Source organism: Trachurus trachurus (genome assembly GCF_905171665.1).
Source record: "Trachurus trachurus genome assembly, chromosome: 22".
Taxonomy (NCBI): domain Eukaryota; kingdom Metazoa; phylum Chordata; class Actinopteri; order Carangiformes; family Carangidae; genus Trachurus; species Trachurus trachurus.
The window spans coordinates 14,891,094-15,035,272 of NC_139907.1; the positions used below are offsets into that span (position 1 = coordinate 14,891,094).

General features: G+C 40.7%; 5 protein-coding genes across 6 annotated transcripts; 4 read left to right on the top strand and 1 right to left on the bottom strand.

The window, feature by feature from the left end:
• Nucleotides 1-3,722: 3,722 nt before the first annotated feature.
• On the top strand, nucleotides 3,723-4,856 carry htr1b (5-hydroxytryptamine (serotonin) receptor 1B; the record flags this gene model as incomplete). Its single annotated transcript, XM_083997836.1, has 1 exon — nucleotides 3,723-4,856. The coding sequence occupies one exon, from the start codon at nucleotides 3,723-3,725 to the stop codon at nucleotides 4,854-4,856; it is 1,134 nt and encodes a 377-aa protein (XP_083853962.1).
• Nucleotides 4,857-21,423: 16,567 nt separating this feature from the next.
• impg1b (interphotoreceptor matrix proteoglycan 1b) lies at nucleotides 21,424-40,166 on the top strand (the record flags this gene model as incomplete). The annotated part of the gene is made up of 18 exons (XM_083998589.1): nucleotides 21,424-21,490; nucleotides 25,522-25,737; nucleotides 26,711-26,877; nucleotides 26,994-27,022; nucleotides 27,237-27,271; nucleotides 27,382-27,422; nucleotides 27,518-27,667; nucleotides 29,033-29,091; nucleotides 29,199-29,392; nucleotides 29,478-29,893; nucleotides 31,489-32,139; nucleotides 32,581-32,670; nucleotides 37,179-37,398; nucleotides 37,829-38,039; nucleotides 38,401-38,586; nucleotides 38,682-38,865; nucleotides 39,387-39,470; nucleotides 40,083-40,166. 18 exons carry the CDS (start codon nucleotides 21,424-21,426, stop codon nucleotides 40,164-40,166), a joined length of 3,084 nt encoding a protein of 1,027 aa, XP_083854715.1.
• A 2,122-nt stretch (nucleotides 40,167-42,288) lies between these two features.
• Nucleotides 42,289-76,466, bottom strand: myo6b (myosin VIb). The gene is made up of 34 exons (XM_083997888.1): nucleotides 76,353-76,466; nucleotides 72,506-72,659; nucleotides 70,452-70,521; nucleotides 70,273-70,346; nucleotides 69,713-69,842; nucleotides 68,798-68,903; nucleotides 68,392-68,447; nucleotides 68,191-68,288; nucleotides 67,919-68,083; nucleotides 67,162-67,242; nucleotides 66,086-66,094; nucleotides 65,079-65,259; nucleotides 64,187-64,331; nucleotides 62,503-62,660; nucleotides 62,039-62,130; nucleotides 61,497-61,569; nucleotides 60,103-60,230; nucleotides 59,119-59,214; nucleotides 58,499-58,669; nucleotides 57,481-57,519; nucleotides 57,165-57,258; nucleotides 56,413-56,543; nucleotides 56,080-56,157; nucleotides 55,812-55,941; nucleotides 53,419-53,509; nucleotides 52,559-52,709; nucleotides 51,060-51,268; nucleotides 50,890-50,968; nucleotides 48,254-48,414; nucleotides 48,078-48,128; nucleotides 45,269-45,372; nucleotides 43,893-44,027; nucleotides 42,716-42,934; nucleotides 42,289-42,555 (listed from the first exon to the last, which is right to left on the bottom strand). Exons 2-34 carry the CDS (start codon nucleotides 72,620-72,622, stop codon nucleotides 42,356-42,358), a joined length of 3,822 nt encoding a protein of 1,273 aa, XP_083854014.1. The 5' UTR covers nucleotides 72,623-72,659; nucleotides 76,353-76,466; the 3' UTR covers nucleotides 42,289-42,355.
• Nucleotides 76,467-78,477: 2,011 nt separating this feature from the next.
• Nucleotides 78,478-81,329, top strand: colec11 (collectin sub-family member 11). 2 transcript variants are annotated; one of them, XM_083997858.1, is made up of 7 exons: nucleotides 78,478-78,580; nucleotides 79,000-79,165; nucleotides 79,262-79,333; nucleotides 79,830-79,901; nucleotides 79,992-80,045; nucleotides 80,173-80,268; nucleotides 80,450-81,329. In XM_083997858.1, the coding sequence occupies exons 2-7, from the start codon at nucleotides 79,030-79,032 to the stop codon at nucleotides 80,857-80,859; spliced, it is 840 nt and encodes a 279-aa protein (XP_083853984.1). In that variant the 5' UTR covers nucleotides 78,478-78,580; nucleotides 79,000-79,029; the 3' UTR covers nucleotides 80,860-81,329. The 2 variants fall into 2 exon arrangements, with proteins under 2 accessions (XP_083853984.1, XP_083853985.1); XM_083997859.1 differs by having other exon boundaries at nucleotides 80,468-81,329.
• A 3,706-nt stretch (nucleotides 81,330-85,035) lies between these two features.
• dcdc2c (doublecortin domain containing 2C) lies at nucleotides 85,036-94,741 on the top strand (the record flags this gene model as incomplete). Its single annotated transcript, XM_083998590.1, is given in 8 exon segments — nucleotides 85,036-85,103; nucleotides 85,105-85,149; nucleotides 85,291-85,339; nucleotides 88,981-89,113; nucleotides 90,888-90,982; nucleotides 90,984-90,989; nucleotides 91,539-91,697; nucleotides 94,655-94,741. Coding segments are annotated over 8 exon segments (642 nt in total).
• Between the last annotated feature and the right edge of the window lie 49,438 nt (nucleotides 94,742-144,179).

Here is a 144,179-nt window from a genome sequence, read left to right on the forward strand (position 1 = left end):
CCCACACACACACACACACACACACACACACACACACACACACACACACACACACACTTTAAAATAAAACAATTGTAAAGACTGCAGTGTTTGTTGTAGGTAACTTGCAGGCCAGGCAGAGGTTAAATCAGGAAAAAAAAAAGTTATGTGTTACAGCTTCAATAAGATCAGATGAACGCATCATTAAGTTGCACCTCTGTGAGCTGCCTTCATGCTGCATGAAACTCTAAATGGCATTCACCTGTCTGACTTTTTTATGGGCCTGTCTGAAGTTTTTCTTAGGTAAAATTAATTGTTGTGAACACTTTTATGATCATTACAAGATGTTGCCTAATGTTTATTATAGTGTTTGCATTAGGAAGGAGTAAATAAGCACTACATAGTATGTATCAAGCTACTTACAGAGCACTTTTGCACGGTGCTGGTCCATGAACATTTAAACAGGTATTAGATTGTTGAAGCTGGAATAGTTTTTTTTTGTAATATATTTTATTGATTTCACATAAACAAACAACAAATCTGCAGAGACTCAGCCAAACTGCAGAACAAAAATACACTAATTCACATACATGAATTGCACACTTGGAACCGACGAGCAGACGAGCTGAAGGCCGCTATCAAAGCAACCTGGGCTTCCACAACACCTCCATGCCACCCGAAACAATGCAGTAATTGAAGCAAAAGGAGTCCCAACCAAGTATTGAGTCCATATAAATGGACATACTTTCCAAAAGACCAACAATTCTGTATTAACAATCATTTTTTAAATTGGTCTGATGTAATATTAAATTTTTTTTAGATACAGAATTTGGGGTTTTCAAAGTCATAATCATTAGACATGGAATATTCCAGTGTGCGTGTGTAGCCTATGTAAAAGATCTATATCATGTATTGGTTTCACTTTTTGAATTGAACTATTGAAATCAACTTTTCCATGATATTCTAATTTATTAGTCCCTACCTCTTTTTAGGGGGGAATCTGGGGATTCATTTTGTTTAGAAAGTGAGGGGTGCATTGCAGTCTGTGTAGTATCCTGTACTGGTGGCTGAAAGGGTTTAAAACCTCCAGTTGACTCTCCTTACTATGAGCCCACTCATCAGAATCTACTGCAGGTGATATACAATATACACATACAGTAATGGCCTCATGCAAAACTGGTTGTGATCTTATTTATGCTACTTTGCCTTGGACTCTGGGTTTTTTGCTTTGTACTGATATTTACCCTTCCTGTTGCCTGAACATGCAGACTGGACGACCCTCAGGGCATGACCACCTGATCTGAAGACAGACTGACCAACCTTCTGTTTTCTTAACAATATGTTCAGTATGTTTAATTGGATCCATGTGACCCCTAGAGCTATGTTATACTGTATGACTGGTCATGCAAGTGACCTAAAGCTTGAGTGCAATCATGTGTGTTTCATCCAAAATAAGCTACAATAATGGACACGCTTTATGATGGTGTTTGTCATTCGGCACCATCATACACATCAAAAAGAATTAAATGACGTTTATAAAATTTGTCTCACAGTGTCTCACATCTCGAGACCTTTTCATTAATCTGCTTCGTTTTCTTTGCAAACTTGATCAACTGCTATTCTGTCTCCATTAATAGAGGACAAAGAGAAGAAAACAGCTGTGGACAGTCAAGTGTGACTCTGATGAATATTGGACGCAATGTAAGTGACAAGTCAATTCCAATTAAAACTTTCTGATGAGGAAATTATTGAAAGTAGAGGGGGTTGTATGATTGCTACAGCCGCTTGAGATGGAAAAAGAATATATGACAGCAGATTCATTTCTCTGAGTCATTTCAGTTCTTCAGTTTGGAATAACAACATTGCCCTGGTGTGTGTGTTTGCGTGTGTGTGTGCATGTGGAGGGGATTGAGAGACTGATTGCATAATTTATATATTTCCTGACCAGACTAAAAATTGATTCCACAAATATCATCAGGGTCTTGAATAGAAGACCCGTCCACCACAGCCTCAGTGAAGGCAACGGATGACCTTGAGAAGATGCGTCATGCATTGAATGAGAGTGAGAGGTTCACAGCCTCATGTGTAACTGGCAGTGACTCAAAGTCAATATCACTGACGGACGTTTTTCACACAGTAGAAGTGACAAGAGTGGCAGGATTCAGTGCCTGTGAACTCCACATCCGAAAACTCCCAGCATGAACTGTCAAAACATCAATGTGCTCTATCATCTCTATTTCTATTTAAAACGATGCTCAAAGGTTTGGGTGTCGGACAGGGTTTACAATATGCAACTAATGGCTTATTCAATAATAATAAAGTAATAATAGGAATACATTTTTGTAGTGTGAGGTTATTGCATGGCGTTGATGTTAGGCTTGACTTGTCTTTCTATCCCATAATGCAGAAGTGACCTTTGACGTCCTGTAAAAAATGTATTAACTGCTTATAAATGGTTTATGGTTCAGAAACGTCCTTGCCCTTTTAAATACAGGCCACTGACTGCCATTTGGTGCGGTTGTGTTCTTCTTTAATCAATGTATCATCAAATTTTATCAGTACAGATACAGTCCTAGATCAACACGGACTTAGAGACCGTAATCCACTATTTGCCTATACACCCAACCCCTCAGCCCACACTGCCCAGCTCCACGAAGATGCAACGCTATGTTTGTTTACATAGTTGCACATCACGTCATGATGGACAATCGTAGCTGTGTGTATCTTCATATACTGTTTGCATAATTCAAATGCAAATTGATACAATAAGCACATTTGTTTTGTCTTGTCCTAGCTAAGCAGGTTATGCTGGTTATAGTGCAGGTGCTTATCTCAAATACATCCGGATGGTCACTATAGGCATTTAATCACAAATGTAAATATAATTTGCTAATGTATTATTTTGGTGATAGACTTAACGTGTTAAAGGGATTGTTGTGTATTTGTATCTCCACTTGCTTGTTCCACAACTTATTTCAGCAATGTCTAGGGGGCTTTAATTATGACTTTATTAACCTTCAGTGAAGACTTCGACTAGTTCTTTAATTCCTAATAGGTTGTGCCTATGCCTAAGCCTGTGGATCACTGGTAAACCAGTAAAGCCACATCATTAACATCATATAATAGAGTGCCTCCTGTGTGGTAATAAAGGGCAGTTTTCACATTTCACACCATAGCCTAAAGGTTCCTGATGTGTGACAAATAGAAGCACTGGGCACTATGACCCAGCAGCTAGTCTACCCTTCATCCAGAGGAAAAAAAAAAAACAAGGTTGTGATTAGTGGTCCTCGTTTGATGTCAGTGTCTGTATAAAACCGAGACTTTGAGCTGGCTTACCATTCAGCCACAGGGGGCCTGAGGAGACACAGCTCTGGAGAACTTAGTGCCCTACATGAGGATTATCTATGACATCTTCCCAGATGCTGGAACAGGACGCGCTCCTCATCCCTCACACAGTCTTTTTCTGTCTCTTTTGAGGCAGGCAGGTACAGTTAGGAAGTTTTTCTTTTATGGCGAAAAAACGGAAAAGTTGTAATTCCTATTGGGGATGGATGTACGCGTCCACATTTTGGCATCTGCGCATTATGGGGAAGAAATGAGGGAGAAATGAATCCGTTCATATTTTTGTGTGCCATTAAATCTGACCAGGGGGTAAAGGCGGCGTCGACCAAGAGAAAGGGCATAGTAAATGCCAGACATCTCAGAGGATGACATAAAATACGACGAAGAAGAAAGTCAAAGTTATGGAGCGCTCCGGTCCAGTCGAGACAACTCAGCTGGTGAACACCACCAATGACAGTTTTGTTACAGCTTCATCCACTGTGGGCGAGAGCGCGCAGAGTCTCGCCTTTCAGATCAGCCTGGCGGTGGTCCTCTCTCTGATCACACTGGCCACCACTTTATCCAACTCGTTTGTCATCGCAACGATCTCCGAGTCGAAGAAACTGCAAACTCCTGCCAACTTCCTGATCGCCTCTCTGGCCGTCACCGACCTCCTGGTGTCCATTCTGGTGATGCCCATCTGCGTGCTGTACACGGTCATCCACGAATGGAGGCTGGGTCAGGTCGTGTGTGACATCTGGCTCTCCTCGGACATAACGTGTTGCACCGCGTCCATCCTCCACCTGTGCGTAATAGCTTTGGATAGGTACTGGGCCATCACGGACGCGGTGGAGTACTCCAAGAAGCGCACGCCGGGGCGCGCAGCCGGGATGGTGGCCACAGCCTGGGTCATCGCCATTTCCATCTCCCTGCCGCCTCTCTTCTGGAGGCAGGTGAAGGCGGAGAAGCTGACCAGCTGCGACGTCAACACGGATCATATCTTCTACACCATCTACTCCACCTTTGGGGCTTTTTACATCCCCACCTTGCTGCTCATTGTCCTCTATGGACGGATTTACGTCGAGGCTCGGAAACGCATCCTGAAGCAGTCCCCCAAGAAAGTGGGGAAGAGACTCACCTCTGCGCACCTGGTCAACAACTCCCCCGGTTCCGTGACATCCACAACTTCTCTACAGTGCGGGAGACACGACACCGCGTCCTGCGATACCGCGTCCTCAACGAGCGAGAACCAGGTGAAAGTGACGGTGTCGGACGCGCTTTTGGAGAAAAAGCGGATTTCAGCAGCCAGAGAGAGAAAGGCGACAAAGACTTTGGGGATAATTCTCGGCGCTTACATTGTTTGCTGGCTCCCGTTTTTCATCTATACACTGGTTGTGGCCACATGTGTCAGATGTTTTAACCAAGCTTTATTTGACATTTTCACCTGGCTGGGATACCTGAACTCCCTCATCAATCCCATCATATACACCATGTCCAACGAGGACTTTAAGAAAGCTTTCCATAAACTTGTGCGCTTCAGGTGCTGCGGGTCGTGAACAAAAGTTTCACTCAGTTTCCTTCTTCCAGATTTCTTTATTTTTGGATATAAAGCTCTATAAACATAGTACAAGATGATAAAAGACAATGCCATTAATAACATGCTGAGACTCATAATGAGCCATATTCAATATTCATTCATATTCAAATTCTGCATGCAGTGGAACATGGGTCATCTATTCTCAGTAATGTTTTTTTTTTCTGTAGTGGGGATTAAAAAAAAAAAATCACAGTACTATTAGCTAAAACCCATTTCTAAAGTTTATAATCAAAAATTTCAAGGCAATGAAATACAATATAGAAGCTGGCAGTCATTTTTGCAGACTGATGGGTGGGAATGAGAGCTTGAGGTGAAATCATAATCACTTGAACATGACATAGAGGCTCCCTGCTACCTGCTATGTTGTGCCAGAAAACATTCAGTCTATGGATTTGGATGGTGCATTATATTATACTATACCTGAGCCATTAATGTGAGTAAGCAGCAAACATCTGACATGATTCCTATAAGTAAAAAACAAAACAAAATATATATACTATATATAAATGAACTATGGCTAAATGACCCAGGATCCATTTTGCATTATGTGTAAAGATATGGTATTTTTAGTTTTCAAAATCATAGATCAACAATATGTATCTATGTGTTCTGAAAAATAATAAGACATATTTTGATTATGGTGATAGAGTGCTTGCTGCTGCCCTGTATGGTTATCTTATTTTTTTTAGAAAGGCACGGTCATGCAGCGAGGGGGAAAAAAAGAGAGAAAAACTGTCAGAAGTCTGCTTGTTGTACCAGGTGCTGAGAAAAGATTCATACAATATCAGCGTCAAACAAAGAAACTGCGGCTGATATTTACCCAGCAGAGCTGAACACTGATGATAAGTTCAATTTTACTGAACAAACACTTCCTCTGTTTTACCGTGTGTGTGGGTCTGTTTGCTGCTACATTAAATCTCTATCTACAGTATGTTATGTTCATGTGTGAAATGGTTTGCCACATTATGGCTATAGAGACTGATCTGCTGCTTTGAATAATTGAGTCCGGCCGTTAGAGGCACAGAATTAACGCTGATTAATTGTCAGCATTATGTGAAATAAAGGTATGTTGTTCTGGGAATCTATCTGTTCACATTCAGAGATGCTGTGCAATAAAAGCTTTCAAGCATTTGTTTGGCACTAACGTTCTATGAGTGAATGTTTTAATGCAAGTCTAAGTCCAGGTGATTGCTCTTTCTTTGCTCATTTTTGTTTGGGTGTTGAAAGCAGAACAGATAATCTGACAGATGATTTTTTTTTTTAAAGTCTCACCATGAAATCTAATGAGAGATTAGAGTAATGGCCCCCACAGATCATGATGATGTGAAAAATGAAATCCAACAATCTCTTGAGGATCTTGCAGACGTGGCAGAGCATTAAACAATACCAATCGTCTCGGAAGAATGTGCGTCATTTCACACCAGCTCCTCTTGACTTCTTTTTTTTTCTCCCTCTTCTCAAGAAAGGAGGAGATTCATTTGTGGCTGAGATTCTCACTTAGGTTTGATTCCTCCACCACCTTCCTGCCCTTTAACTCTCTCTTTCTCTGTCGCCTTCCTGCAGGCAGAGGAAGACACGTGCTGTGTGGTCAACAGCTGTCACAGTTCAATAAGTCATGCAAGCGACAGTGGGTGATGCTTTTCTAGTGCAGCTCCTTCACACACAATAGTGTTGATGCACATACGAACACACTTGCCCTTTGGCTTTCCATTCATGACTTTTTGTACGGCTGATCATGCATGAAAGATGAGTGCACCTGAGCAGACAGATGTTGAAAGCTCAGAATGAAGATTTTCTGCTGCAATTACAGATTGACAAAGTTGTGCTGTGTTGTGATATATAATATATACATAAAAAGACTATTTATGTAGTTCACACTTTAACGTTACTTTGGTGCTTCCATCATGTTTTCCTCATTACAACCTCTGTTTCCAGTACAAAGTATGGCAACAAAAATGCATCCGGAAGAAAGGTTTATCCCTTAGGAAACACGTTTTCTTTTTACCTCAATATGACATAAAATCAATACTTGCACATAAAAATAAATTAAAAAAAAGCTTCAATTTATGATCATCGGAGATTAAGTTCAAAAAATGAGGCCAGGCTGAATTAGGCTGGTGCCCAGTTTATAGCTGTTGACCTCATTTACGAGAAAGTTCACATTTTTTCATGCAAAGACGGTGGAGCAAGTGCATTTTCATGTCCAGGACCGAAACAAAAACAAAACATAAAAATAACATAAAAAGGGGAATGGTTGTTTGCATACTGAAATTTGCATGCCCCACAAATTTTAATGCAATGTTTTTCCATCATGCAAGGTCCAGGCATTCATGTGAGAAAAATAACAAGCCCATAGACTCAACACTTCATGTCTCACACAATGTGGTGATTATTACTAAATGCACATTAGACAAAAAAAAAAGTTAAACTGAGTATAGGCTAATGTTCTGCTCATGCTACAGTAATTTCCTTAGGGCATTATGTGCATTATTTCTTTCAGTGGATAGTGATTTGTGTGGGCATAAAAGTTAATACCTTGTATTTCCTAAATGTATAGGTGGAGATTGGGAGATACCATTCTTGTATAGGCTAAATATGAGCTTGTGTATAGACCTTGCCGATAGGAATTCTACATTAAAAGAGTGATATAGCTTTGCATTCCTGTAATGGGCAGTTTGAAAAAAATGAAGTATTAGAATAAATGCAGTAGAAAATCGTTACAATAGTTCTCTGCATAGTGTGATCAAAGTGTGTTAGGCTATAGTGTCGGCTATAGCCTCTACCTGCTAGCCCTTACTGTAGCAATTGGGTGTGTAGAGAATGATAGTGTAAAACCATCTTCTAATGAACTCCACATCCACTGATTTGTTTTCATAATTAAACTTGTCACCACAGTCACAACTGAGGCCTCCCAAGACTTAACCTTTTTCTCCAAGTCATGACACAGACAGAGCTCATAGCACAGGGTTGTTGATGGCACACAGTCTCTCTGAATAAATCTTTCATGCAGAGAAGATTGTCGACGTTTAACAAACACGGTTTATGATTTTGTGCTGCCAACGAAGTACTGCATGACTCACACAGGTAACTGCGCTACCTCCTACAGCTGCAGGGAGGCACACATTCTCTCATTGTTGACACGGGATGATTGCATCGTGCAAGCAAATACATTAATTATACAACCACTTTTTTTCCTATTAGCTGAAGGTGCTGTACTGCTCTGCCACCGGACCACTCTGGAGTCAAGGACGTCTCTGATGTAACAACTAGTGAGGCCGAACACACGGATAATGAACCTATAAAATATTCTTTCAATGAATATAGTTTTGGTCAGCAGCTTTATTGTTTCACCCTTTCTGGTTGAAGAAGGTTTGCGGCATTCATCACTTAAAAAACAGAGGCACAACAGCCCATCCGCTATTAATAAATTACCTCAACAAGGCAATAACAATTGACCTTGACAGGAGGGAAAACGAGTCAGCAAGTCATCTATTAGGCGACATGGAGAGGTAAAGAGATTGAGGGTGAATAACAATTAGAGGCAGGTTCTGATATTAGATCCCAGTGATTCTCAATCTGACGCCTGTAATGTCCAGTTTTTTTTTTGCTACATCCTGTAATTTAATGGTAATGTAATGTAATGGTATAAAGGATGGGCAAGTAAGCTGCATTTAGTTATAAGCTCAGGAGTAACCTTTCCCTTCTACAGCAGCCTGCCCTATACTGTGGTGAAATTCATCAAAATTTAATAATAAAAAAAATCAATACCTGGTTGCAGGACTATATATCTGTGTTATTTTCATCAGTGCTATATGGAAATGGAGTATAGATAGAGAGACAGCAGAGTCAAAGTTGGCGCACACACACTTCAGCTCCATGTACGGCTGAAGGTTTTCAACTCAAAGTGTGTGTGTGTGCGTGTGTTACTGTAAATCATAGCTGTCAGTCAGGCGTATTATCCTTTCCATGCTTCACAGCAGATCCTTCGCCACGAGCAGTTTCAAAGTGGGTTAGTTGACAGGCTCACATGCTTTGCGTTAGTCGCTCGCCCAGCACACATATACTTTTTTCTCGTCCAGATGAAAACACAAGCTATTTGGCTGCTTTGATATAAGAAAATCGCACTACCACTGCCACTATGCAGTAGGCTACTGGTGATGCAATTACCTGACTGTGTTTTCACTTGTGCCTGTCACTACACCTTTTAAGCAATGTTCACAAAATATGGGCACTGCAGTCAATTACAAATATGAGAGACAAGGCTGTCCTCTATTCTCCTGCATTAGTGCCTTCATATTCTTCATTATCATAAACCTCTGAGGGATGAAATGCAGTAAAATCTGGTCAACTGAGTTTCTTACAGCACGTCATAAAAAGCTGATATTTAGGAGATGCAGTATTTTCATCAACAGATAAAATGTAGTTGGTTGTGTTGTTCTTCAATTCTATATCCATTTTTAATGTAATATTATATTAATATTATATTTATAATGAATAGATGTTAAAAATATTTACAGTAACCAATATGACTGACGATCCATATCAGAGGTTTGAAACAAGTGACACATTTTTAAAACAGTATTTCCATGACAAATGACAAAATGACAAAGAGAAATATTTCAATGAAATTAGATTTTAAAAAATCCAACACTACTTTCAGTGGTATATATTTGGATTGTTTCTGTTTTATAGGTCTAGCTGTTGAGATAATGCCAACCAATACATAGTATAAACTATAACACTGAGTCGCCGTCTCCTTCTGCTTTATTTGTTCAACCTGACAACATGTTTAAGTTAGATGATTTCTCCTTCTTTAAAGTTATTTTTTGGCCCATTTTTCCTCTAATTACGTAGGACAGTGGAGGCTTGGCGTGATATGGGGAGAGAGAATGGGCGAAAAGTACTATATGCCTAACCCACAGTAAGAAGTGATTATTGCAAATTTAAATGACAAATGCAACCCAGACACAAAGATACAGTAGAGACAGGGGTGATTAAGAGTAGTCTGCAGAAATGTGTTGTTTCTGTTAGTTTTTGTGGTCACATCTTTCTATCCTCAGCAGCTTAAAACTGTAGCAACTGAGACCAAATAGGACAAATCCAAATCAGGACAGATCCCTCGTTGTTGTGATTCAACCCCCCCTCTCCCTCCCACCCAAAACCATCAAATGGCTCCCTCTTCTCCAAATGTTGATGGGATGAGAGACGCAAAGTTAGTCAAGTTTGGAGAGAGTACGGGAAACTGTTGTATAATAAGGAGCTGGATTGGGTGTCTTGAGATTCTTGAACTTGAGAACTTGAGATTCCCCTGCTCAGATGTCAATGCTGCACTTCATTGTATAATGTTTTTTTTTTTTTTTTTTTAAAGCAAGTCAGTCACTTTTCGCTTTTTAGTCTCTGTATTTCTCTAATATTTCCTTCGGGATTAATAAAGTAAATCTATCTATCTATCTATCTATCTATCTATCTATCTATCTATCTATCTATCTATCTATCTATCTATCTATCTATCTATCTATCTATCTATCTATCTATCTATCTATCTATCTATCTATCTATCTATCTATCTATCTATCTACAGTATCTAATATCCAAATGTATCTGGGACAAGGTTGGTTTTTGGCCAAGAGACCCCATAGTGGAAGGTAGAGAGCCTCCATTCTCCCTCTAACAAGTCATTTAACCATCACAATTTCTTCCAAGCTGTTTAAGTAAGGTAAAAATATCTAACAAATATATATCTCTCCTTGTCCTTCAGCACCATGTCTCAGATATTTTTGAATGTGGATACAGTAATGTAGTATGAAAGGTGCTTTTATGGTGATATAATACATTTAAAATTCTGGCCGTAGGATTTCACTTACACCTCACATATTATTGTCTTCTAACTTTTTGGATGCGTCATTGGGCACCTTTTACAAGACGTATAATTTGTGCAATAATAAAGCCATTTATGAATAAAACCACACACACAGCTGGATTTCTGTTTCACTGAGATTCTGGAAGAATATAAATGAGTGTTTTGCCTCTCCTAGGGGATAATTTACATATTGTTTATTAACCTTTTGATATTAAGCATGAGAAGGTGCATTGGGATGGAAACTTGACTAGCATGTTTGTAATTTCCCATTTTCACAAGCAATAACACCACAAAATGTCACTGAAGCTATTAACATGAAATTTGGATGACACAACCTAATTCAGCTGTTCTTCCTCGTCTACAAACCCCCAAGCTTCTTGTCACTCTAATAAGCAACTTTATTCTCACACACACCCCACCTACAGCCCCCTACCTCGCTTTGAAACAAGCTTCCTGTTAATGTCATACAGTTTCGTATTTGTGTTTTTTCTCTGTCATTTTCCTTTAACAGCTAATATTCTTAACTCAAACATTAACCTTTTAGTTTAATATATCTTTACTTTGCTTAAAGGAACTACTTGTCCATTTTGCTAAAAAGCAAACTTTAGCCCTAATAGCTGTTTTCTTACAAGTTTATGTAAAAGAAACTGAGCAATGTCCTTTACTTTAACAGCTGTTTCAAGCAGAGAACAACGCTGATGTTGAAATTAGCGTGCTGACCAGCTATAGCTCCAGCCTGGCATTGACATTTTGTTGTTGACATAGTTTCCAATTTCACTTGAAGAAGTAACATGTCTCAGATGTTATAGCTATAACCTTTTGTCTTGTAAATACAGTGGCTCCAGTTGGCAAGAGTATACAGTGTAGCCTACTGTTGAAAACCATACTACTGTTTGGCCACATCAAATCTTAGCCTTTTTAAGGACAGGACAGAAAAAAGACTTTGCTTATTTCAGACTATCATATAATCATATGCTTTTAGGGAGTATTTAGTATTATCAATGTATTGGAATTGACTATGTTTTGCATCTGTCAGATATTCCCATAAAATCACAGATAAATATGAGTGGTCATCATTTCATCAGCATCAACATCAAAATATACCACAAATAGTCTAATGAAAGATAATGAAAAAATATCATAAATGCCATTGACGAAAAACGTTCTGTGTAAATATCAGAGTAGTAGTAGTTAGAGAATGGTAACGTTGATACTTTGCTTACAGGCCTACAACACAGTCCATTTCTATGAAATTGGTTTTAGTGGTTTCTTCCATAGAAACTGAAGTGACTCTTGGGAAATCATCAAATGAGGCATAAATTAAATCTATGAGTGTGAGATCATATGGAAAACATTGTATCTACTGAGGCATAGTGCAGCTGCATGGACCCACAGCACCATTAAATCTGGAGTTCAAAAAACGGTGACTGTGGCTGGAGTGGAGACTCCATAACCAACTCCCATCACACACCCAAACAAACCTACAGCACCACGTTTCACCTTTTTTTTTTTTTTTTTTGTAAATCATGATAACAGTATCTGTGGACTAGAGGGGGTGTGGGAATGAAATGTGCTCTATTTACCATCAGCGTCATCATTTATCCATGTGCAGCTGCTTATGCAGGTCATCTAGCTCTGCAAGTTGGTCCTCAGCAGATGCCAACCAGCCAACATACGGAGAAAACTCATTTCAGCCCAGTGAAACATCAGGGGGTAGGTAGGTTGGGGGTAGTATCGGAAGGTCGCACTGGCCAAACACATTTCCTGACAAGGCAAGAAGGAAATTGATTTGTCATTATTTAAGCAGGAGGCACATGAAGGCCAATGATAACAGAGTTAAACTGGAGTGGAGGCATGTGTTGCATTTGCTGTGACAGTTTGAAGTTAAAGTGTTGCTCTCTCTTTTTGACCCCGATTGAATGGTCATCGACTGACCAGTAAAGTAACAACTCTGACAACTGAAACGGCACATGCCCCAGACACAAGGGTCAGTTGAGTCCAAAGTTAGTCACAAAGCCGGAGCCTCGCTGTGGATAATCAGTATGCCGTGATGTTGTGTAAACGCTCTCTGAGAGGTTAGGATTTAGGGCACCTTAAATTTTACACCCCGACAGGTGCTCTTGTTTTCTTACCTATATAAAAAAAATTCCATCAATGAAGAATACCATTCCACTGTTCAGAATTCGAATGCAGGGAGCAAGCTTAGCATCACCAGACAAAGCAAGAGCTCTACTCTAAGTAAGCCAAGCTGACATGATTAAAAATGTCTGATCCACTTAATCTCAAAGCAAACACAAAAAAACGCAGAGAAATGAGCAAATGCACACACGAACGAGAGCAAAGACAACCTTTGAGCCAACATAAACTCCTGTATTGCTTCCGCTGACTGGTGTAAAAATGTGAGAGCATCACATCGATCTCTAAATTTGTTTCCTTTTTTCTTAATGTCTTTTCATGCTTAATGGAATCATTGCAGCCCCACGGTAACACACGTGTTGGTCTGCGGCTGATGCAGTGTTGACAGGTTTATATTCTGCAGTGGATTCAGTCACGGTTTCTGTGCCGCCGCTGTCGTGCTTCCGTGAGCTATAAGCAGGTGTGGATTAATATACTGGGACAGGAATGCAACCCTGATGGGCTGTCAATTGACCTGACCTCCTTCTCAGCTTCTCATTCTTTTCCCATCTTTGTTCCCCTGCCATGCAGTGCTGTTTCTCCATTTCATCCTGCATTTTTTTTCTTCAATCTTCTCCTCCCTCCAGTGTCTGACTCTGACTCTGCCCTCCCTCCATCATGCCTTGCTCTTTATCTCCTCGACCTCTCTTTCTATCATGTGTCTTCCCCGCATCCATTTCCCCCCATCTTTCCTTCAATTTCTGCATGTCATCTGTCTTCCCACGCTCTCCCTCCCTCCTGTCCTCTATCACTGCCTTTCCAGCTGCTTCACTCTGTTCCTACCAGGTAAAATGAAGTCTGCCCACTGGGAACATGATAAACAGGCTCCATCCCTCTGGATACCAGGAGTCATAGTCCCGTCGTCCTGTTCCAACCATGGAAACGCAGGCTTTTAACTCCTCTTCAGCTCGGACAGCTGGGGGGGAAAGCCTCCTGGGTATCTACACTGGCACATCTAATGTAGAACAAAGCCATGAGTGATTAATCTCTAGACTTCCACCTGTCAACTACAGAGAACGAAGCCAAGAGCCTGTTTCGACTTCAAGATGTCCTCTACTTGCTGATCTGAAAAAGTCATATCAATCAGATATTTCATCACATAAAAGTGAAGATGACTCAATTGTTGCTTGTTTTAAAGGCAGAAGTCCCTGGTGTATGTCATAATGACATTATCGTCTTTCCAGAACTGCAGCATCCTTCAATATTTAATTTGAAATTAGTCTGTGTATGTATGATGTTGGAAAAGGCATTCAGCTACTCAGATACAGTAAATTATTATTTCTTACTGTTGTTCCGTGATTCATACGCCTAACATTTTTGTGTGACTATTTTGCTATACATCTTCAATAACTTGGCTTATTAACAATCTGTACGACTGTGTGACTTCTTGTGTTTCATGATTTGAACCTATTTTTAGTGACTTACATAGTTACAATCTCAGCAACTAAACCAATAGAACTGAGGCCTGACCTACAAAAATAAAGCTCCAATTGTAATAAACTGTGGTTTTCTTTAAGACGTTTAGGATTATAACGCACAGAAGACTTCTAAACAGCTTGGCAAAGCAGCAGTTCACTTGTATGTTTTTTTTAGTTTATAATAAACAAAACTATTCAACCCAATTTTAGTTCATTGTAATGCACCAAAGGGAGGTTTATAGTAATCCACGCCTCTGAAACTGGTTCAACATGTATATTGTTTTACATGTTTCTGATGCTGTGATGTCAAGTGGGTGAGTTTGACTCACATATTTAGATCAGCTCTATTTTATTCCGTTTGGGTGAGTTGCAAATTGCAGGGCTGTGTCACACTTATCTCTGACTGTGGCTCTCCACATAACAAATTATGCAGTGCTTATAATGTGCACTCTGACAACAGCCATTCACATTCATTTTCCCTTACTTGACATTTATATTGTCAGTCACTTACCAGACTTGTAAGGTTCATACCAGCGTTTCTGTGGGTTTAAGCCTTTTTACTACAGATTAATTACTCAAACGTTATCGTTGATCGTTTTCCAAATCAAAGCATGGTGCGTTTTGCATATTCAAGGGAATGTTTAGTTTCCATCCATTCATGTACATCATTTAAGGCAGCTATTAGACTTCAAAGTTACATACTTGGCAATCCATCACAATCACAATCACAATCATTATCTAGTTTGCTTTTTTTTTTCTCTTCCAAAGCCATGCTGTCATTTTCAGTTATTGCACACTAACTTTGACACTGGAAACCAACAAAATCATTACCATAGCAAAATGTTCACTTGAAAATGTAGTTTGTTTCAGGACTCCAAGAGCTGATTTTAAACACTTTACAACCTTAGGCAAGAAGAAAAGATAGGCATTTTTGTAATCACATCATTCTTATCTTGCTTCATTTACAACCATAATAACTATATGAACTCCACTGATGAAATATTGAAATGCATTTCTTTAAATTATCATCTAATATTTAGTCGTTGTTGTTTTTTTTACTAACTTTTACTAACTTTACTAACTAACTTTACTAATAATTGGAGAAGAAAATACTTCCACTGACATAATAAACATGATTTATGGGCAGAAGTATCTTGGGTTTATTTCTGTCTGAATTATTTGTGTATCTGCAGAGGATGAGCACACTTTTCCTTCTCTCTGACTTCAAACAGTTGTGTTTTTGCCTCCTGAGGGGACAGTTAAATATGCTGCCCTCTGTTGGTGGTTTTGCAAACTGGGACACCACATCACTGTAGCACAGCATCATGAATGGGAAACACAGAGTGTTAGTAACATTTTTTGATGTTTTATATAGAGATCTATTGAACTTGAATCTATCATGCACAAAATCAATGTGCAACTACAAACTTTGGTATTATAAAATCTACACCACTGCCATGTCACTATTGGTGGCCATGTTTCAGGTGGTGCAGGTTGGCCTCTGAGTCCTCATTTAGTAGCTCAATCTCTGGCTCCCCTGGAACCCTACTTGCATCAGGAAGAGCTACCGGTGTGATACATCCCAAATCAGATATGCGGATGGTGATGTGCTGTGGCGACCCCTCATGGGAGGAACAACAGCCTCACCTCCATTACTGCCAGTGCACATACTGACCATCCTGACGGTTATCCATGAATACACGTTGCCAGAGCTGACCTTTCACATTCACTCTCCACACAGCACATACGTGTCCAAATGGGTGTTAATGGGTTCAAGAGCTTCACACATTCAGTGGCTTTAATCTAAAGGCTACTACACTGATGAACACATCTTCATCACAGATTACGGAGGACTAAGAACATTGCCACCTATGAACTCCAGTGCCGGGTCAGAGACTCCACACTGGTGGTACTTTCACTGCTGCAGGTCTAGTGGATCACACTGATAATCAGCCCAGAGTGGATTTTCCCAAAGAGGAGTGTTACGACAAACATGACTAATATTAGACTGCTGCCCCGCAGGCGCTTGTCTTTTTCTGCTCTCCAAGGGAAGGTTAAAAGCTGGGACCTCACTGGAAATGAATCACACAGGTTTTTGTTTGTTGTATCAACACCTTTCAAGGTATTGTACTTCACTGCTCTACCGTGGCAGAGAGGAAATAACTACAGAAGCAGAAACATTGGGAAAAATAGTTTTCTAACTGCGCAGCAGATATAGACAGGACATAATACTTTTATCTTTTCCATAACAGTTTAGGACAGTTAAGAACCAAGAACTAAATATGCAGATAGCCTACTGCACTTGGCCTAGAATAACAACAACAACAACAACGACGACAGTAATAACAATCAATAATAATAATAATAATAATAATCTTCATCATCATCTCATAATATTAATATCGGTCCATAGTTAAAGCAGAAGTAAGCGATCCGGTCGTTTTGGCTAACTTCTTGTCAGCCGATGGAGTTAGCAGCCCCCGCCCTCGTCCCTACGTCACCACATTCACGTGCATCCCTTGGCTGCACACACAGAGAGGACCGCCCCTTTATGCCGTTCTCTCTCCTCATTGGATGAAGGTTGTAGGATACAAGGAAAGTTTTCTCCTCGGCTTACAGCAGAGCAGAGTGACTGACAGACCCGTGTTTCAGACCGAACACTCTATGTAAGTGATTGCCCTCGGAAGATAAAACTATATAAGACTTATATTAACACAAATATTACGCTTCTGCTTTAAGAATTGAATTACCGTTTGATACAGTCAGTCTGTTTACTATTAATGTTAACAGTAAATCAATTATTCTCAAATGTAATAAACGTGAATGTGGCTTAACCAAACTATATACAGTGGTATTCAAAAGTTTGGCCACCCCTGGTCAAAATTTCTGTTAATGTGTTAAAGGTGTACAGAAATGGCCGTTTGTCCTGTTTGTCGCGCCGAATTGTCACGAGCTGCAACACGAGTTTACCCGAGTGAGGAAAATGAATTTGATTGGTCGTTATCGAGCGGGCGGGATATTCAAAGCTTGGGGCGAGCCCGAGCTCCGTGTGTGTGTGCGTGTCTCAGACGTTTGAATGACGGATGACGGATCCAATATCAGTGGCTGATGAATCGTGTACAGGCTGACGTATAATCTGTGCGTCTGCATTATCCAATGCGAAAAAAAAAATACACACTTTCATCCCGGATTTACTCAAAAATAGAATTTTGCACAAAGTTTGGCCTACACCGTCTGAAAGATGAGTTATCACATTAATTTTATGACCCAAAGTGGGCTCAAATTCAATTTTCTTTTCTGTACACCTTTAAGCAAGTGGAAGATTAAATGATTTCCAAAAGGCATAAAGAAAGAGGAATTGCCGTTTTTTTTTTTTTTTTTTTTTTTTACATTCTGGACCTTATTTCTAGCAAAAAAAGAAAAAGAAAAAAAAACGATAATTTACTCACCCAGATACTTTGGTGTCATTACAAGTCGTTCCGACGAAATTAGATCCAGGAGAGCCGCGTATCATGCGAGTACAAGGGGCAGCGCAATGCAGTTTCTAAATAACACATTATCTGCAGCGAAACTCGTTCATTTTACCAATATTTTTGTTATGATAAGCTAGCGCTATTCCCCTCTGACTCCGGGGTTACCTGTAATCAACATCCGGGGTCGCTAGGTTGACCTATCAACCTCTGACCTGGATGATATCATCATTTCATTACGCGCGCGGCTCTCAGCTGGATCTAATTTCGTCGGAAACGACTTGTAATGACACCAAAGTTATCTGGGTGAGTAAATGATCGTATTTTATGTTAGAAATAAGGTCCAGATTGTAAAAAACAAAACAAAAAAACGGCAATTATCCCTTAAACTGAAACATGCACTCTTTTGCGATATTTTAAGCAATATCGGTGTATAATTTTTGTTTTTATACAGTTTTAGAGTGAAAAGGGGACACAAAGCAGCACCCTGCAAAAGAACCCAAGAGACTTGAGCTCTCAGATAACTTTGACCAATACAACAAGCTATTTAGTATTTACAGGCTGTGATAGTTTCCACAGGGGGGCCTGCTAGGTAGGCCTACTAAATATACAGGGTGCCCAAACTTTTTCCTGTGGGCCCTTTTCCTTTTCTGTGATTGTAAAAAGAGAATGTGCCATCAGTAACTTTATGCCTTTTAGAGATCATTACATATTCCACTTGCTTACGTTCACATTAACAGAAATTTTGACCAGGGGTGCCCAAACTATTGCATGCCACTGAAGTAACTGTGTTTGGTTTTGGCCACCATAGCTGGAAAGAAGTTGGGTCATCAAAATGTATATTTTCAGTTTCAGGTTAAGGTTTTTAGTGGAATATTTATATTTTACTTTTATCCCATTATGAGTTAAAACTAGGGGAAGTGTTGATATAGGGTGAAACAGATGCAACTATTCTCAAATTAATACATTTTGTTAGCCACCTGTGATTTGTCTTTGAAGAGCCACGTGGACCTACTGGGACACTTGTGTAGTGACGGTCAGTGACACTTTAGACACTATGAAAATGTAAATGTTACTGAATGAAGCATCAAAATGGACATTGAGTTATATAAACATATTCTGGATTCATGCATAAGTTACTGTAAGAGCTGCCAGTTGATAGATTGAACAGCGGAGGTGTCTTTTACTGTGGCCAACTGTGCCAGCCAGAGACACCCTGACTCTGTCCCTAATGAAATAACCCTTTCTGACAGATGGCAAGTACCACTTTCCCTCTATTGCATAATTTAAACTGACCTCTCTAATTAGACAATGATTCAAGTCATCAGCCACAGGGAGAAGGTCAAACTTGTCTGAATAAAATCCTGGTTGAGACTGACAAGGATTTGTTTATCCTGGGAAAAATATCAAAGTGACTCATGAATATGCAGTGAAGCTAAAAATACATTATTAATCTACAAGACTCGGCTACAAAATTAGGCTGTTGTTATGCATAAATGATGCTAAAACCCAACAATGAATTTACATTAGTGTCAACTTGTTTTAGACTTGTACTTAATACTGACACTTAGGGTTAAATGTCAAATTTCCTCCTAATCCTCAACGTGAACTTAAAATCTTTAACTTAAGCTTGACCGCTACTTGATCTCTGACCCTGACCGTAATCCTGATGGATTCGGGTCAGGGTCATAAATTGGAATGGACAGGTTTGATTATATGACGTAAGCAAATATTCAGCACTCCTAACTCTGTTAAAACATGCATAGTTTTATGTTGATCCTCAGTTTGATTTATGTTTTGATGGTGAAGTCTTGTTAAAAAAGTCAACATTTGAAAAAAAAAACAATCTTTAAAAAGTCACAGTGTATGTGTAATTTTCTAATCATTTTCTGTTAGTGTTGTTGTAGACCATTAGTTCCATATACTCTGACCCTGACCTCTGACCAGCCATTAGACAGAGGCAAAATACAAGCCCTATAATCTACAACTAAAATGAGATGAACAGAAATTAGGGCTTGAAGAAACAAGGCAGTGATGAAAAGAGCAATAAACAAGGTAGTTCCTTTTTTTAAATTTTATTTCAGTGTCATTTTAAGAGTTGAAGCTGCAATAATGTTGTGAAAGATCTGACTCTGCCACTGCCCTCAAATCCAGATACCATTTTAGTGTCTTTCAGCTCATCGTTTTGGTTTTATAACCCACAGAGTAACTCTTTTCATTCACTCACACCACCTCATTCTAATTCACATTCACAAAAAGGAAAAAAGAACTGGCCAGCGCCAAACACTATACTAAAGTTAGGAACTTGTCTCCCAACAATCTCAGTTTCCGCGCCCAAGTAGGTGAGGAACTAATTATTGCGGCTTTAAAATGTGTCACTATAAGGTGCAGCAACAATCATTAGTTCAAGGTTCAGATTACTGTGTTAGAACAGTGCCAGGATGGATTATGTTGCTCTTGAGTAGGCTTATTTACTGCAGCAAATTGTTAACAACCAACAAGGGCAGCTAATCCTCCTCACAGGAAGAGGTGAGGGTGGAGACTAACAACATGGAGCCTTCCCACTCCTATACAAAATAATATGAGAGGCCACACACGCCTCCACCCGCTTCTTTCTACACAGCCATCACCCTCAACACCTAAACCTGGAGACAAAAGAGAGGACATGTAGAGGAGCATGATACCTAGTGGAGACAATCCTGGTCTGGCCTTTTTTTTTCTTCCTGTGAGGCCACACGTGACGTGTCTGTCAATGTCAATCTTTGGATGCAACCAGAGAACAAGAAGCATAGTCACAGTGAAACTTGAGTTATTAGGCAACCCAATGTGTTGAAGGCAGGTGGGCACTGCTCGGGCCTTAAAGGCTGAACTTGGCTTTGCAGCTAGAGGAAGAAAGGGGCAATTTGTTTGACTGGTGGCTGGGTGCACCGTATCGAGGAAGAGCTGCAAACCTGATCTCACTTGACCCCCAATACCACCAGGACAACTCAAGAAGGAGGAATCTAAACTGAGAGTTGCACAGCCGGATGCACAGAGGCAGACAGGGACACACAAAGAGTCTGGGCATCAGTGATAAAGTTGGGGCGACTGCGGGGAGTAGTTATCTGGTCTGCACTGGTTGGCAGATCCCCAAGTTTGTTCAGCTGACAGATGAGGGTCCAGAAGGTGGCTAACAGGATGAGGCCGGGCGGCCACGTGGCCCCGCAGGGATTACAAGCAGCAAGAAGAAGGTAAAGAGATTAGCGGAGCCTGCTTTTTTAACCTCATCACTGTTGTCACACTGACGGCGTAGAAGGAAACTCCTGAGCCAAAATTCCATCTATTCCCTGTTTCTCCTTCCTCTCCTCCCTCCCTTGCTTCCCTCTGCTCATCCATCCATGCAGCCGCCGCTGTTGTCTACAGAGATCCATGAGCATCCAGGAACTAGCTGCTGCTGAGGAACTGAGCTGGAGCACGCGCAGGACAGGAGTGGACTGGACTCCCTCCTCTGGTGCACACTGCTAATGGACTGGAGATAAAGAGGTTCTGGATCTTATTGTTGTGTGCAACAGTCTCTTTACAAATGACAACTTCGGGCTTGAAAACAACATAAATAAGCCCATCATGCTTTTGAAGTCAGGACTATTCTTCACTTTGTGTCTGTTTACCCTCCAAGCAAGTCAAATCAAAGGTAAGAATCCAGGCTGGGATTCTGGTTATTGCTTTTCTATTGCAAATGGAGAACAAAATGACGTTTGTGTCCTCGCAGCAGATTTCAGTAAAAATCAAACTCTGAGACAGCACTCACCTGTCAATAAAACAGAAAGCTAATATTGTGTGTCTGCACAACTCTTTTACACAGATGGATCACAGTGAAATGTGGAAAAGTTTAAAAAAAAAAGATTTCAGTTAATGAGAAAGTCTTTGATGTAAAGATCTCTCTCCAGGTTTCCTCTCAGTGAGGCTGTACTGCATGACAGGAGACTTAAAGAGCTGATGAGTCACTTCAAGGACAACTGGATTTTGCAGTTAGAAGTGTGTCTGAGTGTGTGCGTGTGACTTTGAAGTTGAAACAACTCTGCAGACTCCAAAAATGCTAGCTCATTCTCAAACATTGATTTTTTTTTTTTTTTTTTTGAAAATGTCAAGCAGCCGACGAGCCACTTTAAGGTCATGAATATTCACTGTGAATTTAACAGGCAGTGGCATATAATAGATGTTCACTGAGAGGGATAGCATCGTTTCACCAGTGATAACATTTGCGTCCGCACTGGTTGTCTTGTTCAGCGTGATGTGCCCGGTTGAGCTCATTATCCTGAAGGAAACAAAAGCCATTCTGTTTGCAGTGTCGCAGGACACTAATCTTTTCTGGCTTGTAATTCGGCTGTGAGGCCTTTCTGTGGCTGCTCTGGGCATTAAGGCCCGCTCTAACACTCCCTCCTCTTGCTCAGGCACCCGTGTCTGAGCATGTGCGATTCAGTCTTCAAGCTTCACCCCCCCCCCCAAAAAAAAAGAAAAAAAAGAAAAAACCCTCAAATGTTGTCCTGGTGGCGTGATTCTTAATGAAAACACACATGACTTGGCTAAATTTCATGCCACTGTCTGACCTGCAGGAATGTTTGGAAAAGGAGGGCCCAGTGCATGGTGAATGGGTCTGCCTGGCAGTCACTAAATAGGGGGCACATTTGCCCAAAATGCTACAGGCAACAATATCAATGGCCACACATTCTTTTCGTGTTCTTGGTGTTGGGCCAAATTTGGATCTGAGGAAAACAATATTGTTCATTGTAGGGGTTATTATTTATGTGTAATACAGAGATTAACACAGCTTTTTCTCTCAAGCAAACATCAATGAATTCCTGTGTGTTGAACAAGTTCTAATTCTTTAGTAAAGGCTACTTATACTGCAGGCTTTCCTACTTTAGTTATGATACGATAGCATACACAAAGTGGATACAACATACACCTGTGTATACACTGTTGCCCAAAAAGTTGGAATACTTTTGTTTTCAGACACATTTCTCTTTTTTTTCTCTTTTTATTCTCTTCATAAAGGTTAATGGTGGTTTAATTTTCACACAGTGATATGATTGGAAGAGAAGGATCAATAGAAGTTTGAGATAGATATATACCTTATTTATCAAGAAAAAATCACATTGTCACAGTCATTTCATCAGAAGAGGTGTAAAAAATATTTTACTCCAACTTTATGGAAAACCATGTAGTATATTGAAATACACCCACTACCACTTATTATTGCCTCAAAGATAATCATTTTTACCATTTTATTATTATTATTACAAGAGTGTGAGTTTTATATGAGACAAACAGGAATGTAACCATGTGACAACACAAGGCATCATTTGCAACTGTAAACAGTGTGCCAGAGGTAGCTGCATGTGTTTCAATTGCATAACTAGTTTTGTACAATGAATTGTTGAAGCATCACATTTTAAACAAGACAAACAAAAAAGTTCTAGAGACAATCTCTGTAAAATTATATAATCAAACCTATGTCCATTAAAAAAAGAATCCTTATTGTCTTCTCATATGAAATGTACTAACTAGCAAATCTCTTTAAATAGGCTCAAACTCCTCATATTTGGGAGAACATTATTTCATCAATATATTTCATTTTCATTAATCTTCTATAATAAGTCAATTCAGTAGTGAAATTCCAAGTATGTTTTTAAAGCCCCAAACAGTTAATTGCAGATACTACAAACACAGACAACAGCCTGCTCTCACTTTACACCTTCTGGACTGTGGCTGTGTCAAGTGGTCTCTTGTGGTTCAGTTTGGGTCCACACAGTTTTGCTGCGACATGCTGAATATCAGTAGCCGCGTAAACCAGCCTCTCGCGGAAATGCATTTCATTTCATTTCTCGGGAGAGTCTGGCCTCATCCCCCCTCTAAGCGTTTGGGGTGGGCGGGAGCTGGGCGGGAGTAGTAGCAAAGACGGTTTAATATCTTTGGTAGTAGCGTCGACAGACAACCCCATTCAGCCAATCAGCAAGTTGGTGTAGTGACGGGGCTTTGCACCAGTCGGTCCCTGATTGGCCAACGTGCTGTGTCAATCACAGCGGGCGACGCTGATTGGCTCGGCCTTCTGAGGGTTTCAGTCCAAACGCTTAGAATGGGGATGAGGCCAGACTCTCCCTCGGAATGAAATGAAATGCACTTCCGCGAGAGGCTGGTTTACGAGGCTAGAATATCAGGGGGGCTTATGCAGATGACGCTCTTGTTTACCTGCAGCTAAAATGGAAACAGCGATTATATTATTTAGAATCGCTTATTTTTTACTTTTCTATAACTTTTATTCTGTTCTTTAATCCAGTGGAGGCACAGTTTCTTATTTGACCTCCAGTCTGTGTTTTGGGGCTCATAAATCCTAGCTTAATGTCTTAGGAAGCCCTCTGAGGTTTGCCACCTGGCATCACAATGAGTGCCTTTCTTCTAAAATAGCTTTATTCAATGGGTTGACTGTGTTAGGGTTGACTGGCACACCGGATTGTGTAATGGTTCAGAATTACCTTCCTGTAATACCTCACCAGGGTGACTGAGCTTGTTTTCTTTACTAAGGTGATCAGAAAATTGGGGCAATTCTCCTCATCATGTGTGCTGTTTCTCTTTGAAATAATTTATGGAATTGGAATGCAAACATATCACAGGATTGGTTTTCAGTAACAGCTAAAATCAGCAGGGTAATCACCTGTACCTCATTTTAATCTCTTTAAGGTTTGCTTGTGCACGCATATCCGTTTTCAGCTTTAATCCACAAGCGTGCATTTCTACTCATTCACACCTGGACGCTGCCCAGTACAGACTCATCCTTACACTGCTAAGCAGTTTTGCCAGGCCAGGTCAAGGCAAGTTGCCTGAAGCGTCTCAGAAACCATTCCTCAGGGAGAAGACAGTGTTACTCTATCACTTTCTCTACACATCTGTGCACTTTGCTCGCATTCAAGATGACATCCTTCTAAGTATAAACCAGCACGGCCAAGCTCCGGGCCCAAAACATTTTTACATAACAGTGAACTGACAGCACACACACAGAGAATCTCTTTGTGTCAGATGGGCCCAGAATAGGGACAGACACCCACCATGCAAATACACTTTTCACTGGAAAGCCAGGTGCTATTTATAAAGTAGTGGGAGTGCAGCAGTAAACTTACAGTAAAAGAGTCAGACAGATGCAATGATGTAACTTGTTGGATTTTGTATCTGTCTCATCAAATACTGACTGGTAGCTGGTACCGAATCTTTGTCTTGTACACACACTGCAAGAATTACTAAGATACACTTTGACACTTACTTTGTGTCATGGAAAAATAAAAACTTTATTCTAGGTTGCATAAGCAAGATTTTGGTTTGGCAACAACACCCGTGATTTTTGTGTTTGAATTATTCATTGAATTTGTGAAGCTGTTCATAAAGAGACAAACTAACTACAGCACAGTTTCAACACAAATGCACTTTTGGTTTTGTATTGTCACCCGTCAGTTGTTAATTATAACTTGCATCCACACAAACGCTCTGTACTAATGAGCAAGAAATCTCACACTTACATGATAATACACAACATTCATTATCACAAAGCACTCAGATGTTTAATGTTTAATCAAATTTCTTTTTCTGAAAACTGTAAAAAAACAAAAAAAACAGCAACAACAAAAACAGTTGTTGTTTCAAAACTTCTAACTTCACTGAATGCTTTTACAGACCTTCATGACCCCGATTTTTCTGGACTCAGGGATGTGAAATACCGACACTTTCTGGAAGCTTCTCGACCAATCAGACACACCACAAATGTCAGAGCAGAGCAGGATGGACACCGGACAAAGAGGTCAGCCGAGTTCACCACAGGGGTCAAAGTGTGTCCCCAGGAGACGATCAAAGCTGTCATCGGCAGCCATCGCGCCTATTACAAGCTGAGAGGTAAAAGCCAATGTTACTCCCTGATGTGAAGGTATACTGGTAATGTACTGTTTAAACTCTATGCATAATCATGACTAAACATCTTACAGTGTAAAAATGTCCCCAAGAGATGTCTTAGCTGCCTGCTTTGATGTTTTTCCTTTTGCAACTTTTAATTTGAAAGGATAATGAAAATATGTTTCGGCCCTCACAATGAAGTTTTATGCAAACATCTTTTGTCCACAAGAGATGGATTGTAGATGATTATGGGAGGCTGAGATTGACACCTTAAGTGTCACAATTGGTTGGTTATACAAATTGTAGCCAGTAAACAGCTGCTGTGGTGTATGATTTTAAAATGAGGCTGATTAATTTGCTGTATTGGATTTAATGGCTTCGGTCCAGAAATGAGTTTGTCGCAGACTAAATTTCCCACAGGCACCAAGATATTGGACAATGTGGAGCTTGTTTCCCTCACAGCGACGGACAAAACATATTGGTTGCTTCAGGGGGTCTTTGTGCCCATGGTTTTAATATTAACAAAAATGCCATGAACATTTAATGTTTTATAAACATACAATTTGACATTTACTGAACCAGGGGCTTTACTACAGTTTTCTGCTGTTCCAGTTAAAATGTGAATACATACATTCTGTGATTTATTGCAACATTATGGCTCTGTAGACTTTTATGTGCCTGGCATTCATATCTAATGCTGCACTGAAATGTTTCTGTGAAGGAAATTAAAAGCTTATAAATTGCTGAATCGCAGCAGACTCCTCACATGCTGAGATGCCAAGATCAATACCAACAATTCTCTTTATGACTTTTATGTTATTTGATTTCTCCATGCTCTACTTTCCGTCGTTTTACCCTACTATTTCTAGCAGTCCTGTATTTGGTCTGTATTCCTATTTATTTTTCAGTGTGACATATTTCATCTGATATTTTGAAACAAATGTCAAAACAAAAGAGTTGTGTAATATATGTCCAGTTTGTCAGGAAGCCATCTGGGAAGCGTTCCGCATCTTCTTGGACAGAGTCCCAAACTCGGAAGAGTACCGAGCGTGGGTTTACACCTGTCAGCATGAAAACCTCTGTCTGGACGACCTGGCTCAAAACTTCAGCAGCTCTCAGGAGCATCTGGAGATGGTGGCCAGAGTGAGTGCAGCACTAACACATTTATGGAAGTATTTTCTTACTGCATGTTGTTTGTTTTCTTGTTAATCTCCAGTGTAAATTTGTGATAGCTGATATATCCTGTTCCTTGTTTCCAGAGAGTGGCTGAACAGTCTGAAAGCGAAGGGTAGGTATAAACTTCTCTCTTAAACTTTGTGATAAATGTAAGTTCTCGTTTGTGTTTATTGCAAAATGCTGAAAAATTAGTAATTAACTGGAAAATGATTTGTGGTACTTTCATTATTGGAGGCAATGAAAGCATGAAAGAAGTTATTAACACCTCAGCACAGTTCATAGTCAACTAATACATTCCTAACAACTATGTTGTTTTTCTTTTTCAGATTTGTCACAGGGACCCCCGAGCCAGGATTGGACTGTGAGTTGGACATGAATGCATCAATATTGTTCACTGGAAGCAATCCCACCACTGTTGTCAATACATTTGCATAACTGCATCATAACTGGTGAGTTGCTGTTTTGTCTCAGGCACCTGGACACCACCTATGATCATGCTTCCTGAAGATGAGGTGAGATATTTGACACCTTTGACCTCGCTTTTCAGAATAACACTCTTCTGAGCCACTATAGTAATTGCAATGTGCTGTGGACTTGTGTTTGCCAGATCATAGATGATCCCAATATGATAAAAGAGAACTACGAGGAGTACATTGTTGAGTTCAGTGTCACCATCGTGGACCCGACATACAGCGAGCTACTCAGTGATCCTGAGGCTCCACATTATGACGACGTCGCACGAGAGCTCACAAACAGGGTGAGCACTGTGTTCAGAGAATCACAGCATGTTAATGTTAATGCTTCTCTGAGCCAATTGTGTCCTCTACTAACCTTCATTTCACACGTCAGATAACTGGCCACTTATTACCCTAGAACCCTCTGTTTCTTTCTACGTTTCTCCTCCTTTAACTTTAATTGTGCAAGTTGTTTTACAGTGCACTGACTGTGACTGTGAGACTATGACATTGTATTCTCAGGTGTAAAATTCACCCTGATTGATTTAAACGCTTTAAAGAACCAGCCACGGGACTTAAGATAAGACTTCTAAATGACCACGAGCCTGGAATAGTAAGATCTAATCATGTAGATAATCTCTGAGTGAAGAGACATGACCACACTTGAAGAATGACTTCTGGTAGCGAAAAGCCGCTGTCCTTTCTTTCAACAGAACAGTTTTTTAGGTTTCACTATGATCATGTTGGCTGCAAGAGAAAGCCCTAAAAGTGTAGGCCTACATACTACTATCCAGTGTTCGAAATATTATACATCCTTGAAACTGTGTCAAGCTTGCACAACACAATGGAAATGCTGGCCTTATTTAACAGCAGCTGCTTTTGCTGATGCTGAATTAAGAAACAAGAGTAACAGCATTTACATGTGGCTGACATGGCTGATCTCAAGCTAGGCCTATAGCATAGCATAAACATGAGTGGTCCCACTGCATATTATTCTTGTGCTGTGCCCCCTCCAAACACAAACTCACACACAACCACTGATCACACTCCACAGAAAAAGAAACTCGTACCCACCCATTAGAGGTTCGTCCACTGGGGTTTCAGCAAAGTCATTAACAGCACTTCTCAAGGCTGTGAGCTAATCCAGCTAATGTTAGTTTCCGGCTGCCCATCGACATGCATGCAGCAAGCAATTCATCAGTTTCAGCAGTAAACCCGTTCTGTTGTCTTTCATCCTTCTCCGGAATTGCTAAATGTTATGCTGCTTAGTTTAGGATCTTGCTTATACAATGAAAAAAAAGAAAGAAACCACAACTGAACATCCACTACCAGTTTTAGAAATAAACCAGTTAAAATTGCTTTGCACTTTTTCCAGAAGAAAGTAATAATTAAATTATAAAAGGAGTGCAATTATATGTGAGTTATGATAAACCTCTCTTACTGTTACCTGGTTGATTCAGAGCCTGCAATTCCCCCCCTGCCCTGCACTGGCCCTCACACACCTGCATGCACACTTGTCGCTATCACCTCATTAGATTTTTGTTGTTGTTGTTGTTTTATATAAATTTTCTATGTAACTTGCATACAGCAATCCACTGGATGATTAGCTAAGTCTAGTATTGCTAGTATTGTTTCTTTGTAACCCATTTCACTTTCCCTTTGTATAGATGCTTCAAGTGTTTGAAAAAGTTCCAGGATTCAAAGAGATTCGTATTCTGGGAGTTCGGTGAGTTTCATTAAGCTTTTCAGTAAAGGTTTGCTGCTATTATTTGCTTTGCGATTAGACACTTATTAACAGTGAGGTATTCTGGCATGATTTGTTGTGTTGATCAGCACAGAGGACGTGTCTGTACGTTACGCCGTGGTCTTTAATGGAGAAACAGAGCTTAACGATGATCCTGAGGGTCTTGAGGCGCCTGAGACGGACGAGGATGTAAATGCTCCTAAATTGAAGCACATTATTTTCAAGGCCTTAAAACAGGAGCCGTCACTACCACTGGACATACGGACTCTCAGTTTTGAGACTGGTAAGTATAATATCATACTTTCACTGAATGAAACTATATGGTAGTGCTTTGTCATATTTATAAACATTTAACTTTTCCATTTCAGTAACCACAATTTATCCAGTTGCTGAGCTCGGCATGAATCCTGTTGATGGCGTAGACCTAGCATCTGAAGATGACAACACAAAGCCTCCAACTGAGGACAGCGCTCAAAGCTTCTTCCCCACAGTGGCAGTGATAGAAAACTCTCTGGAAGCTTCTACAATCAAACTAGAAACACCCACTGTTGTGCCTTTCATCCCAACCGTCCTCCCAGAAACCACTGCTGCCGCCTCTGATGAGCCTCCTCTGATGGCAGCAGTAGAAGAGGAGTCCGCAGAGGATCCTGCTGAAGAGGCCAATGACATTATAATCCCAGAAACAATACAGGAAGTTTCCACGCAGCAAGGAGAGGAGGTGACAGAGCCAGGGGTGGAGGAGATACCATCAACTGAACAAGGTGAGGCTAAACCTGCAGAAGAGGTGACAGACAATATGGTGGCTTCAGGTTGAATCTACAGTATTTATCAACCAAAGACAAATTATCAAAGGAAATAAGGTAATAAGCAGTAGAAAGGGGAAGATAAAGAAAATAAATTATCAAAAGAAGGTTTGAAAGAACAGAATGAACACAATTAAGTAAAGTAATCTGACAAATGTATCTGAAACATTACTAGTTTAACATTGAAAAGCTTTCTATTTGATTAGAAGATTAGAATTACATTTCCTGGGTGGTGAATAAAATATCTTTTGGGATTGAAACTAGATTATTCAGAGTTTTCAAACGCAAAGTATAAACACAATAAAGTTTTAATGGTATGTTCAGTACAATGGCATTTGATGTTCCCAAACATATCTACGACCTCATTCAGCTAAGACACATGTGCAGAGTTTGCATGTTCTCCCAGCCTTGTGACAGACTGGCGGTCTGTCCAGGGTGTACCCTGCCCTTACCCAGTGTCAGCTGGGATTGGCTCCAGCCCCTCATGACTCTACAAAGATAAGTGGTATGGATAATGAATGAATCAATAAAATGCTAATTAATCAATCTTGGAAGTCCTGGAAGGTTGACCTTAAAACATTTTGTCCTGTTCTGAGTTTATTTGTAGGCTATGCTAAAGGCTTTCTGACTGCAATGTAATGCACAGACTTGAAAGTACTATCAAACCTCTCATGAAAAGTTAAAGCAGAAGTAAGTGATATATTTGTGTTAATATAAGTCTTAAATAGTTATATCTTCCGACAGCAATCACTTACATAGAGTGTTTGGACTGAAACACGGGTCTCCCAGTCACTCTGCTCTGCTCTGAGCCGAGGAGAAAACATTTATCGTATCCTACAGTTTTTATCCAATGAGGAGAGAGAACGGCATGCAGGGCTGTGTGTGCAGCCAAGGAACGCCGTGAATGTGGTGACGTAGCGACGAGGACTGTTATGGTGCGTTCAAGGAAACTCGTATTTTTCCGACCGTGAAGTGGTACCAGTTCGATCTGGTACGAGTTCACCGGTCGGAAGTTACGAGTGGCCGTTATAGTGACTTTCACCGGTAAAACAGGTCGGAAAAACACGAGTGGGTTGCCTGGAACGCTACAAAGTCGTAAGTTGTGACTTGAAGCTGTAATTTACGATTTCAAAAGCCTGCCTGGAACGCAGCATTAGCGAAAACGACCGGACCACTCACTTCTGCTTTAACCAGTAACTTTTGTGTTTTTAAACATTTATTTGTTTATTTGGGTGGGACAGTGCACATCAATGTACATATAAAAACATGTAAATGTGCCGGATTATAGCAACAATGCTAATTTCCATCCGGAGTCCCAAAACATAAAAACAGTACAGTGACAGGATAACACAGTTATATAAGCGACATGACAATGCAGACAACAAGATAAAAAACAGGTCAGATAATCAGGCCAGTAGTGGAATCTAAACACATGGAATATCAAAAAAACATGGTTATCAAAGGTCTGAAATTATCACCAAAACATAGTGGATCCCAGGAGAAAATGACACATAAGTCGGAATAGTTAGTGTACCTGTGTTTCTAGCCCCTGCTTGTAAAACCACTCTCATGCTCTATTTTACAAGAACCTGATCCAGCTGATGGGATCAATGAAGAACATCCAGAGCCACAGGACGAGGACCTTCCTCCGGCAACGTCAGGCTCCCAACCTGAAGAAGTGATGAGTGATGTAGTTATCACTGATGTACCAGACTCGACAGATCCTCCAATTGCAGAGATTGCAGATGCTCCAGTCCCAGTCTCCACGCTATCACCTCATGAGGATGAGATCCAAGGCACTGAACCAGAACCAGATGTGGAGCCTTTGCCATCTCCGGTAGAGAGCAGCGAAGCCCCTGAAGACACAGACGAGTCCAGTGGAGGGCACAGCGAGATGACCCCGGCCTCGACGGACCTTCTTGCGGAGAGCTCAGACTTTCAAGAGGAAGTAGGACCGAGTCAGAACGGGACAGAGGCAGAGGTGACCGAGCCTCTGGAGGAAGAGAGCGGTAGTGGATTCCCTTCAGAGTCTGATGAAGGCCCGTACGAATCGACAGCTGCACCGGCCATGAGACAAGCCAGCACCCCTCTGTTGACCGCAGTGGACAGGAGCAAAGAGTTAGTGGTTTTCTTTAGCTTGAGGGTCACAAACATGATGTTTTCTGATGACCTGTTCAACAAGAGCTCCCCGGAGTATAAATCATTGGAGAATACCTTTCTTGAACTGGTAGGTACACAAGCTTTTGTGCTGGATATCATGCTTCTCCATGCTTCATTCTCATACTTCCTTTTGTAGCCCCAGATAAAACAAGTGATCAAAGGACATGTGAGCTATGGTTACGTTTTAACTTTGGTTTTATGTGAAACTTTAGCAAAGGCTAGGACATTTTAAAGTAGAGTTGGTGCTTAATCGAAATATTGTTGTCAAGTGAGGATGTGCCTTATCCTCGCAGTTATTTGTTGATCTGATATGTTAAAGAGTAAATAATCACAAATTTTTATTTTTTCACCAATAAATTTTATTTTTTATAAGTGCTGTAAAGTGTGATAATAAGGCTTTAACCAGTCGCCAAATTCTTGATCAATTCTGCAAATGTTTTGATATCAGAGAAGTCACCATGTCAACAGTGTAATGAAAAAGCTCCTCAAATTATTCTGTTTCACTTAGACACAGCACTCGAAGTCAAGAAACTCGCCAAACCCTGGAGCTTCCAGTAAATCCGGTCTTAAGAGACAGACAACTTTAGCCTCCATACCGGTATTTTTTTTTTTCCATATTGGAACTAAATCTCCAATGCCTCAGAGAGAGCATGACCTTTCTATTTCTTAACTAACCTTTTTGAAATGCAGTATTGAACAGTCTGAAAGCACCTAACATTTCTAACCTTTCTAAAACACTCAGCTTTAGTTTTCAGCTTTGCTCTTTGTCCTCACATTAGATGTTAGTTCTTCCTCATGCTGTTGCTTTTTCTTTGTGGATTTATGTGTGAATTGAGCTCCAAGATGGTTCGAGGTTTTGTGTGTTTTGCCTTAACTCTTTGGATTGTGCTAAAGTTTTGGAGTTTTTTTTAAGGGACTGTTTAGATTCTGTTTGATTCATTTCTAAGAATTTTGTAAAGTTTGTCTGCAAGGGATTTTTCCAAAGTTGTTGAATATTGACAGTTATTAGGAGTGAAATATTAATGGAACCAACAAAACAGAATATTACAAATGATTGGGCTACATAGTTCAGCATTCTGCTTATTCTCTTTCTTGCATATAGTGTGTTCAGACAGAAAGAAAAGTACAGTTTTGGCTTGCATTATGCACAAAGTTGACCGCAGAATATAGGCCTATTTCATTCACCCACAACAGCTAATGTACCACCTAGATTGCAGTGTGGGTCTGTTTTGGTGACCAGTTAGCTTTGCTTAACATAAAGACTGAAAACAGAGGAAAACAACTACCCTGATTCCATCCAGATGTTAAGATTGGTTTCTGTTGAGATTAAACAATACATTGCGGCTAGCTCTCTTTACCCAGCTAGGCCACCAGCTAGGAGCTTCACATTTAGCTTCTCTTTCAACTATAAAGTGGGTTCCCCAAACTACTGAGCTATTCATTTTAAAGATCAACAATGGGAACAAAACAGCTTGTTATTTCTCTGGACTGATGTAGCCTACTAAAAAGTTGCTGCTTGGTGAAGCTGTGTTGTACGACAGTGTCTATTGTTTGGCGACATTTTGTGCACATGTGTACAGTGTATACCGCTTTCAGGTTTCAGGTTTCTCTGAGAAATGAAGTATGTGGAATATTTTTTAATTTTGTAAAAAAAAAAAAAAATGTAGCTAATCCAGTTAGTTTCTCAACAACAGTGTTTATTCTGGTGGGCTGCATGTTGTCCAGATGCGTGTGTTGCAGCACTTGCCAGTGTGTTTGTACATGATTGAAGCCTTAAAAATAAACTTTCAGCATTAAAGAGGGCAACCTAATAGTGAGTAACAGCAGGCCTTTTGTCTTTGTAGAACTGTATTACTGTATAGGTGGTAGACAGCAAACTCTGTGGGCAGTCTGAATCATGGGACATGGGTCTGCCTTAGTCATTGGTTTGTGCTAAGAAGCTTTAAGTAATTCTGGTCAGTTCCAGCACCACACACATTGTGCTATTAATGGTTCCAATCTGCTTAGTTCGACATCAGTCAGGTTTCGTGTGGACATCTGCATGCATGTTGCTGCAGTACTGTGTATGGGTTACCTGCTCTTATAGACATATTGTATGTTCTGCCACAGGCACTAAGCCAGTTGAATAAAATAGAATAGATTACTAATTGGTTTAGGTCATTTTGTTTTAGAACATTTACAGTGTGTACATAGAATGAATATTGCATTTGTGGGACTGTTTTTTCTTTAAACCTGCACCTTTCAGCTTAAATCAAGTGAAGAACGTCTTCTGGGGTTGATAGAGAGGATGGTATTTTAGGATTGTTCAAAGGTGCGCTGTGTTGAGCAGGCTCATCAATACAAATTGTATTGTCTGTTTGCTGCAATGCCAAGGTGCAGTGGGAATTATTAGCTACTGGAAAGGGTTGCTTACACTCCCCTGAGTGCTAAGGCTTCATGATTAAGGTGAATGGTTAATAATGTATTTTGATTTTGATTATCTGTCAGTAGATATTAACTTATTTATTATGATAGTAATACATGAAGGTGAAAAGTTTGATGATTCATGCCATGAACTGAATCCGTTTTGATTTTGTATTCTTAAAGAGAATGGGTCATTTTCCATGGAGAGATACATTTTTAGATATTTTCCATCTTGTCTTCACTGGATCAGGACATACAATGTGAAGAGGTAGGAATGGGATAGAAATTACACAACTTACATGGATGTTTACAACATACAAAAATACAAAATACTATCAAATAACACTCCATCTCCAATCTTTAATGGTTGCCCAAACAGTCCTCCTCATTAATCAATGTATTTAGCTTCCTGGCAAAACTTATGTGGTCAGCTGTTTGACTGGTAAGTATTTTACCATACTGTCTTGTCAGTATCCCATTTAGATATTGTCCTTTAAATGGGCTATTTTGTATAAAAGACTGAAAAATAGCAGGAACAATAATGACGAGATGTCATATATACATTACGCCGCCCATTTAAATGGACATCATCATGTCATAAGCATGTAATGTTTTGCTGGATATTGGACACCTTTTTTGATACTGTAGTTTTCAGCTCCCTTGTTTTCCTTTGCCACACTCCTCCATTACTCCTGTACCTACTGGTTTGTGAAGCAACCAATAAATTTGGACATGGAGGTTGGAATGACTTTATTTTCTCCAGTAAATCAGAAACATTTTCATGGCAGCATAATATATTCCATGTGACTTATTTCTTTTCTTGACCTCATAGAAAGGATGTTTCACTGGGTTTTCCAAAACAAGAACCAGTAGATACAAGTGTAACCTTACCTCTGAGAAGCAAATTGTGATTGTGTCTAAGTTTGAAGTTATGGCTGTGTGTGTTCCATGCTATACAAAAGTGTAGTTTGTATAGGTGGCAAAGGAATGGCATGTCTATTGTTCCTTAGTTGACAGTACACAGTGCACTGAGGTTTGTTGTGAAAGGACTTGGCTTTGACCTTGTGTGGAAGGCAATAGAGCAACAAATTGGTATCTAATCTACAGTGAACATGTATAATTTGACGTTCTGCATTGAGACAAATGGATGACCTGTGTGTGTAGTTGTGCTGCACGCACCCTGTTGCCCATTTGTTCTGGATGTTGGACAATCTTGCACTCTTCTCTCAGAGACTATTAGCCATAGGGACCTAGCCCTCAGTTAAGTGTCTGACTGTGATAAGTGAAGTAACCCGATCAGGGCAGAGCTCCTTAAGGCCTCTTATCTCTCACTCGACAGCCAGGCCAGCTAAAGCAGCATAATCTCCCCCTCTCACACTGTGGTGGTTTGATGTTTGCCTCGTCCGCAGTGAACATGAATTGGTTGGGGGGAGAGCGGTTCAGATCGATGAACATTGATGCAGGTCCATTACTTGAGCTGGTTGACTTCCTTCCCACCTAAATATCACCACCGTCATCAGTCCAAGTCCATAGTCCTAATGGATCAGCCCCTGAGAGGTGCAAGTGTGAGTCTGTAGGAAAATTGAACATGTAACAATGTGGTGGAAAATGATAAGATGTGAAGTAAACAAGTGCTTATATGTGTTTTAACGTTGACGAGATTGCTTCTTTTTTTTTAAAGAAAAAGCTCAATAAATTATAAAGGGATTAAATCTAAAATCTAAAGAATGCAATGGAAATTTACAGAAAAGCACAGGACATTGCTAGGAAATAGGGGCTAAATTAGCTTAAGCTAAGGTCACTAGCTAAGCTATAGCAGGTTATTGCTGCAGTTTGATTTTGAACTCTTAATTTCTTTGATGAAAGAATTGTTAAATAGTGAAACAGATATGAAAATGTTACTATTCACTTTTTCTTTTTTTTAGCAACTGTATCAATTGTGTTTTGACTTTGTCAGGTAGTGTAGGTGGGGTAATGCAGAGATACATGACACAACAATATAGCATGTATGTACTGACATAGCAGCCTCCACCAAACAGCATATATTATAGATGTCTTTGACTTGAGGTAGCTTTGTTGTGTTGCAAGTTGTTGCAAGTGTTTGATCTTTCTATCATGCGTTCTCAAACCTTTCCGTGACTAGAATGAACATATGCCATCTTCCTATACTTACACTTGTAAACCTAACCCTAATTTTGCTCTGGATCTAATTATGCAGTCGACACAGTAATGGCAGGATTTCATGCTTGCATCAAAATTTAATTATGAACTATTCATAGCATTCACACTGTGTAAAATGTGACCTGAATAATTCAAAATAGGCCGTGCTATGACAAGCTCCTGTCAATGTATTCCTTGCTCCTATATGGTCTTCTTCTGAGGATGCAGATCTTCACTGACTCTTGACATAGACATCAATCTGACATTACTACTTAAAACATCCAAGTGAAACTCTCCGTCCTCATAGGATCAAGGATAGCTAATTTTTCATGCTATATAATAAGAAGAAATCAATCTTAATGACTATGTTCCCTTTTTCTTCTGTAAACAATTTTTTTTTCCAATCACTAACTGCACAAAAACTAATCTTTTTAAATGAGAAACTTCAGAACATCTTTAGAATTTCAAAAATGAGTAGTTTAATAAATTGATGAAAAAGAAGCCCCTAAGAAATTAATTTGCTCTTCCTCTCATTCCCCACAGCTTCTTCCATATCTTCAGTCCAATTTGACTGGATTTAAGCAGCTGGAAATTCTCAACTTCAGGAATGGGAGTGTGGTGGTGAACAGCAAGATGAAATTGGACAAGCCAGTACCTTATAATGTCACCGAAGCTGTGCACTGTGTGCTTGAAGACTTCTGTAATGCGGCATCGAAGCGGCTTGACATCGAGATCGACAGTCGCTCCTTGGAAGTGGAACCAGGTGAAATGTCCTTGCTCGTGCTGTGTGAATGAAATATGGCAATCCTTTAAGATGTGATGACAGGAGGCAGACACCTCATCCTGACATAATCTATTCTTGTGGTGACTTATGGTCATTCATGCCACAAGGTCAGACAGTCCACAGCATGCATCCACACTCTGCTGTCTCTAAAGCAGTGCAGGTGTGTTGTTGTATAAATCTTTTTGGTTGGACGAGTTCATGACTGTTCGTGACCTCATTTGGCGAACCTTATTGAAAACAGACAACATTCACATCAATCAAAATGCCCTTTAATTTCCCCTCTGAATCTGTAGACATGTGCATGTGCATGTGCATTAATGTTAATGAGCTACCACCTTTCTGGTCTGTTTCTCCCACCTCCCTCTTCTCGTCTGCTTCTTCCCCTCTCTCCCCTGTCTGTTGGTTTCAGCTGACCAAGCAGACCCCTGTAAGTTCCTGGCCTGCAATGAGTTTTCACGCTGCGTGGTAAACAGTTGGACTGAGGAGGCGGAGTGTCAGTGTGATCCAGGCTACAGCGCCGTGGATGGCCTGCCGTGTCAGAGCACCTGCTCTATGCAGCCAAACTATTGTCTCAACGGAGGCCTGTGCGAAATAATCCCCGGGCATGGAGCCACCTGCAGGTAAACAACAGCTGACAAACGAAAAGAGAACACAAAGAGCACAAAAACATCTCATCTCGGTCTTTATTGTGTTGTGATGCAGATGCAAGCACAAGCAGGTTCTCCTTTGAAAACGTTTGATTTGTGGTACATCCAAGAACTTCCGAGAGTTGGCTGCTAAAAAACCTGCACTCTTGAGAAAGTTCGAGATGATTAATGAATGAAGAAAATGCTGAAACAAGTTGTTCTAATTCAGACATCATTAATGTATTTCATTAGAGAAGTGGTTTTAATTGAACTAGGATGCTTTGACTTACTGGTGCATCCCTCTAACCCATGCACTTATACTTCTGTACATGATACCTACTCTTGTCTGTTGCAGATGTCCTGTAGGTAAATACTGGCACTATCACGGAGAGCACTGCAATGAGCTGGTGTCGATGCCGGTGGACCCTCCGTTAATTGTAACCTGCCTCGTGGGAAGTCTCTGCTTTGTTTGTGCCGTTATTGGCATTTTGATATTCATTAACAAGAAATGCATAAAGACCAGAAAGGCCGTCACTTTGGTGTAAGTATGAGCCAGTTTCTTGTACCTACTGTGAAGTGTTTCCCTCCTGTTTTAAAAGCATTTCCGTTCACTGCCTCATCTCCTTTATGTTGTAGGCACACCCATGCTCCCTATGCCTTTGAGAATACTTTGAGGGTGAACCCAATGTTTGAGAATGACGATGGTATCTTAACTCAAGTGTCCACGTTACCGTGTTCTTCAAGTTCATCTTCTTCTCGATCCCAACAATCTGAGCGAGAACATTTTGCCTCAATTGAAAATATACATCTGAGTATTGAGGTATACTGTGCTGTGCAGCACAAAAGACTAAAGCAACTAAACTTAACTTAGAAAAAAACATCAACTAATATGAACTAACACAATCTAACAAACTCTACAGATTATCAGGCAGGTTCAGTTCACATTTCATCCTTTTTTTGTGCTCTGAATCTTAAATTCAACATCAAGTTGAAAAAGTGTCTGTTGAGGAAATGTCTTTGAAACTGTTCACTGTGGCTTTAATGGTAATTAAATGTAGATCAAGGTCCTCTTGCACCTTCAGTCGCTGCTCGGAGGCTTTGATCCCCAGAATCAAACACAGTTTAGACAGTTTAAGGGAGCCAGCACCCAGAACACTGACAATTCTTTGTGCCAACTCAAACAACAAACTGTGCGGTAGTAATTGTAGGTATAGTCTCATGTGGTAGAGTGTAGTGCTTTCTTTCATTTGCATTGCATCAGTTCATCCACTTGAGGTGTCTGCAGGACTATAATATAGTAATGAAACACTGACTGAACCTGTCTACTGTCTGTCTCCGTAGATCCCCAGACAACTCTACACAACAAGATCAGAAAAGTTAGTCTCGGAGATGGTGGACTTTCATCACTGCATACCACACAATCAGGTGAGCACCAAAAGACTGAACCCTGATGTTGTAGCTCTCATAAAGATGCACTGAAAGTTCAACCTAAAAGTGTAACCTTGTAGGGAGTAAGAGGTGCATTCATTGAAGAAATAGGCAATGTAAAACCAAGGTTTTGTAAGACATACAATACTTTTGAAGTTATATACTGAGATTTCACACTTTAGATACTGAATGTGGTTTATAAAATGTATCTTATCATATGCTCCAGGACAATGTCACCAATTTTCAGTAACCTTTACATCAATTATTTCACAGCTCTATGATGCGTGCAAAGGTAAAACCTGTGCATGCTGCCTTTGCTGATTTTTTTCACTTGCAAACCAAATCATTGTCGACTTTTGTGCATGTGAAGAACTACTTCATTTATAATACAAAATCAATTACGTAACCTAACCTTCAAATGATTTCCAAAGAAAACAAGCACATTATCTGTGCTGATCAATACTTCTGTGATGTGTTTAGAGCAATGAAGAATAGTTCCTCTTGATTGATTCATACAATGCACTTGTAGATGTACTGTACGGGTATTGTGTTTTCACTCATCTGGAAAATGCGTTGTTGAAATGAGTCACTCTCTCCTCTCTCTCCTAGACGTGGCAACTGCCAAATGAATACAGAACATGTTGTCTCTTACGGGCGTCGGATAACGAATGTTTTGAAGTGACTGTTCTTTGATGACACCTGCTGAGAAGCCAACACAGCTGAACACATTGCTGTTTAAACTGTATATGGTGCTGCAAATGCAGGTACAGTAGACCAGTGGTTGAGATTATTTGTTCATAGTGAAAAAAGTGTCTTGTTAGACAAAGAGCTATGGATGTTAAGGTGGATTTAGGTTGTTTTAAAGTGGAACCTAATATTTATTTTAAATATTGAATGGTAGGAACATTTCCTGTATACCCTTGGCAAAGGTTGTTCTTTCCTCACAATGAGGTATTTATTATGTACAAACTGATACACATGGTGGTATCTTAACTTTAGACTTTACAGTGTTGTTTGTTTTAATGCTATTCCTGAACATTGTTGTGTCCCAAAAAGAGAATGAATGTATAAGCTGTTGACTTTGGTCATGATATATTGTGTATAGAAATACCGGCTGCTGTGTTGTTTGTCCGTCCGTTTGTCCTGTTCATAACTACTTTTCCCACTAATCATTTGTCTTTGGGGATTTGGACTTTCTTTTTTTTTTTACACATTTTACATTTAAAAGCAAAAAATAAAATATTTTTTGTGTTAAAAATGTTGATGTTTTGTTTGTTTTTTAAATGCTTTAAATGTCAGATGTGAAAAACTGAATATACTGATTGAGACTGAGGCTTAAATAGACCATATCTATGGGTTAACTTAATGTTTATTAGTATTGGTTACCAAATGTCACTGAAAATATGCCCTGGAGGGCCTTTAAGTTGTTTTTTATCCAGTTGACTTAACTGGAGTGAGACTCAGCTCAGTGACCACACCAGCAGTACATTAGGCTTTGTTGTTTAATTAATCTACACACTAATCTCGTTAGCTGCTATTAGCATTAGGATGTCAGGTCCATTTACAGAGCGCTGGCCACTAACAGCTATGTTACCAGCATATCTTATGTCCCAGTGTGAATTATCAGCAGTTACTTGGCAAGAAAAAAACATGGGGGCAAACATTTATTTTCTACTGCAGTCCAGTGCAAAGGCCAAAGTACAACAGACACTGAAAGAGGGAACATACAGTACTGTATGAAAGTGTATCATTAGCTACAGTCGACTGTATTTCCAGTTAATTACGTGTAAGTCTGAACAAATGTAGTGTTGAGATGACTGGCTGGTTCATGACCCGACCAACAGAGGAGTCAACTAATCAGCTTCATAAAATATTACTTTAACAAACACGCATAACACACGTACACGCAAATATTACATTATTGTCTGTAAAACAACCCCAACGCCACAAAACTGCAAACAAACCTCTACACTTTCTTGGATATCAAATAAACAACAATACAAAAAAGTAACTTTTCAAGGATTTCCACAGTCAACAGAGGTGTTTGGTGTGAGTGTTTGTGTGTGCCAAGAAAAATGATGGATGGATAAAAGACAAAACCCGAAGGTGGTAATAAGCACTTCTTCAAGTGATTTTTTTTTTTTTTTTCCCAAAAAAAGGTATTCTGGAAGGAAAATACAAACTACACAAAGAAAAACAGTCAAGAGTTTTGTTCCATTTGATGCAGGCAGAAAATGAAATATATATGTATATTTAAAATATATATATTTTTACTCATTATGAATAAAGTACAAGATTATGTATATTTTATAAATATAACTTCTCTATGTCTTAGTTGTATGACTTTATATCCATGATTGTCACATTTAAGTATAGGAAGAAAAATTGCTTGTGTTTCTAATCAGATGTATTTATGGACACAATGTGAATTATAGTGTTAATATTCTGAGAAGACACTGTTAAAAGCAGTTTTTTGTCCCTATTGCAGACCATTAAGGTTCCAGTTTGACAGTTACTACAGACAGTCTACACACCAGTTAAGACTTCCTTGGTGTTGTGCAGTGATTCTGCATTTTAAGGCCCCACAGTGGGATATTGCATTCAAGTTTAGATTGAGAAGGAGACTGAACATAAATCCTAGCCCTACACAAATGAGGTGTTCCACTGCAAAATAAAGATATAAAAAGTGAGAAGAAACAACATACAGGTAGTTAAAAATCAGATGATTCTGCATCTTTTCTGTGGTATCTTAATTTCATCCCGCAAACCACAGGTGCACTGTGCCGCCCTGCCCTGTTTGTGTTTGGGAGTGTGTGTGTGTGTATCAGTGTTGTGTTTCAGGATTAAGCTGGTCGTTGTGAGCTTATCTTGTGCGCCCTGGTTCATTTGAGGAGACTCTGGAGCATGGCAGTAGCGTATGTGGGGCGGGCCTGCTTATTCTCAATGGCTTTCTTGAGGTACTGAATTCCATCACACCGTTCCCAGATTTCTTCAAACTGCCTGGGCAGGATTTCAGCCCCCCTCTTCCTGGTCAGGCCCGTCTCCTCCAGACTCAGCTCACACATCTCCATGTCATCTTTGCCTGAGTGGTTGAGGAATGAGGGCAGAGGTTTACCAGCAGAAGATTTCACAGTGAAAATAAGGCTTATCTGTATCCCTGAAATAACCCAAAAATAAATAGGATTTTTTTTTCAGAGATGTTGTTCCTATAATATGACGAAAAGCAAATGCTGCTGATTCACCTGCGACCAACACAATGGGCCGTTTGTCCGGGTGAAGCTCCATCTGTCTGGCTATCCAGGGCCCATCAAAGTGGGCGTACCACCAGCCTTTCTTTTTATTCTGGGGGTCTTTGTACTGGTCTGCGGGCCGAATGAAGGGAATACGGAAATATCGCTGCTGGCGGTTCATGGCCACTTCCTGATGCTGGGCCATCATTGGAGGAGCTGGGTTCTGTTCAGCTGCAGAGGTAACAGAGAGACGGAGTGTGTCATATACATTCAGATATTCAACATGAAACTGGAGATCTCCAGAGTAGCACTGTAAGGAGAAATATTCACAAAACAAAACATCTGTCATCTGGTTTCAAATGAATGTAATTCATGTTTTTATGAGAGCACACTGTCTAAAACTTTCAAAACATACAAGATCAAAAAGAACCCAGGAAATGCCACATGGAAAAGCCAGGTAAAGCAGCTTTTAGCCTCTTATGAAATGGCCCTGATAAAACCCCTGTTGCATCGGCAGAGGCCAAGAACAGGATCCAAATATAAGGCAAACAAAGCGCAGCCAGTACGGCTTTCAGGAGCTATTATATCAAAAAAATAAAAGGCAAGTAAATATAGTGGAAGTAGAAGCTACAGTGAATATGTCCCCATTCTCCATCAAACCTAATGTGTTTTTAAAGATGAAAAAAGGCAGGAAATGCAAAGCACCAGCAATCTCTTGAGCCGCTAAATAAGATTTGTGCATGTGTGGTGCAAAGCATGCTTGGCTGAGCTGAGAATGAATCGGAGCAGAGCAGCAGGCTGTCATGCAAGCAGCCACAGAACCTGATGTGGCATCGTTGGCAGTTACTCGCTAATTAGAACAAATATTTCTGACAGAGCCAGACAGAAGGCAGCTGCATCTTTAGGCCGTGCCATTTCATCGGCTAATTGAAGGTTAGAAAATGCAGGCGGGCTATTTGTGCAGGTCACTTATTCCTGCCAATGAAAGCGAGAGGTGAAAGTGGAGGAAATAAACATTCGTCACCTGTAACCTAATGTGACCGAGGTGAGGCGTGCATCTGTAACTGTGCACCATGTTTATGCTGAATCTGAGAGCGTACAGATTTGTGCTCTTTCCCAACGGTGAATCATTATAATGAGATTAATTTAGAGCAATGGAATGAAACTGGGAACACGCGGTTACACTAACCATAGTCAGTGACAGATTTAGGAGCTCTCTGATCACTCCCGTCATCGGTGCGTTTCTTATTCTTGGACTTCCATGCGTGGTACACCTTCAGACGACGGTGGAACTCCTCTCTGCAGGCCGCCAGCAGCTCAATATCTGTCCACACAACATGACACCAGAGAGTAATCAAATCAACGTGCAAAAATGAATGGCAACATTTGTGAAAGACATGAAACATGAAAGGATGTTATCACTTCTGTCTGACGTAGACTGGTCTAAAGATATACACATATTTTTCGAGATAAAGTATAATATTAAACAAGTAAAGAGGGATATTAGAAAGCTTAAAATACTGAAATTCATTTTCATCAACATGAATTGGAGTTGGAATATTGTTTACAACACTTGGTATTTTAGTCATTTGGAAGTCACATTGAATATTTGGTGGTTTGTGCACAAATCAACTAAACTGGGAACAACCTCAAATAAACTCCAAGACAAACTAAGGCATGAGATTAACTAATACATAACAGATGCATGAGTCTTTTCATTTTGTTAATTACAATATATTTTTTTTTATTTAAAAATAAAACACAGTATGCAGATTTAGGGACTTGCAGCATAGTTTCTTCCCTAAGATGAAATATGCAGGAGAAAAGCACATAAGAGCACATAAGGCTATACACAGTCAGACTTCAGGTTTTTGGTATCACCAGCAGCTCCACCAAAGCAAATGGGTTCCACAAATTAGCCAGATGTCCTTGAAATCCCACAGGGGATATCAGAGTCCCGAACACTGATCTGAGTACTGTATACAGTGCAATTTTAAAGGCGTCCATGAGGGAGCCAGCAGAAAGGCATCTGCTTTTCATGCTGACTGAGGAGAGGGTTGGCTGGGGATGACGAGGTAGAGCAGAAGTCTGCCTTTCCACCATAATAGTGATAATTTGCTCTCTCCACCACTAAAACGCACCCTGATGAGCTGTAGCAGCTGTGGCAACGTCCTCACATTGGTCTTTTCATTTTCTCAGGCAAAACATCTTGTGTCCATGTTCTGCACAGCTGAAGGCTCAGCTTTGTAACAATAACTTTGAAAACTCGAAAAGTTAAGATGAAAAAGTTGAGAGAACAGAGATGGTGTCACATCTTTTTTGGGAAGAAACTTGCTAAAATATGGGCTGTTTCTTAATTAAATTATATCATGTGGGGATTAAAATAATTTGGAGTGAAGGAGGGCAAAGATGTGTATCATGCATCTCACTAAGAGCTCTCCCACCTTGATCTGTTTGTAGCAGCTGGTTTAGTGCGCACTCACACACATAGACACACTCACACACTCATTGTTTTGTTGAAAACGTCAGCATCATACTGATCTTGGGTGCGTTTGTGTTTCTCACCACAGGAAGTGTTGATAACATCTCGCAGCTCAGCATACTTCCACTTGCTGAGGTCATACTTTTTCACGCCAGCAGCAGCTTTGGTCGCCTGTACCTGAGGACCCCTACGATAATGAGCAGATGAACACGGGTGAGAGGGAGAAAAAAGAAAAAGAAAAAAAGGGTGCGGCGTGCAGACAGGTACAGTGTGACAAGGCCAGACAGATGCCGCCTTTCTTTCAAGCCGTCCTCATCGTCTCAGCCGATTAAATTCACATTAGAGGCCTATCAGCAGGAGAGCACGGGAGCAGACTTTGTCCATATCCTAACAGACCACTCTTTCATTCTAATGTTACAACTTGCCAGATGCTATTTTACATCTGCTGGCACTTTGGGTGTATTTTCAAGGCTTATGTTCACAGGAATGTAAGATAACTGAAAAACTAGGAGTAGCCATTACTGGACTTTACTGCAGGTTTGGACTCATGTCTCCAGCTTCCCTGCTGAGCTGAAGCTGCTAATTCAATCGAATAAAGGATTTACCTCCTCTATTTACAGTCGGCATAGCTGCTAATGTCTCAGCGTAGAGGATTACTGATGAACGAAACATTAGCCAGATTACCATTGCCATTTATAATTCATACTGACTGGAGGGATGAAACTGATTCAGGCTGAGACGCGTGCCAGAGTGTGATGGTGACAAACCAGTGCTGAGGCTTTACTTCTGCTGCAGGCGGAGGGGGGGGAAGAAGAAGTGGAAGTGTAGTGATGGCTTTTGGCAGCAGGTGAACAGGAAATAGATAGTTGGAGGGGAGGGGGAAGGTGGAGGGAGCCCAGGGGTCTTGGCTACGATGTCAGCAACGGCAGCCAGTGTTGTCTACTTCCACTGCAAGCGAGCTGTCATGTGCTTAAGCTCTGTGGGGTGCACATGCAACACACGTGAACTTTGGAGCGGCTCTGTTGCCATGGATCTCCTTTTGGTTGCCAGGGGTCAGCTGACTCACAGGGAGAGCAGGAGACACATGCAAAGTGGCCCCTGGAAGCCTGAGCCAACACTGACAAGATTACAAGCTATTGGATCAAATGTAATACTGTGCTCAGTGGACCTGCAGATAAGGACCACACAGGCTCAAGATAACTTCTTTTGGCTTCAAGACAAAGCTGAGTTGTTTCAGTGCAGTGATACACTGTATCTGGATGGCAAGTCACGTGTGTACTTGTTAAACATACATTCATTTCAACAATGTTTTCAATAGCTGTTGTCCAAAATCTTTTCTACTAACTACATAGGGCATTATCTACATAGTTATAGATGCAACACTACTGTTGTGACTAAGTGGTGATGCAAAGGGGCAATGATTAGTAAACATCTGCTCATAAACTGCAGAATCTCTATTATTTAGGGAAAAGTGAATGAGTGAATGAGGAGTGATTTTGAACACAGCTAGTGAGTATGGTACATTAAACTCAAGTGGCATCCTACAGGGCTGAAAAATGAAGCCAACATTGTGGTGCCAAAAACTGCCTTTCCTCAAATAGCCTCATGAGGCTGGCTCCAAAAGTGACACAGTCCCCTGAGACTCCCGTGTTAAAATGGCCAACTTTACAGCACAATTAAACAACGTTTGGAGCCAAAAAAAAAATGTCTTTGGTCTCTATAGCTCATTTTCTCCTTTATGACACTGCCTATTTCATTTAAATTCTTTTTGGGCTTAATGTTATGCATAACTGAGGATGTGGCCAATTTGAATGACAGGTATGTGCTGTAACGGGTGCTCGATGCCGCAGCCTGCTAGGCGTCACCTTAGCAAATTCATGTCACCGAGTGTGACCTTTTGGTCGTAGTTTGAGGTATTTATGCTTTCTGGGGGAATTTTCAAGCAAAGACAAGACTAATAACCTGGTCTGTGCTCATTTTTTGAGTTGAGGGAAATTCCAGTATTATCTATGTTAACACTAATAAGGTGTCAGTGTTCAGATCAGCTTGCTGGCTAAAATAGTACAGTGAAATTCAAAATGACCATCTGCATCATGGAGTATTGTTTTCTTCCACCTAGTTTGTTATTTTTGTCTTTACCAGGAGACCTTGTCTAGCATTGACTCACACAACAACAGTAGAAAACTCTTTCCAGGGAAAAAGTATTTGCATAGAAAATAGAAAAACAACAGCCAGTAATTATAATCCACTGAGATCACTACTGAGATTGAAGACAGAGGTAGAGTGAAGGAGTAACAGCTACAACAAAATATATCTTAGATAAACAGTGGAATTTAAATGTATGGAGCAGTTATAAAATATATTTACATGAAGACAACAGGAACACCAAATAAGCAATGTTTGTAAACAATGAACATAGAAAAGGGAAGCAGATACACAATCAAGCTAACGAGCTTGTGTTTAGCCACTAGCACTGCTAAGGACACACAGACAAGCTTTACACTCTATGGACTCATGCAGAACCAATTAGGATCAGAAACATAAAGAGATCACAGTGCATATTGTGATCCACCTCTCATTTATGATTTGCTTTGCTGATTTTTAAGCAATCAATGATCATCACACATAATTATCCACTAAATGGCACATCTCATGATTCATGAAAATGTAGCAGCATCCACCATACATCTGAATTTTACTACTGATTTTTTTTTAAGTTTTTATTTTCTGTTGGCTTTGCATTGCTGGTATAATCTTGCAGCTATTTTAAGCATCTGAGAGATTTAGGACTGTGATAGAGATTTAGACAGACAGTGAGGGAGGGAGTGATTACTGCTGGTGTTAGGTACGCATGGATATGGGCGGTCACAGAAAGCTGCACTGATATCTTACATGGCTCTGGCTGAGGATGAGGAGATAGGAAGACCTGAAAAAGTCTCATCACTGGGAGAAAACACAGCAACACACACACACGTTGGCTTAGGTCAAGACTCCTTGTTCATTGTGCATAAGAGCAGTATGTATGATGCAAAGGTGTGCATTGTGTTCACATACTGTATATACAATACCTGCGCAGGCCAGCATCCATCTGTCCTTCTTCAGTGATCAGCTCTGCCTCACTCTGGGCGATTCTCATGGCTAACTCCCTGTCTCTTCTCTCCTGCTCCACTATGGTTGCACGCTGAACCTGCTCCTCACGCTCCACAGCCAGCTGTAATTCCAGCTCTGCCTGCAAACACACACACACACAAACACACAGCACAACACTTCTGCTCTTAATGTGACTTCTACAAAAGTCTAGATCCTGTCTTAATACCAAAGCTGTCATATGTGCCAGGTCCTTCATAACAATTGGAGCCGCCCTGCTCTGCTACCCAAGCCTGATTAGACATATTTATCCAGGTTGTGGGGTGGCTAATAAAGCTTTACTGGTCTTTTGTCTAGACACAACAACAAAACTCAGTGGGGACATTTTGAAAAAGGTTTGACCCAGATTCCAACCACAGATTTTTATTGGACCTCATTGAATAGAAAATCTGCAAATAGCATAGAAATTTGCACACTTGGCATAATTAATGGCAAAATCATATAGCCTGAAACAGAGATAGATACAGTAAAGAGATAAACTGCACTATTTTCTTTGAGGAACTTCAAATATAAATAACTTTCCAGTGAAGAATATATTTTTCATACTGTAGAATGGCCCAACCAGCAGCTGTGATACATGACCAGAGTGACACATGAGAACCAAAACTAAAATCTGTGATTTGTTCTGATATTCTGCATTTTTTCAAGACTCTCACACAAACAATTTATCTGAAATCCTCAAGTCTCTCTTGATAACTTCTCTCTCTCTTTGACAATTATCCTAATTAAAGTCAAATTTCCTGTGAATATTCTCATTTGTCCAGGTCATCGTTATCCCCAAAGGAATTTAAATCAAAAGCAACTGGACTTGGTTATTTGTCTAAGAAGAGGCTTCATCAGTTCATGTCAAATTACATCACCTGCTTACAGCATGAGGTGTGTTAGATGAATTGAGTCACTCAACTATATAGCTGTGATAAGGAAAACTCATGGGAAGCCTGCAATTGAGTGGTCTCCCTTCTGCTTTGGCGAAATAAACAGTTAAGCCTCAATGACTGGATGACATCCCATAAATAAGGTTAGGCTGAAATACACTATGATACAAAGTTTGGAGGGAGGATACAGCACTAACCTTTTCTGACACAGCAGAAAATAGCAGAGAACACAAAGTAAAATGCCACTGAAGTCACAGCAGACACCTTTAGAAAGTTTACTGACGCAGCGTTGAGCCTTACAGCTGGGAATAAACAAACTTTGCAAAGAGTGTCTCGAGAAACGTGGCTTATGACAGCCTGGTGTCAACAACCCCACTGCTAGAAAGAAAAAAAAGGGCAGCATTTCTGATAGCTGGCGAGGGATGAAGGTGAATAGGTGTAGATGAGAATAAAAGGCACAGTAATACAACACAGGATCGCTTGTGGAGGGATAAAGTAGTTCAGTTAGGGGAAACACGGCAGCAAGTGGAATCATCAATCAAGACCTTGTGGAAAACCCTCTGGGAATCTGACCAATGTCGGGTGGATAACGAAAGAACAAGTGAATGTTTCATACAGTGTGGAGATCAGGCAGAGTGAGAAATGTACTGATAGTTTAATGTGATTTTTCTTCTACCTACACACATACAGTACCTTATACCACATCCTTAAAAGCCCTGGTATTTATTTGTATGCTGAGTGTGATTATGTATGAAAATCAACTTCAAGAGGCATGGAATTTGCTTTGAGTTACGTTATTATTATGCTGTTGCAAGCAGAGAGCTGCCTACATTTCACTTTGTTTCAGTTATAATTTATTTCTAATCAGTTATTATCATTTCACATCAGGCATGAATATATACCGTAGCTTCTAAACAAAATGCTTTTCTACAAAAGGCTCTGATGTTGAGGCTTTTCTGACACCAAACGTAATTTGCTTTGTTTGCTGTCAGTTTTGTTGCAACTAAAGATTATAATTTATTTTCATTGTCAATATTATATTCCTGATTTATCAATGAAACATTTGATCTACAGTATAAAAGACAGTAAAGATGCTCAGTAAAAGATACTAATTTTGTTGGACAACCGTTTGGGAATTATTAAGACACCAGACAAAGGTGGAACCAGTGAATTGGCATTATTATCACTTATCAAAATAGCTGCAATTGTCTGTGTACTTACTATCCCATTAATTGACAGGGTTGTTTCAGCTCTATTGCCATTGAATAAATAATTGCACATTCTAAAAAGACACTGTAGATATTTCATTAATTGACTAAACTCTGCTGGGATGTTTTTCAGCCCCAATCTCTATTGGTGTAAAACAGGTCTCTACTAATCGTATTACATGCTTATGTTATGTGTTTATTTTTATGTTCCTGCTTGAAAAAGGATAAATCATGAGAATTTAGTGACATGGTTGAGTTTACTAGAATCATTACTGCACTTCATACTGAGGAAACTTGCTCAGTTCAGGATTAGAATCAAGTGTAGGAAACCATCTCTCTTAAATGTGTTATAATGGCAGGTTTTGAGTGTAGAGGGGCTGGTAACCTCACTGTAGAGTACACATGGAGCTTTGGAGAAGTATTAGTCCTGAGTCTAAATAGATGGAATAATATCGAATTGAAGGCGCTACACACCTGAATAACTTTCTCTTCTTCCTCTCTCTTTTTCCGGTCCTCTTCATCCTGCTTCCTCTTCAGCTCCATCTCTGCTTTCCTAAAATGTTTGTAGAGAGTAAATAATATTATACCTTGACATAACATTTACTAAAACATATCATAATTGTCTTCCCCATTCCATCACTTACATCCTTCTGTCCTCTTCCTCCTGTTTGCGTTTTTGCTCCTCCTTCTCTCTCCTCTTCCTCTCTTTCTCCATCTCCTCTTCGATGTGCTTCAGCCTCTCGCTCTCTTCCTCCTCTTGCTTCTTCTTTTGCATGGAGGAAAGCAGCTGCTCTGAGCGTTTCACCAGCCCCTGGTACTCTGTGTCAATCTCTTTCCAGGTCATCACTGAGGTCTAGGGGTAAAGACAAAACAAAATAATGCTCACAAAATCAGTGTTTTAAAAAAAAAAAATCTTTATCAAACAAAGCCTCACACCTCAGTGGAGTTCAAAGCCGTGCGCTGCTTTGTACACCATTTATCCAGTATTTATCCAGTCAAACTCCCACGGGATGCTTAACAAGCTCTTCTGAGTATATTGTTGTATATTTTGCCCTGTTACACCTTGCACTGAAATGTTCAGGAGACGCTAAGTGCACTCACCCTGACTTGGCACTGATACCACGGCACAACTTTCCCATGTGACCAAAAAAACAGGACAACACTGACTGACACTACGCCTGTCACTTGCAAACCGCAGCCACAATGCTCAATTCCCCACTATACTTGTCAGACAATCAGGGAGGGTAGAAGAGGTCAACGTATTGTGAAGCTTCATTAAACTGAGTCTCTAACAGTTGCACTGGGAGAGAAGATGACAAGGTCCTGTCCCCAATGTACAGAGGCCTGAATGACAGCCAGTGGCACCTCATGCATTATTCACTCAGAGATGCCATGCCATGAGCAATTTCTAAGCACTCACATCGTCATGTGTGTCCACAGTCGAGCTGCTAATAGGCTAACCGAGGTACATAGGGGAGGTGGAGATGGTGATTGTGATAGAGGTGAGTGAAAGGGTCAGGAGTCACTGGTGCCATCAGTGTCAATCAGGATACCTATAAGCACTCTAATCATACCTGTTGATTGTGTTCACCTGACTACAGAATAAAAAAATGTTAATGTAACCAACACTATTGTCTGGATATCTTGTTAATGTGTTTGTGATGATTTGCTGTACCCAGAAGGTCCAATAAGGCTGGTGGTTATTGCACGGGGAGAGCTGGGATTTCACCAACCAAGTTTGAAAATTTAGCAAAGCAACTGCAGTAATTGAATTATTGGAGAGAAGAGGGTTTCTTCTTCACCTAGCTCTTCTTCTTATCCTGAGCTGATTGAAAATATTGATTCTGAGCGAAAGAATGAGAAAAGGACACGCAGCACTTAAGAAAAAGCATAGTATACAATAAGAGAGGACTCTTTGTGTGGGGAAGCGACAGGTGTGAATGCAGGGGAAGAGTACAAATCTGAAGCAGTCATGCTTAAGGCCAGATAGGTGCTCTGAAAAGTATTCCCTGACCCTGGATAAACAAAAGCAAACTGTTTCATGTACACCCTATTGCTCAGATTAGATCATGCCCAAAGCAATTCAAAAACTGTTGACATGAGGAGCTTAAAAGTTAGCAGAGCAATAATCTGTGGGACTCACCTTTATCTTGGTTAACAGAGCATCTATGCAGGCAGCCAACTCTTGGACCTGTTTGGCCATCTCCTGTTTGCCCTCTTTCAGTACGTTTACCACCTCATTGAAGCGCTCCATGTGTTTCTTCAAGTTTCGAACTTTCACCATACCATCGATGCTATGAGAGGAAAGAGAAATTAGAAGTTAGTGATGGAAATACAATAAACATCTTCAAATTCAAAAGGACACATTTTTTAAGAATAGATTTTGTATGCTAATTGTTGACTTGTGTGTTACTATATGCCAAATATGGTCTGAAAAAGGTTTTTGGCCCTCGTACAGATTTTATATGTTCATACTGTAGGTTCCTTCTTACTTGTTTTAGTTTAAAACCAAAAATAGATAAGTTGTTTCTTCCTATGAAAAAAACAAGCTTTCATACTGAACTACATACAGTATGTGTATGCTTGATATAAAAATTTTCCACATGCATCCATACATATTCTGCCACTTCCAATCTAAGTCTGACTCTAAAAACTGAACTGAAAATCTGAAAACCAATCATCTGGATAGCCACTTTCTCAAGAGCCATGTTTCCAAATGCAATCCAATGTGGTGTTTCCCAAAGCAGCACGGTGAGACATCATTTCTCCGCAGATGACTTTTTGGATTGATTTGAACTCCTAAATGCACAATGTGTTGGAAAGCCATCAAAACCCACCAAGCGTGAATCCGTTTGAATAAGAACCACACACAAAGAGTACAGGGGGGAAAAAAAGAAAAAAAGGGCACAGACAAACAGAAAGATGGTAAAAATGATGGATGTGAGTGTGTGTGTGTGTGTGTGTTTGTGTGAGTGGGTTAAAAAAACAGGGAGAGACACGCACCGTGGCTTATGCTTCTTCTTAGACAACCACATGCGGACAGTCTTCTGAATCTTGATGCAGGCCAAAGCTCTATAGCTCATCTTGTTCCTCACTGTTGAAGATGAGAAAAGAAAAGACAAATGTATTCATACTGGACTCACATACAGACACGACTTGAAATTATTGCAATATTTATTCTTTAACCATTTAAATACTTGTCTCTTAAGGGTATGGGAACCTTGCTCTGCAAATACCATTGGCATTTAATGCCAAATAGCCACTTACAAATAAAAAATATATATAAAATGCAATTGTAAAATATGTATATTGGAAAGCCATGAGAGCAAATGACTGCATGTGCACACACCAGGGACGTGCACATGACTATAGAGGGGCAGGGGCTCAACATCAGAAAAGGGCAGTATGTACAATTTTTTCAGGCCTTAATATCAAAATAAATAAATAAAAATAAATTACAGTCACTATTTAGTCGGTAGAGAAAGCCTGCACGCCTTCAGGACTGCAGTCAACACGCTGGACCAATTTCCCAACTTCCCGAAACAGTCCAGACTTCTGAACTGGTAGGCTAAGGCTAATATGGTATTGGGTGCACATTAACATTGCAGAAAAAAAAATCATGTGAGTGCAAGTGCAAAATAGAAGTAGGCTAAGCCTACAGGCTACACACACAAAACTAAGAAATGACTACTGTGACTGCTACTGTGCATATTTCAGAACAGCAGCAATATTTACCACAGCAAAGTCACAATTACCAGTAACTCAATATCTGGAAACAAATTCAAATAGTCAGTGAAATCAAGCTGAGTGAGTGATTCCTCCTGTTGCTGTTGTTGTTCACTACATTCAGGTGATGTTAGACAGAGGACGAGGTGGGGCTTAACTCTTAACAAGCAGTCAGCTAAACAAACTATATACGAAATATGACTCTTATTAAGCTCGTTGAATAAGTGGACGGCGACTTGTCAGAACCGACAAGGAAGTGATGTTGGTGGATTTATAACTCACAAGATTCGACACAAGTCGCTCCACTGTCACGTCTCATCTACATGCGGCACACACAGAGTTATCGACGAGGCAGCAGCCCCTACTTCTCTCTCTCTCTCTCTGGACGTGCATGTGAGGGAGCGCGCACCGCTGGGCAGCCCCCCCCCCCCCGCCCCTCAGTGAGGGACAGAGCGGAGCAGCAGCGGACACACACACCAACGTACATACACAATACCGTGTATATTACAAGGAAATGCGTACGGTAGATAACCGTGGCATTTTTACAGCGCGGTTGTTTACATCCTCATGCACAACAGGAATGCATTTATTGAAAAAAATAAAAAATTAAAAAGGGCACTTTTTAATACGGGGCAAAAAGGGCAGGGGCTCAAGCACCCTTTGGGCCCTATGTGTGCACGTGCCTGGCACACACTCTCTGTCTCATTCACACACATACAGTACTGTATGTGAAAATAAAACTGCAATAATCAGGTGAGGCGTGGAAGGAAATAAATGACCAGGACCAGGATCATACATTTCCTCAGGTCTTGGGTTATGCAAGAAATGTGTGGTCCAGCAGAGGTAATGTTCTTCTGTAACTGTAATGTAATTTCATTCAGTGCTTTTACACAAATAAGCAAAGGCCCGCCTGCATTTTGTTAAATGGTGGAAATCAATAACTTGGCACAGAGGGTAATGGTTCAGGGAACTGCTTTGAAAGTACTATTCCATTTTGCTAGAGGCTGCTGCTTTCAATGCGAAAGAATGAAAAAGTGTGAAATATGATTTAGTATAGCTATTAGAGCTGCATAATAAAGCATGGGGAAATAGCAAGAAATCTTACAGTCGTCCCCTGGAAAGTGAAGTATCTTAACTAACACTATGGAGTTTTTCATCAGTCGATGTGAGGGTCTAAGGGCAGAGGATGTTGTTATGGTGCCATGTAAAGCCCTTTGAGACAAACTGTTTGTAAAAACGGGCTATACAAATAAAATTGCCTTGCCTCGCCTAACACTGATATGGATAGATGGATAGAATGATAGATTGTGCTGATGCAAGATTTTGTGTCTTTCTACAGTTGATACAGTTGCTTAGAAGCGTTGAGGTGTGGGTGACTCTCCAGAGAGGGTTTTATCACTAGTGCCACCTTTCTATGAGAAGGGACTGATTCAAGCCAGGTGTCATATGACATCATGAAGAAAGATACAGAAAGAGCTTCAGGCACTATGACTAGAGCACTATTAAATGGAAATGAAATCATGGCTTTACAAGTGGGTTCACCATCTGAAACAGACCTAAACCATAGCAAAACAGAAATTTATGATAATAGCATATTATTTCGCTCCACATGGTGCGGTAAACAAATAACAAAAACACAGTGAGGATCTAATAATTCAATTTTAACATACGTTTGATGACAGACAAGGCGCACCACTGGACCTTCTTCCAGAGGCTACACACCAACCACTTATTGACTTTCTTCAGCAGCTCAGCGAGGTGATCGGGATCAGACCTCATGATCTGGTCAAACTCAGCAAACTGATGCACACACAGATAACAAGTTAAGCAACAATCCTCTTCAGTCAGGGATATTTCTGTTCCCAAGAGCTGGACCACATATTGTACAAAATGACCTGCAAAATCAAGGGGTAATTAATTTTGTTGACTTAACTGTACCTTTCCAGGACGGAAAAACACTTTGGTCAGTCCAAACTTGAAGTCATTGTCGTTAAGTCCCAGAGCTTTGAACAATGCCTGCAGAGGAACAAATGCACATTCAGTGACACAATAAGATTGCAGCCTATATGTGAAGAATTTAGGACACTGCACATTATGTTAGTTAAGCATTCCTCAAATGGGTCACTCAGTGTGGCTATAGGCTTCTTTTTTTTTTTTTGCTTTGAACAAATTACACAACTAATTAGGCTATATTTAAACAGATAAGCTTGTTATTTAAACCCAACTGCACACTTTGTATTTCTCCAATGAACTGAATCTATGTAAACCCACCTTGCAGAAGAGTCGTGGATTCAGTCGTGTAAGTTTGGCTGGCATGTACTGTTTATACATGTTGTAGAGTTCATGGAAGGGGGCTCTGGAGGGGAACCCGCCCTGCATCAGGTCCAACACCGACACCATGCCTAATCAAAACAATGAAAGAAAATGCATGGTTTTAATATATAAAGGGTGACCAAAAAGAAACAAGATTGCCTAAAGAATTTTAGAGCACTGTGAAATGTGCACTGTTATTAGTTTGCAGTTGCAAGTATTTATTTTGATGAAAATTAGCACAGTTTTCAGTTTTTTTTTTTTTTTTTTAATGAAATATGTGGATTGAAATTGTGGACTCACCATTAGTAAAAAAAAAAGTTAAATAATTAAATAAGTCATGGCAGTGTAGAGTCCAGTATGCAAAACACTGACAAAATGCACAATGAAGTCTAATGCCTTCCTAGGCTTTTTCAGTCATGATAGTTTAACATATTTAACCTTTATGGGAAGCAGTGGGGGGAAATGTAAATATACATATCTTGCACTCCTTAAAAACTGTTTGTACCACATCCAATATTCATTTCTGATTTCCGAAATTTTTGTTTAGTTTCTTACTGTAGGTATATGACATTCATATTTTATCAAAATATGTTTCAGTATTGTCGTCTATCTCAAGAACGTGAACTTGACTGTAAATGGCTGAGAAATTGTAAATCGTGAATGTGTCGCCATAGAAGTAGTATGGTACCCATACTTTTTTCAAAACCCACCTGAGCACTGTAGCTGTGAGAGAATCAGAGCTCCTTCAAACTGGTGGCTGACCATTTTCAGGTTGGGTTTCACACAGCGGATGAAACTGGAGCCCTACACACACACACACACACACACACACACACACACACACACACACACACACACACACACACATTAATCAGGGGAAATTGTCTGCCTTTAACAGGCATATGAATAAAAACATGTATAGAAGTACTGTAATATGTGTTTACACATTCAGCACACACATTTTGTTGTCAGAGGGTGATTTATTTATATTGATTCGGAGCAGGAAATTACATAAATTTTACTCACAGTGCTGCGCAGCTTCTCCAGCAGCAGGTTCAGTTGGGTCTGTGGGTGCAAGTGGATAAAAACAACAGTTGGATCATAGTTTGGTTTTAAAAGTTTGTCATGAAGAGAGCCAACACAGGAAGGAAAGATTATTGTGCTTACAGTATAAGGCATGTTGTGCATGAATGTAATGACTTATAAATGAACCGGTAAACTAATGCTGCTTTGAAAACATTTTAATATAAACATATCTTGTCCCATTGGCTATAGGTGCCCTAATAAAACACCCACATAGGCTTTTAGCCTTTGTCCATGTTTCAAGCAAAGCGTCTACATTTGTAATAAAGAAGAATAGAAGATATATAGAAGATAGTTGGTGCGATATAAGTAAGTGATAGATAAAAGGAAGCTGACTGTTGTTGGAAAATGCTGCTGAAGGTTGAGTTCTCCCCTCACTCTAAACACTTGTGAGAAAGAAAGAACGAGACATTCAGGCTTTCTCTTTTTTTCCCCCAACTCATCTCTATTATACCTCAAGCTGGCTTTATCCAGCTTTATCCACCAAGAAAGTTTTTCTCAGGGGAAAGAGAAGGGAGACTGGAGGAAACCTAAGAGGGGAACCCTGAATGATGAGGAGAAAAGGGGTTGGGAGAGTGGAAAGGAAAGAAGTTACAGATCTGGAGACTAGAGTTAGAAAAGAAGCAAAGACAGACGATACAGCATTGTAAACTATTCCACAGTTCTGTGGCTGTCTCCCTGTTTTTCATGCATCAATTGTTTGTTTCAAACTAGTCCAGTAGGACAACACGCTCTGTCAAACTTGTATTATATTTGCAATTTACAGGTCTCAAAACAACACAAAAAAGGATTGAATGAGAATTGAGTGACAGATAACACGTTTATTCCTCTATTTGGGTCATTGTTTATTATTGTGAAATTTAAATAATGTAATGCTATACTAAAAATGAGCAGGTTTTCCTCGACTTCTGGGACTTTGTGCTAACAGAAAAAAATTACAAACTTTAACAGCCACACTGACCTTGAACTTGTTGCCAACGCTGATGAAGCCGAGTTTGCCTGCCTTCTGTTTGGAGTCCTTGGTGGTGCTGGAGTTCTCAAACAGCTCTCGGACAAATTTGTCTTTTGATTCACAAACTAAACTCTCCAGGGACATGTGGAGGGCATCATTATTCTTCTCCACAAACCGAGTCTGTGGGCACACACATGCACATGCATGCATTCATGTAGTGGTAGATTTTACACAGATGCACTACATTAAAATACAAATAAAGAATGGCTCAATCCCTGCAGCAAACAGCACACTTCACAGAGGCAACTTTTCTCAGCATAAGAGTTGTACAGTTGTGAGATTTTTTAACAGGACAACAAATATGCTTCAGTATATATGATATTTTTCAAGAAAAAAATCACAAATATTATTGATTACTTAACCGTGAACAACATTGATTTGCTTCCTTCGTTTTTAATAAGCTTTAACTGCTAACTACTCCACTTATGTAACTCCTATGTACTGTATGTATGTACTGTATGCACATAACATAAGCATGTGGAAAAAAGACATTCCACATTAGTATGGGATTTTGTGAACACCACCAAGCTTAAATAGCTCTGTATAATAAGGTTTGTGTTACGACGGACCGTTTCATAGCAGACAGCTCCAGCAAAGTGCCGGATGATGAAGCCCTCATCATCTCGGAGATTCCTGTGAATGGTCAACTTTGACTTCCTGGGAACCTAAGAAGAGGAAGAAAGCAAATCATATTAAATTACACTGCTTTGATCATCCATCACTGTCTCTACAAAAAAAGCTTGTTTATCCACCCCACTGCTGAATGAGGATTGCTGGTTTGTAGAGTGAAACATTCAGATCAATGAGGTCCTGCGAAAAACAAGATCTTCTCACTGTGTACCGGTCAATTTGTAGTTATTTTGTGAATTTACAAGGAAAAACAACTGGAGACAGTCCAAATATATATTTTATAAATTATATTCATCTTATGTGGACAAGTATTATAAAGGACCACAACATTATTCTTATAATGAAATATAAAATGTAGCAACCAGCACTTTAAGCTCCATTAGTGCTATTAAAGAAGAAAACCATAATAAATTATCTTTAAAGTGTAAAAACTGAATTGCAGAAATGTTAGCCTGCGGCATATGAAGCACTTATGATTAAGATTAATGTGTTTCCACTTGTTTAGTGTATAGAATATTTATTTAAGTATAACTCTCTCTGCAGTAGAGTGTGGTTGCAGCCAGCCACCTCTAATCTAAAGCTTGAACTGGTGTCAAGGCTACATTGCTAAAAGGATTTCATGCTTGCAGAGATACAGGCAGCAGGCAAACAATAGCGACAAAGACAGAGACAGAGCGAGGGAGTGGGACTGCGTGTTATTCACAAAACTGCTGTAACAAGCAGACAGAGTGAAAAAGACCACAATGGCAGGAGCACTGTGCAGTTACACTGCTCCCTGGTGTCACAAAAGAGCTTAATACACAAAGAAAGAGAATAATAGCACATGGGAGAAGGGAAAGACAAAGAGAGGGAGAGAATAAGAAACATAGTGGAAGGGGAGAGTAGGAGGGTGAGAGAGAGGGAGCACAGCTGAGAGGACTGACCGTCAGTCTGAAATGGTCTTTATGTTTGCTGTGAACAGCCAGTGCAAAGTGTTGGTCACTGGGCTGAGGAAGCCGGTTCTCTTCATCCAAAATGTCCAGGACTCCCACCAGTTTTGCTTCCACGAGGTCTAGAAAGAACAAATATTTATCTGTCAACCACTGTATTATTATTTGTCTTTATGTGCAGCCATAGAATGTCTCTTTGAGATGTATGTAGTAGGCTATGACATGTCGAGAGGTTCTTTTAACATAATCCAAACCACAACAAGACTGATGAACACTATCTCCGCTACAGTGCTTAAGGAAGGTGCGAGGTGGCAGCAGGAGCCGATATGGTAAAGAAGTTACAATATCACTTACAGTAAGATTCAGGTTCTGAAAAATTTGATTTATTGGAAATTTCCACTTTTTACTGTTTCTGGATGTGAATATTCAGAGCACAAAACATGCTCATCATCAGGATGCTCATTTAGCCACAAATCTGAATTATTCATGCAGCTTGCTGTGTTTGGAATAAAATCTAATAGCCAAGGACCTTAGGAAAAATTTGCATGAACAAGCACCTGTGCATAAATCCCGAAGACTGATGAGTGAATTAATGGCCAACGCAAACGGTCATTTGCAAGTCGTAAATGTTATTCACGGTTGTCAGTTAACCTCGCACCCTGAATAATCACAGCCTTTGAAATACAAATCAAACTGCTCCACCTTGATAGACTGACTACTTCATCCCATTGATTTGGGGATTTATTTGAGGACAGAGACAACAAAGACGAGGGGATATCATTTCTCCAGCCTCACATAACACAAAAGATGCCGTAAACCCACAAATACTCAGTCATTACGCTTGCTCCCCTCAGACTCATGGATATGACCGTTTCTACAATAATGAGAAGTCGGTATTTTTGTCCCCGCTAACAGGTATATTTTCGCTGCTCCGACGCCACATAGGTGAGTCGATGTTGTTACCCCTGAACCAGGCTCTGTAGATGTGTGGGTTCTACAGAGAGCCACATCTTGGTCAGTACTTGTGCGTTATACAGGCTCTCAGGCGACACTTGATAATGATGTCCTCGGTTGTCACTCGACAGATCTCTTTCCACTTCCAATCACCCAATGTACGAGATACAGGAAGATATCAGTACATGGACAGCCTTGACATACTGTATGTACCTTTGATTTTGAACCCAACTCAAGCAGATACGTACTGTATGTTCAAAGTGTGGCATTGCAATTTGTTTTGAAGTATGTGTTGCCTAGAAACTTCTTTATTTTCGACACTGAATCAACTTTTGAAAAGTGAACATCCACACAAGGAAGTGATCAAAATGACTGCACACATCTTCAAGGGTTAACAGGGATTTGGGGAGGAAAGATGTCTCGGATGAACTCACCTATGCAGTCCTGATTGTCAACATAATGCACCTCATTCACTCCAAGCCCTTCCTTTTGATACAGTTCTTGCTCCTGTACAGACATGTCCGGAAAATGGCAAAAATCAACACACACACACACACACACACACAAATTTCTCACTGGTTTCAGAACATCTCAAAAAGACAAACAGACAAAAAACAAAACATCAAACCCACAACATAGGGTTCAGATAATGAGACAGAGGCTTTAACTAGAATTGCGGTGTATTAATGGGAAACCTTGGAGGAGAATAACACTAAGAGATCACAGGAGAGAAACAAGCCTCATCATGTCCCTTGAGAAATTAGCATTCTAATGAGAGAGCGCACCGGAGAGACGTAGGGAAAATATACACACACAGAGAAAAAAGACAGAGGAGCTTAGTGAGTGTCAGCCTCTTCCTCCTGGCTTGTGAGAAAGTCACTAAGTTTGGCTTGTGAGTGACATGACGTGGCAGGTTTTCCAGGATAACAGAGGTAAACCGCACTGAATCACCTTAATCCACACAGCGCTCACCCACCTCTTTGAGAATACGCTCGTTGAAGAACTGCTGCAGCTTCTCGTTGCAGTAATTAATACAGAACTGCTCAAAGCTGTTGTGCTCAAAATACTCTGAGAGGAGATATAAACAGAAAAAAACATATATTTCAATTAATTCCAGAATGAAAAAATTTGTAAAGCTTGTGTTAATTATGGCAGCGAAGAAAATTAATTCTCATGCAGAAGCCTTGGTAATGATGAGCGTGCATGCAATGTATTAGGGTACTTCTATTAGGAAACATGCTGTACAGACAGTGTCTCTTTAGACTGAATGAACAAACCAATGGACAAATGTGCCACCAAGACAAAATGAAGTGTATGTGGAAATCTGCTGATTTTCAGTTGGTCAATTCTGTCAATAGCTATGATGGCCTAAACATACACAATATGTTAAGTTTAATTGAAACGTCCACATTTTGTAGTAGACTAACTGCATTTCATTACCAAACCCAGCGATGTCCAGCACCCCGATGAAGTTGGAGGACGTCTGGAAAGGGAAACACTGGTTTACTCGTTTGACCACATGATCGAAGAGGCGGCTGTACACTGCCTTGGCCAGGGCATCGCGGGCATTGTTTGCCTGTTCCACCTTTAGAGGCACCCTAGAGGGAAACACAAAGTGGGGCAGTGAGGGACAGTCCGAAACTGGGACATGCAAATCTCCTGTTAAATCCATTTCTTTTTCTTTTTTAAAATCAGCCCAACTTTTATGTGGCAGGAAAATCTTAGATTTGTTAATCTGACACATTTTGCCACAGTGTCACCCCCCTCTGATCCTTATAGTCAAGCTAGGTGATCATTTTAAAATTAGGCTTTCTAAGCCAAAGAGAACATATTCAAACTAAGATGTGAACCTTGAACTCTACTTGGCTGTCTAATGACACTTCAACACCATTTATATTAAATTATTTAGAGGGGTTGAAGGTATGGACAAAGTTCAGTTCCACAGTGGCCCAGAGTTCACCTCAGCTGTCCCTGCTGAGGAGAGGATGAATTTAAAATAGAAAGGTCTTTTTTTGCTTTACCCACTGTCTTTCTTTTGATATTCCACCCACCCAGTCTTCATGAGAAGAATAACCCTCATCCATTACAAACAGGAAAAGTCGACTTATCATGTCTCTCACGAGAACAGGTTAGCTTTTCTCTGTTTCACTGTGACAACAAAAGTTAAATGCAGAAGGTCTTACGTAGATTAATTATAAGAATTTCATGTGTTTTCTGACAGGCATTTTTTTTTATCAGTTACAATATTTCATATGCACACTAGAGGCTCAGTCATCCCTGATCATGTCCACCACCCCCTCTCTTACCCTCAACCTCCCAGGGGTAGAGTGGATCTGTCTGGGGCTTAATGACAAAGCCAGGACCCCTTAGCTCCACCTGCTCCCCAGACACCAGGGTCTTTACTGTACTGCTGCCATGCTCGCCTGCCTCCTCAGATACAGGCTGCATTATTTATGTGGAGAAAACACTTCCAGGCCAGCCCAGCATCTGGCCCTCCTGAAATATTAATCTACCAAACCTGGCCCCATCACTCAAACACCACATCACCACCAAAACTACATAGTAATTTCACCAGGACTGCACCATATTCTCCTCAGAGTATGTTTTAACCTGCCTGAAAACAATGTGCAATCATACTGTACAGAAGTAGAGGTTACCTAAGGAAAATAAAGTGTTTTCCTGTGTCTACTGTGAAAATGAAGATGAGCACGTTGTGGCATTAAATAATCAGATCTATACTGTTCTCTCTTATATTAAGACGATCAAATAACAGGCTTAATTCAGTGCTCGGATTTAATCGCCTCATTTTGCACAATAAAGACATCTTAATACTTAGCAGACTAGTACAGATAAGTACAGCAACAACTGCCTATCCATTGCCTGTGACGATTAAATTCTGGTTGGTTAATCTCTGTCTAAGGATTATTAGCTATTTTTAGATTCATCCTAGGCTCACTGCCTTCACTCATTTAATTTCAGTTGATGGATGTATTTGTTAGTTAACACTGGCAGTAGCCTCAAAAAAAAAAAAAAAAAATCAAGATAATTTCCCCATAAAAATAAATTACCAAAAGAAGTTGTAAAGGGTCTCAGAGCTGAAGAGCTGGATGCCACACTTTCTTACTTGATAACTGTTCCTTTGGCGCCCCCTGCTGTAGTGAGCATGATTCTTGTGGTGAGGCTGACACGCAGATCGTCTTTGTCAAGACCCAGCAGATCAGCGCAGTACTCCAGAGTCTGACCTGACTGATTTTTTAGGACACAGCCACCTGAAACACACAGGAAGAGTTATATAAGCCATTCCTTGTATTTTCCTTTTTGTGGGTTTTACAGAACCAGTTTTCTGCTGAACTGACGGGTGTTAGGATGGTTCATCTATAATTTTAAAAACACAATTAATTTAACATCTTTGTAATCACACTATCCCACAAGTTGCATACACCATTTACTTACAAAATTAGCATATCAAAAAGTGAGTAAAGTGGTACACGCAGTTTTGGAAGATTTAGCAGCAGTCATTCATCGTATGAAGGGAAAAAGTGCCTTCAAAAATGTTTTAACTGTATTTATTTACTCCACTGAGACACTGACTGTACAAACTGGAAGATAAAGAGTGAAAAAGAAATCAGGGGCATAGATAATGGTTGTGAGGGTTACAGAAAATTGTTGCGACATCCAAGGACATATGGCTGGTATTCAAATATGTACACCAATCTAATCAAACACAAGTGTAGACTCTAAGAGCTCACAATTACAACTGTAAATAAACTGATAGCAACTTGTACATGGAACCTCTGTTGGTCTTTTAAGGTAAAAATGGCCAAAGAGGAAGTTTTTGTTTTTAAATTTGTGGCAGAAGAATAGCTAAAAAAAATTAGATGGCCTTGATTGTGTTTATGAATAGTGATAAATCCCTGTGGCTAAAAGGACAAACAATGCCAACAACAAAAAGTGTGCACTGGAAGCTGCAATGCAACTTCTGAAGAGAGACTGTACATCTACATGTTGTTCCTCACCTGAGGAACTCCCTGTTTCCTCAAAGTCAATGTTCCCCAGATGCAGAACACCAGCAACCACCCTGAACAGGTCCAGCTTCTCAGTGTCATCCAGACCAATCTTCTTCATGGCCACACACATCCTGTTGAAGTCGCCCTGGTCGTCAAGAAGAGGGTCCTTCAGAGCACCGACCTTTAGATGCTGCAAAAGAAATAGACATTTAGGAACAGTGGAGAAATGGGCAATGTCTCAGAGAGTTTATGAGTTAGAAATGAGATGCAACCATGAATATCAGTGTTTGTTTTAAAGTAAAAAGTAACACTGCATGGTAGAGATATACAAGAGAAATATTTTATACTACAGTAACATGTAAAAAGTGCCCCCACCAGCAAAACACAGCAAACACACCATCCTATAAACTACAGCTCCTCTGGCACAGTGGCTTTGTCTCCAAATGTCTTAATAATTCAAGTATTTATATATTTAAGGGAAAGACAGAACTGCTTTAAAATTAGGCAGCATGTCAGGAGTGATGAAGACTGCACAGGCATGCAGTAAAAAAAATGTCACTGGACTAGACCACTTCAAAAATCAAGAAATAGATAAAATAGATCAATCTGCTGCACAATTATGACTAAATGTGTACTCTTAATCATAGTGTAATATAAGAGACCATTCACAGTTATTGCATTGATGGGAATAAAATACTTTAACTGATGGCAAACCTGCAAAAAAAAATGTCAGTCTTAAATATTGATTATCACTATGGGAAATATATAATAATTGTGCAGCTCTGCCTCGTACTGTTACTGAAAAAAAAAAAAGCTGAGTAAGCAAACATCCTTTGTATTTTCAAAGCACCACCCAGCCCCGACCTCACCCAATCCAGGCAGACACATGCAGACAAAGAGGAAGCATGCACTACAAACAGCAGCATGTAAAACCTGAGCATCTCAGTGTTTACTTTAGGAAGAATACAGGATAAAGAGTAGGGAGCACAAAGCCCTGATAAAAAAAGAAACATCACCTGATTGTCCTATTTACAGTAACAGAGACACGTGTTGGGACAGACAGATGCACAATGACTTCATTAGAACCATGTTAATATAACACACAGTGTACTTACAACCACACAGAGCTTCCATTCACAGACTTTGTAATCTCAAACTATGGTGAGCATGTGGAATAAAGACCCCTTCATAATACATGCATTATTCGCATCTATGATGAAAGCACTTCAAATCATTGATGTGTTAAAGTAAAGCGTTTTACAATTATAATTTTCAAAATTTTCTCCTATTTCAAAAACACACAGTTAATCCAATAACATATTACTGTCTCTGAGCATCTAGAAAGAATCTGTGAGATTACAATATTTCAATATAAAAGTATGAGTAAGGATGAATTACAGTAAAAAAAAAAAAAAAAAAAAAAAAAAATTAAGAATAAAGGTTGTATTTGGCCTTTAAGGTAAAATATGATTCAATCACTGCACTTATTTTAATGCTCTTGGTTAAATAAACACATTCTAAACTGAAAGCATCTCCTTTGTTTACCACGGTTTCATCTGAAATTTTGATTAGCACAAAAGAAGATATTATTCTATCCTAGAAAACAAGAAGTGAAATGAACATGCATAATTAGTCCCTGAGAGAGCAACCTGTCACACTTATTCTTCTAATTGTTTCATGATATTAATTACATGTCTCCTTCAGGCTTTGCACCGCAACTCAACAAGGCACTGGCTCTTTTTCATGTTTTACATAATTCATCAAATACACAGACCTGAACGAATTTCTTGGCATAAAATATTGTGATTGATCACTTTCTGTATCATATCACCTTTGCAGCAGACTTTCTTAAATATGGTTTGGGATTTGCTTTCAGTCCAGTGTGTGCTCAAAACAATACTGTATACTGTATCTGAATGATTTATTGCACAGGAAATCATTTAATAGTGTTACATTACAAGATATTTTAGGCCTTTGTTTCTTGGCATTTAATACTTTTCCACACAGTAGGTAAAATGTAACCCAAAAAACATGTCAACAGTAATTGTGTATTGAACTGGAGCGATCAAACAGGGACATGACGTGACATTACCTCAGGACTCTTGCGATTCTGCATAATTTGTTTATCAGAGTCCCCGCAGGCAAAGTATCTGGTGCATCCTCGGTTCAGATACTGCGACAGAGAAAATCATCTTAGAAAACACTTAAACATAATTAGTACTTTGATAAATTCAATTCAGGCACAGTATCAACACATACTGGGGATATTTGTATTGATTTTCAGCATCCAAAAGATTTACTCTGCTGTCTTCTAATATTGCTCCACAGCTGACTAGTGGTGAATTGCATGAAGTAATTGCCTCTGTTGATGTGGGTGTCACCTCAGGGACCTGATATAATGACACTATGATAAACATGTGAAGGAACAGCTTGAGCTGCTTGTTGCTCTGTTTTGTAGAGCATGTAGAAGGAAATAACGTCTGGGATAAACACCTTTATGCTCTCTGACTTTGCCCCTGCTGAGCTGAAAATTACATTTGAACAGGACAGAATTCAATTGCAAAATATTTGGTTACTGAGGGGAGGTTGATTTCACTAGGGAGGACCCTTTGATTCTTGTGGAGATGTCACTAAAAATAACCTCAAGTGCATGGCCCCCAATGCTTACAACAAAAAACTGAGAAAACCTGTTTACATTATCAAACAGCCTTCAAAATGCTGAGTTCTGCTCAGTTTCATTTCACTTAAATTACATTACACTGGCTCACAGTGCAGTATTATACTGTATGTGTTCTTTGTCTGAGAAACATTAACACCCAAGTCTCTGGGGTCCACATTAGCTCACTGACCCTGAAACTGTCTGGGGAGTCTAGATGCAGATTCTTCTTGATGTCCTCAGATGCCCCAGCACACAGCCTGTAGAAGATGTGGTAGTTCCTCTCGTCATTACTCTGCATGCAAATCCTTGACTTCTCTAACAAATAATGGGAAACGAATCCACCCACGACTGCATTCTGCCGAAACAAAAGGAAAATCAGGGCTCAAAAGCAAATTCTTGAATCCATGCTCCACACATAGTGACTTACAAATCAACTTGGAGCATCAATCGACAATCACTTACCTTCTCATTGAAGTGGATTTCCACAAACTTCCCAAAGCGACTGCTGTTATTATTGCGGACTGTTTTTGCATTTCCAAAGGCCTCAAGAAGGGGATTTGCTGAGGTTCAAAATAAAATAAAAAAGAGTAAAAAACGATCAGGATAACACTACCACCAAAATACAACAAACATATGTAAGTTTTTAATTATTCAACATATTACCTTCTACAATTCTCTCATCAATATCTTGACCACTTCCATATGTTGTGGTCAGATATCTATAGGATAGAAATGAGAGAGAGTTTAAAGACACTCACACTACTACAGTAGCTTTCCTTTACAGGTGCAAGATATATGGCTGCATAGACAATAATGGAGTACTCCTTGGCTTATTTCAATTTCTCCTTCAGAGAAGGAAAACATAAAAAAAAACAGAGGACAAGTGTGCAGGTGTCATAATTTCTGCTTGTTTCATAGCAGATGGCGTCCACGCTAATGTTGTATTGTTCATTGTTGTTTTTTGGCAGAGATTTGCAAAACACCATTAGTGACTCTCAATGAGGTGGAACACACAACCAGAAAAGGGATGAGGGCAAAGGAAAGAGAAGAATTCACACTGAGTTCATACCTGAGAACAAACTTGGTGTTTTCTGTCTTTCCAGCACCAGATTCACCAGAAACTATGATGGACTGGCTGATCTTTAAAACCTTCATGTCCCTGTAGGCTTTGTCAGCTGAAAAGGAAAAAAAATATCTATGATTACTTACAAATCAGTACATAATATAATAATAATGCCACAATGCAAATAGCTGTGAAGTTGTCTTGATAAAATTTCAATATTACAGATATAATGCCATTGTTGACACTGCAAATTACTCTACAATAGGGATCCACGATAACTATCTGTACAGATAATTATTGGCCAAAATACACAGAGAAGTCTGATAATGACATTATAGAGCCAATTATGATTAGCCAACATTGCCTTGATTTCACTCATGTTCAGTCCATTTGCGTCATAAGTTTATTTTGAAATAATAATAATAAATATAGATTTTTGAAGAGTCATAACTGTTCTTGTTTTTGTTGTGATGTGATACAGTAGTGATGTGAGTTATATTATTTGGTCAGAGGGGAACCTATAATGTTAAATTCATCTTTACTCACTACATCTTAGCCTTTCTTAACCTCAGGTGTACTATATAAACTATCAAAAATGTTATCTGTTATTGGTATTGGCATCGGTTATGAGAAGCAGGAAGTTACTGGTTAATGGCATGGGCATTGTTATAAGAAGTCATTGGTTATTGGTATCGGTGGGAAAAAAGAGATATTGTGCGTTCCTACTCTACATTCCTTGTTTTAGTTGTGCAAGGTTAACTCAAGATAACACCAAGGCTGTTCATAAAATAACCTCAGGATATCTCAACCTTCAGAGGGAATGTTGTTGGTATGCTTTTTGACTAACATTCCTGGAGCTTGTTGTTATATACTCTGCTGCATTATCCTTGTAACAGTGATTAGCTGGGTGTGAGCTCTCACCTATAGCATAGACGTGAGGCGGCAGAGTGCCGAGTGACTTCCCCTGGTACGACTTGATGGCATCAGGGCCGTACAGTTTGGGGATGTCATAGTAGGGATTCACAGCTATCAAGATATTGGCCACATAAGTCTGTAAGAGAGGTAAAGACAGCAGTGGTTAAGGACTCTGCATTTAGAGAGCATTAATAGACAGCAAAAAATACAGATAAATTATTGAACAATGAGAGACGACAGAGGTGAAAATGAGCCCAGAGAAGGCTACTGAGACACACCTTGACTTGTTTCCCTGTCTTTCTTCTCTCATCTACCAGCTGTCCCTCATTTCCTAAGTGAGTGACTGGGATCAGGATTGGGTTTGCCAGTCTGACTCTGTGACCCTCTGTTAGCTTCCCTTCTCTCTTTACCACCTGGTACCTTTCCCCCAGGGAAACTGGGATAGGGATCATCTCTCCCTCTGTCCTCTAACTTGTTACTCTCTTTCCTCATGATGCAGCTGGATAGTAATAAAGGATTTATACTAAAACTAATGGGGACATGTGCAGGAGAAGAGGAGAACGTACGTATATGTGGTCTTTACTGTACCGCACTCTAACGTTGTTGAGAAGAGTGGCTTCATTCAGATACATAAGAGAACCTGAAAACAGGAAGAAAACACACAAGACAAGTGAAATTAAATTGTGAAATTCTATAAAGTAACAATAATAATAGCCATACAAGCATCTGAAGGTCAGTAACTTACAGTTGTCATCCACGAGCTTGTTGACATCATCTTCTGCTGGGAAGACTTGGCTCATTGGAGCAAGGAAGGTCTGTAACATAAACAGCTTTGATGATAAAATGCTTCAAGTCACAGTGTCTCCATAAGGCCCTGCCAACTTTTAATACAAGATTATTTATTGTTTACATATCGTTATTTGAAAAGCTTCTGACACAAAACTAATTTTCCCCGCATCCCATAAAACAGAGACATATTAAACATCACAAAAAGCTAAGCAAGCGTGCATAAACATGAATCATTCATCATGCTTAAAGATCACAGTAATGATGTTTGGTGCGACATGTTCCCAGGCTGAATTAGTTACTGATATTCTCACTCTATTGTTTAAGAGTCTGAGTTAATGGAAATAAACTCAATGGAACAAGCCGGCTGTGAGAGAAACAAGGGGAGACATGGCAGGATAATGAATAATTTGGTGGGAGCGCAACAGGATCTGAACACCTGAGTGACCGAGTATGTGTGTGTGTGGTGCAGGAGAGATGATGCTGGTGTTTTGAACAGCTCTTGTGGGAACCAATCAAGATGCGGTATTATTAAAAACGACCAAAGCTCAGCATTTAAAGAATCAGTCATGAGTGGCTTGATTAAAGCAGAACAGTGACTGTGCCTGGTTATTCCCTGCAGCATATATCAATGTAATAAAGCCTCTTTCCCCCCATTTACATATTCATTACACTTCCTATATCAATGCCGCTGCTTGTGTGTGTGTGTGATTGTGACCCAGCCTGAGCTATGATGCATGGTTTATTACCACCAACAGCTTGTTAACATAAACAGAATCTGCTTTGTGTGCCTGCTACAGTACCTTGGCTCAGTCTGGACATGCCCATCTACAATAACAACCATGTGAGAAATGTCTAACCGATAAAATTGACAAAGAAGAAGAGGCAGCCAGGCTGAGAGCCATGCACAGAGATGAGGCACTAATGAGTTCAACACTGCAGTAAAAAAACACACTCAATGGGCCTTTCATTGCCTCAGTGAATGAAACAGATTTTCTGCCTGGCGATAGGACATGAACTGATAATGATTCAACGCTTTTCCGAGGTTCACTTCAAACTCATTAAAATTTTTTCCAGCTGAATGTAACTTAAAGATTTGCATTTCATTGAGTCATTTAGTGAAACCATAAAATCTTAATAGACCCAAGTGCAAACTTAAGGTTTTCTAACTACAAAACTGCATTTTTAAACCAAAAATTAAAAGATTAATTCTTGTGAACTTTACTCTACAAACATACAAGTACAAGAGCAGTGGTGTTTAGCATGCTGCCTCACTGGCACATCAGGACAGACATTATTCAATAACAGCATTTCGACATGACACAAAGAAAAGCTGAGAGGAAATAATAAACTTAATTATGTTTGATTTCCATTTAGCTGCCTGAGTCCTGTCCTAGCTTACTTGGACACTTGAATGAAATGCTGTTAGATACACCTGTGCCTTTGCTACTCTAACAAGCCAAACTGTCTGATGTCAGAAAGGTCCATATACTCTATGATGATAACACATGCAAAGGGAGCTGCTATGGTGCATGGCTGTTGTAAACACCAGAGGCCTGCTTACTGGGGACATGTGACGGCTCAGGTGTAACAGGTGGCCTTTACCTCCTAATGAGCCGCTCTCCCTCTAGGCAACACTATCAGCACACCTGCTGCTGCACTCTTTATTTATTCATGCCACTGTACATGTGGTCTCTCATGTTTCTCACATTTTACACATTGTTGTGCTAACGCCTTTATAACTGAGCTCGCACTTTAGACAGGGACCGATGAAACTATAGAAAACAAAGAAAGTTTTCATTTTATACATGACATTTTTTCATTAAAGCCATGTGGTGATGACCCACCTGGGATTAATGCAAACAACAACCAATTCATGTTCAATTCTCACATCAACTTGCTGAGCCATGTAAAAGGAAAACAACCTACCTCAGTCCCTAACCCATTTGCCTGTAAACAGAAAGCTACGTAGCACGTGTGCATGTGAGTGTGTATTTGTATGTGACGACCCACCTTGCCCCTCTGGTTCAGTGGTTCTATGGTGAGCGTGTCGGCTCCTATGTCAACGATCATGCCCAGCTGGAACCCGTCGGCAGGGTGGGGCGCCCATACTGGCTTCCCGTCCTCCATGGCTTACCTCCAGTCAGCACGCCTACACAACCAGGAGCTGGAAGGAGACAGAATGTGGAATAAAGGTAACCTTAAATAAAATAAAAGCACATATTATGTAGTTTAAAATAAAAAAGCAAACTACTGTGAACACACTTTTGCAATTTTCACTGAAGAACTTAAAAAAAAACTGAATCCACTTCAAAGTTGCTGCTCTCGTCTCTTCCCCAAGCTACACGAAAAGTAATTCACATTTCCTCCAGAGCTACATAGGTGAAAAACAGAAAACAAAGCCAGCATTGCTCATTTGAAGACTGAGAAGATCATTTGTCAACTGTTTCTGACATCCCTATGACCACCTACTCCCCATTTGCATGGCAGCCAGTTCCTGTTCCTCTTTCCCTTCACAGTCTTTGCTAAACTACAAGACAGTAAAAAATGTTTTTATTACAATAGCAATCCGCCGGAACTTGACCTATCTGTTTTTCTTTCCATTAACCTGTTATTCATCCTACTCATCTTGTAGGATTTCCCACTGGAACATGACTAAAGGTGTCTCCTGGGGGATGCAAGCCTGAGTCAGGACAATGGCACCTCAGGTAACCTCACATACACTTGTCTGCTTGACGCATCTTAGGTCTGTCTGTTGTAGTTGATCCTGAGGCTACGCTTTCAAAATGTGAATGTAGCCATTCTGTTTACACTGGTCACTGTTTGGGAATAGTAAAGTAAATATACTTATTGACTAAATAATGTATGTCCTTTTACATAGTTAGCTAATTTTCCAAAACGTAGCCAGTGACAGTCAATACAGGAAAGTTGGTGCAACCACCTGTTTTAGTGTTTGCATCATTTGAAAGCCTAACTGCAGATTGGGTATTTTTTAGACTTCTATATGACAACAGTTGTTCGTCCCCATTGCAAAATTCTGACTGTATCTTGTGTTAATAATCTCACCAACCAAAGGTGAAAACTAGGTGTCTGGTTCTTCACAGTTAATCCTGCGACCACAGTTCTGCAAAGTAAAAGTGCTGACGTTATGCTTGAGGATCCAATTAGCCTCGGGGATTGAGGTCAAATGTCAGAAACGATAGTCGCTGGAAAATGCTGATGCAGCCTTCAACAAGAACTCAAAGTTCAGCAGGTACTACAGTATATGAAAGCAGCACAGTGTTGGACCGGAGATGGTAAAACCTGGAGTGACCATCTCTGTTTATTTCAGCTGAATCTAGATAACCAAATATTCAAAAGGGAACAATGATCTGGCATTGCTCACCATCTTCTGTTTGATAGCATTCACGGACAATGTTATCACCTCCATATATCTGGTGACGAGCACTAAAACAAGGAATGGAAAGACATTTTGAATATTTTATTCATTTGTGCTACATGATACATTTTTAGTAAAATGAGTAAATAATTTCAGTCTTCGGTTGCTACACTAATAAGGAAACATCAGGTATAGACTTTTACTGCTACAGTACATTGTAAAGCTCATGCCAGGTCTGGTCAATACACCTACATCTAGCAAGTGATCACTGTAGACTTTTCTGCACATATGTACACTCTCCCATCTGCCACTCACTTGAGGGATTTTGTAACACAAGGAACAGGTGAACTTATCAAAATAAGAATATATACGTTTAAGTAGTTTGAAAAGTGACTGTATGGAGCACTGCATTCAAGACCAAATGCTTTAAATCTGGGCAGGACAGCACAGATATGTGAGAAATTCAAACAAGAACGGGATGATTTGGAGAAACGGCTGTCGACCAATGTTAATGAACAACTGTACAAAAATACAAAATATATACAGTAACAATACATCATAAGATCTTTGAAAACTGTGTTGGATAATCCACACCCACAGCAGCAGACAAATGGTGTGTTGTTATCTCACTTTATTGTTATATGGCATATCTACTATTAGAGCAATAATACTCTGTTTACACTTGTTCCCTTTGCCATGTAGCCCAACAGCAGAGCGAGAGGACGATATCTCACATCAAAGCACCGGCCCATCATAAAGACCAAAACTACAGCAAAAAGGAGTTGATTGAGTGGCACAGTGGTAGAAGCCTTTTGAACCTCTCTGCAGAGCCAAATAATTGTCTTCACACTGAGAGTTCAATCAGAAATCTTATTCTACAACACTGATTAGAGTTGACTGTGGCAAATGAAAAGGCTCTGTCTGTGTCTTTCAGAGACTTGGACAACTATGTGCCTATTGTTTTGTGTTTTGTTGTGTTGCTGTGAACTTTTCTCGACACCATTGTAAATGAGGACTCCCCCTCAATGGTCTTTCGAAGTGAAATAAAGGTTATATATAATACATCCCTGTCACACACTAAAACTGTAGGGCTTTAAATGGTGTGTTTAAACACATTCAAACATAACATGGACGACTGATAATCACAAAAAATGTCCTTCTTGTAGTTAAGTTTAAATACATTATTATATATGTCCATACAGGAAATACACCCAGCTCAAGCCAACATGATGACACAGATCTGGGTATAATGACAGAAATAAACAGAATGCGCTTAAGACAAAATGAATGCTTGTTTGATATACAAAAGCATCCCATCTGTGCCAGTCTGCTGTAGACGTGGCTCTACTGTATATAACACATCCGTCTTCATCATGTACAGCGGTGCTCCCTGAACCAAGAGCTAAAGGATCCACATGCAATTTTAAAGGCAAACCCCCAAACACTCTGGTATATCACTTAGAGAGACAACCTTATACCTTAAAAGTCTACACCACAAAGCAAAGGCATCACTCACTGCTCAGCTGAGACCCGTCCCTCATGAGTAACTTTGACTCTGCAGCTTTAAATCCTCTTAGTATTTGACCCTAATCCAGACAGTGAGGTGAGACGTTTCAAATGAGAGCTAAGCCTAGCAAATAAAAGTAAGTGATCAGTTAGCAGGACAATGCAAATTGCAAAAGTGTCACATGAAACAAAGAAAATTACTGTATGGAAAAGGAGGAAACATAAACATACACACACACACACACAAATGGGAGACTGGGGCTCAGAGGCAAAGCAGGACACACAAACACGCCTCTTGCTTCCTGCCTCTTGTTTCCTGTTCTCTACCAGGCAAAAGGGGACATGGAAATCATTGGATAATGACCACAGGGCAACAGGATGAAGACCCACGTACGCAAAGTTCATACTTTCAAGTGCTGCATCCTTTAAAATCCACAGTCTGACAGGGTTAAGTTTTGGTTTAAAAGAGGGTAGGAAGACTTTGCAATAATGAGAGAGGGCTAAAGTGAGGAGACATGAGGGAACTGAATGAAAACACAGCATAGGAAAATAAAAACTGAAACCATGACACTTCAAAACACAGTTAAACATTAAGCTACTATGGGAAAACACAGTAGTACAGTACATAGGTGATATACTGTTATAAGGTTTTCCAGGGGCTTTTGGATTGAGCTCAAGATAACCTCATGGCAATTAGATGAATTTATACAAATATCCACCGTCTATACAAGGAACTAACTGCACTAAGCCCCTTAGGAATAACTACTGAGAGAGTCTGATACCTAATGTGGGTAAAGCTTGATGCTCAACAGATACAATCATTAGTGGTTAGCATACAAAGAAAACTACAGTAACTGCACTCATTCCAGCAATGATAGCTGACCTTCTGTGAAATTAATACAGTACCCAGAGCTGCTGCTGAGCCTGGCTATTCGCTGCAAAGTGTAAAAGTTGGACAAAAGAGGGGACACTTACGACTCGTATCCCTCAGACAGCGAAATGTACGTGCAGGGAGACAGTGACAGGTTTTAAGTCCCTCATGCGGATGTCGCTGTAGTCCAGCTTTCTCGGTCTTTCTCTCCTCCTGGGACAGGACAGGACAGGACAGGACAGGACAGGACCGGACAGTGGAGCAGCAGGCTGTCTGGATGACAGGCTGCGCTCGCGCTACGGTGAGCACAGGTGACGTCACCCTGACTGTACAGTCACTGACGGGCCGTTTAAGTGCGGCTCGTAAGATCCTGTGTCAGGTAGCTTTTCTGCACCACAGAGGTAAACATTTAAATGGGGAGAGATAGTGGCCATATTTACAAATGAACAATTTCTCTCACACGGCAACATTACAAAGAAAACAATAATGTTTATTTAAAGCGATTATGTGATCCAACATCCATTCTGTCATACGTGTAAAATCTGGACAAATTATAGGAGTGGGAAATGATAAGTCGCAGGTACACTTGCTTGCACCCATTCAGGCTTTAGTATAAACTTGATTTGATAAAAAGATAAATCAGTGTGTGAACATGGGTGGCCTAGTTTTACAATTTATATTAATTACTTTGTGCTAACCTAACACTGGAGTTAAGGGATACATTTAGTCCACACAACTACTACTACTTCATTGGCCACCTTGAAAAGACACAGCAAATGTTGCCTTGAGTCATGAATATTTCAGAGGCAGGTAATATAAAACTTTTGGGGGGGATTTTTGAAGGAGACACCCAATCCACCACTGAGAGCAGCCACTGGGTTTTTTTAAATCTAATTAGGACATCTGATACTCCCCTATTGAACCATATCTCATTACAGACACTAGATGACAGCATGTAAACATTAACATGGCATTTTATGTTCACAGGTTTAAGACCAAGTTAGTAATTGCACGACTTCCTAAATTATGCACATAAAGACAAGCACCACTTGACGACGTCAAGCACAGACATATATTATTTTTCCCAGTCTAGCAACCACTAGGATACAGCAATGACTCACTGTTTTGTTAATTTGATCATATCTTTTTTCACTCTGGCAAAGTCTAAGACAGAGCACTGCACTGCAACAGTAAACAGACTATTGAGACTGAAGTCTTCTTGAAGCATGAATGGCTTTTGCTATCATAACACGTGTGGGTCACTGACTAACAAACTGCAAATAAAGATAGCTGGAGATACTTATTTTCAAGTCCTGTACTGTGCATGCATAGGCAATGGCTCCATCAAGTGGCCATATTGGGGAGTAGCAGGTCTGCATGTTTTAGGACAAATCCCAATCTAATTACAAATCACTTTCAGGCAAAGAGCAGGAAAGAGACGCACTGGAGAATTGAACATCACAAGGAACAAGTGAGCTGTGGAAAAATGTGATAGAAGCTCAATATAGTGAAGTACAGTTTTCATATAAAATTCTAATTTCTTCAGAAGACATGACTCTTAGGCATATTATTACAAACTCTTTGTAGTCATGTCTTAGAAAATGAAATTTAACTAATTACAAAAGTTAAAAGAGAAATACTGTGTTGTAAATGTCAGCTTCAAGTTACACCAAGTATCTCTGCTCTTCTTCTCAGAAGCACCAACCAGAGTGTTTTGTAGAGGCCTGGGCGACAACTTATCATATTCAACTTTTATGTATATGTATATATTTGGGTCTAGTGTACCAGTATCATCATCTTCACACATTAATTTTTAATTAAAAAGAAACTATAAGAGTATGCTGTGTGGCACTGAACAAATATGGTGCATTTTAGGGTGTTTTTAATCACACAGACCATAAGAATATAATTAGAAGAACTAACTCACATCATTAATATAGTGTAGTGCATTATCCATTGCCACACAAACCCTCATGAGACAAGTTTCCTGAAAAAGTGGAGAAAGTTCAGGCAAACTCATACAAACTGGAACTTAAAATACCTGATAAGTTTCCTTTGCTTTTCTAAACATCTGACAAAGTTGTTCAGTTGGAGGATTTATTCGGCCCCTCCGCTGTCAATCACTTGACCACTTTCCCAGCCAATTATCTGTGGAGCCCCAGCTGCTTCGGACTTTATCTGTGAACTGTTTACGAATGTCCTATCACACACATTCTGTGGTGCGTGTGCAGGAACATGAAATGTTTCTGTAGTACCGCCATCGTACAAAGCCTCTGCAAGTCTTTACAAACTGGCAGTTCTTCTCCCCTCTGTCTGGAGAGTTCCTCTACAGGTAGGCCATGCATATTCTCAAATTCAGTACACTGTTTACACCTTTCTGACTATTGTTTTCCCTTAGGGGTTACTCAATGCAAAGATTTTCTAAGTGAAGCTGAAAATGTCTTTGGTCTTAGCAGATATAACTCTCATATGTCCTTTCTAAACAGCTATTTTTTACCAGAACTTGATTTAGTAGATTGGTTTAAACTAATCATTTTCCTTATCAAGCTACCATCTATGCCTGCTTCAGATGTATGGTGGATGTTTATACAATTCTCCATGGGGTACAACATTGCTAACACATCATCTGATTAAGTTGCATTACTGTTTTGCTTCTGAATATACGTATATCTTTAGCCCAACTTAAATTGTTTTGTTTTGCGAATAATTCTTAATCATTTCGCACTCTCGTAATCTCTCTTGTTTCTCCAGTGTAGCCCATTAACCAGCCCATGTTGAAGAATGAGAGGAGACAAGCTCTTACTACTAATGGTGCTAATGTCTGTGATGTTGAGTTTCTTATCAGTGCAGACATCTTATGGGCAGGACTTGGTAGAGGAGGGCTGCACTGTTCAGATCCTTGTTCCTGGACTCAAAGGCATGTCATTCTTATACACACAAACAAAAAATACAAGGTGAACAAAAACAGTATCTGTCTTCATATTTACTGTTTTTTTTTTTCCCCCTACAAAAGGAGAACCGGGAGAGAAAGGACAAAAAGGAGCACCAGGGAGGCCGGGAAGAGTTGGCCCTCCTGGAGAGCCAGGTATAGTTTTTGTACTCACAACAAGGGAAGATAAGAACATATTTAACAGACACACATGCTTATGCATCCTCTTCTTCTTCTCCGTTTTTTTTTTGGTTTACCAGTACCACTAAGCTGAAACAAAAAAAAAGAAAAAAGAACTAGGGTAAAGATCGCATTGCTTGGGCTGATAATGTGCTGTTACATCACCAACAGGCTATCCAGAGATGGTCAAGTGTTTACATTTGGGTGAGAGGTTGGAGGAGAAATGATCTGCAGAATCCCACTGCTGTGAAAGTGTTTACTGAAGACCTTAATGAGGAGTGGAGGGTGTTCTCATGCTTTCAAAAGAGAAGTCTCAGACTCTTCATTTAAATTGACCTACCTTGAAAAAGTAAATAGTGGTTTAAAAGAAATTCAGCTTGTTTTTTCACTGACTTAAATTTGGATATTTGGATAGATGTATGCTGTGTTTCTGTTCTAACATGTTGCTGTCACACTGACTTTTCTTTTTTAGGGCAACCTGGTCTGCAAGGACAGAAAGGAATTATGGGACGTTACGGAAAAGTGGGCCCAAGTGGAATGAAGGGTTATTATAAAATACACAACTGTGGCTTTGTTGACTGAGAAATAAATAAGCAAATATTGTATAAAAAAACAAACACATTTCATATTCCAGGGGTAAAAGGAGACAGGGGGGATCCAGGTCCAAGAGGCCCTGATGGAGAGCCAGGTGAGATATCATCAGCTTATTTGTCTTGTTAGTCAGACTGTTGCAGGTCCAAATAAAAACATTTGGCGATATCTGAGAATGATTCATTAGTATGATGTAGTGACCCACCACATTCTTGCCTTATCAGGTATCCCATGTGAGTGCACGCCCATGAGAAAGATGATTGGAGAAATGGACATTCTTGTGGCCCAACTTTCCGCTGAACTGAAATTCATTAAAAATGGTATGATCTTCACATTCTTCCTTTTTTCTCTCTCTTCTAAAGCACTTCTTTTGTTAACATTTCAAAATTCTTGTCTGACTTCCTTTATCCTTGCTATTACTTTCCTCCCCCTGCTCAAAGTACTGCAAATGCTGGGCATGTCAATGTGAAATTTATAGATATACAAGTGCTCATTTTTCAGCACTGCCCTCCCCTGCAGCTGTTGCTGGCATAAAAGAGACAGACAGTAAAGTCTATCTGTTGGTGAAGGAGGAGAAACGCTACGCCGACGCCGAGGTCTACTGTCAGACGAGGGGAGGGCACCTGGCCATGCCCAAGGATGAGGGAGCCAACGCGGCCATTGCAGGATACATTACCGAGGCGGGCCTGAACAGAGTCTACATTGGCATTCATGACCTGGACCGAGAGGGTGTTTTCACCTACGTGGATCGCTCTCCCATGACCACTTTCAGCAAATGGAGGAAAGGAGAGCCCAACAACGCCTATGACGACGAGGACTGTGCCGAGATGTTGGCCTCTGGAGAGTGGACTGACGTAGCGTGCCACCCAACCATGTATTTTGTCTGTGAATTTGACAAAGACAGTGTCTGAGTGCAGTCTGTAGTGAACAGCTGCTAAAAGATTTGACGAATATAATGGAACAAAAGATAATGTTTGTGCGTTTCTTTCTATCTGTAAATAAGATGACAAAATGGCATGTAAGTTGTGCAAACGTTATTTTCTGTCTTTACAAACCTATAAGCCTTTTTTTCTGAACTCACACAATAACCTGAGTGTTTGTTCTACATGTTGGAATTTGACTCACTTTAAGTGCAATCTTAATTTCACATGCTGTGGTTCATTAATGTTTTCAACAGCATTCTAGGTAATATACTAAAGTTTTTGTTATGCAAACTACTGTATTTACCAAGCAATATCTGCTACAGTGCCATCAACAACCAAGGCAAATGAGCAAATGCAGAGGGCTGTAGATTTTGTAGAAAACGTAAGAAATTAAAGAAAGATTTTGGTTCCAGTTGGGTGCTTTTAATGAGAGAAATCGAATACACTATGCATCTTATATTCATATCCATATAAGAAGTTATGTGGAGGTTGTTGTACAATAAACATTCACTAATAATCCAAGAAAGAGACACAATGTTTGTACATTATTGTCTGTCCCTGAGCTGACTAAATTTAGTGGAACAGTGCTATGAACTGAATCCTGCGTCAGCGTTACACAGCCACCACCCAGTGCATATAAATTGTACTGCACTGTAATGGTCTACAACAGATTTATTGGACTTTTTGACACCAAATATTTTGACACAGTAAAAACAGCACAGATGATAAAGTTATAACTGTTAAGTAATAACTGAACAACTAAAGTTATAACTGTTCAAACTAAAGTTGCTAAATTAAATTCTGACAATCATAGGCAAAAGATCCTTTGGGTGCAATAGCTCAAGTGACCTCACATCTTAAAACATCCACATTCCAGTTTCTCACTTTAATCAGTGCATGTTTACATCTTCTGACTTACCAACTGTGGGAAACAGTGATAACAAATTGCACATTATATGTGATTTAAAAAAAAAAAGAGTGGCATTGACCTTTGAGATTGTCAAGTGAAACTCTCCCACCACTGCTCCCTGATCCTCCACTCGACAAGGCACAGGAGTCATCTCTTTGGGAAACCACCCACTGCATTTCACAGGAGGAGCATCACTAAGACAAAAAACAAACAAACAAACATACATTTTAATTTACATATTAGCAGTGATGCTTTAAAAGATACATTTATTGTGACTTAACTGTTGGTAATCTCTCTATATTATTATTTCCTCGGAGAAAATGTTTAAATCTGTCTTAGGCAGTGAATTGAAGCTGATGCTGTGGATTAAAAACACATTGCAGTCTTGTTTGTTGCACTAACTCAAATTAACACAGACAGATTTTCTGTAACATGACTATTATAAAAAAAATAATGTGTCAACTAAACACAAGAGGCTTGACAAAAATAATAAATTAATTACACTTGGTAATTGTCTGACAGCGTAATGGTTGCTGAAAGACAAAAACAAGACATTACACACCGTGGGTTAGTATGACATTTTCTTCTTTGAAAATCCTCAATGGTTTAGTTGTGTGATTAATAGAAGTTGTCTTACAGCCCCGGCTGCTATTGTTTTTTGGGATGGGCATCCCAGCTGAGATAATATTGCACCGCTCTAAGATGAGGAATTTGAATATGCATGATGCAGTTCTCCTAATAAAGCCCACCACCACCCGTCCCTTAAGAAATGAATAATTAATGCTGAGATGAATTATGCATTTCATTGACCAGGACTTGTCTGGCCTAAACCAATTAGGTGCCATTGTTGGTGGAATCTCTGGTTACCTTTGTGGTAAACAATTTAGACAGCTCTGTCTAACAGTGGATTGGCAGATAATCTGTGGCGAAGAAAAGGTCTGTGAATGGGAGATACCACAACAGTGCATAAAAATAAGGAGAGAAAAAACATCCTGTTACACCTACTTATACCGTTTTTTTTTTTTTTTTTACTTGAGCTTGTAAAATATGAGTAAAATTGGACATGTTTATCCAGAAAGAAGCCACATTAGAGAGTTATGCTAGTTTTGATTAATGCTATTAGTGATGAAAGGGAAGAAACTAAGGGGTCCATAAAATAAAAATAAAAAAACAAACAAAAAAAACGATTATGTCATCATTATTAATACGATTACCGGTATTTTATTTTAATTTAATTATGATTGAAAGATTATTGCGCAATAATCCCAAAATTTGATTGGCTGCTTAGTGTCACGTGGGCTGCTATTGGGCTAGGGCAGAGCTGGGCTAGGGATGCTGGGATTGATATCTTTGGCTAGCCAGGATGTAGCACATGTGCTTTGCTTTTAAATCGTTTGCATTCACTCACAAGTCACAGAGAGACAGAGGTAAGAGTTTTTCTATGACATTTAACTTATTTTTTCTTGCTTTGTGTGTTTTCCATGACCGGAAAACTGTCAGTTAGGGTCTCAAAAACGAATCCCACATACCGGTACGTTAACATTACTGCTTCAACTGCACAGGTGCACATGATTGACGGGAGGGCGGCTAGCCAAATTTACGAGCATCAGGGCAAATACTAACAATGATGTTGATGTCACAGACCGCGGCAAATGGTGTAGTAACTTCTTACAGACAGGGTAACTAAAAAAAAAAGACCGAATGTGCGATTTATATTATTGTTTCCGATACAGGCTTACCTTATAGAAATTAGCAGCACCTCAACACTACGGTGTCCCACATCGGCCAAACTGTCCCCAACACCAAGATTCACAATGAAGTTCGTAACTGTGACACCTAGTGGTTAATACAATATACTACTACTCCAAAAACACACAACTGTAGCAATAAACTAATGGAAGCGCATCTATTATCCTCGATAGTAATAGCCTAATAAAATAATAAAGATATGGTAGATTCTAGTCTAGGTTTAGACGAGGTGGTGCTGAGGGTTAAAGTAAGCTGGTTGTAACCTTATTCACTTGATTTGTGAAATCATGTTGTAAAACTGAACTGTGTATCAGTGGATTGTATCAGCATCTGCATAGGCTACTATAGATAGAAAACCTCCAGCACATAGTTACCAATACCCAAATAAAACAAAATAAAAGGTAAGGATATGTAGCCTCATAGCAGGGACAGGGATGGTTTTCAGTAGGATCGGGATAACTTTGATCCAAAAAAATCAGGATTATTCTGATCCCAGCAGTTGGGTGGATTCAGGGGGGATTTCAGGAACAAAATATCATTTAAATTAAATTCAAACCGGTCAAATAAACAATATTCATAAAGTAGTATATATACAGTTATTGATTTATATTTTGCACCTAATTTTAAACCACAACAGTGATTAGTAAATAATGTTAACTTTTGAATATTCTACAACTGAAAAACTTTCCCCCAACTACTTTTCCCCAAACTGAATTTAATGAAATTTGAAGTTTGAATCTTAAAACTTGAAGTTTGAATTTTGAATTTTGAAATTTGAAGTTTGAATTTTGAAATTTGAAGTTTGAATTTGAAACACATGGGGAAATATTCACAATTTCACTAATGTACTGTATATTTGCTTTTTTAAATTTATTTTAACAGCCCAACCAGATGGAGTCTGGCTGTTTAAAAGACATTGAAGAAACAACAAAGAGCACAGAAAACAATGCATGCACTCCGTTTTCAAATAAACACACTTTGAGGGACCTCATGCTGCTGTTCTACCTGTTGTTAGACCAATCAGCCTTCATTGTGATGCACAGTCCCATCGAGAGCACTCATTATCCGGATTTGGTAATCTTGAAAATTTGGATTTGGATCAGACTGATCCAATCCAACTTTGCTTTGAACAACTGGGATAAAAGCAAAACAGATTACGTGATCCTGGATAGCAAAAAAGGGGATTTCAAAATCCGGATAATTTTTATCCAGATTACACCTTTTGAACAACTGGGCCCTCTTTGGGTTCATGTAATGTAAATTCAATGGCCCAGATTATTTCCCCCTCAGTTCAAATGCATTTATCAGAGTAGAAGTATTTCTAATTAGTGACTGGGATCATATTGGTTTGTGATGTGCTGACTGGAATTCATCCAAAAGAGCTTGTTCGGCAATATCTGCTTATAAACCTGCTGGTATTTATAAAGAACAACATGAAACAACCACAATGTATTGCTTAAGTTTGTGCTGTTTCTTTACTTGGATTTCCAGGCTTTGCTTATTAGATGGAGACCCTGTCTGCGGTTTCCAGTGCACTGGAGAACAACCGTGTTGCAGGTGGCGCAGAAAAGTTCAACACTCTATGAGCAGAAGGTCCCAAGGGGATTTTATTTTGGAAGGTACACGCATTATGTTGGTTTAGTCAGTGACATAAGTCTTTATTTATACAAATCAAATAAGTGCTGGGTTCCTGTATTGATTAAAAAAGGAAAGGGAAAAATGTCTTTGTCAGCTTTGGTTTCCCCTTTTCTTCCCTGCAGTCAAGACATCCTGCCTCCTATTAGAAAGACAAGACATGCAAAGGATGTGGTGAGTACAGCTGCTTCAGAGTTGGGTGCAGTTTGCCATCTGGTTGTTCACATTCTTGCAACATGCAAAACTGTTACATTCCCCCCCCCCCCTAATTTCACCTCAGTTTATTGTTGTAACACCTTGATAGCATCACAGTGGAAAAGCATATCTTTGCGCACACAGCATTTCAATTAACATTTCCCACGTGTGAGACTTGTTGTGGGGGTGTAATTCGTTATGAAACAGCGCTATCATCAATCACTGTCTGCGGGAGGCATTGAGTTACCGTTGCTTTCCACTTTGATGGGTAATCCCCACAGAGACGGACTGGCCCACTTGATCAAGTGCAGTGAGCCTCATAGACAGATCATATGCACCAGGGGGACTTCACTGACTGAAAACAACAGAAAAAATCTCTTATTCAAACCAGAACCGGGACAATTTGTATTGTGATTAAGTAGACAGTGAAATGCTTTGAATCCATGTGAGGATTGCACTGCTGTGGGCCCCGAGATGAACACCAGATCACACACTGAAGATGAGAATATGCTCACTCAGCAGGTTGAGGTAGCGATGGGGCCCCCGTGTGAGAGATGTGTCTGACATCTGATTTTTCTAACCATGAAAGATGACAGTGCGGTGGCAGATGCCAATTTTTTCAGATGGAGAAAAATACCCCTAACCTCATCTCTAGCTGTATATGTGGTTGCCTTCCATTAAACTAAGGAAAAAAACATGAATATTTATTAGTAGTTTATTTGAATCAGCTTTACTGCTGTGCCTTATTTGAAGCTTTTTTTTTTGAGCCCATTAAAACATATCCAGACGTAGAACAACAGATGAAAAACCACACTAGTATCCAACTTTGCTTTACTGAGGTTCAGTCCGAGCACACTGGGTGAGTGAATCTGAAATGCCAAGACCACAGCTTTTGCCATTTCACACAGTACCATGAGGTGGAGACAGAGACAGAGCTATGGCTGTGTTTTGCATCCAGCAGCTCATTGTAGTATTAGTCATTCACAAGACATGATGCTGCCGCATTTTACTCCCCTTGCCTCTTCGTCTCATCCCTCATGAATTTGTAAACATGATTTGACCAGTTAATAAGGACCTTTCAGAGGGGAAAGATACATGTGACAAATATTGCCCACTCTGTCTTGATCTGTCAGTTGTTTAGCTTACTGATTATACATACATTTATAGGGTCATGTCTGCCATTAATTCCAGTTTGACCTCACAAAACAACAGCAGTCTGGATAGAAATGCCTGTAAAAAGATAATTTAAACATGCCAAGTGAGGCTGTGTAAAATGTAACCTTGCTCATGCCACCTCACTGTACGGTAATGGTGTCTGTCCTGTCCCGTCTGTACCTAGCGGCGGAGCGTTTCTGCACCGCTGAATGAGACATCTGGTCTGGAGCAACTACTGAAGTCTGAGCTGACGGCTCTGCAGAGTGTAATATTGAAACTCTCCAGCACACCATGTCCCTGTTGGAAGCGAGCATATATGCTGAGTTAGGTGTTCACAGACATGATGAGGTAGAACACTTTGAGGTAGACATAGCAGAAAGAGAAGATTAATAGGGGAGAGCAGAATGCAAAGAGACAAAGAGGGGGTAAAAAAAAAGAATAATGGTGTGCATCAAAGCAAAGTACTTTCACATTACAGTAATCAGAATGAGCGGCGCATTTGTACTTTACACTAAGCATCCTGTGAAAACAGCCCAGAAAGTCTGACTAAACCTCCAAGTGCAGCACTTTCTGACACCAGCAACGACTCGCCGCTGCTTCCCATTCCTCTGCTTTTCTTGGATGAGCTCATCGGTTAGGGGAAGTAGCAATGCCCCGTGGAAAACTATACCCCCTTGCTGCTGCCAGCATGTCTGCTCCGCTGAGGACCCGGCCTTGGGAGTGGCTCCTACTGATACCACAGTCACGATGGCTGGAGGCTGGTCGGTCCAATTGGTTGGGACCCCTGTTTTCCCCTGGCTATCATATCACAGTGTCCTCTTGTTGACTCCTGTTCTCTGCCACTTGAGAGGGCTACAGATTACTTGCTGCTCGGGTCCCCCTGAGCCCCTCTCGCACTAACTCTTGCACTCTCTTTCTCCCTCTGTCTCTCTCTCTCTGGGGCCTCCTGATACACACAGTTGTCTGCTCCCACAGGACACGGTACTGTAGATATGTAATGCAGAACGAGAGGGGAGATGACCTCAGCTTTTCCACTGCCGTGTTTCACAGTTGCGCTGCTTCTTGTACTGTACTCTCCCAGCTCTGCAGCGCCCCTCGTCCTCTGCTTTCCCCTCCCAGAGTGAGACGGTCTTGATATAACTTTGTTGATTTAAATAAGCATCTATTTGCATCTCGGCACCGAGCTGTAAACATGCACAACACGCTGTTCAAATTTTTTTGACTGCCCAGCCCAGATATATTTTGACTCCCATCTTCAGCATAAAAGTTGTTTCACATCACTCAACGGATGAATTGAGGTTACGAAACTGAATTAACAGCTTACCACTGCGACAGTGCCACTGCTCTTCCGTCTTTGATCTCGTGTGGTTGTGGACACTACGGCACTGGAGTGTGAACTCTGTTTCAACTCCCCATCGCTGAATATACAAGGCAAAACTTCACTCTTCTTTTGTTGTTTTATTTCTCTCCCTCGGCCCACCAACGGCTGTAGAAATTCAAAAGAATACCAACAGACTTTGCCTCTGCATTAAAGAAAGCAAACAAGTGAAGAAACAACGCGGTTATTCCCCAGACTCCATGTTAGTGAGCTTGCAAACACCATTGCCAGAAGTGTATTCTGGTGGAAGCCTGAGATCACTACACTATCCCCCGAGCCAGCCCAGGGATCCAGCCAGGCAGCCGCAGTAAAGAGCACTGTAGCTGAAAAGAAACATTAAGTCTGCTCTCTCCCGCTCTCTGTGTCTCTCATTCTCTGTAAGGGAGACATACCTCACCTTGCTACCTACAGAGGGGATGAGGAGCCCGTGAGGAGAAAATTGCCTTTTGTGGAAGCATTAATTCAGATGTGTACCCTGCTGTCTGAACATCACTCTGAACTCTCCCTGCTGCTCCCTCTCTCTTTTCTCTCTTTTCCTCTCCTGCTCCCTCACTCTCCCACAATGCAACTAAGTCCCAAGCCTGTTTTTTTTTCTTCTCCCTCTCCTCTCCATCAATAACCTTCTGCTGTCTACTGCTGAAGAATAAGTTATTCCCTACGACTCCCTCCCTTTCCCTTTAAGCTTGTTTGGATTTTCATTGTTTGATCTGGCTTGATAAATAAGACAAATGCAGTTAGAAATTCATGGCTGCCCCATTTCATCAATAAATGATTAGTTTGCCACACTCCCAAGTGATTGATAGGTTGTGCACGGGATGTATTGGAACCAGATGAATTCAATACAGTAGGAGTCACGGGGGAGCTACAAAGCATATCAACTCATGAAAAATTGAGGTCAATGGAAAATGTAAAAAAGCGTTGAAAAGAGAGCAGAAACAAGTTTCACCCATCGTGTTTTGTCTTTTTTCTTCTCACCCTTTACAGAACAACAGCAAAAAAACAGTCAATGATGAATCACAGAGAAGTCTGTGAAAATATGCCTTAATCTCTGCTCCTGTATTCTCCACTCTTTTGTCTCCTCATGTAGTTTGCACACACAGGCTTTAGAAAGGACCTTGAGCACACAGCCAGAGGCCAGATGAAGAAACACACAGCTAAGCCAGAGAGAACCAAACAACAGAGGCAGCTGTCCAGAAACCCAGTTCTCTTCTCGATAGGGGGTAGGCACAGCAGCTCTATAGAAATCCCTCTCTCTCTTTCTGTCTCTGAGTGTTGTTTCTTCCTCCAGCCCATCCTCTCTCACTATGACAACATGCAGAAACCTGTTGGCAAAGACAAACTTATATCTATATACATGTGTTTGGGCACAGTATGTGTGTGCACAACTACATATTCCTCTGTGTGTGAGTGTGGAGATAGGACTCGTGTGGTGTGTGTGTTTTGCAAACATAGAGTAAATCCAAAATTTGGCAGGTGGAGGAGCTTTCTTTGAATGCTCAACCTGTTCTTTAAAGTCCAAACAGAACACAGCTCGCTGCTCTTTGAAAGAAACATGACTCTTTTCTGTGAATATTAAACAGAACAAGACTTCAAACACCGTCAAGGGGGCTTAAATCATAGATGAATTCAATCAGGCCATTTTGTTGAATATGAATCCAGAAATCCCTGCTAACTATGTGGGGGGAAACAAAATGCTCCAATTTTCTCCTGATGCAGAAATCTAAATGGCAATAAGATATTAATCCCCCCCAAAAAATGCTGACAAAAGTTCATTGGAGTGACAAAATATTCGGCTCGATTGATGGGTTTGAACATTTGAGCAGTCTGGCTGTTTAAAAGTGATACTTTCTATATCATTACTGTAGAGTAAGTATCTTGTTCTGTTTAGTTATTCAGTAGGCACTGTTTCATGGGTGTTTGTTTTACCATCTGTGCTCAGTAATACAGCGACTCAACTTGAAAGACTCATCCTGGGCCACGAATAACATGATATTTTGTGGTCGAATAAATTGGATAATCGCCACAGTTTGAAACCTTCCATCCTTTCATAGTGGAAGAAAAATAACATATTTCTCCTGTTGGGCTTATATTAGTAGCCAGGCCAGGGTGCACTTTCTTGGCCATGCTGTGGATACCTGATCATGCCCATAGTACAGTATGGTTTCTTCTCTCAAAAGGAATCACCAAAGGCCCAACAGTTAAAAAGATAAAAGCTATGAGTCTTCCCTGCAACTAAATCTACTCTTAGAAGCCTTCAAAAGGGAAATGTAGTTTTCACAACCAACACCGGGTATGGGATCACAGCTTTTGGCAGCTGATTTATTTCATCATTTTGCCTTCTTCTAGCAAAAGTGAGTGTAGAAAGAGATCCAAATGTGATGCCTGAGTGAAAAACAGAAACATAAAGTCTACATCTTCTGCAGCTGTGTAATTTCCACTTTGAGCTAAACCTGTGAACCACTGAACTATGTTTCTATACATTGCTTCTTTTATCACCGGTTAATTTACAGTGCCTGCTTATTTACAGTACTATTTAAATGAAATTAATTGAGGCCATTCAAGCTCTGCAGTGCGTTTCATTATTCACATTCCATCCGGTATAAGATCCAGCAGCCAGAGACAAAAGGGAGTTTGTTTACAAGGACAGAAACACTGTGACGTTGCCATATAAGCTATTCCCCACATGCATCAAGAGCGGCCTGTCACTGTCAGGGACTAACCCTGGACCCAAAGTTCACGCTGGCTGGCCATATTTGTGGCACGGCAGCTGTGGCTTTCTGTGGCCCTTTGGTCTGCGGGACCATTCTAAATAAATAAATGGCTTGACAGCAACATTGATCTCGAGTGAAGTTCAACAGGAGAAGGAAAAGGGAGAGGGCAGTGAGGGATGGAGGGACGGAGAGAGAGAGAGAGAGAGAGAGAGAGAGAGAGTGCAGAAGAATGAGATGGCGACTGCCAGCAGATGAGGTAATTGTGATTAATCACTTTTCTCAGAGGGCAGTGTGTTCAGTGCGCAAAACAAAAGGAGCAAAATGGCAGCAGAGGCAGAGGTGCAGGAGGACGGCCAGGTGAAGGTGGATCTGCCAGTTTGATCAGGTGACCCATATACAATACTGCAGTTTATGAGGTCAAATTTTAGCATGTGGTCTTTTAACACCCTGTTTATCTAACGGGAAGTAAGAATTGAATCCAGTCCAAAATCACTAACATCAACATCACCAAAGATAAACACACAGGCCCATGTGCTGATTCCAGTTAAATTAACAGTGTGCTACTGACTGAACTCATCAGTTTGGATCATTTTACTTCTTGCCACCATGGAAGACAAATGTAAACATTATAAACAGTGCAACAAGCTGTTTACATTTGCTTTGGCTGCTTTGCTGCAAAATGCATGGCTTACAGTGTATCATCGTCTCCCCATTTTCCTCCCATTAAGCTTTACCTTTCTGTGTGTTTTTCAGCTTCAAACAGAATTAAGAATATACTTGTAGTAGCACAGTGCAGCATCATTTTCTGCTCAGTATAAGGCTAATGAATGCTCAATAGAACAAGTTACATAAATATATAAATATTTAGCAAAATCAATACAGCAGTACAGTACAGTGTGAGCCAAGGGGGATTTTTTTTTCTCCTTTCCTGCAGGTTGAGGCCAAAATAGTTGAAGAGGAGTATGAAGACAGGAGTTGTTCTGTGAGTCCCTGCAAGGCCCCCCTCCATGATTCAGACAGCTTGTGTCTGCAGAGGTCTTTTGTCTGCAGCTTCCAGGAAGAATGTAAGTACCCTTGTTATAAGTTCTATGTAGTAACTATTTCACATTTAGTTCAGTTTTGCTTTATTATTATGTCCAATTTTTTCATTTGCTTTTGGATTAGGTCACATAAAAGTGCTCTAACCAGCAATTATGGTAATCACCATTTCCATAATTGCAAGAGCATCACATAGACCTGCTTCCAGCAACTATACTCGAATCTAATGTGTATATAACTTGTTTTTCAGTCTCCATGGTTCTGTCTGTTTATTTGTGGTCTGTGTATTTGCCAGTGCAACCTTTCTTCAGGGCATGGAGAGTCAGTGAAAGGCACAGGGCACAATACTGGCACTGGAGACACATGATTAAAGACACCTGAGCCTCAGGTACAACTTTATATAGTATGAGTTGTGAAAACTCTGCTGCAGCCAAAGATACTGTGTGTATCACGGCCTCAAGCTTAGAAAAAAATACACAGAAGTTTGTGCTGGTTATTAGAGTCGAGCTCCATAACAGCATGTGGTTGTATTTGATGTCTGTCTTTTACTCTGGTTATTGTGTACGTTCACAGTGATGAAGTACGGCTGAGCGGCGCATACAGATGTTTTTGCATGGATCTTTGGTTCCTAGAAATTACACTCATTTAAATACACTTATTTTGCTCTAATAATCCCCGAGGGACGGCAATATGAGGCAGTGTAACTGTGATGAATGCACACTGTAGTTGGGTGATATTACTATTCCAAGCAATTTCATTCAGCTTTGAAATGAGAAGATATTGAGTCTTATTTAAGCAATCAATAACCTTGAACATTTTGTTTTAATGAAAACTATAATTTCAAGCAGTGGCAATTACACCATAGGGGGATGTTTTGGTGTGGTGATGATTTTGCTGCCGTGTGCACTTTTGCAATAAAGATATTCTTATCGGGATAATTATTGACTTCTGGGGGCCAGTTATGACCCCGGCTAAAGACCTCATCAATAGCTTAATTCATTACTTATCGCTTTTAGTCATACACCAATGTTGCTGATTCAGATTGGCTATGGATTGCAAGGAATGACCATTAGATAATGGAAAATAATAATAATAATAATACTGATGATCCCTGCACATACTCAGCTACTCTTTGCAATAATTATCTTGTCAAGCAGTTTTTGATTTGTCAGCAAAGAAAGACTGACATTAAGAGAAGGGAGGACATCTGTTACAAGCTCGCCAGTTCAAAAACATGCAGGAACACATCTGGACTGTAACTAACTGCAGTTTCCACTACAGTTGTGGAAACTGTGTCAGTGCTCAGAACATCATTTGAGTCAGATATGTATGAAGTGTTAGTTCTACCATACCAAAACTGTTATTCGTAGCATTTTTTGTTTTATCTTCACCAATGTTTTATCTAGGATTACATTATATTTATAAAGTCGTTGTCAGACGAGACATAATGATGCTGCAGGTGAGACTTACCTCACCTAAAGTCTAACCATCATTCATGCATACTCTCCTCTTTTCCCTTTGAGGCCAAACAGACTGTCGCTGTCTTGCTGTCAGCAACCTCATCATTTAGAGGGCTGTGAATAATAATGAGGGATAACTGCACTGCTATGACTCATACTTTGAACAGAGTTCGGACAGATTTCCTCCCACTCCGGTGCTCATATGTGCTTGTGAAATGCCCCGTGTACTCCCCGTATATGTGCATGTATATAGTAGATATTGATGACCAAATTCAATTACATGATTACATTTTCAGCCGAAGGTTTAAATGATTTATTGCATTGAATTTAAATGGTGAATACATTTACAGACAGTACACAGGCAAGGCAGTGGTGTGCGCACAATATTGACCTGTGGGGTCCGGGCCAAATAAAGAATAACGAGATTCAGCATCTCTGCCAAGTGGAGATGTCCGCTGGGAGTGAAGGCAGGCTATCTCAGTGGAAGAGAGCGAAGGATGGCGAGCTCGAGCCCAATTCACATTTATCAAAGCTTTTCTTATAATCACTTGACTGACTTTTGTTGGGCTTTCTGAAGGTTGGGTTTTCCTTTAGAGTGCACTCTGTTAAAGAGCTGATTGATTTCACGAGGGGCGACTCCGTCTATGTTGTGGATGTCATACACTTTTAGGAAATGTGGACAAGGGTAGATTTGCACTCGCCGGCGTGGTATCGTGTTTACAACTATCATTTGTTTTGATTTAACAATATTGGCTGATTTATCAACCAGTCAGCTAAGCATTTTTTCTTAATTAATATTGTTAGAAATGCCAATACAACTAGGGATGTTTGATCAATCGTCTTCCTCTTCTTAAGAATTTTGTGATAAAAAATCGAATCATTATTGACCGCTGCATTGATCCATTCCTTTCCCTTTCCAATGGAAGTCCATTTCATTTGTCTTTCAGCTGGTTTTTCCGTGCCCCTATTCCCCGAAGCTTAGGTTAGCCATTTCAAAGGCCTTATTCGCCCCCATGCAAGGTCAACTATAATCAACTGTAGACAATGTCACCGCCTTGCTTTTCCTGGGAGCTAGGCAGAGGAAGACGATTCCTCTGGGCTTTTAAGGACCTGCTGCATTATACCATTCAATTACTGTTCATTAGACAGTGTACAGCCATTAATCAGACTGAGATGTTCTGCTAGTCCTCAGTGGGGACAATGAACTGGGGAAATTTATTCTGGCTTCCTGTCTGGGCTGCTGTTTAGTGGTAAGGAGAGAGATGACACTATGGAATGCACTGGAGCTTTCAGTACAGCGGCGTCCTAGACTGAACTGCTACTCCACTCCCTCTGCCTGTTTTCAAGTCAAGTTCTCCGCTTCATGCAACTCCGTCTTTGAGTTTTAAGAAACATAGGCTTTGTCAGAGATTTACTGCATATGTGGAAGAGTATTATGAATCTGATATATCACTGAAAGGGGAGAAAGCTGACAGATTTACTGATTAGAGCTTCATATGCATTGAATATGACTAGATGATGATATGAGAAACTGATTTATGTTTTCCAGCAGGCTAAAGAGAGGGAGGTGTCTTCCAGGCTCGGCGGAGTACAGGCACGGATGTCCTGGTTTTTCAAGGGTAGGTTCATCAAAGCATAAAGCCTGGTTGTAGCTCACAGGCAGCAGCAGCGGCAGCCCCCACATTACCCTCCACAGCACCTAATGCACCCATAAAGAGACCACTAATACACTCTGCATTACCAGTTCCTCCCGCACATTGCATGTCACTAGATCTGCAACCACCTCTCAACATCTGGGAGAGCTTTACGCCATGCTTTATGGACACCATCTGTTTGAGTGGGGCTTTTTTGCCCTCCCAATCTCAGATGACTTATTCTAGTATTAAAGGCACCTGCACATTAAGGTGTGCCATGCTGAGAGCCTGAGATTATTCACCTCTCTTTGTATTTCCCATGTCATTTGTAATTTGAAACCGCTCCGACAGAATGAGAGGGACATGTACCTTGTTACAATGACAGTCCTTGTTTTTCTTCATAAATTCCTATTCCAAGTAGAATTGCATGGCCTGGCTTTTATTTGATTGATCTAGAGCAGAACACATCTGAAAAAATACAAAATAAGTGCTACAGGCATTTGATTATTGGGGAAAAGAAGATGACATAGTGTTAAAACACAAACCAAAGCAGTGATGTAAACTTGACATTCTCCTTTGTTTGGGGAATGTGCCTTTCACTTGGTTCAGGCAATTTCACTCTAATTGCCTACAAAACACAGGCTTTGGCTGTGAGGCCCATTCAGTGATTTCCCAGCATCCTCCATTGTCCCTTGTGAAAATTCCAAAGGTGACTAATGGAACAGGATGTGAATCTCTGCAGGTGGTTATCACTGTCTGCCCTTCAATCTGAGGTTCGCTCTGTCAGTGCGACACCAGGAAAATCACTGCATCCTGCGCTAACAGCAGGCTCCCTACCTCATGCACGTGCCATCCATGCTATCATAAAAATACACAAATACGCATCCATATGCATGCACATATGTGCAGTTATCAAGCAGACTACAGTTAACATCAAATGTTACTCTCGTGCACGTGTGTACAATTTTTACGTGTATACATGTATTCTCTTTCAATTATCCTCATATTGATAGCACCAGAGGTCGAGATTCAGCCATGTACACTCCAGTTCAGGCTCTGATTTCCCAGCAGAATGTCAATGGGCACTGTAGGGGGCATTTGAAATAAATCACAGCACATTTTTGCTCGCCGGTTGCAGACTCATTTTTCTGTCCCTATCGCATTATATTGTTGTTGGTGTTTATGAATGGTTCTGCATCATTCATACCTCATATTCACTCACTGTCACAGCGGATCTGCAGATGACACAGATCTGCAAAGCATGACTTGAGACTCAGAGCCATGGAGGCAGGAAGTGGGATGTGAAAGGAAATGCGAGTGATCTCTAACGGAATCAAACCTGCCTGCCACTTGCTTTGCATCAAAATGTCAATATCTGTGCCAGTTTTGATCCTGGAAGGGAATTTTTCAGCTGAGTGAAAATAGTGGGGATTTTTCGAAAGGCAAATCTACCATCAAAGTGCTCGCTCTCCCCTGCCTCCCTTATATACTTTACCAGGATATTCCATCGTGACTTCCATGTATAAAAACAGAGGAGATAGTACCGGGCTCAGTTTGGCTGAGATTCTCCTTCAAAAGTTATTGGCACCATGTACAATGGCCTTGTTATTTATGAGAACTGTTAGGGCCACTGACAGAAGTTGTAAAGCATCTTGACTGATTGGGTAGATGTTAGATGTGTGCAGTCATGGCATATTGTCGTCTGTATGTGCGCACGACATGCAGAGAGTTGCATGGCTTGCTCTGTCACAGATAAATTACTCCACACAGTCAAATTAAGTTGTAGTAAATCACCTCGCGGGCTCGAGACCAGTCCTGAGTGACGACCTTTACGCCTATTTGACTTTAACTCTTATTTATGTTAATCACATCTGTATTATACCGACAGTAAAATTGTGTCACATTCTGAAAGGTCATTGTTTTGCAGCACAGTGTATGGTGGCAACAGAAAAACACACCATTTTGTTTATTATGAAGTGTAAGAAGTCTTGACATTATAGTTTGACTCTTGAATGTTTATGAATAAATAATGCTCTTTTTTTTCTCAGAAAAGAAGAAACATGAAGAATCCTTTTGATTTGCATGGCATTCATCCAAAAGGTATGTAATATAGAAACAATATAATTAAGTAGCTCATTAATTTGTTGATTGATCTCAAATACATAAAGCATTCACAGCACAGCACAGCTCATTAACAGTATGAAGATACAGCATGTTCCTTGTATTTGCAACACATAAGCTCATGAGCGAGCCTCCACTTCCATGATATGTATAACATTAAGTGCTCTTTGGATGTTAGTCCACTACAGTACATCTTGTTTTATTATTACTCTGCTTCATTCGGCCATCCTTGTAAAGTTTTTATTCAGACAAAGAGCACATGGTATCCTCGGGGATGGCTTCGCTGAGGGAGAATTTGAGCCTTTAGTTGGAGGAAAATGTATACTTTTCTTCTCATTCATCATATACGTACATGTCATGAAAGGCCTTCAAGAGCCAGCAGCTCCCAACAGCGCAAAGTCTCCTTTTTTTTTTTTTTTTTTTTTACATTTACATGGTGAAAAATAATAAGTTCCAAAGACTGTGTGTTGAAAAATCAGTCATTGTGATGTGAGAGACGCGTCTGCGTGTGATCTCAGCTGCACTCGAGATGACAGGCTCTCTGAAGTGCACCACTGCCCAGTTACACATTAGCTTTGATTGCCAGTTTGTTCTGTGCGTTGCCTGTAGCTTTGAACCGCATCTCAAGATGAAAGCCAACCTTGTCCACAGTGTGTCCACTGTAGACCGCTGCTGTTGCTTATTTGCTTCAGGCACCATCAAGGGCTTCAGCACTGTTTTTTCTATAGTTCTTTACCATGCTGGGATGAGCATTATGTATAATTTATCATACAATGCATCCTGAGACAGCACCCCATCTCAGCTCCATTTTAATTTAATGCCTCGTCTTTCTCTCTTTCTGCATCTTCTGTTGACTGTGGTCAGTGTCTGATCCCACCAAGGTGTGTCTTTGTTGTGTCCAGCAGATAGACTTTGATATTAGTGATTCCCCCTGTGAGAGCATCACCATTCAGCGCTCATTCTCTCTCCCGCCCTCCTTTCTCTTTCTCTCTTTCTTTTTCCTTTAACAACCAGAGCTGTAGAACACAGTGTCAGACTGCTAAGGACCAGACGTCCTCGTTCACTTCTGTCGTTCACAGCTGCTCATGTATAAGATGAAACAGTGTTATAAACCAAATAAAAATGTCTTGCCTCTTGACAGCCCCACCGTGAATATATAGCCTCTTATTTCAGTGAATATATTGCATAATTATGTATGGTTATGAATATTACATGGAGCCTCACACTGGGCGCATGGTAAGATGCCTAATTGCAGAGTTTAATTATTAAGAAGCAAAGGTCCTGAGCGGATTTTGTGAGAAGCACTTTTGATAAATTATTTTTTGCAGTTTTCTGATGAATTATTTTGGGGGCTTGTGTCTAATCAGCAGGCATAGTGGACGGCGTAACTGCTCTTGAGAGAGACTTATCTTCCCATGGAGAGGAATTACTATGCTGATTAAATCCACTGAAATCAACTAATAACTTAATGATATTGGAGTGGATCAAAAAAAAAATGAATCATTGCCTCTCATAGTGGTGGCTATGAAGAACACAAGGGCGCAGTGATGGGTGGAATGAGGGCCGCTGCCGTTGACCTCGGGGCACAGCTTTAATATCTCTGTGTAACATGATGGAGGGAAACAGAGAGTGTGTGATGGTATGTACCAAAGCAAACCTCTTATTAAACACAGTGTAGCGCTGCTTTGCTTTGTACTTCATATGAAGCACTTCAAGGAAAAAGTCCAGAGAGGCTGACTAAACAAGGAATAATAAACTAGATCTCCCTCAAGTACTGCCAAAGCCACTAAACACAGCTGCTTGCATAACAACAGTACTATTGCTACTGCCATTTCTTCCTCTTCAGCATGTGCTATAGCTGAGGCGCCCACACAAAAATATTCCTCCCTCGTTATGCATTCAGTTCAAGTGCACTTAGTATGCAGAAAAGTTTAAGGCTTGACCTCGGTTTTGTGTTGAAAGAAATCTAAAAATGAATAAAACAGGCATCTCTGCATGTTACTTCAAATATAGAGCCGGTGCATATGATGTATTCCTCCATAAAGGCTAATGGCTGTAATGCAGACAATAAGAATCATTGACCCACTTAATCGCAGTCCCGTGTCCCGCTGTGACAGTGTGAAAGTTAGTTCACCACAACTGTAGGATCAAATGCATGGGTAATAACTGGACTCCCTCCACTCCCCTCCTACAAAATGCATGCGAGTCTAGCACTTATGAAATGCAGTCAAGCTGCTTTTTGCGAGCCAGCACAAATATGTGAATAATTGATTGATATTGATGTGAGGATCACCTCGGTGTATCCAGCAGTTGTTTGGTTTAGAAGTCTCCTGTGGAGGGCAGGAGCCCAGCCATCTGTCAATAACATGTCAGTCTTCTCGCACGGCGGACCCTCTGACCGGCTCCAACGCTTCAGTAAGCAGCTGAACAGTTGTTCTCAATGTGATGTAAAATCCACCGTTCTGCTCCGAGTGGAGGCTTCAAGATAAAGTGTTACAGGTCTGTGGCGGTCAGGAGTGCTCAAAGTGGTATGGAAATAATGAGCACAAAGAAAATTGGTCACTTGCTGTGATATATTGCGCTGATTATAAATTATGGATTGGAAAAACTAATAGTTGCTATGTATTTAAATAGTAAACATTTCCCTTTGTAGTATTTTTTCTTAACTACAAACACCTCTTTGTAGCTTTTAAGAAAGCTGCCTCAGAACAATCTTGTATCACAAGCTGTTGAACAGGTTTTATGTTGTTGAGCGGTATCAGTTTTCCAAGGCTGTGGTCAAGGGCACATTGTGGTTGTTATGAAAGTTTTATAGCCGGCTCAATTGGACAAAAGCGTCTATGAACTTTTGTCTCATGTGTAAGTGAGGTGAAAATTGTCCAAAGTCATTTTATACAGATGCTCCACGCCGCCTTGAGCATCCTCGCAGACAAGATGGACAGGTGGTGTTATAAAAAGACCTTTTCACCACTGACATCATCCAAAGCCACCAGGAGGCCACTTTCCCCCTCTCTCTCCGTTCCAGCCTGGTAGCTACCCACTGTCTGAAGCTAATGGCTGGAAGCACGGCTAAAAGCTCTCAGTGTGATAAGGTAATGTGGAGTCAGAGAGGGGGGTGGGGGTGGGAGCGAAAGAGTGCTATATCAGTGGGACCATATATACTGATTATACAGTGATGAGGAAATGGTCTAAAAATAAAAACAAATGGAGAATGCTAGATGATATCACTGCACCCAGATTGCTGACTGCAGTGTTTAGAGTCATATCCAGATGGTTATGAAGCAGGGATGACGGTGGGAGCCGAGACTTACTGCTGTCCTCTCGACTGACCTTCCTGATGTCATGCTTAATAAAATAAGAGAGAATAATACTCTGTTTTGCAGCTACATGAATGCATTATGAATATTAAATTAAAAACACTGCATAATTCAGTGATGTTATGATCCTGGTGTTGGACTCAAGTAATTATATTGTACTTTTTATCTGTAGCAGATTTGAAATTTAAGTTTTAAAAGTAAAAACTGGCTCATTCATTTAGTTGCAACTTAGCCTTTCTCATGCAACCTGTTATCACTCTGCACATACACACACACACATTCTCACACCCACATACACGTGTATGCACATTTGCTCTTCTCTATTTTTCCTCTGCGTCGCCGTCTTCCCCCTGCTCCCTTCTCTGTCCCTCTCAGACTTCCTCTCTCCCTGGTTCTCTCTCGCTCCTTCCCTCTCTCTCTCCCCCTGTTGTTTTCCTTTATCTGCTCCCAGACTGGTTGTCCTTAGTAAGATGGATGTGTGCATTCCCAGGGCAGATGGCCCTGTTGTTACTCTGTGTACCCAGCTCACACTTTAACACCCGGCCTGCTTGTCTGGCCTGACGGGCCATTGCCTGGGGAAAGGACTCTACTTCTACACCATGCAGCAAATGTGGGTTGTGCAGCTAACCGCTTGGGTGCTCACATCCTTTTTTTGTAAGAGAGTAGACTGTAGCAGGCTGCGTGCCAGATACACAGATGGGCTCTTTCTTTAAGGATCACACGTTTTGTTATAGGAAGGCTTAAATATACATTAATGTACAGCAGTATACGCTATAGTGAGATATTTATATTTACTCTTTTCAGAGCAGTAATAGTTAAACTTAATGACCCATAGTCCCATTAGACAAGTTTTGTTCATTCGCAGCAGCGTTTTTGTTTGAGTTGTTGTAAAAGGGGAACTTCTTAAAAACGTCAGCCTAAAGAGCAGCATCCTAATGCTGTGTTCACAATTGCCAAGTTCAAGTTCAGGAGCTTGATCCTCTAAAGTCTGTGGAGTGAAGTTTTTTGACTGACTGAACTGTAACAAACCAACCAGTGCTTGTCCAATTTCAAAGATTCCTTTGGTTTTGTCCTGGAAAATAAAACTTTGTTCACATAAACTTCTTAAAGTCAGTAAATATCACTGTCAGGTGTTTTCAAGTTCCTATGGTCTATCACTCAAATATATTATTTGTATTCTAAGTTAAAGAGACAGGGAGGAGTTTGGTTATGGTTATAGAAGAGTCTCATATTAATGTGGATGAATCTACATTACCCACACTTGTTAATGGGTCAATAAATATATCGTTTTGTCTTTATAGTTATTTAGATATTATTATTTAGTGGTCGACTTGCCCAGCATTTCCTAGTTTCGGTTCCCCGGACGCTGCCCGGCGGGTCATGGGAATAACGCCGCCAGATCGCTAGTTGGCATTGTTTATGGTCGGAACTACGATGGTACCTGATCGCTTTTGAAAGTCCGACTTTCGTTCTTGATTAATGAAAACATTCTTGGGAAATGCTTTCGCTTTCATCCGTCTCGCACCGGTCCAAGAATTTACCCATGCGTGTGGAGGCTCATGGGTAATGTAGTGTGAAAACACTTTGCTTTCCGAAACTCCTCGTAGTCCCTTTAAATAAAAGGTGTTACAGGAGGTTAAGGGGTTATAGGTTATAGGTTTGTCAGTTTTCCCTCTTGTGTTGCAGTGCAAAATCAGAAATCATAAACTCAGCTATGATGAAACTTGGTTTACCACTTTGGTAGCTGTTGAACAACACCATTTGAACTTTGTCCAGCACCCCCTGAATGCAGCAATTTAGTTTAACTTACTACCTGCAGTAGTTTTGAACCTGTTTCTCTTTGTGTTGTACGTGTTGTTTTACATCAGTATGTTACTAAGTAAAGTAAGTTTAACAGGTGGGCTTTCTTGTTATTTATTCTGGTGTGTGCTCGTCGGACAGCTGTGTCCAGAACATCCTTTGTTGATACTGTCTTTTGATGTGCGTATTAAGATGAATCATCAGCACATCCGGAATGCTTCTTTGAACAGTGATACCATCTGAAGCCTCTGGTTTAGTTACACCTTCCTATTTCACTTGCAGCATTGTGATTGGTTTTAAACACCGGTGTTGCTGCATGCATATTCTGCACATATTCAATCTCTCTGACCTCCTACCTAATAACTACCTTTGATTGGACACCGTTTTGCATGATGGCAACCTGTGCCTTTTTGATTGATTCATTCCATTTCATTGTCATGATAAACTTTTATAACAGCCATCATTTACTGGCAGCATGTGTAGGCCTCTTTAGGAGATCTGCGCTTGATTTTTACACGGTGATCTAAGGATGATAAATCACTGGGTACACATAAATTACATCAGTGAAATCACATGCAGTACGGGCTTTTTGTGGGCACATATGTAAATCCAGCCAGGGATGTTCAGTTGTGTGAAATTGCAGTCTTTGTCTACCCTCGAACCATACAATTTCTTTCATTTCAATCTCAGCACGCAATTGGAATATTGTCCCTAGCTGCTCCTATCATATGTAATGAATGTGCTGCCCCAAAGGTGAGAGCCATAATTGATTAAAAACCATAATGTTTTTCCATGCCGCAGTGTAGTCTGATAAGGATATCTGTGATGTGCGAGTATGTATATTGCCAGCTTGTATGTATGTGTGTGTGTGTGTATGTGAGTGTGTATGTGAGTGTATCTGCAGGTCTGTGTGGACAGGACAGGACATCAAAGTCACATGTGCTGTAGCTCTGTTTCATCCTGGCTAATGAAGAAGCTATGAGTGCGCTTCTGGGTCACAGTGGGAACATGCACAGTGAGGTCACTTCAAAGGCGGGATAATGACGGATTAAGTCTAAATCATGGCCGTGCTTTAGTCGCTGTCTCACATCTAGCCTGTCGCTTTGCATTTTATTAACAAATCATCGCAACATGATCTGGTAAAATGTGCCTGCCTTAATTTCCCTTGTCCATTTTTCCCTACGCAAATCCTCTACATCCAGATTAATGGATCCTGGTGGGCAGAGTGGTGGGCCTTTTTATAAACCCTTGATGGTGATGAAATATTCTTTCATTAGTGTCCATATATCTCCCTATGTATTCATGTTTTAATGCACTGCTCTCTCTGTAGTTCCTTATTGCTTTGTGTTGTGTCCGTGACAGTGATGCAGCTTTTCATTTATGTTGGCCCTACAGCTTGCAGCCAGGATATTCTATCCATGGCTAGTTCTCCCTCTCTCCTGCATCCAGATTTAACCAACACACCCACGGGCCTCTGCCGCTTAGTCGATGAACAGGTGCAATGAAGGAATTTCTGCATTGTGGAGCAAAGAGATATAATGATCCAACCTTTAAAACTGTACGTGAACTTGGAATGATTTAGAAGAGGACGATACTCCAAGATTATTGAGCTCTTAACACTCTCATGTATAAGAGGTTGGCACGTGAATGCACTGTTTTACTGCCATTCATCATGTTCAGTGTATAACCCTCACAATCTTGGACCTCAGGCATGCTGTGCCTGTGGAATTACAGGTATGTAGGAAGCACTCAGGGAGGTCTAATTGCTGCTGGAGTGATTTATCCTCCTGTAGATTCTCCAAGAGCACTCAAACACTCAGGTACTCCGGTCAACAACGCACCCCAGCAGTTATAATCAGGGAGGACCCACTACAGGCGCAGGCACCAAAATGCTTGTTTGTGATGGGGAGGTTCAATGTCAGGGAATATTTGATAAATTTCTCGCTGTAATTTGTGTGAAGAGGTCTGGTGTCATTCAAGGTTCCAGCAACACTTCTACTCTCTCGAGATGAATCCAGACTATTGCTTAAAGTTAGTCATTTAATGTGATCACAAATGAAAAAAACTTGGCTTCCCATCTTAAATCATCCTTAATGGCATTCAATACAGTATCTCTGCCTAAATAATCAATAATCTAAGTTTTGGCAAAACATCCCGGGGTGTTATCCAACGGTCAAGAACTCATCTCATTATCTTGATCAAGACTGTGTGGGTGTGGTGTGTTGATCAGGCTGACTGCCAGCCGGGAACATTGATAAACAATAGTAATCTGGTTTTGATTCAGATACAGCTTTTCTAAATGCTGATTGGTGGAATCAATCCAACCAAGTCCCCCTGCCCACTTTTAAGATACCCCAAAAAAGAAACACAAATATAGAAATATCTTCTGTCATATAGGTAAAACTTCAGGGGATTAATTTGTGGGATAACCTTTGTGTTTTTGAAAAGTTGTAATTTGAATATATTTTGTTTTCTTTTTATATATATATATTTTTTTACTTAGTCGGAAAAACAAGCAATTTATTATCAATTTTGACATTTTATAGACTATGGGAGTGATCATTACTTGAATACACAGCGCGCACACATTATTGGATAATGAAAATTGTCTGTTGCAGCCTTGATGGAGTCTACTCTGTATGTTAATGTACACATTCCTGCTTAAGTTAATTCACCCAATAGATTCACTTAATCCAGCATACTGTACGTACATTAATAAGATACACCATATAAATGTGGAAGTGAATACTTAGTGGAGGATTACTGGGGCTGAACCTGCGCTGACCAGCTCTTGTCCAGAGAGAGAATCAGCCAGGCTACAGAGTCTCATTTGTTGGAGGCTCTGTGGCAGCTCCCATTTCACCTGGGCTCTCCCATGTTTAATTGGCCTCATTATGTGATTAACTTAGCAAATTTACCTCTTACCCTCAAGGCACAGCTTTGAACACTGGCAGACCACAAGCCTTCCCAAAGTCACTCCATCACTGAAACCACAATGTCAGCGTTTAGGCCGGCCATCACATTCCACCGGGGAAGTTTTCATTTTCCTGCAGAGATGCCCGTTTGCCTATATTAACCTCTACACCTTTGACTCAACACACCGCTTTTTAAAAATGCAGTAATTCATTCTAGGATGATTAGCAATATATCATTGTTTCCTTAGAAATGCTCAGTATGCATATTATGTTGCTTATCACGCTTTATATGCTTAGCATGATTTCTGCAAGCTCTGTAAATTGTTGTATTATGCATGGCCTGTGCTGTTGTCGTTTGGGTTGATGTTTGCATTCATATCTCAGCCACCCACACACTCTTATGAAATGTGAGAAGTTTTATATTTGAGATATAAATCTATTTTATTTCAGGGTTCAACAGGCGCATGTTGTAATGCGGCAGCCTGCTCATCTTCAGTGGTCATTAGGTGGAGTTAGGTGTTGCCTTTGCCTTTTAAATCAAGCCCAACCATGGAGTTAGTGGAAAGATACAGTAGATTGTCCAATCCAACACGCAAAATCTAATATTTGGAAAGCCATAGTTGTTTGTTTGTGGGTTCATAGATATTGGTTTCATTTTGCTGATGTCCTCAGAGAGTAGTATGGAAAATGAAAGGAAGATGAAAAACAAAGTCCATGATGTTAATCTATCCTGTCATCAGAGGAGGTCTCACAGGTCCTCTGTGGGCTCTCTGACAGTCAGATGAAATGACCAGTAAAGTGCCAATTTTACCACACCACTTGTTATTTGCCAGAAAAGTCATAGGTTTGCTTCCTTGTTTAATAACCAGTGGTGGAGGAAGGTGACAAGGGGGGTGGTGGGAGGGTGGAAGGGGGCTTATGTGCATGTGTCCATGAGGCGGGGGTGGAGGGGGAGAGGAGCGGCAGGACGGCAGAAGAGAAGTTTACAAATGGGATCCATCATTTTTCATGCACAGGGGTGACATCCCTCCGTCAGCCAATTTCACTCCGATAGCCCAGTCCCTTGGTTCATTGATATCTGCATTAGGGACCTTTGTTAAAGGTCTCATCTAAATGCATTGAAAAACGCCTTGCTCCCTCTGTGTACCTCCTACTGTTAAAAGTGTGTGCATGCGTGCATGTTGCTTGTGCCGAAGACTTGCCGACTTGGCTTTGTCTACATTAAGGTTAGTATTTGTGGCGAAGCAATGTGATGTCACTGAACCTGGAAAGAGGGGGAAAAACAGCCAGTGAGAAAACCATCAACAAGGCCACAACAAAAGCCACCTGCTCAGAGAGCTCTCAAAGCAGGAGCTTGGAGTGTTTTCGCACTCTGTTGCTACTGAGTTACTCTTCTCTGCCTGTTTAGTTTTGCCATGTAATGAATTCAATACATTTATCCAAATTAACAGAGAAAAAAAATTGAGTGTGACCTTTAAACTCGTTTCAAGAATAGGGCAGGAGGCATTGTGGAGGAGCTCATTTCATATCAGTGTAAATATGACAGTGCCTTCTGTATGAAGTTGCTTTGAGTAGGCCCATTAACCAAAACACTTCAAAGCCACTTCATTTTATTCCACTAAAAACACCACCCTTGATATCCTTCACTTGTACCGTCCTGCAGTTCAAACCAACCCGACTGTACATCCCTCGCTACTATTACGACGATTTCATTTGCTATTCCCGTCCGTCTATTTTACACAGCCATACTGTGATACAGCAGAGGTGCCGAGGGGCTAATGTCGCTGTCAATCCGCCGTCCCCTCAGCTACAATCTCATGGCTTAATTTCTACACGGATCCAAGTACCCTCGAGCTTCAAGAGGTCTCATTCGCCCACTTGAATCAAAATTGCCCCCAAACTCAACACTTTGGTTATAAGCAATGTTGCACTTTGAACAATTTTAGCAGGTGTGGCTTCATTTTGGTTCATGAACCTTCAGGTAAAAGGCAAGCCACACAGCCAGCCAGCCAACCAATGCAGTAAATCATTAACATGTTTAATATGAATGTATGCCGAGCATTTCATTTGCAGCTTTTAGGTAGTTAGGCTATATCTCCTGGCACTCTCATAAGATATATTAAGACTAGTAATTAATAAACTTGATAATCTGAAATTGACTAATAATTTGGTGCTTGAGGACATCCTCGCAGTGTGGTCCCACAGGGATCCCATTAAAAGTCCTCCTGACTATAATCTATAGTTGTGTGGTTGTGCTGTATGACTCAACCATGATGCCCTTGCAACAATATTGAAATCCACTTTCAAATGACTTTGGAATTAATAATTTGCATTAAGTTATAGACCTTGTGGTACATCACAATAAGTGCTCCTACATGAATGATAGTGATGTCCCAGAATGTTTACAAAGAGAATTGCACTGGGAGCATCTGTCACTGGCTGTCACTAGTTTTGAAGAGAAAATTGGAGTGTTTGACACATGCTATTACTGTTTTGTTGTCCCATTTTCAGATACGGTTTGGGAGAGGACAGGTCCATGTTAATGTTCCTCAGTCAGAGTTAGTATTCTTAGGATGAATTAAAATGTGATTAACAGCACAGAAGCCCTGACCCTCCCTTGAATAAGACTCTGTGAATCAGAAGGAGTGGTGCTCATTCTTAATGCTCCTGGAGACGGCATGCTTTTTAAAATAAAGTTATTACCGCCATACTCCTTTATCACGTGAGGCAGAAATGTCAGCGCCAACTCAAACAGGCTCAGCCAAACCGCCCAAACATGGTGAGATTGGATGTGAAATCAGTGCAAGGGTCACTGACAAAAGAAATTGGGTTTTATGCAGAACGTGCCTCAATACACAACACTCCCAAACCAAAGGTAAAAGCAAAGCCCTTACCGGCTATTTTCAACCCATCATTATTTCTCATAAATCCCAAACTAGCCAAGACCAGTGCCTTTGACAGCATGACTGATGAGTTTGCCGTCGTGAATGTCAAGAGAAATGGTCTCCTGCACCTTATCTCCCCTATTTCTCATTGTGAGTGAGACTTGGGGTTTTTATGGAGAAAAGCCACGGCCGTTGTGATGAGCATTACCCGGTGATAATGAAGGGCACGCTGCTGTACTGTCAGCCTCTACAGACAGACAGGCAAGGGAAGCAGGCAGGGACCTGCCGGCTGCTGAGAGACGTTGTCCATTCAAGCGTTTATGTGCCCTTATGTCTTTATCTTGAGACCAGGATAAATGAGCATATTTATATATTTACACTATGTCAGTTCTGTGATTGCCTTATCTACTGCTGCCTTCATTCTTGGAGGGAAATGTCAAGAGGTAATCAAGTCAAATGTGCCTTTTGTCAGCTCTATTCATGGATCTCAAATTGTATATTGAAAACATTCAGATGATGGCTCTGTAAAACCCTCTTTTCTGATATATTTGATTTAACTGGAGATGTTTCCGTACTGTTTGACTATTCATATGATTCACCTTTAAGCCACACATAGTTCCATTCATGATGGGGAAAAAAAGAAACCATACATACTTAATGTTTTGGTTTCCACTCTTTTACAATTACTGTCTGAGTGCATTTGAAATTTAACCAAACATAACAAGGGAAGTATAGATTTTTTTTTCCTCTGCAGCACCACTTATTGTACTGTATGACTACAAGAAGAAAACAAAACCTCACTGGTTTGATGAGCAGCTTTCTAGTCCCGGAAGTAAGCCACATATCCTGCACATATCCCACTGAGGCTTATGTTAAGGGCTTTTTTTTCAGTGATCCTGCCTGTAACTTGGCATGCAAACCTGCAAGTACAGAGGGAGGGATAATGAGGTCCGACCCAGGTCTGAGCAGCGACTGTTAGGCAGGAAGCTGCATATTTATGATACTGTAGCTGTAAGGAGCATTTATTACCTCTTTTCCATCAGAACATTGTCTGCAGAGACCTGACAGCTTTCCTTAGAGATTAGTCTCAGATACCCCCTGTTAGGTGGCAGTCTGGCCACATCGCCCTCCCTGCTGCTCTGCTCTCCCTCTTTTTCTCCCCTGCACACTCTCTCTCTCTCTCTCTCTCTCTCTCTCTCTCTCTCTCTCTCTCTCTCTCTCTCTCTCACTCTGTTTACTTGCACTTTTTCCCCCTCCCTCTTTTGTATTATCTCTGTGTCTTCTTCCAACCTCTCTCAGAAGTTTTCCACACTTCATGTCACCGCGTGTCCTCCGGTTACACTGATACAAATCAGGGTTAAAACATTTGTTTACCGTGAAGAAGGGGAGAGAGAGAGAGAGGGAGAGAGAGAAACAGCGCCGTGCTAAATGTCAAGGATGATGAGGTGGGTCAGGGCTGGCAGTGCTGTTGCGATTATGGCTGTCTTCGCACGGCATCATCACAAACTCTGACAACTGCGAATCGACTACACAATTTATGCTCGGGAGGGCTAAGTCCCCCCCAGTTCTGCTGTTTCACCAAGAAATTAAATTCACATGTTATCTTTGAGAACATCCTTCCCCTTCTCCCTCCTATAGCAGTCCCGGGAGTAAAGGAATGTGTGGTGTCAAACTGCGCTGCTCAAACCAAAGAATAATGGATCTTGGCATAAGGAATCATTTCAGTCTTTCTGGGCAAAACCACATCTACAAAGGTGCTCTTACAGTATCTTCTTGCCCATGTTGCGTCTGCTTCCTTCAATAGTTAACCAGATGTATAGGTACTAACAAGCATCAAAAATACATAAGAAAAGTTTGATATCATTTTTTAATGACTTTTAACCACAGAAAAGCAGCAAGCAGCTTGTCAACTATTTGTCCAGCGTTATGACATGTTTGAATGCGCCCACTCCTCCACTCAACGCCTGTGTGTTTACTGAGTGCCTTGTGTACGAGCTATATGATTCTTTCATGAGCTGTGTGGTGGCTGGCCTTTCATAGGCATGCTCTCATTGAACACTTAATCAATACCTGTCATCTTGAACTCATCCTCTAAAGTGGGGGCCCTGTTCTTTGTCTGGGCCATAATCCATTCCTGTACAGCTATTTGAATTTGTATTGCACACTAAGAGGACTTTCTTCATTATCAGAAGACTTAACAGATTGTTGAAGGGCCCTCAGTGCGTATTTTCATATGCACAAGACCTGGTTTATAAAAATCTATTCAAGGGGCCGAGGACTCTGGGCCTGGTGGCGAGCAGGGTAAGCCGGGGACGTGCGGGGAATTTTCGATTCGGCGGCAGGCAATTTCAGTGTCTCGGTTTTTCAGATTGTTTTGTTAAAGCAGGTTTTTATTGCTGTTGCTCAGCTCTTCTGTCTGTCTATTTGCTTTGGGTTTAAGGAGTCGCCAAAGGTAATTTATAGTATCCCACCCCCCCAGGAGAGTATTTGATAAGGCACTTCTAAAGCTGCCTGACTACAGGCTCAAAAAGGGGGAGACTTTGGATTCCGCAGAAATACGGTTTCTAAATCACCGGCAGCTTCTTGAGATTGTACTTTTGTGAGTCTGTCCGTGGTAAAGACTGATAGTGCTCCGGGTGCAATGCCACAGCGATTGTAGTTTGTGAGTTTATCTGAAGTAAACATTGATAGTATTGGAGGAACAAAGACACGATGCATTTAAGTGTTTCTTTTTTTTCTCCTCCCCTCTTTGCTCAACTCCTGCGTTCCAGTCCTGCAGCTCAGCTTTCTGAGAAACAAGTGTGCAGTGATCCATGCTCTTAACACAGTTAAGAAAATAGTTTTTGAAAATTGGACCTTGAAGAATTCAGAGTGGGTGAGTAATTGGAGGTCAATCGAAAGCAATGCTCCACGACAGAGCCGAACCCGCAGAGAGACGGAGCGAGCGAGATAGAGAGACACAGAGCGAAAGAGAGAGAGGGGAGCCAGCAGAGTGTCAATCAGCCGGCGTTTTGCCCGCATTGCCCCTTAATTTAATCACTGTTTAATTACTGCTGTCCCCTGAGGGGTGCTCTGCTAGGTTCAGTTACTGAGCTGTTCCTCTTCCTCCTGCCTCCTTCTCTGGGCGCGTATTTAGCCCTCGGACACTCTCTCTAAAGCGGACTGCTCTCTCAGAAGCCTCAGCAGTATTTCAACCTTACCTCTGGGCCCCTAGCGCAAATCTGCTGATGATAATGTCAAGGGCAAGCACATATGCATATGTGTGATGAAAGCTCGCCTGCAGGAGGAGAGACACCACAAACACACAACTTTATCCAGCAGAGCAAGGGCAGAAGAAGGGACCTGACTGCCCACCTACTGTCCACTCTTACATGACCACCTCTTCTATATGCACCAAAGTTGGGGTGTCAGAGCTGTGCAACTCATCATTAAAAATCACCGCTGGAAGGGGGTGGTCAGGTTTACATAAGAGCTCCATGGCACTGTATAATGTACACTGCTGTATCTGTGGCCAAACACAGTGCACATGTTGTGGTTTTTCTGGATTACGGGCAGCCCACCACCACAGATCCTACACAGGGGCCGCGTCGGGGGAATAACTCACATTTAGCTCTTAAGCTACAGCAATCAATATAAATTTAGCATGGTAATGATCAGGTGCAGGGGGTGTAAGTCTCCTGTGCCTCTCTCTCTCTTTTCCTGGTACATGCCATGGCGCACCAGCTCCCAGAGGCCTGTGGCTAACACAGCTAAGGCTCTGTTCTGCACGTCAAACCTTAACTGAGGATTACTGCAGGGAAACAAACAAACAAGGCTGTCTCAGAGTCTTATAGCGACAGGCATAGGCAATAGCTCGCGCTAGTAATGAAGCTACTGATGCCAGACACTCGTCCGTCCGCACACAGACTCACATGCACACCTCAACTCTCCACATTTCCTGGAGCAGTACAGTAGTGGTGTTTTAGACTGTGTTAAGGGTATAATGGGACAAATGGAGATGTGATGAGGTGTGCGTATGTTTGTGTGTTTGTGTGTGACTGACTGATAGATGAGATGCTGTCTCTCAGGAGAGTGTCCGTGATGATGACTATCGCCAGGGGAGGAGAGTTGAGACAGTGGTGGCTCCTGGGTATTCAGATTGGAGTGTTGACAGGTTCATTATTGAAGTTTGTTTTTTCCCCCCATTCTTTCTTTCACTGGACGGATAGTGTCAGGGTGTGATAGTCACTTCTTCTGTAGTTTCCTTCTTGACAGACAATAAGTCTGCTGTTTCTACACAAGCTGGTCTCTTGCCATTTTGAAGAATTTCGGAGGAGGCTTATTGAGACAACGGTAATGTGGATGAATTAAACGGCACAACGCTTCATGTTTTGCCATCTATTTTTGAAGCAGAAGTTGTAAAGAAATTTACACCGTGAGATGCAGTGTCGATGCCAAAAACCAAATCAAAATTGGCCCGAGGATTGTGCCAAATGTAATCCCTTCAGCTGGCTCGCTGGCCTCGTTTGTGTCAAACAGGATGCCTAGCCAGAGTATCACGGCCTGTAATGCAATTGACGACCTGCTGCCTCTGACATTAATAAAGATGGAACATGTACAGGAAATTAAACTCTCACTTTCCTATTGTAATGAGATCTTATCCATCATGATACTGTTTACCTCAGCGTCAGATAAAATGATCAAATTGAAGCTCAATCAGGGCCTCATGCAATGCCATCGCTGTAACCTGCTGGCATTAGTCTTCTAAATGGATGGAAAAGTGAATGGGATTTAAATAAAGACTCTATATGTTAATAGGCAGGGTTTAGGTTCCCTGGTGATCCACTTTCTACACAGACAGGGGAGAAGAGGTGGGGGAGCATGAAGCCGACGCTCAAGATGAATGTCAGGAGAGTTGTTGTTGTGTTATACACATTTCTAATCTCGTTCTCCGTGCTTTTCTAAAAAAAAAAAAAAAAAAAAAAAGTGTAAGATGGAGGAAAGTGAACATGGTGACCTCAGTAAATGTCTCAGGGAGCTCCGTGTCCTGGTTGTCCACAAGAGGGAAGTAGCTAGCTACAGAGGAAGCAACCGGGCCACAGGTTCATAATCCCACTGGAGAGATGTGAGATATATTAACTAAAAGTTATTGTCCTTTGCTTTACTTTTATAGATCACTAGGTTTTTTTTTTCTTTCATTATGTGAGCCTATGATCTTTCATACAGGAGAGGGACAAAGTACTGTGGACAAGGAGATGAGGCAATGCAAATTTAATAGTATTGGCTTTTATAGGTAATAAGAGGGCACTGATCAAAGGTTCACAATACTCAAAAGCAGCTAGGTTGCACTCAGGAGGGGGACCAAGTGCTCTCCAGCCAGGCTGAGTAAATTGCCAGATCAGCTAATCAGAATTCAACTGGAAGATGTAAGTTAGTGGAGACTAATTGAAGACAGATTTAAGGGGCATCCATCTGGATATGGCATTGCTCTCTTCTGCTCCCCTTAGTAATTTTCTGGTGAATATTAATAATGTTTTTTATATAATAGTGTATATGTGGAGTGGGGAGAAGAGGGGAGGGGTAAGGGTTCTCCAAATGAAGCCCCTAAAAAGCCTCAAACGCACAGGGTGAAATTACTCAGAGGATATCTCAGGCAGACTCTCCATTTACTTGCCCTCTTTGCTCCTCTTGGGCACGCGGAGGGCGATGGTGGAGGAGCCATGCACATATGAAAACCGGCGCATGTGGGATGTTATCAGCACCTGCTCAACATGGCTATATGAGCCAATTAAACAAGTATGGGTGTATGTTGTCCTCCTCTGCACGATTAGAATCACAATTCCCGGCTGTGTGGTCCTGCTCGACCTGGCTCATGTTAAGATTGAATATTCCCCGGAAAAAGGTTCAGCTAATGAAGAGTATTGAGCTGCAGCCTGATCAAGAAGTAGGCCAGGATGGATGCACCTGCAGATTAATGAAGTTGTGGAGATGAGAGCGTATTGAATTTGCATAAGACACTCAACAAGAATTAATGGTATATTATATATATAACATATTAGTCAGTGTAAACGCAACAGAAAAAAAAAGTCTAATCCTACCTGAGGACTATTAACAACCACAGCATACACTAAACATTCACATGGTCTTCACATGATCCACGTTTTCAGTTTCCATGGATTCAATTCTGTGACCTTACGACATCATTCCTTCCCTGTGCTTTACGGCAGCTCCCGATCTGTCAGTAAAAACACAGGGGCAAAGAAACGTCGTCAATATGGTATTCACAACTGCTGTTATTTCCCCCAGGACCTGGAATCACACATTTGAAAGAAACCCTCCGGGGACATATTTAGACAACGGACCAATCCAAACTGCTGGTAACACAAACCCCTCTGTCACAGTGCTTTTAACAAGCTTTAAAAACATAAAGATAAAGACTGAAATAGTTACATAGGCAGATATTATACACTATTGCCCATAAAGTTTGAATAAAATATTTATTTTATCTCCATGTGATTTATTCGTGATAGATTTAGTGTATGTCTTCTTAAAACTGGTAACTGGGACTCAGTAATCACTGCACCCGGTCAAATGTGATTACTTATAGGAATAAAAAGAGGAATGTGTCTGAAAACAAAATTATTCCAACCTTATGGACAACAGTTGTATTGAAAAACATAGTCCCTTTTAAGTATTTAGCAAAAATAATAATTCCAAAAATCTGCCATCACTTTAATTCCTTTTAAGGTATGATTACTGTCCAAGATGGCAGAGATGATGGATGAAACAAAAAGGAGAGCTATATTAGTCCCCAGTGCCTGACAATCATAATACTTTTCCTCTTTTTTACAATCCAACTTTCTCTTACTCCACAAGGAGATAGCTTCACTTTGCTGCTTTGATATGCCCAGCTGCTTGGTAGCTGTTGCAGAAAAGACACATGACAAAAAAATAAAAAAAATAAAATAAGATGAGCACGACAGGTGTCTGATTTCAAACACACACCACAGCCGGATGCAGATTGCCTGTGGAGATGTTTGTGCAAAATAACAGTGTATATCTGGAAATACTGACCCAGGGACAGTGTATGGGCCTTCAGAAGAGATGTGCCTTTGAGAAGAAATGATACAACATTGGAGAGAGTGACTACCATAATGATAGATCCCTAACCACACATTTTTCATAAATGGAGAGTTGGATTTAGGCCTGAAAAGAAACAAGAAGGGATATAGCAATGTGCAAAACAATTTAGAAAGAATGTTTTTTGTAGTGAATTGCTGCATCATTGATGCTTGGGATGCTTTAAGGAAATGGACTTCACGTCTGGGTAGAATCAGTCAATCCATGAAACTTTGAAAAGTGTCTTGTTGACAGACTAGAAAAAGTTTGAACAAGTTTCTCCTGGCTTGTCTTGGATATTTTTTTTTGATTGATGTGTTGCCATTTGACATAATGCACTGCTGGAGCATGAATGCACATTGGAGCACTTTTTACATATATATTTAACGCTTTCGGTATATCAGGGCTCGCTTTCAGTGCCATTTTCCTCTGGTATGCAAAATGGAAGGTCTAACCTGAGGGTATATGTACAATATGATTAGAATGGGAAGTCATTCCCCTTACTTCCTCGTGGCCACTGTGATAAAAATATTAGAAAGTGATTAGGGGGATAGAAAAAGCTTTGGTTCATTCATTTTTTATACCATATGAAAAAGTAATCTGACCTATAGACACTGTGGCTCGTACTGGAAAGGGAAGTAAGGAAGCCTATAAGGCTGCTTAATTTCAATGGAATCACTGCATTATTTACGTCATTAAAAACCAGGACCACTGTATAACCTACATTCAGGGGACAGATGCATTAAAACAAGGTTGGAGATGAAAATAAGGTGACAGCCACGTGAGCACTTCCCAAAGAGACATCTTAAATCAGTCTGATCACTCAAGCATAATGTGATGGTTATTGCATTTAGGCTGTATATATGGATATCTGTCAGTGAGTGTGGCATGCTGTTAGTGTGGGATCACATTAAATATAGTCTAGACTATAGGTCAGAGAGTTTGACATCAGAAAGACATCCGCTGAACTCTATACATTATTAGTGTTGTTATGTGTCAGTTTCAGTTTTCACTGCACTGCACTTTGGTTGATGGATATTTTGCAAACAGTTTTTCCAGTCAATTATAAGAGAGTCAATATTATGTCATCAAATATGTCACTATTTGATGTTTAATTTTTAATACTGCAATAACTTATTGTTTCTTTGGGAAGTTGCAGCACAAACACAATACTGGCATATTATCACTATTTAACTTGTAATATCAAACAGTTACCAGCCTACCAGCAGATACAGAGCATTAGTATTCATATGAGGCTGTGTTTATGGCCATCTGGTGAATTTAACTCCAATATTCCCTCTCCTTTTAGCTCTGTTGTTGGTCTCTACCAACTCCTGGGGGAAATATCTGGCTCTTTAGCTGCTCAATGCTCCGCTGTGTTCACCGGCTAGAAGCTATTTTTGTCTGCTGTAAGGAGCTGGGCAGGTAGAGTACAGTTGGTTGCTAGTGTCCACTAAAAAAAACAACTGCATGTTATGCCAGAAATGAAATCTGGAGAGAGCAGTTAGATTGAATTAAAATAATAAAGCTGCTGGTTGTAAAACCAAAACACCGAGCTAGAAGTTGCTAAATTGTTCTCCAGAGCTTAAGAGTGCATGACTTCTTTAAACATGTGACTGAAGCATTTTTAAGCACTTGTTTTTTCACACCTTGGTGTACAAATAATGTATAAATGTGTCACTTATTGCTGCGAGCCAACTCAGCTGGAACACACAGTATGGTGCTGTTTTTATGCAACATACTATTAAGGTGTTCACTGTTCTATTATAGCGCTGCCCCCCCCCCATGCACATTCTGCCTTGCATCACCAAACCAAGGTGAAGCAGGATACTGACATGCATTAACTTTGACCCTGCCCAAACATTTACATACACAAAACACAAACCATGTCTGTTGATGCCCCCATAAACATGACACATATGTGACGTGCCTGTCATACACGGGCCGTGTCACTGTGACCGTGTGACATTGTGACAGGGCTTGTGTGCCTCTGTGCGATTTGTGTACATGTGCGCGTGGGAGAGAGAGTAGAGGGGAGGGTTAGGGGGGGTGGAGGAGCTTTTTTGGGTTTGCGATGAGTGTGATTGCGTGGGCGCATTATGCTGCCTCACTTTGACAGCACTGGTCTGGCTCCATCTTGCAGGTCAGCTGGGGTTTAATTGTCAGACTTAAATATTCATGGGCACATTGAGTAGATAAATGAAGGTATAAGCACACTGTAAAATTTTCAATAGGTCAGGTGTCACTGACTTCACCGGATACAATTTACTGTATGATCCGACATTCGCTGCAATGCCAATTAATATGTTAAGAGCATGAAAAGAAACCCTAATGGCATTTTCCATTTATGCATTATGAAGTAATCCACAATAGATGGATACCGTTAAGACTAAAGGTGCACTGCAATAAAATGGTGCACTTTATGACAGTGTTTTACATAGGTATGAATCTATATAATTCTAACATAGACTCTCACCTTTGATGCTTTCAGTCATTACTTTTTACCTGAACATGTGTTCCCTCTTGATAACCTGAACATAGCGGTCAAATTATTTCGCAGTTTGTCATCATACACATGGACAAAAAAGCATCTGTACTGCAGGCTGCCAGGAGCCGGTTCATTACAAGTGCGAACTGAGCTAGAATTCAAGTGCAGATTTATAGAACACTAAATTAAAAACAAGTTGCACCCACAGACTGTGGTTGCACCACACATACTACTTGATACATTGAGATTAGTAGTTATTTAATACCTAGACCCAGTTCAACAGTTCGGTAATAAACTGAAGAAACTGACAAAACTAATGTTAGCCTGCAAATACTAAAGTTAAATATGGGATGTGGTCGACATTTGACCTGACATTTGATTGAAATGTTATTTAACAGTGATTTGAGTGATTCATATTTAAGATTATATTTCAGAGGAATTACGTAAGTATATTATGCTACTGACTAGCATTAAGGTTATGCTAGATTAACATAATCGCTAAATCTTCGCATGATTTCTAAAGATATTTTTCTATGTACAAATAATTTAAAGCCATACTTACAATAACAAAGGATTGGAAGTTTGGCTTGTGACGCTACAGGTTTTGGTAAACTTTACTTTTTGACTAACTAGCTTGAAACATTACAGTGGCTAACTTGAATAGCATCACTTTCTAATTAGTTTTAGCTACTACAAACAACATGTGCAGTAACACTGTGTCATGTGAGATAGTGTTCGGTTTTGAAAGATTTTCTTCTGTTTTGTGTTTAACTCTAAAAATTATACTTTTTGAAACTCCTGCAAATGGTAGCCCTTCTGGACATTAGATTTCCATGCAAACATGACCAAGTTAGAGCCAGTACCTTAGCAACACAATCAAAGCCAACTTAACCTGCCTCAGCCACCCAGCTGTCCCCCTCTTGCCAAGGTTAGCATCCCCTCATCCTCTGTGCTTCCATCCTTCTCCTTAATGGCTTATTTGACGATAATTAACCCTGAATCCTACAGAGACAGGCCAGTGAGAGATTGATGGCCTCGTCGGCCTGCAACACCTGTTCTGCTACAAGGCTCACAGTTACCAAACCATGGCCAAATATGACTGCCCCGGAGCCCTGCATGTTAATGTCAAAGACAAACACAGGTCCTCCCCAGTGGCCTGGGTGTTCTGTATAGGCCAACATTGTGACCACAACCTCTGATTACACTCATTATTCCACTCAAGGCTGGCTGCTCCGAGGGGGCATCCTGCGGTCCCTTTTGTCCCAATTAGCTACACTGTCCCTTAAAATGTCTATTCATCTACTGCTACACATCTTCCTGCATACAGATGCTCTGACTTCCTGGAAAGCATATTTTATCAGGCCAGTCCTTTTGTCAGTGAATCCATTTAGGGGAGGAAACAAGTGCGCATTTGGGAATTTTGCAGCACATGGGGACTGTATAATTGACAGTTGAAGTGAAATAGTGGTGCAAGTTCTTTCATTTTGTGAGTGCTGTTTTGCAGACGCTCCATTCTTAGGATATTGAGTTATTATAAACATTCTGTTGCTTCGAGCTTGGTGAAATATATCAATACATGTACCACTTGATTTTGTTGCCACTGTTTATGAAACTGTTTTTGCTGTGGTAGATTACTGCTGTGAAAGCAGATTCCAGGCTTCGCACATGTGCTTACTATTACCATGAACAGATGTTAATTACTTCTTCTTTTTTTTTCACTTTACTTGAGATGTTTCTTCCTTCCCGTAGGTGGAAGCCCTGGTCTTCTTCTCAGCATGTTGGGGTGAAGCTTGGGCCTCTGTTTTGTTTGCTGCAGAGGGGCTTTCGGGAGTGGGGGAATAATCAAATGCAGAAAAGTGTTTAATTTTTCATAAACAGAGGAACCACTGAATGCACACAACTAACAATGTACCCCAAAGCAGATGTAGAGCGTTTTTAATTTATGGAGAACTGAGCGAAATGGGCAGATGGAGCAAGAGGAGGTGGAGGCATGCTGAGGGACTCCACTTTTCTCTCTTCTCACCTCACAAACAAGAGAAGCCTGTGAGCGTGTGCCACAACACACACAAACACACTCCCACACACTGCTCAAAGACACAAGCACATGCACAAACGCAGACATGTACCACCCCCACCATTTACACGCCTGCTTCCCACTGCCGCCATCACTTCCACCACAGACACACACACACTTATTCCCCCCCTTTTTTAACACAATCCTGCACAACAAAACACACATGGATACACCCCCCTCCTACACACATACAAAACAACCAAAAGTGATCCCATCATAATCAGCCCCTCACACACACAGGCACACACTAGCAAATCCTCGGGGTTCGAATGGACCCAGTTGAGAACACCCAGTAATGAACTGCCTCATGTGCTCCACAGAGTCTCCAGCAAGTAGACAGGCTTCATTCTGACGGGCCATATGTAGGTATGAATATGCATGGGAATCTGTCATACAGGCAACAAGCACTACATATATATGATGCCAAAGGTCACCAGTGTGAGGAGTGAAATTAGCTCTCTGTTGGGCATTTTGAGACATGCAAGTCTGTGTTTGGAAGGAGTGGGTGGACTTTGAATCATGGTAATGTGTGAAAGCAGTCCTTGGCTCAATTTTAGAGGACAACATTGATTGAAAAGTCGACCACTCAGTATTATCTGTTTTCATTAGAGCTAGAGGAAAAATGGTGAAGTCAATGGGTGCATGTTGCAAATAGACCATGGCCGCACTAGAGATGCAGTGGCCCATTAATGTGTATATTTTTGTGTCCCAGCTACAACTGTAAATAAAGCTTTTTTTTTTAAGCCAATAAGGTGATACTGTGCGTAGAATAGGACTATACAATAGTTGCTCATGATGAAGACATTATATACATACCTCAAATCAGAAATTTAGCCATATATACAGTATATAAGATTCCCATCCAGCACGCTGAATGTGACCCATTTGGATATTATGGCAACAATTTAAATAGAAAGGTTAAAGCAACATTGCAGAGTTTCAGCGCAGTGCTTCCACCATCTGGTTGAGAAGCGCTATCGTCTGGGGGGAAAAACGAAAACGAAACTTAACAAAGAGCGCATCCAGCATTTATTCCCATTAATAAACGACAGTATTTCCCACATGTTTGCAAGGAGACTGTGTGGCGGGTGGTCGGGGGAGGGGGGGAGGGGGTGTGTGGGGTGGGGATGCGGCGGCGGCAGCGACGACGACCGGAGGAGAACCGTAGTTTCGCTTTTATCCACCACGTCTCTCCCTCGACGCAGAGGGGAGGGGGGAGGAGGGGGGGGGCAGTGTTTCGTACCCGTGCAGGGAAGTTACATAGTGCAGTTTCAGCCGACGCGACCCGGCTCAGGCTGCGGCGGCAGGACCATTCATCCTATTAACCATTTTTCTACCATTGCAATGAGTCTGGAAACATTATTTTAAGGCCGAAAAACTCCGCAATGTTACTTTAACTTCTGTAAAATAATATGTTTTTCTAAGTTTTACTAACAGCCATGAACCCAGTGTGAAAATTCTTGAAGTTAAGGCATTAATGAAATGCAGTAAAGCTAAATGTGTTACTCAGTCCATGTCGAAATTCTTCATAGCTACTTGTAAGTTTTGCTAATATTACATAAACAATTTCAGCATTTACAGTTATTTACGTCTAGAAGAAATGCTAATAGTTCAGTATCAACTATGGAAAGAAGCATCAATCTTAATTCTTGTTTTTGCTGCTTTTTCTAGTCACTTCTTTTCGCCTGCTAAAGTTTGCATGCTAACTGGCTAGCTCTGCTCGGACTACACCACCTGGTCACTTTCCAATGGTGAATCACTGTGGCTGCTTGTTTCCTGCTGAAGACGTAGCATTACTAATACTGTACAACCTCTTGCATCTGTGTTTGCACATCTGGGGGAGGCTGGTAAGTAAATGCATGTCATTGCTAACACTGGCTATTTAGTGAGAGCCAGACTTAAAAGTAGCTTCTTTACAGTAAATAGCCACATTTGAGGGATGTTATGTTGGAAAGAAGAATGTAGTCCTGTTAAATTAACTCCTTACCGTTTGTAACAGACTCAAAACTTCAGTATTGCTTGGGGGGATGTGCTGTAAAGTTATGCAATTCCTCGTCAATCTTCATGACATGAGAGTACATGGTCTCTGACCTCATAATAAAACTACACAACTTTCATAGCTTTTCCATTTTGTCCAAATGAGCACAATATCTGTGCTGTGTTGACATGTTGGCCGTCCTAGTGGAGCCAGACTAGTTTTACTATATATAAGCTTGTTTTTTTTTTTTGGGGGGGGGGGGGGGGGGCGGGGGTTCTGTTGCTGGCAATTGATTGCACAACTCCCACAGGCTCTGCTACTTGACATGGTTTTGTTAGAGTAAGATTTGGCCTTCGAGAAGATATGTTTCATCTCTCCCAACCGACTTGTCAATTCATTTCTTAACCCCAACTCCAAGGAAGGAAGATAGTTCTGTGAGCCAGGCTGCAGTTCTAACAAGCACAACTATCTCCAGCTTGTTAACTATTTATTTGCAGTGACATTAGACCAGCATTATGCTTCACCAAAACACATGTGTCCCGAGGCATGGCCCAGACGGCCTCACTGTCCCGCAGGCTTTCTGCTGTAAATTCCCCACTTAAAATTTCATGATCTCCGCTCGGCAGGATACCACTTCCATCATGAAAGAGTTCTCAAACCTAATAACCGTTACTACTCTGGCGGAGCCATCAAAAACCTATTTGTTTCAACAAAAGCCCTCTCCCCCATGCAATGCTGCTGGGTAATAATGCCAGATAGGTTTTAAGGGCAATGAATTGTGGAATTACCATTTTCTCCTCTCTCTGTCTCTGTCTTTCTTTCTTTTCTCTCTCTCTCTCTTTCTCTGTCTCTCTCCCTCTTTCTCTCTCAAGATCATTATATTAAACACTTAATTATTCATTGGTAATGCCTGTCATGGTGAAATATTGTCCTCTGCCAATCTGAATGCATCATACTGCCTAGGCCTGCCTCTCTTCCCGAGGTTAATGGCACAGCCGTCACTTGCATTAGCTTGGCTAAATGCAGTGCACCTCATAAGTCAAAGTTCCCTAAGTGAGTGGAGAAGTCATCACCTCGAGCGCTCTCTTTTTCTTTCTCCTTCAGCACGTGGGTCAGTGAGATCATCTTCGCACAGGAACTGGCTCTGGACACACACACACTCATATATACACGCGCACCCACGTAGGTGTTCACATAGGATCTTTATTGTTTTATCTGAAGGATGGTTTGGGCTTGACAGAGCAGTTGCATCTGGATGGGGCTCTCCATCAGGGCTTTTAAAGGTGAGGGGTGAATGGATCACTATTCATGCTGTGCACTCATGGACTGAACATCCATAGATGGCCCCTATAGGGTACGGAGTGTATGACTAAATTATGAGACTGACATTAGTCATTCCATACCACATCTTCAATTTGGATGGACATAAACAGTGTTAAACAGATTACAGGAGATAGTGGTGACAAAGATCTCTCAGGTCTGATGCAAAGATGCATGGCATCCTCTCTGTGTTAATACACTGTGGCGTGCAATATTTCTTCAGCAAATATGCAGTGCTAACAAAAATGATAGTTTTGTGCACTTAAGCAAATTGCACGTTGATTACATCTTCCTGATAATGCTAAAAGAAAATTCATTTTATCACTGATTAACAGGGTATTACTTGTAATAAGAAATCCTTCCGGAATAAGAAAATGCAAACATCCAGTTGTGTGCCAATAGCAGGAAATGCTGACATATGGGTAAACATTTCACCAGCATTGCATCTTTTCTTGATGGCAAATAATACCAAAAACAATTAATTTTATTTGAAGGGAGGTCAATCTGTTTTAACCCTCGCTGAATGAAATGCCAGAGAAAAGGGGCAAAAGGATGCTGGAGATTAATACCTTGTCTTAAAAACCAATATGGATCATTATTTTACAGCCCTCTGTTACCTGGTTAAACATGTATGACTTTATGTCAGCACATTATTAAAGGTGCCAGCGAAAATGCTCCTCTGCTGCCCTGATGCTTACCTCACCACCGGGGCATCTGGTAAACACAAAAAAAAAGTGCTCATGGGAAGTTGTTGGAAAAGCTCATAGTCTTTCTCAGCAGATTGAATGCCCTCTCAAATAATGACTACAATGTGCGTACATTAAGGAGTCGATCTTAATCTACAGAACATATGAAGTACTTGTTCACTGTTAATTTTCAGATACCTTTTTAACTTCAACTGGATTGTTTTGTACATTTGTGGCTTTATGAAAACACATTACACGTGTGAAATTAAACCGGACTCCTCAAAAATCTTCACAAATCAATTCCATTCATGAAGTGTAACTACTCAGACTTTTTCTTTTACTTTCATTCTTTAGCTGCTGATTAAAACGGAGAGAGGAGAGAGAAAGTCTCAAGGGACAAACAAAAATACCATAGCTGGTTCCTTTAAACCATTTGTTTGTTATTAGTTAATGACTCCTGAAGTCCAACAGCACATTTGAGCGATGAAATTTCTGACCTTCACTTCACAGTTGACTCTCCTCACTGTAGAGCTCATTAGTGAACCATCTAATCTCATTAGACGATGCTGGGCTAAGATGGCACTGCGACAAAGTAACTGTTCTCTCTCTCTAGCTCTCTCCCTCTCTCTCTGCCTTTGGTTTGGACCAGGAGCAGAAACAGGTGTGGGAGCGGGCGTGCGAGTCTGGGACAGGCGGAGTCCTCGCTAACCCTTCTCCTCTAATTGCTGTGGATGCCAGTATGCTTGCTCTCCACTGCCTTTCATAACAGTTGGTGTTTGGCAAGAGGCTTTTATGTTGATTTTAGCTGACGCTTTGCTACTTATTGTGTCTCTGTCAAAAGAATAATTTTGCATCCGTAGTTGAACTGAAATGGCTGCGTCCCTTGTGGATGTGGATGCCAACTGCTCCAAGACACACTACAGTGAAACAGCCACTTTTGAAACTTCCAGCAACAATCTGATGTTGATTTAGTATTTTTCTGTAACTATTTACAAGAAACTTCTGCACACACAGAGAAAGAGAAGGATGCACTGCAGGACAGCTGTGGGGATTAAACAATGTATGAGCAGTCAACAGCTCCTTAGGCCGTAGGCATATAGGGCTAGTTACTTCCATGTTGACAACAAAGATAATCAAATTTTTGCTTGCTGTAACATGTTAAGATCTTAAATCATCATATCAGTCACTTCCTGTCACATTTTACTCAAGCTTTGTTCTGGGGCAACAATGAGCTGCTTTTCTGATACACTTCACTTATATTTGTTATATTCGACCTCTGACTCCAAACGGCTCCAAACTTCGATTTTACTCCTAGTATCTGCACATTTTCTCTGCTCAGGCTCATATTCCAGATCATGTGGAGCCGTATTTATTGTCGCAGCTTATTTAAATAATCACCGGCATGTCAATGCACATTATGGCCCTCTGTCAAGGTAATAACACATTGTCATTGCTGTTGGGAAGCAAATATTAAACCATAGATCAATGTTTAACAATGCATAATGGACTGGATCTGCATGTTCACGCTTCCATTTCAGTTGGCCTTCGGCTATATTAGAATAATTTAATGCTCCAAATAATATGAAAAAAAGCTGGTGTTATTATTGCTTTTTTGATAAATAGTTAAGGGAATCAGTGTTACATGTATTATGGAATATGAGGTGGTTTGCATGTGACAGTCATTTGACTATGATGTTAGTGAGCCTGCGCCTTTGTCGAAGCAGTGCAGAAACAAAAACTGTGTAAAGCAAAAGCACACATAAACTATGTGTGAATCATTCTCTTTGATTTATTCACACCTCTGTACAATGCAGTTTATTTATAATGAAGCAATACAGTGTTGGTGATTTTTACTGTTTGCCGTATGGAGACCATATCTACTGTAGGATTGTGTTATTTTTGGTAATGTCATATTCAGGGCATTCTGGCACATGCTTCGGAGAATGTTATTATTCTACATCAAACATTTCACACATACAGTATAAAAGATTTAAAACTGCAATAACTGTTTTTTTGTTTTGTTTTTTCCCACTTGGTGACAGTGGAAAACAAGCTGTAAATACAGTACAAGATGGATACTGAAAACACAATACACAATATAACCACATTTTAAATTGATATAGCAAATTTGGTAGATAGCAGGTGCACATCCCGCAGTTATGGAGCAACATTATCATTCATGTGGAGTTGCATTTCGAGGCATCTGGGAAATGTTTGTCCAATAAAAGACCAGCATTCCCTCTCCATTTTGGTCAGTTCCGCTAAAATCCTTCATTATGTTCACTAGCTGTTTGCTAACATATTGTGTGTTTGCTGTTTGTGTGTGCCTTGTGATACTGGGCTGGTAGCACACAGTTCCTTCCTATCAGATCTTGACAGAGACAGCTGCCTGCTCTATAAAAAAGTTTCTCTCAGAGTGGAGCGGGTGAATGAAAATGCAAAAGTTTTGGATGAACAAACCGTGAGCTGTCGGAAGCTAAACACCTCCATGAAGCTGAGTGTCACAAGCCACAGTTTTGTTTCCATTACTGATCAGTTTATAATTGTAATTAATTACCTAACAAAACATGTTTAGGGACCAAACTATTTAAGTTAAGTAGAGACTATTTTTCCAGGTGCACACCCTGACTCTTTATCGTGGGTTGTGTGGTTATTCTCCTCGAGGTTTAATGAACCATCAGTTGGAAAATCTCCGCGGCTGATCCTGCGTCAGTGTGTGCTGGGTGCCAGGGCCCGCAGCATTCGCCTCCAGGGATTCCCCTGGCGGATCAGCTGTTGCTAGCTGAGCCAGCAGCTAGCAGAGCACTGGGGGAGCTCCAGGTGGGTCTGATTAGCTCTCCACGGAAGAGAGGGGTCAAGGGAAGGCAGCTCGGGTTACCTTCGCACAGGAGGAGAGGACGAGAAAGAAAAGGCACGGGAGAGAGGAAAACAGTGTGTGGTGGACAGACAAATGAGTGGTTGCAGGGCAGTGAGTGGGCAATTAGACACATGTCAGTCGAGGTCTCAATTTTCTCCCGCTATCGGTGCGACACCTGGCCTCGTCTTAATTGGTCAGGATGCCTCACCTAATCCATCGCTTGTCCTCTTCAATGTCTGGAGCCCTCTAAGCTCCATTCAGCGCTGTGGCGAATGGACAAAAGCTGAGGATGAAAAAGGTGCCTCTCTTTGAGGCCTAATCCAATTACATAACTGTTAGAGAACCATGAGTAGAGTTTCACGTCCCTTAAAAGTAGACACGAACTCTATGACCTTAGAGAATGCCATCTTGTTAAGAGTCGCAGCAGGGACCCCTATCCCCCTCTCTTGATCTCTCTGACCAGAGGCTAAGCGTGTGTGTGTGTGTGTGTGTGTGTGTGTGTGTGTGTGTGTGTGTGTGTGTGTATTGAGATGGAGATGGGATAAATGATCTTTTCTCATCCAGCAGCCAGCCTACGTCTCATCCAAGTCTGAAATAGATCAGCATCTGAGGGTTCCCTCCTGATAGTTCTGCAATGGAGCTTGTGTTTGTTTTTTTACTTTACACTTAATTAACTCTTTAATACTCTTATGTAAACATAACAAAACAAAACAAAATAAAACAAAACAACAAGAGCCACTGTAGCATATAAGAGTACGGAAACTGCACTACGGGGACCTATCTGATTTATTCATATTTACTGAATCATGATTGCCGTAGGTAATATCTGTGCCAGTAAATACATGAATATGTATTCCTGCTTTTTGAGACATGCTATGACTTACGTATTTCCCGCTCACCTCCCGTTTTTATTCATGCAGAAACGTTTCAGGCGCTGCATAAAAAAGCCAGAGTTTTCCATTCCTGAAACACATCTAAGTGTTGTAAACTTGTGATGTGCCCTGCCAAAGTGGCATGGCCTCAGAGACTGCCCCTAAATGTTTGCTAAAGAGGGCCACTGGCTGGTCCTTGGAATACCCCATAATGTCCCTGAATAGTGATCAAACAATGAAATTTAATCAGTGGCCTCCAGTCTACTTCCCATAAAAATGTGTTCTCTAATATAAAGTTCATTTCTATGAATATTAAAGCAGCATATCATCTGTTGAATATTTCATTTGATCTGCACCTTTAATAATGCAAAATGAGGAATTGAACATTCGCCCCTTTTTCCTATGGATGATGACTTTGTCCACTATTGTATATATCACATACTGCATTACAACCTGTAATTTGTTGTATGTGTGGTTTAAAAAATGGCACCTACTGCAATGGATATTACGTCAGAGCTTCGGGCACATTGGTCCGTCATTGCTATGTAGTGAATCAGACTGATGTGATGATGTGATGAAGTGAGGCGGTGCTCGACACCTGCTCACTCTGAATGTTTATTGGAGGCAACTTTGAATTAACTTGGTGGCTGAAGACAGGAAGTGGACCACACAAGTCAAGTGGCAGATTTATTTGGAGATGGTAAAGATACTGTAGGAGATAAAAACACTAAAATGGTTATGTAAGGGATGCACAAACTCTCTGCAGTCTTTGCTTATCTAGTATAATTGTGCGACATTATAAGGATGCAAATGAAGTGTGTAGACATGGCAACCCTGTTGGAAAAAGCCTCGAGGCTGTCTCCCCTTTGTTTCCTTCCCCTCTCAGCCATGTTGTAATTGTATTATCCCCATCATTTTAGTTATTTGCTTCTCTCGTTTTCTGTCTCCCTCCTCTGAATGTCTTTGTATGGCACAGTCATCAAGGTGATAATTGCATTGCCAGTCCCCAGTAAGAGACATTCTTAATTATTTCAGCATTAGGTGGTAGTTATACAGGCAATTAATGCTTGACTTCACGATTATATACTTTGTTTGATTGCCTTTTATCAGCAGGATACAATGGGCTTATTTGCGGCTGACAAGGAGAACACCGCAGTTTTATACAAAAGATAAGTGATGTGACATTCCCTGTATGGCTCCCATTCACATGCAAACATCCCATGTTGCGTTGAAGTGCTTTTAATCTCACAAAATACCCTACATGTGAAAATAGTTCTATGGAAATGTGCGGACACTGAATGAGCTGTCAAGGCATGAATATCAGTGTGGGTCAGTGTGTGCTTTTGAAGACTCTGTGCCTGCTTTGTCTGTCTCTCTCTTCCTTTCAAAAATCATCTCGTCATCATCCAGTAGAGCTTGGTCTGAATTGTTGACACCTTTCATGGAACATGTGTTTCTCGCTCATTTGGATCGCTCAAGTGCCGTGCCTTTTACATGCAGACGAGCTGTTTGACCCGCTGTACTTTTGTTAGTTGATGTGGTTGCTCTGTATCATTCCTCAAGTGTCTCCAATCTTTGTAAAACTAACACACTTAAAATATGTTGCTAATAAGCGACATTATATTTTATGTGCTGCTTTATAATTCGATTCAGGCCTAATTACACTGTGGTATACACCTGGCACTCGCCCCCACTACCACATTCCTCTGTCTTTAAAGTCTTGGCCGGGGCATCAAAGCCGTCTGGTTTTGATGATATTTTGGCACGGGTCTGTGTTGGCTGCAACTTAAATGGGATTAGAGTGTTGCATGTTAAAAAAAGGCCTCTGCTCTTCATCTCAGCATAACAGGAAATTATAAGTATTTTTCAATGTCAAAACTTATGAGAAAAATGGCAACAGTAAAGGAAATTGCAAAACAGGAGAGGTTCCTAAATATGTAGCATATGATCATTTAGAAGTATTTCAGTGATTTCTTCAACCTTATAGCGACTGGACGCCATTGATATGACAGACATATGTCACAGACTGGATTTAGCACACCCCGTTTGAACAGATCCTCCACTGACAGTGCAGTCAAGTTCACCTCTGGGCAGAACCTTAACTGAATGTTGTTTGCTAGCCAACATTATTACAAGGTAAATTGGGTTCAGATATTGCTAGTCAGCACACCAGATGTCGAATTCAATAAAAACTATTTTCATGACACTTGATGGTTTGGGCAGAACAGACAACTGAAGGGTAGAAGCCAGTATTCAAATAAAAGTAAATTCAGTACACAGTGTTCACAGATGTGCATTTACATTGTTTGCTAACTGCCAGTTCATTGCTTATTCTGTTCTTAATTATTGTCTGTAACTGCCAAGCTGGTCTCATTTTTGGCTGTAATATTGATCCACGATAATGCTAGAGCAGCACTGCTGATGTAGCTTAGATTATTGTCAGTGACCAAAAATAAAATTCATTTCTATAGCAGCATTGAGTGATTATTGACCACTAGAAGGCAGAGCAACTCCAAAATAAACTTTTACAGTAGAGACACATTTTCTTTGCTATTGATCCATAATGAAAGTGGATCAGATCTGCTGCAGCATCAGTCACTGTACCTACGTATCTTAGTGACCAAAACAATCGTTAAAAAATGTATGCAGAAAAGGGGCAAACATGAACAAGCGAAAACTGTCTAGTTGCCCATCCAGAACAAACAAAGCAACTAGGGTACAAATGAAGCAGCAAATAATGTAAGTTCATAAATTAAGGTCTATCAACTCCTACCTGCATCTACTGTATAGCTGCCATTCTATTGTTACTCTTTTATTGCTGCTGTTTTTATCGTTATGCAAGATATACATTTTTTTGTGTGTTAAAGAACAAACTGTTATAATGAATAAATAAAAGACATACTGAGCATCTAGGGAGAAATTGACAGATACTGTCGCTCCATGAATAAAAAAAAGGCTCTGAGAAAGACTGCTTGTTTCAAATATCTGTTGTATAATTTATTGGCAAAACATTTTCTATGTAAATTTTTTTAAAGGCTAAAATGTTTATTCTTTTTATTACATTCATCATTGAGTGATGGTGCAAATAGTCTACACTGAGCCAATGAAGACTGCAATGATTAATTCCTAATTGGTACGCAGCACATGGTTTATGTATGTATGCAACAATTAATGTGATTCATTATTGATAACTAGATCAAGCAGCTTCCTGCTGTTTTCTGTTCTGTTTTAAAGTCAGAGTGGATAAATGGCAACAAATATGTCAGATTTTTCTAATGTAATTATAACGGAAAGCAAAGTGAATCTTTTGAACTGTAAACATGTCACCCTGAGTCTATTAAAACTTGACAATTTCTTATCACTGCTGTACTTTTGTACAAGTCAGGGAGTAGAAGCATGGGTTAATTTTTCCAGAGGGTTATAAAATTAGTTGGACAATCTGATTATATGATCTTAACTCCTCAAAAAGGAAAAGGACAGTTGTCTCAGCAAGTGGCCCCCAAAAAATCCTTTGTCAATGGACAAAGCCCTGAAGCAGCCACAGTAATTATATCAGGAGCAAAGGAGGAAGTGAGGTAACATTATAGAGCTGCAATGTCTGTGCAGGGACAAGGTCTGGGTGGATTGATGGGTCTACATATTATCGGACTTTAATGTGCTCTTTGTCTCCTGTTTTCAACTGAGAGTCAGTGCAGGTTTTAATCAATTCCTAACCTTAACCACGTGTGCTTAGCCATACTGTAGCTACAGTGACTAAGGCCTCTTGAGTCTTCTTTAACCCACACTGGCAGCATTACCTACGCCTGTTTATGACCAAACCTTAAAGAAACTATTGTTCTATCACTACATCGCCAACATTTGCATTAGCAGCTGTTCACTAATCCGTCTGGGGGAACATTGTGAGTTCAGAATCAATTGCGTCTGCTCTCGTGTATGAAATGTGCTATAGCTACAAATAAAGCTGCCTTGCCTTTACCATATAGTACCCTTAACATGCTAACTGGCTAGCGTCTCATTACTTTCCAGTTGCGAGTCACCATAGCATCCAGGCAGCCCTGAAGAAGTGACGCTGTGTTTGTCTTGTATAGGTGCAAAGACGGCTGAATCTCTTGGGAAGGCAGGTCAATGGACAGCTGTTAATGCTAACGCTGGCTACGTTTCAAAACCAAAGTTTGCTCCATTCAATCCGCCCGGAAGTTTTCATCTTAACAATCAAAAGTTATGTCTACAGATTTTTAAAGGTTATTTTCTGCCTTTTATTTTTGGTGACATGTAGTGTCTTCTCGGTGAAATATAGGTTTTAAACTCACTGACACAAAACGTTATAACTTGTGGCTAGACTTGTTGAGTTTTCGATTCTTTTAATTATAATTACAAATGTTATGAACTATTTACTTGCTCGGGTCTTAAGGGGCACTTCAGACGGTGGCTTGAGTCACAGTAACCACAGTACTAATCTGTGGCCCCCTGCTTGATATCTCCCCACATTTAAACTCCATACACACTGGCATCCACCCACCCACCCACCCACACACATGCTGCTGCAACAAACATGCACAGCAGTCATTGCCCATGCAGCAGGACATACATCAAGACCACTGTGTGGACATCAAAGATCAAATTACACCTCCCAGTATGAGACGCATTGATAACCCTGATGTCAGTAGGAATCCAATCAAAATCTAAATTGTGCCCCACTAAAACGGCCCCCTTGATTAGTTCTCCAATAAAATCCATTTCCTGCCCTCATGCCTATTTTAGGCAGTTTATTTCCCCTGTGGTATCAAGCAATAGGCCCTACCCAGGACTCCCATCTCAGAAGGCCGGGTGTGATGTGTGTCTGTCTGGAGTGCTTTACAGGATCTTGATGCTCCTGTTCACCCCCCCCCCCCCCCCCCCCCCCCCAAACTGTTCCCAGTGATTATACAAGCCCTCTACTGTTAGCTTTTCCAATATTCACCACTGGCTCAAGCCTTTGTGTCCACAAAATGTAATGGACAGTGCTTTCACCCTATTGTGGCACTTTTTTTCATTTCTTTTTATCTCAGTTGTAGAGCTATCTTGCAGAGAGGCAAAGAAATAGCACAGATGTAATACTGAGCCATCTGCAGTAGTCTCTGTATCGCGGGGATGGTGCCATGATTCACTCACCTACAGAAAGTCTTATCTACAGATAAGTAGTCTTATATTTCAAAAAAGTGAAGAGAGTTAATGTCTGCTACTGGATTATCATTAATACTTGCTGCAAGTTTCATGTAAATTCAACTGGAGCACTTAAAGTAATATTTCTCTTTGGTGTGTTTTCATTTTTTATTACACTTTCCTTTTTGTTAGTCCTCTGCTGCCTACATTATGTGTTCCCTGGAGTGAGTGTTTGCCAGTATTTGCCATTGGTGCTTCTCCTTATTCCTGACTCTATAAATGGCTGTTAAACACAAATTATGTATTGAAAATGACCCCAGAGTCCAGGATTGATGGTTCAATCATTTCTCTCGTTCCAGCAGTAAAACCCAGGATTTGGAGCCTAGGAAAAGAAATAAGTGATTGCAGGCACATGCAGTGTTGATGGTTGACTGTAGGTGCTCACAGTCACAATGTACTGTATTGTCAGTGCAGCCTACAGCCAACATGAGTTATACTTTCTCTTTAATTAGGGACACTCCAGTAATTTTACATATGAAGTTGAGGTTACAGTACTTCTCATGGGAAGTAGAAATGAACCTGTTACAGGACATTGTCCTCTGGCTTTGGAATTAAGTTACTGAGTTTAATTATGGACATCCATGATATATAAGAAACTAAAAGTGAGGACATCTTGGCCACCGATACTTTAATGTTGGCTCCTCAATAACACATTATCCTAGTTTTAAGCATAACTAAATTTTGAGTGGCTCTTCATCAAACATATGTAAATGCAATAAGCTTTGATGAATCGTTGGATTAATTGTATATGAATTAGTCATAAAGATTGTTTTTGAAATGTTTTAGAAGTCCAGTACAGAAAGTGAAACAGTTCTCTATGGGTTCTTACAGATCTTCTTCGTAAAACGTGGTGAAATACTTGAATAATATCAATAAGATGAAGTCTTGAGGGAATTCCTCCTCTCTGTTTTTCTAATTCACCCTGTAGTACTCATGGGTATGGTCACTAATAGGTGACTGTAAAAAAAAATTGTAATACATTTTTTAAATATCTGTCAGATCCTTAGCAATGAGGAAATAAATCCAGGGTCAACAAAACACAGGGGTTAAACAAATGTTTGATTAAATGAAGTAATTTGAGATAATTAAGCTGATTTTACCAAAGAGCAGAAATATCCACTGTTTCTGCTCAGCAACACCATATAGAGTGTCCTATTGACCCGTGTGTCTTTAGAGGCAAGGTAGTAAAGGGTTAAATGCCACTAATCCTCCATCTTCTATAGAGCAGTGATTTATCATTGGACTTGACAAAAGGTGATTTGTTTACTCATAGATCCGCCCCTTTAGATATACATCCTGCCGCCTGCTCCAGATTCAATCTCTCTCTGTCTGGTGCAAATGTGCGACAACTTGACATGTTGACGTGTGGACGTAATTGTGTGTCACGCATATAAAGTTTACTAAAATGGAAATTGACCATCCTGGGATGTTTTACAGCAGAATTACCTAATTTACTGTATTGACATTATTGACCCCTTTACAGGCTGCAGAGGGGATTTTGGTGACCTCAGCCAGTAAACAAATTGGATGAGATCAATACGACAAAGTCAGAGTTCAGTCGGCTCCCCCCGGCCAGGTTGATTGCAGAATGAACTCCATTAAAAGTTTCCAGGGCCTAAAAGTCAAACATCATTTGGCTCGGATGTCAGAAAGCGTCTGCAGGAAAACCCGAAGACACGCTTGGTGTAATGGAGTTTGTTTTGGGGGCTTTAATTGCAGGTGCACCCGTGCCAACAGCTCAGAGCTGTGCACAGGGAGAATTTGTAAAAGGGAGCAACTGTGTCTGAGATTAAAGTCAAAGGACGAAACTTCACTAAGCCCTGTCCAAACCACAGATTTCTGGCCCAGAGACGTGTGCAGAGACACTGACAGCTGTCCTCTTAGATCTGGGGCCGTGTCGCTGCAGCAGAACACAGCTCTTTGAGCCAGTCACTTCTCTGTAGCTCAGTGTTTCACTTGTCATAGCCGTCGCACTTACAAAGAAGTTTTTTGGTGACACCTCTTTATGTGAGGACACCTGCCATAGTCATTACTCTAATTGTTCATTTTGTCTCATGAATGAAGGGCATACAGAATGAAATTAGGCACTTGAGTTGCCACCACAGTGTTGATTCGATTCAGTAGTCAGACTTGGGAGGTCTACAGTAATTGCATTCACAAATTGAGCAACTCTCCACCCCAACCACACACACACACGCACACACCCTGCCATCTCCTCCTGATGAAGGCGGCATTTCTGGACCTTTTCCACCTCTCCTGCCACTCTGCGTATTCTTCCTTCTTTTTTCCCCACCAGCCACAACTCCGCACTCTCCTCATCAGTCACCTCTCCCACTTCCTCCCTTCCTCCCTTCCCCTCTCTCTCTCTCTCTCTGCTCCCCGACTCCTCTCTCATCTCTTCATCCCTCCGTCTGCAGCCAAGACTCACTTTCCCCCCTCTATTTACAAAGATAAAGCCATAATGGCTCCCTCTTTGTGCTACTGACGACCACTCAGCCGTGGCAGCCCCGTCAACAGATAAATATTTCCTTTCTCTGTTTTCCTTTATCGCAAATTGGCTTTAATTAGCACACGTTACAGTCATTTAATGAATGTCCTCTGTGACCTTTGCTCTGTTCGCCTCCTTTCAGGGGTTTGACTAATTTAACTTTTTGTCTGAAAGGCTTCCTCTCTACTTTTGATGTGTGTGTGTGTGGTGTGTGAAGTGGTGGGCTTCAGGGTGGGGGGGCTCGACATGTTTTGTTTGCTGACTGATAAATGGATGTATAATGTTGGTAGATAAAGGTTTGCAAAGGGGATGGAGCCAGGGTTGGGATGGGAAGGAGGCAAGGAGTGCATTTATACCCCCTCCCCTGTCTGTCCCCCAAGCTGTCCAAAGCTGTGACATGTCGGCCGACACCGTCCCTCTCTTCGTTTACCCCTCTCTGTCTCCTTTCTCCCACCTTCCCTCCCCCTATTTCTGTAGATAGATATTTTTATTCCTTGGCACCTCACTGTAGATAGGCCATTGGGCTCCTGTCTGCTGGGGCAGCTGGCTGGGGGTTGGAAAGGGATGAAGGATAAGTAGATTCAATCAGGCGTTGCAAATCAACTTTTCCACCAGCATCCTGGGAAGACCTGATAATACAGGTTTCTAATATCTGACCTGTCTGGTAGGAGAAAAAGAGGGAGTGAGAGAGAGGGAGGGAGGGCAAGAGAGAGAGAGAGAGAGAGGGTGGGACGGGCTGTGAAAATAAAGAGAAGAGAGCAATGGAGGCAAGAGAGCAATGAACACATTGATTTGATGTGGCTAATAGTTCTGCAGTTGATAAGCACACTGGTGCCAGTCACAAAAATGAAAAGAGAGCAACAGAGTGAATTGGGTCTAGCTTTTTTTTTTTTTTTTTTTTTTGTCTCAGTCTCATCAGAGTTTGGACAGGTATCAGAGCGCTTTGGCAGACTTGGCATCAGCGAGGTTTCCTGTTTGTGTCTCACGACCTGTCAGCCTCCATCCCACTCCTCCCCAGTCTGAATGCTGTTATCACTGCTGTTTCAAAAAACCCAAAACACAGTCAGGGCTGCTTATGCGAGTCAAACTCACATCTGTAAAAGAGAGAAACAAGGCAATGGGAGCATGACAGGCTGAGCCATGCAGTGTGAAGCGGCTGCAGACAATAAGGCTGCACTGTGTCTTTGAGGGACACTTTCAAACTGTAAACTTCAGCAGTTCAATTAACATCAATGTCCTGCCTCGGTCGGCAAAGCACTGAAATACAGAATCAATTAAATGATCAAATGTAATCGCCTCATTTCAACTGCAGGAGCTTTGCCCAGGAACGAGGAAACATTCGAGGAACTATGTGCATTCCGAACCCAAAAAGTCCCTCATTGGAGGATAGTACTTTCCAATGGTCCAGGAGCTTAGAGATGTGAGGCCTGCAGTAATTAACTTTTCTGATTAGTCAAGCTTGCTGCATATGGATTGTCAGTATTTACATGGAAGATGATATCCAATGGGAATTGTGACCCACTGTTTTTGCCTTGGACTGTTTTTGCCTTGGACTTCTTCTTACAGTATGCCACCTACTGGACTGGAGGTGTAGCATTTACCTTGCATGCTTTTGTCATTGGTCTTGTTTGCATAAACTTCCCGGGGCTTTAGGCCATACTGGAAGCACAGACATTAACCGGCCGCAGGAACCGACTTGTCATTTTGAACATAGCGGTTTTGTGGCTGTATCTCACCTTTTGTGAAGCTGTGGGAAAACTCATACAGAAAATGTATGAAATTATTTGATCTTTTTTTACATGTGAGTTTACAAAAATATAAGGTCCCAATATCATCTGTAATTTGCAGAATGAATGAATTGCATGTTTGCCCAATAACAAAGAATTAAATCAATAGTACCTCAATAAATATGGATCCATGTGTTTGGGGACATTCAAACAGTTTTCAGTTTCGAATCCATATATCTCTTACTTTGTGTAACCAAAATTATACTTTTTGTAGTGCACCAACAATATTTTACACAATTGTGAATGTGAATTTCTTATGGATTTTTTTCTTTCACCGGTTTACAATGGATGATTCACAACCACAGGCATTATTTCTGAGCACCATTACACAAGCTGAGAATCTCTTGAGCCCATGCAATTGTCCTATTAAAAATGACAGTTGCGTTATATTTCGTTTACAGCTGACAAACAGATCCACTCCTCCCTGAGGTGTTTCTGTAAAAAAAAAAAAAAAAAAAAAAAAAAACCTCCCTGGATCAGGCCTGGCCAGACAGACAGGGCAGAATCTGCTGTGTCTGTCCAGCCTGCGCTCAGTGTGACAGTGCAGTGGCTGCCACTCTGACCTTTCCTGATGCTACCAGCTACGACGGAGCCAATACCAGCGCTAACGAGACACTGACATGGCTTGACAGCTAGGGGTGGCACGCAATTATTCTACTGAAGAAAACTGCATGTCGATGTGTGTGTGCGTGTGTGTGTGTGTGTGTGTGTGTAGGTGAAGTGTACATGTGTGTGTTTGTGAAGCCAGGGAGAAAAGACTCAAAAGAGTGCATGCTTCTGTTACCATCTCCTGCAGGTCACTGTGAAGCCAACATCAAGCCACATTCTTCTTCTTAATGATTGATGTGTCCAAATCTCGGCAGAACTGCCCTGTCAGATCCCAGCACAGGTGAGTTTCATTAACATGAACTCAGTCACCTAGAATGCCTTGCGTTTGGTTCGGGGTTCTGATCTCAGAATAGCCTGGCCTTGTCGGCTCCCGGGATTGTCTGATGTGACCCATTTATTGACTTTGTTGTCAGCTGTGCTGTTTGAAGTCAGGGTTTTGGCCATAAGCAATTTATTTTTTTCCACACTATTGAAAAAAAAAGAAACTCCAACCTTGAGGAGAATAATGTGTGGCTTCACTGTATCCATGTTGACGCTCACATACACCAGGATGTGAGTAGCTTACACCGCTGACATCACGTGCCTGTGTTACAGACAAGAGAGAATCATCAGAATTCATGTTTTGTTGTGTTTCGCTTGATATCAACATTATATTTTTGTCGGAGGATTATCTCATAAATAGATGATTAGATTCATCTTCATCTGATTAACATCGGTTAATTAGTCGGATAAGCCACACATGCACGGCGGTTGTGTTGATCGTCTGGAACATTTCAGATGAGGTGACTTTGAGAATAGTGTCAGTAAATCAATTAAGTCCTCAGTCAATAAATTAAACTGGGAGAAGATAATAAGAGGTACTGTATACAAACTGGTGCCACCACGTACTCTTGAATTTGACTTTGACAGATTGATCGAATGATTAAATCCATACCTTTAAACACATGGCAGTGGACAGGGCTGTGATATTTGTATTGTTCACTTCTAGGTTGCTTCTAACTCAATATATTCAAGGTTATTAATTGCGGCAGTGGATAATTTGTGGTATTTGCAACCCTCCGCTCGATGTGGAAAGTACAGTTACCTCTGTCCTTTGTCCAAAAACATCAAGGGCGACTGCAAGATATTTTTCTCAGTCATAAATGTTACAAGAATACAACAAGAGGGAGGAGAACAAAAAGCACTGTCTTTCAACAAAATCCCTTCAAAAAACAGATGCAAGTCTAACAAATCCAAAACATGGATTCATTTGACACAAGCTGTCTGTTGTGCTCTCTCATCTGTCAGGTCATCGCTCTATCAAATTCCACACCGACTACTAAGTTGCACACAGTTATTACATCAAAGCAAGTGCATAGAGTATTACAATAATCCAAGAAGGGGGGGAGGCGGGCATCAAACGCGGAGGAAACTGAAATAGGGAAGTGGGGTCAGGACCTTCTGCTGCTGCCTGGATAATAAAAGAAGGATTTGTACTCAGAACAAAGGAGGAGAGGTGGAGGACTTTGTGGAGTGACGACGCCTGAGCAACAACCAGCAGTCAGTCAGCGGGAGATGGTGAAAACACACTGCGGAACCATAAATGAGCCTAAGGAGTCTTTACTGTTAATACTAAATCTCACATATTATATCATAATATTTACATGGCTGCTGAAAATTAGTTTGAAGGAAATAAAATCAAAAGCCAGTCTCATCATATACTTTGATCCCCAACTCTTTGTGAATGAAGGATAACAATTTAGCTTAAAACCAAGCCCTTCAATCAGATAGTTCGTCACTCTTTTGTGGGAATATATGCCAACTTTCAAGGGCATCAATCAAAGGAAGAAGAGGGAGCTGCTGTTCCTTTGTTGCAAAGGCCACTTGGCTCAGATACATAAGTGGCTGAGCTTACTGCAATGCCTCAGAGGTCTCAGTGCTGTGGCGTTGTTATTGATCTGTCTGTGTAAAGTTTCTGCAGAGTGATTGCGTGTGTAATGCATCTATGCATTTTTAAAGGCAAGCTAGAGTCCAGACTGGACATGTAACATTTATCTATACCATAAACCCTGATTATAGCAATTCCACACTTGACAAATTGTCATTTTTTTGAGCTCACTTAGCTTATTGGTGTTCTCAGATGTCCAGCTCTTGATGCTCTTAATTTGTAGTCCTGTTGTTGTGATTGATGGAAATTTCAGCCTGTGGAATGGGCAAAGTGTTATAGGACTGAAGGGAAGCAGTCTGTGAATTGTTATTTCAAATATGGCTCACCATGCTCTTAGCACCCCCCGGCCACCTCCACCACCACCTTCGTCTCTATAAGTGCTGTATATTCTTAACAGTGATCCATTGTGGTGCCTATGACAAGAAAATAATGTATTTCTACCAGAGTCTATCAGAGAAATTACTTTGGAGGTAGAGGGAAGAGGAGCTAGATCAATATATTTCAGGCAGCTGTGAGTGTTTTTGAAACTGAATTTCCACCTTCCTTTGAGTTGTTTTGACCTTGATCTCCAAGAAGATATGTCTCTGCTGCTCCCCAGCTTTCACCACTCCGTGATTATCCTGTACAGCATGAAAGATAACCTGTGTGGTGAGCTCCACTTTTCCTGGCCCCCCTTGCGGCAGCCCTCGCCATTATCTTGCCAATCCGAAAGCAGAACAAAAGATGTCACCGCGCGGCCATTGCACACCTTCATCCCGTGCACACCCCTCATTATTATTATTCCCTTGCTGTCTAACTGTTCTCGGTGATAATTGAATTTAAATGAAGAAAAGGCAAAGGAGAATGTTCTTTTTGTGCTGCGTTAACATGCTGTCATTAAAAGCGCTGGTTGTTTTAATGGGCCAGGTCTTAAACTATCAAGACTGCAGAGAACTGAAGAGAGAGGTAGAAAATAGCAATGAGAACAAGAGATTAGAAAATTGGATTATAATTAGTTTACTGCAAATTGCTGTAGCACTTTAAAAGCTTGTGGGGATCTTCAAATCTCTCCCTGTTTGTGCATGGCTCAGGCCCCCGTTATGCGCACATTTCTATTTTCAGTCTAGTTTACGATGACATGCAGGGCCACTGCTCGGACCAAAGGAAATGGGCATGAACGCATGATGGGATTTCTGCCAAAATAAACATCCAGCACGGTCCCCAGACGATTGCTCAAAGAGAGGTGCTCGTTGAGGCGTCGGCAGAAAGAAACACATGTTGTGACAGTTCACATGGAGCGATTCGATGCATGCAAAAATCAAATGATATGCCACAGCCAGGGAGCCCTCCCAATGAAAACAAAATCAGGGCATTAGCATGTTTCAGCTGTGCCTCAATCAAGGTCGTCTGTGGTCTTTGGTTTTCATGTCCCTCAGTGGGATTGGAGACAGACAGAGCAAAAAAAAACAAAAAAAAAAACAACAACAACACAACAGCGGCATGGATATTAGATGTTTTTTTTTTAGAGTGAATTCTCTCCCTGTACTATTCACTCCTTTCAACCTGACTGGTAAGCCAAGCTTAAGGAAACATCTACACGTCCATATGGTCATGCTGTGCCAAGATACAGGAATGAGCATTAGTCTGACATGGGCTTTGATGGATGCCTGCCTCATATTGGCTGCAAGGTTGACGGACATTTGGAATATTTAGAGGGTGCGCCTGGTTTTTCAATTTCAGCCTGAAAATCCAAACAACAGTCATGTACCCGCACAGCCGCAAGAAAAACAAAGCAAACCAGCGCAATAGAAATTGTGCACTCATGATGAAGCAAAGATTGGACCAAGAGACTCACAAATAGGTCGAATTGAATTTTTCAAAAACAGAAGGGAAAAAGACACCTGGAGAGTAAGTTCATACATTCCAAATGGTGAAATTTCTCTTTTGTATGTGCATCATTTCTAGGAACAAATTTGGTAAGTTATAAGAGTAATATCAGCGGTATCACTTCTGTCTGGTGCAGTTGTGATGGCAGCTGGAACCTAAAATGCATTACATTTTCATTATGACTAGAGCAATGTGGCACATAGTAAGGTGCACTCTTGGTGCACCCCATTTATTCTGAATGAAGAGGTGGCTGCTGCAGTTCAATGACCTCTTATCTGATGGTGTGCCGCTGTCATTGAAGCCATCAGAGTGAAAGGATTAAGCCTGGCTTATATCGATATAAGTCCTGAATGGAGCTAAACACACACACATACACATACACACACAGTCACGATGGACACAACCACACACACACACACGCGCGCAATATAGCATGTCCTTCTGAAAAACATTAGAAAGGCATATTAGGTCAGAGCTTCTGGGTAGGAAGATATGTTTTCATCTTGTGAGCAGATGAGGAAAAAAGGAAAGTCAATAGAATTCTCTCAACTAGATATTAAACAAATCAGCCTCAGCCCGCCGGTCCATTCCTGGATGTCAATAGTACAATGACATCACATTAAATGTGCACCACAGAGCATTTACATCATATGTTGGGGAAGAATTGAGCCAGTGCCTGCTTTGCTGCACTGATGGAGAGGTTAGAGCACTGCTAGCATGCATTGATCACTGTTTGCAAGGATGCAAATAACTATTATCCTTCTTCAAGTGCAGACACATCAGTGCACGCACAGTACAGTAGACACGGTGTGTGTTATACATGGTGGCATGTTTGAGTTCTATTGGCTTTTCTTACGGTGCTTTACCTAAATGCCCTCTCTTTTCCCTTTATTTCCTGTAAACATGAAAATATGCTGACAACACACACTGATATCAGCCTTCATATGAACTTTGGGGATTTGTTGTAGCAATCAAGACTTGGTCCATCCGACAATTAGATCTGATGACCTTCAGAGAGCGTGCTTCTCAAGCAGAATGTGGCCCATCATGCATCACTCCAGCAGCATATCAAACATTTATGTGCCCTGAAATCCTGAAACCCTTTGAAAGCAGTTACTCAAATGATGAGATGGAAGGCTTTTAATATTCAGTTCAAAACCCGCTTTAATGTTTCACCATTGTCACCTCGTGGTCTCACAACACAAACAGTTTAATGATTAGAACCGCAAAATGGAATGTAGCAGGGAGCTCGTGCCTCCTTGTTGATCCCTGTGTTTCAGCATGCGTGGTCATAGTTGCGTGAAGACCTGCCTTTGAACCTACCTGCTTTAATGTTCACTAATGCAGAATTTCATCAGATAGGACCAAATTACTTCTCTAACATGCATAATGTATTGTTATGTCTTTACACATCTAGCTCAAGTTCAAGAGAACATACTTATGTAAAAGAAAAAGGGTCAGGCCTTCCTGCTGATTTCCCACCGACTCTGACCTATTGTCTTCCCATCTGGAATCCATTTGTGATAGCGAAATGACTTAAAATGTTACAATTGGGGGTAATCATGCAGTATTCTGAATTTTTATCTTTTTGCAGCTACTCCATATTAGCACTGTTCTGTGATTTACATACAGAACCACTGTTCGCACAGCGCTATCACTGCAGAGCAGCAAAGTCATTATGGACACCACTGTGTTCCTGGAGTCCCATAGACATTGATAGTGTCTCAGTTGATGAACTCCTGCAACTTGGATCAGCGTGAAACACTTCACAGTTCACTTATCAGTCTAACAAATTAACCCCGGAATTAGTATTAATGAAAAGTCTAAACGTATAGAAAATCTCCAATGCAGTTTTAGAGTTGACTGGACTCTACACTTTTGGCCTGAATCTCAGGTCTGTTAAATGAAGTGTTATAAATAGTCAATTATAGCATATGTGCCTACACAAACTAATGTTTAGGCACTTAATTTGAAACCTAAGGCTAGATTATTTTAATTAACAGTTAAAAAATGTTAAAGGTAAAAAAAAAAAAAAAAATACTGAGCTCCTCTTTTTTTTCTCTTCTTCTTTCAATAGAGGCGGTGTAGCTCTGGGCTGTAAGAGGCATCATGTTTGTTCTCACAGATGAGTCCCACAGAGAGAGAGCGGGGCACCGGCCTTGTGGCAAAAAAGGAAGGTAATTTTTCAAAAGAACTTTGTTGACACGGGAGGGGGAATCCTGAAGTCCACCTGTACGTCTCTGCTGCCGCCGAACACATTGAGCATGCCTCTGATACGACCTTCCTCGTGGCAAATGAAATCGCAGTGGTCATAGTTAACGGTAAATCCTACCGTAATGAATTTTTCTCTTTTGCTTTGCTGTGAAATCAATCCGTTAAATCAGTTGACAGCAGACATTTGTTCCACTGTTTTCTCAGGCCTCTGATGGCAAGCTTGCGTGTTCCTCATCGTATTGCCCTGTGGATTATGTTGTCTGTAGATTAGGTGTAAAGTTGTCTTCCCCAAATCAGGATTGCTCATCAGTTTGCCAGTTTAACACATTCCCATTAAATGATACCAGTGTCATAGAGAGACATATTGACTAAGACAGAGCCTTATGTTGTCATAACTAATAACTCAGCGTCTTGATTTATCATCCATAATTCACTCCGGCAGGGCACTTACTGTCTTGAAATAAATTGGAATATTTAAACAAACAGATATATGCCTTGTGGCATTTAAATAAGTAATACATCTCCCTCCCAAGTGTTCTCAATCCCGAAAAAGAGTGCAATCCAGTATACAAGTTTGATGCACCACGCTCACCAGAATGAGTGTTTTATTTTTCATGCTTTTGCCATCCATTAGCTGTGTTTTTGAACCAGGTTGACACACTTTGAAATGCAGTTATTCAAAATGTTTGAGTCAAATTGAACATTCATTTGGCATGCTGAGATATGGTATGCAACCATGCGTATGGATGCATGCATCACGGGCTTTGCGTTCCTCTCCACGGAGCCAGTTCATTCCTGGCTAGATGCTGAGAGTGTGCACTTGTGACAGTCACTTGGAAAAGCATATGATCTGAGCGTCGAGTAAGTCTCAAAAGCCTCAGCTGAATGGAACAGTTTCTCAGAGAATGTAATTTCTTGAAAATATTTAAAGAGCGACAG

Excerpts from the sequence above, each read along its gene's own strand:
- myo6b (XM_083997888.1), bottom strand. The coding sequence starts at position 72,622 with ATGGAGGACGGGAAGCCAGTATGGGCGCCCCACCCTGCCGACGGGTTC. Across the intron at positions 68,448-68,797 it reads AACACCAAGTTTGTTCTCAG|ATATCTGACCACAACATATG; the intron begins GTATGAACTCAG and ends TCTATCCTATAG. Across the intron at positions 68,289-68,391 it reads TGATGAGAGAATTGTAGAAG|CAAATCCCCTTCTTGAGGCC; the intron begins GTAATATGTTGA and ends TTTGAACCTCAG.
- colec11 (XM_083997858.1), top strand. The coding sequence starts at position 79,030 with ATGAGAGGAGACAAGCTCTTACTACTAATGGTGCTAATGTCTGTGATG. Across the intron at positions 79,166-79,261 it reads CCTTGTTCCTGGACTCAAAG|GAGAACCGGGAGAGAAAGGA; the intron begins GCATGTCATTCT and ends CCCCTACAAAAG. Across the intron at positions 79,334-79,829 it reads TGGCCCTCCTGGAGAGCCAG|GGCAACCTGGTCTGCAAGGA; the intron begins GTATAGTTTTTG and ends TTTCTTTTTTAG.